Source organism: Scyliorhinus torazame, chromosome 5 (genome assembly GCF_047496885.1).
Source record: "Scyliorhinus torazame isolate Kashiwa2021f chromosome 5, sScyTor2.1, whole genome shotgun sequence".
NCBI classification, from domain to species: domain Eukaryota; kingdom Metazoa; phylum Chordata; class Chondrichthyes; order Carcharhiniformes; family Scyliorhinidae; genus Scyliorhinus; species Scyliorhinus torazame.
The window spans coordinates 106,319,957-106,459,025 of NC_092711.1; the positions used below are offsets into that span (position 1 = coordinate 106,319,957).

At 46.6% G+C, this 139,069-nt stretch overlaps 2 protein-coding genes, 3 long non-coding RNA genes and 1 gene segment (V, D, J or C); 4 read left to right on the plus strand and 2 right to left on the minus strand.

The window, feature by feature from the left end:
- Positions 1–2,041: 2,041 nt before the first annotated feature.
- On the minus strand, positions 2,042–2,581 carry LOC140417837 (T cell receptor alpha variable 10-like). The segment is given in 2 exon segments: positions 2,042–2,343; positions 2,548–2,581. Coding segments are annotated over 2 exon segments (336 nt in total).
- Positions 2,582–8,239: 5,658 nt separating this feature from the next.
- LOC140417838 (uncharacterized) lies at positions 8,240–102,900 on the minus strand. Its single transcript, XM_072501286.1, has 5 exons — positions 101,150–102,900; positions 92,562–92,756; positions 86,815–86,954; positions 11,535–11,584; positions 8,240–9,345 (listed from the first exon to the last, which is right to left on the minus strand). Exons 1-5 carry the CDS (start codon positions 101,902–101,904, stop codon positions 8,383–8,385), a joined length of 2,103 nt encoding a protein of 700 aa, XP_072357387.1. The 5' UTR covers positions 101,905–102,900; the 3' UTR covers positions 8,240–8,382.
- LOC140421618 (uncharacterized) lies at positions 29,107–31,719 on the plus strand. Its single transcript, XR_011946946.1, has 2 exons — positions 29,107–29,199; positions 31,083–31,719. It is a non-coding gene; the product is annotated as an uncharacterized lncRNA (long non-coding RNA).
- Positions 36,224–42,872, plus strand: LOC140421605 (uncharacterized). Of its 2 annotated transcripts, none has more exons than XR_011946931.1 (2): positions 36,224–36,386; positions 37,295–42,872. It is a non-coding gene; the product is annotated as an uncharacterized lncRNA (long non-coding RNA). The 2 variants fall into 2 exon arrangements; XR_011946932.1 differs by lacking the exon at positions 36,224–36,386 and adding an exon at positions 36,402–36,890.
- Positions 82,497–93,453, plus strand: LOC140421592 (uncharacterized). Of its 4 annotated transcripts, none has more exons than XM_072506373.1 (2): positions 82,497–82,532; positions 90,528–93,453. In XM_072506373.1, the coding sequence occupies exon 2, from the start codon at positions 90,865–90,867 to the stop codon at positions 92,596–92,598; it is 1,734 nt and encodes a 577-aa protein (XP_072362474.1). In that variant the 5' UTR covers positions 82,497–82,532; positions 90,528–90,864; the 3' UTR covers positions 92,599–93,453. The 4 variants fall into 4 exon arrangements, with proteins under 4 accessions (XP_072362474.1, XP_072362477.1, XP_072362475.1 ...); XM_072506376.1 differs by having other exon boundaries at positions 82,501–82,582; XM_072506374.1 differs by lacking the exon at positions 82,497–82,532 and adding an exon at positions 83,165–83,357.
- Positions 102,901–103,019: 119 nt separating the features above from the next.
- Positions 103,020–107,779, plus strand: LOC140421613 (uncharacterized). Its single transcript, XR_011946939.1, has 2 exons — positions 103,020–103,718; positions 106,610–107,779. It is a non-coding gene; the product is annotated as an uncharacterized lncRNA (long non-coding RNA).
- The last annotated feature ends 31,290 nt before the right edge of the window (positions 107,780–139,069 follow it).

Sequence of the window (139,069 nt, forward strand, 5' to 3'; positions counted from 1 at the left end):
CATGAATCACACGTGGCTGGGGGGTCACAAGATGGCGGCGCCCATCCTCCCCTCATGGTGCCCGGGACCCAAAATGGCGGCGCCCGCGGGTCGCACATGGGGCGCTGGGGGGGTGTTTGGGATGTGCTGGGCTCGTTCTTCTCCGGGGATTGCGGCGACCCCCCGGGACCGGCACACTGCCGCGTAATGGCCCTTTTTGCCGCAGCTTTTACAAATAGCTGCGCAGGCCGGGCAGCGCTGCCGGGGGTGTTTCGCTTGTCCGCAGAAATAGCAGCGGGCCCCCCCAAAATTAGCAGCGCGGCGTAGAATTCCTCTAGCGATTCTCCGGGACTTTGCCGTCTCGTCGCGAGTTGGTGGCGCGCGTAGACCTGGCTAACAGGCCGAACGTAGATGCCCTTCAGCAATGCGAGCACCGTCGGGAAATCCTCTGCGTCTTCTATGAGGGGGTAAATTTCCAGGCTTACCCTCGAATGCAGGACCTGCATTTTCTGGTCTTCTGTGACCGGCCGGGAGCCGTTCGGAGGTAGCCTTCAAAGCATGCTTGCCAGTGGTTGAATACTGCTGCCGAGTTCGCTGCGTGGGGGCTGATCCGCAGGCATTCCGGGGCGATCCGGAGCTCCATAGTCTTTTAAGCTCGCTTAATAAATTGTAGCGCACAATGACTTACGAGAGACGAGAAGTGATGAAGTCGATCCAGGCTTTATTAAGCGATGCTTGTCCCCAGCAGCTCAGCAACAGAATGAAGCTGCGGGGAGAAGCTCGGGTTCTTATACTCCGCCTTCCGGGCGGAGCCAGAAGTCGGCAGATCCAACCAGGACCCGGGATCTGTCAGCCAATAGCATCTCGGCTTCACAGGTCCCACATGACCCCTAATACATACCACCACAATGATCTGTTGAGTTGCTTGCAGAAAAATACTTTTCACTGTACCTCGGTACACGCGACAATAAACAAATCCAATCCAATCCCAAAACACAACACCCAACAATAACAGGTGAGCAGCAGCTGAGGAATGTTAGTTAGTTTTTTTTAACTTGCAGCTATACTGTAAATCAATTTCACAAATCAATTTATGGCGCTTTCACTCACGTTTTGCCGTTTTGTGATCTTGTCATGTCTTTCGAAAGCAAGATGAAATCCTTTCTCCATTTACACTCTCAGTTTCTAGGTCTCTCAGACCACAGCCGACACATGGTGTCTATTTGGCTAGTGTATTTTGCTGGTAACAAGCCGGGAGCTCAGAATTACCTCAATGTTTATTTACCTTCTGGTTGAATGTTTTCTGACACAATTCACAGCCCAATTCTTCCCCCTGACAATAACCAGATGACCGGGGCCATTCCTACCCCGTGCCTAACAATGAAACCTGTATTCTTACCAGGATACTGAGTAGATCTCTGTTCGGGTTGTTTAGATTCACTGACAGCCAGTTCCCCAGGTACAGATGCTAAAGCATCATTGGGCTGCGGTGGAACAGCGGTTAGCTCTGCAAAAAGCTGCTGAGACGGACCTTTTTGTAACACTGTCGCTGGAAAACGTCCCTCAGTCGCCCGAAGTGAAATCTGATTCTGATCTCCGTTTATTAACAAGGGTTTTTTTTCTACTTAAGTCTACATTAGACACCGTGTTCTCTCCGCGGCCGTTTCTGATAATGGTAAGTCTATGTTCAAAGGGACATTGTCTATTCCATGTGCTGGAATCCATCCCAGACTTTGACACAGCCTGTGTTCTGTTGCCGCAACAAGTAATAGACTCACTACTCCTGGATCGCCTCTGTTGGAACATCAATATTCAAGGTAAGCTCCGAAATAATTACCGAGGTGATATAACTCGGATCATGGAGATAATTCTCAGCGTGTTCTATACCGGCTTTCTGTTCATGTGGCCAAGGATAAAGACAGAATTCAAATGTGTCTTATATAAACCTGTTAGTTTTGTTCACTGAGAACACGGTAACGAACTCATTTCGCAGTTAGAGGCATCAAAAACACTCAGCCGAGAAAAAAATAGTCGCGGAGGTTGTTGTACGAGTTTTTGTCTTTTATCTGACACTGTGCCTCCCTGTATAGTAATACACCTCTCCGCCCTTCACATTCAGGGCGCTTATATTCAGGTAACCAGACTTTGTCGACTCATCATCAGTCGCCAGATATCGTCCTAAGATTTCATCTTTCTTCAGTCCTGCTACTTTGTAAATTATGCAAATTGGAGGCTGTGCCTGTTTCTGCCGATACCATTGCATAGTGCTTATAACCTGATCTGTATACTCGCAAATTAACTGCGCTGAACGTCCTTCTAATACAGTTAATGTCACTGGAGACTGATTCGCTGCACATAATCCGCCTGTGAAAGTAGATGAACAAAAGAGCACAAGATTAAAGAGAATAAAGCGAAACGTGTGTCTATCTAGACCTGAGTGTGTAAACTCTCATTTGCCAAGCTACGCATAATATGTATATATCTTATCGTTAACGATATTAAAGTTTAGTGCAAACACTTTGCAATCAATATGCTAAACTGTCATGATGAACCTAATCGTATACTTACTGTCCCACAGCGCCGCCAGTATTAACAGAGACATGTCTGACTGAATCTCTGAGTGAATGTGAATGGGATGAGGCAGAGATTGAGAGGAGAGCGGGAACCCGGGCTCTGTTCCGCTCATTGTTCCACCCACACACTGCAGGGGCCAGGCCCATTGTGACATCACTCAGGATACCATCCCTATTGGCTTTGGCATTGATCTCACGTGAATTTCTAATTAGCAAACTGCTGCTTGCCGCCCCCTGCTGACGGATTCTGTTCACTCCAATTTAGAACTACTGAGTGGGTTTATTGAAATACACATCGAAACACCAATGTTAAATATTCTCTCCCAGAAACCTAAATTGAAGGTGACAAACGCAATCTTGTTTTTTTCTTGACATTTATCCTGGAAAACGATGTTAATACGTCAGCGGTTATACATCAGGAAAACAATAATTGATTGATTTGATTTCTTGTCACATGTTCTGAAGTACAGTGAAAAGTATTTTTCTGCGGCCGAAGGAACGTACACAGTCCGTACATAGTAGACAAAGTGAATAATCGACAGAGAACATTGACAAATGGTATATTGACAAACAGTGATTGGTTACAGTGTGGAACATGGGGCCAAACAAAGCAAATACATGAGCAAGAGCAGCACAGGACGTCGTGAATAGTGTTCTTACAGGGAACGGATCAGTCCGAGAGGGAGTCGTTGAGGAGTCTAGTAGCTGTGGGGAAGAAGCTGTTCATATGTCTGGATGTTCGGGTCTTCAGACTTCTGTACCTTCTGCCTGATGGAAGGATCTGGAAGAAGGCACTGCCTGGGTGGGAGGAGTCTCTGATAATGCTGTCTGCCTTCCTGAGGCAGCGGGAGTTGTATACAAAATCAATATGCATGTGGCAAGCTTGTGTACTGCGTTGAGCTGAGTTCATCACGCTTTGCACTTTCTTGCGATCTTGGGCCGAGCAGTTGGCAAAGCAAGCTGAAAAAGTAAATGTCAAGTCCTGGATAAAGGTATGGATGGGGTACACCAGAATCACATCTGGAATGAGACTTCCCAAAAGAGAACCGGTATGCTCTTGACTATCTTCTGGCCCGTGAGGGTGGGGTATGCGCCATAAGTGCAGGGCAAGTGTATCATGGGAGTTCAAGACCTAACCGCTAACATCACTAAATTTATGGATCGCATACGGGATCGCCTGGACGGAATGCAGGACCCTGGCTCTTGGGTAACTGGGGATTCGGAGGTTGGAAGGACTGGTTGATAAATATGGCCATGTATTTAGCAGTGGCACTCGGCTGCATCTTTGTGGGCCTGGCCATCCTTAAATGCGTGATGGGTAAAATGCAGGGTGCACATGAACGGACAAACACCCCTAGAGTCTTGGCTGTTAGGATCCACGAGGGTGCAGCGGATGACGGAGTGCTGCAACAGGAATTGGAAATGCAGCGACGAATCTTCTTAGATGAGGGGCCATAGCTACGGGTTGGACAGATAGGTCATCATGAAATGATAAAAGGAGGAATTGAACAAACGAATGTGATATAAAATAGATAGTTCAAATATTAGTTACCGTAATGTGGATGTGATCAGTCTAATAGTACTGAGTTCACAGACAAAGGATTTCAGAAAGCATGGCAAGGAAGGAGGGAGGGGTGTCTGGTGGAGGATGGGAAAAGGATGCTGGGTAACAAGAGGTCCAGGGTTAAGGAATGAGAAGTGAGCCAATCAGAATATATGGCCAGGTCAGGTGTATAGGATGGCCTATAGGAATCTTGTATGTGAAACTTGATGCCATTTGAATGTATTTGTAGAGATTCCTTTATCTCCGATAGCACCCGGCTCCCAGGGTTTCAGAAGAAACCTTGTGTTCTGAGGCTCATTATGAAGCGAGTCAGACTTGCAAGTTGGTTAAAAATAAATAATACTATGCCTACAAATCCATCTCGAGTTTTATTGAGGCCAGACTGACGGGTAAAGAATTCAATATTGTCACAGCCAGATCCATCTTTTCCACTCTTGCCACTAAGCGGGATCCAAGATAGGGTAGTGTCTAATGGGGGAGGGAAGTGTCTCGGATAATTTACAAGGAGCTCATGGGAGCAGAGGAGACGCAGACCGAGGAGCTGAGGCATAAATGGGAGGAGGAGTTGGGAGGGGAGATTGAGGAAGGCCTGTGGTGGACGCGCTGAGCAGGGTTAATGGGACTGCAACATGTGCCAGGCTTGGCCTGATTCAATTTCAGGTCGTCCACCGGGCCCACATGACAGTGTCCCGGATGAGCAGATTCTTTGGCGTGGAGGACAGGTGTGTAAAGTGTCTGAGAGGACCGGCAGACCATGCCCACATGCTTTGGGCGTGTCCAAAACTTAGGAGATAATGTCAGGGGTTCGAGGACGTCATGTCTAGAGTATTGAACACGAGGGTGGCAATTAGTCCAGAGGTGGTGATTTTTGGGGTTTCAGTGGCCCAGGAAGTCCAGGGGGAGAAAGAGGCCGACGTCTTGGCCTTTGCTTCCCTGGTCGCCCGGAGACGGATACTTCTAGCTTGGAGGGACTCGAAGCCCCTGAAGTCGGAAGCCTGGCTGTCAGACATGGCGAGTTTCCTGGGCTTGGAGAAAATCAAGTTCGCCTTGAGAGGGTCGTTGTTAGGGTTCGCCCGGAGGTGGCAATCATTCATTGACTTCTTTGCAGAGAATTAATCATCAGCAGGGGTGGCGTGGGGGTTAGGGGAATGTGGTATAGGGGGTCATTTAGGCAGCTCTGGGTGGGGTGGGCTACGGCAATTGCACTATGTACTTTGTTTACTGTACAGCCCTTTTGTTTTCTCGTGCTGGAATTCCTCTGTTTACAAGGCCGAAAAATACCTCATTAAAATTGTTTGTTAAAAAAAGTTTCAACACACTGCTTTTTTTTTTTTAAAACAAACAATTTTTATTAAGGTATTTTAGGCATATAGAAAAAGTGACATTGTACAGTACAAAAAAATAGTCAAGTCACAAATTACAAATTAAACATAGTGCAAACCACGGCTCTGTTCACGCACGGGCCTGCCTCAATATCCCCCTACTCTACTCTACCCTAGCCACCCCCCGCCACCCTCTCCTGCTGACGCTTACTCCTCTGCAAAGAAGTCAATAAATGGCTGCCACCTTCGGGCGAACCCTAATAGCGAACCTCTCAAGGCGAACTTGACTTTCTCTAGGCGAAGAAAGCTATTCATGTCCAATAACCATACCTCAGTCCTCGGGGGCTTTGGGTCCCTCCATGCTAACAGTATTCGTCGCCGGGCTACCAGGGAAGCAAAGGCCAGAATGTCGGCCTCCCTTTCTTCCTGGACTCCCGGGTCCTCCGAAACCCCAAAGATTGCCACCTCAGGGCTCATTACCACCCCAGTTTTCAATACCTGGGACATGACATCTGCGAATCCCTGCCAATACCCCCCGAGTTTAGGGCACGACCAGAACATGTGTACATGGTTAGCCGGCCCTCCGGCGCATCTAGCACACTTGTCCTCCAGCCCAAAGAATCTGCTCATCCGGGCCACCGTCATGTGGGCCCGGTGCACAACCTTAAACCGGATCAGGCTGAGCCTGGTGCATGTTGCGGTCGTGTTTACTCTGCTCAGGGCTTCTGCCCAAATACCGTCCTCCAGCTTCCTCCCCGAGCTCCTCCTCCCACTTAAGTTTCAGGTCCTCGGTCTGCGTTTCCTCAGCTCCCATTAGTTCCTTGCAGACGTCTGAAACTCTACCCTCTCCCACCTCTCCCCTAGAAACTACCCTGTCCTGCCTTCCCTTTGATGGGAGACATGGGAAGGACGGCACCAGGCTGCGTACAAAATCCCTCACCTGCAAGTATCTAAAGTCATTCCCTCTCGCCAGGCCAAACTTCTCCTCCAGCGCCCTCATGCTCGGAAAGCTCCCTTCCAGGAACACATCCCCATCCTCACAATCCCCGCCCTCCTTCACAGTCGATATCCCCCCGTTCATGATCTCTGGGGCAAATCAGTGGTTGCCGCAGATTGGGGTCCTCACTGATGCTCTTACCTCCCCTACATGCCTCCTCCACTGGCCCCAGATCCGAAGAGCCGCCACCACTATCAGGCTGGTGGAGTACCGTGCCGGCGGAAGTGGCAGAGGTGCCGTGACCAGGGCTGCTAAGCTAGTGCCCCTGCACGAAGCAGCCTCCATCTGCTCCCAAACCGGCCCCATGCCCACCATCCATTTCCTTATCACCACTATGTTGGCCGCCCAGTAATAGTTGAAGTTCGGCAACGCCAGCCCCCCTTCTCCTCTGCTCCTTTCAAGCATCGCCCTCTTCACCCGCGGGGACTTCCCTGCCCATACAAATCCCAGAATAATTTTATTCAGCTTCTTAAAGAAGAACCGCGGGATAAAGATAGGGAGACACTGAAAAACAAACAAGAACCATGGGAGAATCGTCATTTTAACAGTCTGCACCCTCCCCGCCAATGACAGCGGAAGCGCATCCCACCTCTGGACCTCCTCCCTCACTCGTTCCACCAGTCAGGACAGGTTGAGCTTATGCAACCAACCCCAGTCCTGTGCCAACTGAATCCCCAAATATCGGAAGCTCTCCCCCACCACCCTGAACGGTTGCCATAATACCGTTCATCCCACCATTGGGTCTGATACATATAACAGCAGATCATCCGTGTATAACGAGACTCTGGTTCCACTCTCCCTCGGACCAGCCCTTTCCAGCCCCTAGAAGCTCTCAGTGAAATTGCCAGCGGCTCTATGGCCAGCGCAAACAGCAGTGGGGAGAGAGGGCAGCCCCGTCTTGTCCCACGTTGCAGCCTAAAGTAATCCGATGTCGTCCTGTTCATCCTTACACTCGCCTCCGGGGCCTGATACAATAGCCTAACCCAGTCGATGAACCCCGCCCCGAACCCGAACCGTCCTACTACCTCCCACAGATAATCCCACTCGACCCGGTCAAAAGCCTTTTCAGCATTCATGGCTACCACTATCTCTACCTCCCTACTCTCCGGGGGCATCATAATCACGTTGAGCAGCTTTCTTAGGTTGGCCACCAGCTGCCTCCCCTTTACAAACCCGGTTTGGTCCTCCACAATTACATCCGGTACACAGTCCTCAATTCTGGTCGCCAAACTGTTGGCCAGTAACTTGGCGTCTACGTTGATCAGAGAGGTCGGCCTGTGCGACCCACAAGCCTCCGGGTCCTTATCCCGTTTCAAAATGAGCGAGATGGTGGCCTGCGACATCGTCGGGGGTAAACTCCCTCTGTCTCTTGCCTCGTTGAAGACCCTGACCAGCACCGGCCCCACTATCCCGGCAAATCTTTTGTAAAACTCCACCGGATACCCGTCCAGCACCGGGGCTTTACCCGGCTGCATGACCCTCGGGCCCCCCAATACCTCTTCAATCCTGACCAGGGCCCCCAGTCCATCCACCAACCCCCTCCCCACTCTTGGGAAGGTCAGTCCATCCAGGAATCGCCTCATCCCCCTCGGTCCCCCGGGTGGTTCCGAAGTGTACAGCTTCCTATAAAAGTCGCTGAAGACCTTGTTCAGCCCTGCCGGGTCACCCACTAGATTACCTTCCCCATCCACAACCCTCCCTACTTCCATGGCCGCTTCCCTCTTCCTCAGTTGCTGCGCAAGCATTCTACTGGCCTTCTCCCCATGCTCATAAATCGCACCTTTTACCATTAACACACTGCATATTTAACACAAATCTAATTTATTTGACTTTTAGCCAGAATATTAGCCCCTGTAAATGGGCTGGAGTTTGTTATCAGCAGAAAGAGACCCAAATGAACATAGTTCAGTCCTGAATGTGAGAAACAGCAAAATCCAATCACCGTCGTTACTTGTGGCCTCGTTGGTGTCTCAGCAGGGAGGATGACTGAGTGAATCTCTTCCCACACTGAGAGCAGGCAAATGGCCTCTCCCCAGTGTGAGTTCGCTGATGTTCAGTGAGGTCAGATGATCGTCTGAAGCCAGTCCCGCAGTGAGAGCACCTGAACGGTCTCTCGTCAGTGTGAACACGTTGATGGTACATCAGTTCCCCAGAACTTTTATAGCACTTCCCGCAGTCTGGACATTGAAACGGTCTCTCATCAGTGTGAACTCGCTGGTGATTCAGCAGGTGGGATAACTGAGTGAATCTCTTCCCGCACTTGGAGCAGGCGAATGGTCTCTCCCCAGTGTGAACTCGCTGATGGACAGTGAGGTGAGATGATCGTCTGAACCCAGTCCCACAATCAGAGCACCTAAACGGTTTCACATCAGTGTGAACACGTTGATGGCACATCAGATTCCCAGAACTTTTGTAGCACTTCCCGCAGTCTGGACATTGAAACGGTCTCTCCCCAGTGTGAACTCGCTGGTGTCTCTGCAGGTCGGATGGCTGAATGAATCCCTTCCCACACTTGGAGCAGGTGAACGGTCTCTCCCCAGTGTGAACTCGCTGGTGACTCCGCAGGGCCGTTAAATGAGTGAATCCCTTCCCACACTTGGAGCAGGTGAATGGTCTCTCCCCAGTGTGACTGCGTCGATGAGTTTCCAGCTGGGATGGGTAAGTGAATCCTTTCCCACAGTCCGCACATTTCCACGGTTTCTCCTCAGTGTGACTGCATTTGTGGCTTGTGAGGCCTGATGATAGAGCGAATCCTTGTCCACACACACAACACGTGTATGGTTTCTCCCCACTGTGAACAATGTTTTTTCCTTCCATGTTCAAAGTACGTTGATATTCAGGATACGATAAACTGAGGAGTCTGGTGCTTGGTTTGAGTTTCCAGACTTTGAATCCGCCCCTTTGAACACCCTGTGAAACGGATTTAAAAACAGAAAATAGAGAGTGAGAGAGAACCCACAAAAACATAAAGGCAGGTTGTGAAATTGAACTGAATGAATCTGGTCACTTGTGGGGCCGACACTTGGAAAAAGTGACCATGAAAATGGTTGAATTGTTATAAAACCCAATTGACCTCTTTGGGAGGAGAAAGAGGTGAAGAGGGATTTTGTATATCTACAAGACATATTAAGAGAGCAGTTGGCAAAGCAAATTCGATCTGAGCATCATCAAGAGTAATATTGATACTGAAACTATGCTTCTGGTGGCACATGGATTAGCACTGCTGCCTCACAGCTCCAGGGACCTGGGTTCAATTCCGGCCTTGGTGACTGTGTGTGTGGAGTTTGCACTTTCTCCCAGTGTCTGCGTGGGTTTCCTCCCACAGTCCAAAGACGGGCAAGTTAGGTGGATTGGCCTTGATAAATTGCCGCTTAGTGTCCAGGGATGTGCAGGTTAGGTGGGGCTATGGGGTTACAAGGATAGGGTAGGGGTGTGGGCCTAGGCAAGGTGCCCTTTCAGAGAATCGTTGCAGACTTGATGGGGCGAATGGCCTCCTTCTGCACTGTAGGAATTCTATGGTTCTAATTCTATTCTATGAATCTTTATAAAGCTCTGGTCACCACTCTTCAGGAAGAATGTGAAGGTTCTTGGAGAAGGTGCAGAGGAGATTTACCAGAATGGTTCCAGCAAAGGAGGTTGAGGGGAGATTTGATCGAGGGCCACAACATTATGCCAGATTTCCATCAGGTGGACAAATAAACTCTGTTTCCATTCACTGATCGTACAAGCAGCCGGGACACAGATTTAAAGTTTGGGGTAAAACCTGGATTGAACTATATTAGATCCTGAGGGGTTTTGACAGGGTGGATGTGGAGAGGATGTTTCCTCTTGTGGGAGAATCGAGAACGAGGCGTCACTGTTGCAAAATAAGGGGTCGCCCATTTCAGATGGAGATAAGGATTTTTTATTCTCTTGAGGGTTGTAAGACTTTGGAACTCACGTCCTTAAAAGGCAGTAGAAGCAGAGTCCTTGAATATTTTTAAGCAGAGCAGGATAGATTCTTGATGAGCAAGGGGGTGAAAGGTCATCAGGGGTAGGCAGGAATGTGGAGTTGAGGTTAGAATGAGATCAGCCGCAATCTTATTGAATGTGGAGCAGGCTCGAGGGGCCAAGTGGCCTGTTCCGAGTTTGTATGTAAAAGGTACAGGAGATATGAGGTGATATGAGATATGTTTTTACACAGCGAGCGGCAATGATCTGAAACTTGCTGCCTATGAGGGAGTTTGAAAATAGTTACAATGAGTGATTTGATTTCAAAAGGAAATTGGATAGACGTCTGAGGGAAATAAACCTACGAGGATACAGGGATAGAGCAGGAGAATGGGACTGACTGGATTGCTCCAGAGAGCTAGCAGGACAGTGATTGACTGTCAGCCAAACAACCTTTATCCCATTTTCAATATTTTTATATCCGCTGAAGAGAAATGTTTAAAGGGGCTGGTTTAGCTCACTGGGCTAAATCGCTGGCTTTTAAAGCAGACCAAGGCAGGCCAGCAGCACGGTTCAATTCCCGTACCAGCCTCCCCGAACAGGCGCCGGAATGTGGCGACTAGGGGCTTTTCACAGTTACTTCATTGAAGCCTACTCGTGACAATAAGCGATTTTCAATTTTCATTTCAAGAAAATTACAAAAAAAACCTTTTGGACTGGAAAAGGGAATGAAGGATGACCTGATCCTGTAAGATTATGAAAAGGTTTGATATGATAGACAAGTGGAAAATGTTTCCACTGGATAAGAATAAATAGGAGTTAGTCATTAGTTAATCGAATGTGCAGTTCAAGAGCAGTTCAGACGGATTTCACTCATACATTTCACGTGTGCAAAGGGATTTCCTCAGTTTTCCCACTGGCTAACACTCCAACTTTAAAAGTCCCAAACCATTTGATCCGATTTCAGCACATTGTTATTGGCGAGGGGCAGTTTAACTATTCGGTCCAGGGAGACAAAAATCACTGTTCACCTGAACCTGCTCAGACCCCAACACGTTAACAACTCCCTGATCATGTTTGGTCTGTTGTCAATCACACCCAGGACAGACCTGTGGTGGACGGCCTGTACTATTTAGTTGCTTTATTAATTTATGTAATAAATTTCTTACCTTGGCCAAATGGTACCAATCGTAATCGGTTGGCAAAGCATAGTTTCTATCTGCAATATCGATTTCAATGGCTGGGGTATTACTCATCATGCATAGCAGCTGAGAATGTGTTCTATCCACATTACAGATGGTCCTCGCACATGCACAGAGTCCGGCTGTGACTGGCGCATGCGCTGTTCAGGTTGTCGCTGACGGTGCGAGGGGCGGGATATAAACAATTGAGCGACTTTCAGGATTGGAGCCGGTGGGTGGCCGGGGAGCGATAGAAGCTGCAGAGTGAGCTGGGAGGCTTCATAAATACCCCGTGGAGGCTTCAACTCCCGAGGAAAATGTTAACGGTCCCGTCTTAAACAGCACCGAATAGAGAGAGAGCTGAGCGGTGACAGGCCCGGGTTACCGGCCGCCATCTTTACAGAGGACAAGGTGCCGCAGGCACATGCGCTGCCAGCCTGGACCGGATGCCAACTACATAAGAACATAAGAAATAGGAACAGGAGTTCATCTGGCCCCTCGAGCCTGCTCCGCCATTTAATGAGATCATGGCTGATCTTTGTGGACTCAGCTCCACTCTCCGGCCCGTACACCATATCCCCGAATCCCGTTATTCTTTAGAAAGGCATCTATCTTTTTCTTAAAAACGTTTAAAGAAGGAGCCTCAACTGCTTCACTGAGCAAGGAATTCCATAGATTCACAACCCTTTGGATGAAGAAGCTCCTCCTACACTCCGTCCTAAATCTACCTCCCCTTATTTTGAGGCTATGCCCCCTAGTTCTGCTTTCCCCGACCAGTGGAAACAACCTGCCCGCATCTATCCTATCTATTCCCTTCATAGTTTTATATGTCTCAATAAGATCCCCCCGCATCCTTCTAAACTCCAATGAGTACAGTCCCAGTCTACTCAACCTCTCGTCATAATCTAATCCCCTCAACTCTGGGATCAACCTAGTGACTCTCCTCTGCACTCCCTCCAGTGCCAATATGTCCTTTCTCAGGTAAGGAGACCAAAACTGAACACAATACTCCAGATGCGGCCTCACCAACACCCTATACAATTGCAGCATAACCTCCCTAGTCTTGAACTCCATCCCTCTAGCAATGAAAGACAAAACTCGATTAGCCTTCTTAATCACCTGTTGCACCTGCACACCAACGGTTTGCGACTCGTGCACCAGCACACCCAGGTCCCTCTGCACAGCAGCATGTTTTAACATCTTACCGTTTAAATAATAATCCATTCTGCTGTTATTCCTCCCAAAATGGATAGCCTCACACTTGGCAACATTGAATTACATCTGCCAGACCCTAGCCCATTCACCTAACCTATCGAAATCATTCTGCAGACTTCTGGTATCCTCTGCCCTTTTTGCTTTACCACTCATCTTAGTGTCGTCTGCAAACTTTGACACATTGCACTTGGTCCCCAACTCCAAATCGTCTATGTAAATTGTGAACAACTGCGGGCCCAACACTGATCCTTGAGGGACCCCACTAGTTACAGGTTGCCAACCAGAGAAACACCCATTTATCCCCACTCTCTGCTTTCTGTTAGTTAACCAATCCTCTACCCATGCTACCACTTTACCCTCAATGCCATGCATCTTTAGTTTATGCAGCACCCTTTTGTGTGGCACCTTGTCAAAAGCTTTCTGGAAAGCCAGATATACCACATCCATTGGCTCCCCGTTATCTACTGCACTGGTAACGTCCTCAAAAAACTCTACCAAATTAGTCAGACACGACCTACCCTTTGTGAACCCATGCTGCGTCTGCCCAATGGGACAATTTCCCTCCAGGTGCCCCACTATTTCCCCCTTAATGATAGATTCCAGCATTTTCCCTACAACCGAAGTTAAGCTTACCGGCCTATAATTACCCGCTTTCTGCCGACCTCCTTTTTTAAACAGTGGTGTCACGTTTGCTACTTTCAAATCCTCTGGGACAACCCCAGAGTCTAGTGAATTTTGATAAATTATCACTAGTGCGTTTACAATTTCCCTAGCCATCTCTTTTAACACTCTGGGATGCATCCCATCAGGGCCAGGAGACTTGTCTACCTTTAGCCCCATTAGCTTGCCCAATACTGCCTCCTTAGTGATTACAATCATCTCAAGGGCCTCACCTATCATATCCTTATTTCCATCAGTCACTGACATGTTATTTGTGTCCTCCACTGTGAAAAAACCTGTTCAACTCCTCAGCCATTTCCCCATCTCCTATTATTAAATCTCCCTTCTCATCTTCCAAAGGACCAATATTTACCTTAGCCACTCTTTTTTGTCTTATATATGTGTAGAAGCTTTTACTATCTGCTTTTATGTTCTGAGCCAGTTTACTTTCATAGTCTACCTTACTCTTCTTTATGGCTTTTTTAGTAGCTTTCTGTTGTCCCCTAAAGACTTCCCAGTCCTCTAGTCTCCCACTAATGTTTGCCACTTTGTATGTTTTTTCCTTCAATTTGATACTCTCCCTCATCTCCTTAGATATCCACGGTCGATTTTTCCCCTTTCTACCGTCTTTCTTTTTTGTCGGGATGAACCTTTTCTGAACACTGTGAAAGATCGCTCGGAAGGTTCTCCACTGTTCCTCAACTGCTTCACCATGAAGTCTTTGCTCCCAGTCTACCTTAGCTAGTTCTTCTCTCATCCCATTGTAATCGCCTTTGTTTAAGCACAAAACACTAGTGTTTGATTTTACCTTGTCATCCTCCAACTCTATTTTAAATTCCACCATATTGTGGTCACTCCTTCCAAGAGGATCCCGAACTATGAGATCATTAATCAATCCTGCCTCATTACACAGGACCAGATCTAGGACCGCTTGTTCCCTTGTAGGTTCCATTACATACTGTTCCAGGAAATTATCCTGGGCACATTCTATAAACTCCTCCTCAAGGCTGCCTTTACCAACCTGGTTAAACCAATCAATATGCAGATTAAAATCTCCCATGATAACCGCTGTACCATTTCTACATGCATCCGTTATTTCTTTGCTTATTGCCTGCCCTACCATCCTGTTAGTGGCCTATAGACTACTCCTATCAGTGACCTTTTCGCCTTACTATTCCTGATTTCCACCCAAATTGATTCAACCTTGTCCTCCATAGCACCAATATCATCCCTTACTATTGCCCGGATGCCATCCTTAAACAACAAAGCTACACCACCGCCCTTACCGTCCATTCTATCCTTTCGTATAGTCTGATACCCTTGGATATTTAACTCCCAGTCGTGACCATCTTTTAACCATGTTTCAGTAATGGCCACTAAATCATAGTCATTCACGATGATTTGCGCCATCAACTCATTTACCTTATTTCGTATACTACCAGCATTCAGGTAAAGTACACTTATGCTGTTTTTTATGTCTTTGTTATGAATCCTAACACCTTGATCAGTAACTTTTCGCAATTTATTTTTCCTCTTACCCTTTCTCCTAATTTTCCTTGTCTTTGAACCCATATCTCTACATAATAACCTGTCACGTAACCTGCTGCCTTGATCTCCATTAACCATTATACTGTTCATAGCTTTACACTTCCCTTCCCCCCAACTTGCTAGTTTAAAGTCCTTGTGACCAACCTATTTATCCTATTCACTAGAACACTGGTCCCAGAATGGTTCAGGTGAAGACTGTCCCAACGGTACTGGTCCCTCCTGCCCCAGTACTGATGCCAATGCCCCATGAAATGGAATCCCTCTTTCCCGCACCACTCCTTTAGCCACGTGTTAACTTCTCTAATTTTCTCAACCTATGCCAATTGGCACGTGGCACGGGTAGTAATCCAGAGATTATAACCCTGGAGGACCTGCTCTTTAATGTAGTCCCTAGTGTTTGATAATCCCCAAACAGGTCCTCTTTCCTAGTCTTACCTATGTTGTAACTCCCAACGTGGACCACAACAACTGGATCCTCCACCTCCCTCTCCAAAATCCTTTCAAGCCGATCAGAGATGTCCCTCACCCTGGCACCGGGCAGGCAACATACCATGCGGGACTCTCGATCTGGCTTACAAAGGATGCCATCAATCCCCCTAATTATAGAATCCCCTACAACTACCACTTGTCTTTTTGCTCCCCCCTCTTGAATGGCTTCCTGTACCACGGTGCAGTGGTCAGTCAACGCATCCTCCCTACAGCCCTCTTCCTCATCCACACAGGGAGCAAGTACCTCATACCTGTTGGACAAGGTCAAGGGCTGAGGCTCCTCAACTCCTAAACTCAGGATCCCCCTACCTGCCTCCCTTGCAGTCACACCACTCTGTCCCTGACCACTGTCCGAATTAACAGTACTTATTCTACCGGGTGTGACTGCCTCCTGAAACAAAGCGTCCAGGTAATGTTCCCCCTCCCTGATGTGCCGCAGTGTGTGCAGCTCGGTCTCCAGCTCATCAATTCTGAGCCAAAATTCCTCGAGCAGCCAACACTTGCTGCAGATGTGGTTGTTGATCTCCAAATTTCTTTCCCTGTCAGTCTGGCCTCAATAAAAGTTGAGACGGATTCGCACGTAAACAGAAGTTATTTATTTAGCTTGCAAGCTTGAATCATCTTACAGAAATGTAACAGGACATCCAGCCTCTTACACTCCAGAAAACGACTGACTAAAAGACAAAGGGATCTCTGCAAAATCAGTTCAAATGGTATCAAGTTTCACATACTCGACGGACATAGGTCAGCCTAGGTCCCTCCTGACCTGTTCGATCTATTCTGATTGGCTCACTTCCAATCCCTTTCTCTGGCCCCTATCAATGAAGCATCACTCTCATAGACACACCTCTTCCTGCTTTTTCCATGCGGTCTCAAATTCCTTTGTCCCTAACTGCAAGAATCAAAGTGGCTTATTTCTACATTACATTAACTAGTAACTCTAAAGTAACTATTTTATATCACATTCGTCATTCCCTCCTTTTATCATTCCATGATAACCGAACTATCCAATCTATAGCTACGGTTCCTCATCTAAAAAGATCCGTCGCTGCATTTCCAATTCCTGTCTTAGCCCCCCTTCATCTGCCTCACCCTCATGGATTTTAACAGTTAAATTTTTTTTCTCGGTGATTGGGGCGGTGATCTGATCTAGTGCACCCCGCATTCTACCCATCACACATTTAAGGATGGCCAGGCCCACAAAGATGCAGCCGATAGCTACCACTAGATACATGGCCATATTTATCAACCAGTCCTTCCATCCTCCAGATCCCCAGTTACCCCAAGAGTCAGGATCCTGCATCCCGTCCAAGTGATCCCGTATGCGATCCATAAATTTAGTAATGTTAGCGGTCAAGTCCTGAACACCCATGATCCACTTGCCCTGTACTATGGCGCATACCCCACCCTCACGGGCCAGACGATAGTCAAGAGCATACCGGTTCTGCATTGCAAACAACCGTAGCTGAGGCAACTCCTTGGTTATTGCCCCGAGGGCTCCCAAGGTTTCATTTCCCAAGATGGTAAGGCCGCAAATAAAATAATTCCGATCACTAACAGCCAAGGAACCCCCCACACCTCCCAGTGTCAATACGCTCAGAATGCCCCACCCGGCTGAGTGGCCCCGGTTGGGTGCAAGAACCTGAGGTTTTTTCCAGTTCTCGCAAAATTCAGCAGAGACTGCCCGGCGTGCTAACTGATTATGCAGGTTCCACGCCGAAGGGCAGGGGACTGTGGTAGGGACTAGAGTCCCTATAGCAATTCGGCGGGGAAATGGGGTGACAAAACGTTGGTCGCCGTACCATTAAATAAAAAGTAGTATCCTTGTTCCGTGTGGAGACTAGCATCACAATCAGCATATCGGTTGCGTAAGGACCTCCCAGTAGCCCAGTTTATCCAATTTTGAAATGCCCATTCGGGCCGCCCAGCAATGCAGAAAGCCCTATTCCCAACAGTGATATGAGAGACATTCGCCCAGCCACAAAGGAGCTGGAGGCCAGCGTTCAATGGAACGCAAGTGATGTTGTAACAAACGCATTGGCCAGACGCCTGGGTGATATGGCACCTCCTGTCCGTACAGGTGGGAAACAGACATGTTATATTTGTGTCCACCTCTACCAGCAAACAGCCATATCCTTCACTGCTGAAGCAATTCTCGTACGACCGGGAATCCCTATTGGGAGTGAAGTGGCTAGGTATGTACGCCCTCCACCGTCGCAGCCTATCGTACTGTGAGTGGGGATTATCCCGAGGAAGGGGAAGGCCAATAGCCGGTGGTGCTGAATCCGGATCGTAAGGAAGAGTGACTTGCTGGGGCAATGGCTCGGAACGCTGACAATGAACCACCGTTTGGGGAGTGCCCCAAAGCGGTGAAACAGAAAATAACCTAGACACCGCTGCGGGGTTTGGGTAGCAGACAACCCGTCCCTGGCCATACAGACGGTGGTAAATCTGGTAGAAGAGATTCATACTACCCGGGTTTTCCTCAGTTTGGCCTTTAATTAACTTAAGTGCATCTCCCGGTAACCTACGTTCTAGCTGTACTTCCCTTCTCACACGCCCCGTCCTCTCTCTAGTCCCTTTCTCTTTCTCATGGTCTCTTCCTACACTCTTCTGACAGCCTGATGTTACATTTATTGTACCACTTTTAACACATCCAAAATCAAATTTACATGTATTCCAAAAACAAGGCAATGTCCATATAATGTTCCCTTCCCATCACCGGGGCCGGTGCAGCTGCTTCATGACTCCTGCATTCTCCTTAACTTTGATGACCTTCCATGAGTCGATACCATGTCCTCGTATATGGGGGCAGTGAAGAACATCACCTTTGCATAGGTGATGTATCCTTGTAGATTGGTTGGGGCTACACAGATACATAATATTCCCCTTTTCCATGTCCATCGCCAATAACACGCCAAGCGAAGTGAGGCCAAACATCAGACAGACGATGCGTAGCCACTCCATCATGCTCCACACCTGTAAAATAGCACTGGAGAAGGGAGGCAGGTTAGTATCCGACCCTTTACAGTAGTGGAGATGGACTCAATTTACAGTGATGTAGGTGGACCCAAGCACTTCGCCCCTCCACTTTAACTGCTGTGGGGGTGGTAAGGAGAACTTGGAAGGGCCCGTCCCATCGCGGCTCCGACCCCTTCCTAGTCCAATTTTTGACCATGACATAACTACCGGGCTGGACTGAAAGTGAGCTAGGTACTGGGGCAATGGCTGGTGAGCCGCACGGACTGGGCCATGGAGTTCCTTGAGCACTTGCGTAAAGGCTAGAACATAGGTGGTCATTTCTTCAGTCATCTGATGAAACTGAACCCGTCTGGGAACCTGCAGGCTCCAAGGAATTCTAAGAGGCCTGCCATAAAGAATCTCGGCGGGAGAGAGCCGGGCTGGTCCCGCAGGTGTAACCCGCAGCTGGAAGAGGGCAACGGGGAGCAACTTAAGCCATGTCAGTCCCGTGTCTGCTCTTAATTTAGCCAATTTAGTTTTGAGGGTCTGATTGTGTCTCTCAACCACCCCGGCTGCCTGCGGTCTGTAAGCACAGTGTAACTGCTGGCGTATGCCCAACTGGGAGCAAAACTCCTTGTTAATTTGTCCAATAAAATGAGGCCCATTATCAGAACTTAACTGAGCTGGTATACCGTACCGGGGAATGATTTCCCTCATCAAGACTTTAACCACAGTAACAGCTTTACTATAGATAGTCGGATACGCCTCAACCCATCTGCTGAACACATCCACAATGACCAAAACATATTTATAACATTGACACCTTTCCAACTCAATGTAATCCATTTGGAGCGTCTCAAAGGGACCACTGGGCAACGGGGTTTGCCCCTTCCCACAAGGGATACCTTTTCCGGTGTTATATTGCTGACAAATCAAACACCGATTACTGATACTTTGGGCCAACCCCTGCATTTTAGGGTGCCACCAAGTGTCCAGCAACAAATCACTAGTCCCTCGAGCCCCACAATGAGTTGCAAAGTGTACACATTCGATGACCCATAAAGCCAGTACATCAGACATACAAGTCTGATGTGCAGGCGTGGTCCATAAAGAGGAAACAGAATCATATGTACAACCTAACCGTTTCCACATTTGTTTATCACTCTCAGGAGCGTCCTCCTGTAACCTTATGACGTCTGGCATTGGCTTGTCAGAAGCAGACACATTCATAGTAGATCGTTTAGTCTGACTTAACATTTTAGGCACCATCACTTGCTGAATTTGTGCGGCTGTGCGCGCTGCACAATCTGCTCGTTCATTACCAACGTCAACTGGGGTTGTACCATTCGTGTGGGCAGCGCATTTAATAACGGAAATCTGCGCTGGCAGAAGGAGGGCCTGCAGTAGGTCATTAACTAAACCCCGGTGGGATATTTGACCACACATAATCATGTCAGGTTGTTCTGACGAAATGTCACTCAAATCGCCCCTTATTGTGGTAGTTTCCTGAATCAAGGCTAAACAGTCGTGGCCAGGTGCGTCTTCATGGACAGGGGGACCACTAAGAAAACAGGCTGGATTGATAGTGGTACAGTGTTTAAATGTCAGACGTGGATTGTTCAAAAGGTATATCTCATACCTATTCTGACGAGCTGCGGTAAGATGCTGACCATTCGCCCCATATCCCTGGCATGGTACTGGTCATGGACCTGACGTGTAATATGAGGGCTTACCGAAGCTGACTGTGGCCATAAATGTGGTGATATTGTAACAAAATCGGCTGTACCTTCTTTTCCCGTGACTGTGGCTGTAACCTTGACTGGCCATTCGGTCTCAAGTAATGGCCGGTATTTGTCCTCCAACTCCCTGTTTCGTCCAGTTCTGTCATAGGCCAGGGTAACGTGATGGAGTGACTGTTCAATGTCTAACGTCCACCACTGGGGGGTGATAGAAATATAGCACTGTTGTCTCATCCTCCTCTTCGCTGATCCACCCACCCAAAGTCACTATATTGGAGCTCCTGCTGGTAAACTACCATTTCTGCCGCTTGTTGGGATCGCAGATCATCCTTTTTCATTACATACTCAGTCTTAACCTTTGTAACTGAGCCTCCTTCTTGGCCTACACCCTCCTTCCAGTAAAATCTGACTGCCCTTGCCATCTGGGAAGGGTCGTTCTCTGTCCAATTCATGTTATTACATTTCACAGCAGTAACCACAGAAGGTGGTAGGCAATGCATTAACATAGCACAGTATTGAGGGGAATTCTGACCATTTTGATACAGCAAATCGCCTGACTGCCCCCGGTAGATTTCATTAAAACGCCCCAGACATTCCTATGGCTCGTCAATCTTCCTAGGTTTTAGGTCTAAGATAACAGAAAGATTTATGGGCCTTTGAAATGTGCTATTCAACGCATTCAAGATCTGTGTCCTTCTTTTCTCTATTTGCTCTCTTTTTTTTTTTAAACTTAAAAATGTTTGAAAATTCAAATTGAATTACTGCAACTTGCAAGCTTAGCTCTGATCTCAACTCAGAACTAAATTTACAATTTGCTTAACACAAACTTGTATAACATTTACAACTTAATTATTTCTTTATCTTAACAATTTTTCTTTTAACAAGTTTTTTTTCTGTTACATACACATAAGTATTAGCAAAATCAACTATCATAAGTATTAGCAAAATCAATTATCATCTCCAGATTGACACTTTTTAAAATGGTGTCCATGATCTTCTTTAAGTTTCTATTAATCTCCAGATAAAATGAGATAAACCTTATTTCAAGTAAGTAAAATTTAAGATTCTGGCAATTTCAATCAATTGCTTTCGAAAATAATAACTTTTATCAAAGAGGTGGAGAAACCCACTGGTTTCCTTTAATTAATTCAAAACGTAACTTTGCTGGTGTTCACTGACTCAAAGGAAAGGTATCCGATTACACTGCAGACTGGTGCTGTTATCTCAAGGCCTGAGTGAGAAGCACTGTCTGTTTTCAACTCCGCCTGCTGCTGTTAACCCTTTGAGAGACTTCTGCTTCAACCTCACAATCTCAACTAGACCTCGGAACTTTACAGTCCAAGGAGACAATTTTAGCTTAATCAACTATATATTTAAAACACTCACACATAGAGTTGAACCATCTTCAGATTTAAAAAGTTATACTGGACTGAACCTTTATTATTTAAGTCACATCAGCCTCTGAACCCTGATAATAGACTGAACCTTTATTATTTAAGTCACATCAGCCTCTGAACCCTGATAATAGACTGAACCTTTATTATTTAAGTCACATCAGCCTCTGAACCCTGATAATAGACTGAACCTTTATTATTTAAAGTCCCATCAGCCTCTGAACCCTGATAATAGACTGAACCTTCATTATTTAAAGTCCCATCAGCCCAAAACCCTAACCCAAGCCGAAACAACAATATGAAATCCCATCAATTAAAGTGCTAATCCCCAGACTGACCTGTGATTTCGTCGAGGCGGTCTTTCTGTGCCAACCGCGAGTGACCAGACTAATCAGACGATAAGAAGAGGGGAACAATCAATGCTGGTCGTTTTCCATTTCTACATTGAGGGCCCTTTGTTCCCGTCCTCCTGTTCATAATCAGTCTAATTCTGATTTCGCAGTTGGATCAGGATCGCCCAGAGAAATCCCGGTTTTCGGCACCAAATGTTGATCTCCAAATTTCTTTCCCTGTCAGTCTGGCCTCAATAAAAGTTGAGACGGATTCGCACGTAAACAGAAGTTATTTATTTAGCTTGCAAGCTTGAATCATCTTACAGAAATGTAACAGGACATCCAGCCTCTTACACTCCAGAAAACGACTGACTAAAAGACAAAGGGATCTCTGCAAAATCAGTTCAAATGGTATCAAGTTTCACATACTCGACGGACATAGGTCAGCCTAGGTCCCTCCTGACCTGTTCGATCTATTCTGATTGGCTCACTTCCAATCCCTTTCTCTGGCCCCTATCAATGAAGCATCACTCTCATAGACACACCTCTTCCTGCTTTTTCCATGCGGTCTCAAATTCCTTTGTCCCTAACTGCAAGAATCAAAGTGGCTTATTTCTACATTACATTAACTAGTAACTCTAAAGTAACTATTTTATATCACATTCGTCATGGTCACTGACGGTCTCAATGGGATCCACCAGTTCCATCATCATACAGCAACAGCACATCACCTGTCCAGCCACATTCAACTAGTTAATTAATTTAAATATATATTTTTAAAATTTTCTTTATAGAACCTCAAGGATAAACAAGAACACCAACCAAAACACAGCCCTCTCTCGCCACTCACCCGAACTCAGTCACTCACCTAAACTCAGGTGCACTCTGTTCCAATCAGCACTCAGTCACTCACCTAAACTCAGGTGCACTCTGTTCCAATCAGCACTCAGTCACTCACCTAAACTCAGATGCACTCTGTTCCAATCAGCACTCCGTGACTAAAGGCACTCCTACCACACCTTTTGTGCACTCACCTCTCCCAGCACTGTCCCGGCTCTCTCCTCCCACACTTTTTAAATCTCCCGGCTCTCTCTTCCGGCGCTGTTTTCGCTGTCCCGGCTCTCTCTGCTCCCGCGCTGTTTTCGCTCTCCTGGATTGACTGAATGGAGTCTCCAGGATTTGATTTGATTCATTTGTGGGAGTCACTGGCTGGGCCAACATTTATTGCCCATCCCTAATGTTCCTCAAACCGAGTGGCTTGCTCGGCCATCTCGGAGAGCATTAAAAGAGTCAACCACATTGCTGTGGTTTGGAATCGTGTCGGGCAGATCAGGTAAGGATGGCAGATTTTCTTTTCTGTTCATTCACGGGATGTGGGTGTCGCTGGCTGGGCCAACATTCACTGCCCAGCCCTAATTGCCCTTGAACTGAGTGCATCTCAGAGAGCATATTAAGAGTCAACCGGCTGACTGGATCTGGATCTGGAATCACATGTAGGCCGACCAGATAAGGATAGGTTTCCTTCACTGAAGGACAGGAGTGAACCAGATGGGTCTTTGCAACAATCGGCAATTGTTTCATGGTCATCAGTAAACTTTCAACGAGTTCAAATTTCACCTTCTGCCTTGGTGAGATTCATGGGTCGTTACAATAATCGACAATGATCATAGAATTTACGGTGCTGAAGGAGGCCATTGGCCCCATTAGGTCTGCAAAGTATTGAATTCAAATATTACCTTCTGCCTTAGTGAGCGTCAAAGCTCGGAAATCATTAGGACAATGCTGCCTGAAATGATGGCAGAAACCCTCATAACATTTAAAAAGTATTCAGACAGACATTTGAATTGATGTAACTTAAAAAGCTACAGACCACAATCTGGAAATTGAGATTAGGCTGAATACCTACTTTGTAGCCACGATGAGCTGAATGAAATGCAACAGAAACAACAAACTTTAACAAAATCTGGGATAGTAACTCTCACTGCAAACAAGGTCAGCAGTTTGCCCAGTTTACCTGCCAAGTATGCTAATGCGGTAGTTTTAAAATTTACCTGCATACGTAAGAGTACTGTGGTGAACCACTGTGTACACCTATATTAGGGGATGTAAGGTAGGATCTGCACTACAGGTTCGCCGGTAGCCTCTGCCGGCTGGCTCCATCCACGAGGAGCTGTATAAATATGCGTGTCCTCCATTGATCTGCCATTTTGCCAGCTGCAGTAGGAGGCCACGCATCTGACTGCAATAAAGCCACAGTTGTACCCAATCTGAGTCTTTGTGCAATTGATCGCGCATCAATTTATTGCAGTCAGGTTTTCAACAAAATGGATATCAAAATCAAACCAGATCGCCTGCAGCTGGATCTGCACTCACCCAACGCCAGAAAGGACTTTACTCACTGGCTAGCTTGTTTTGAGGCTTACATCAACGCTGTGATCCCGACGCCAACGGAGGCTCAGAAGATAAAGGTCTTGTATTCTAGGTTGAGCTCCAGCGTGTTCCCGTTGATCCAGGACGCCTCGGGTTACGCGGAAGCGATGGCGCTCCTAAAAGAACACTATGCGCAGAAAACCAACACGCTCTTTGCCAGGCACGTACTCCCCACTCGTTCTCAACTCCTGGTGCGTCCATCGAAGACTTCTGGCAGGCCCTAATCCCACTCGTCCAGGACCGTGACTGTCAGGCTGTTACGGCTGCTGAACATGCTAATCTCCTCATGCGCGATACTTTCGTAACAGGGATTGCGTCGGACCGCATCCGAGAACGACTGCTGGAAGGGGCCACGCTTGACCAAGCGGAGATGAAAACGTTAGCGCTCTCCATGACGGTCGCATCCCGTAATGTCTAGGCATACCCCCCTCGCCACGCGACCTACCGTCCTACCCCTCCTGGACCCCGCAAACAACCCCCCCAGCTGGGGCCCAGCCTAGCCAATCCGCCTAGCCGCATGCCGATCCACACACCCAGGGGGTCCCCGCTGCTACATCTGTGGTCAACAGAAGCCCCCCCCGCCAACTCTGCCGGGCCCCCACCTCCACTTGCAAGTCCTGTAGTAAAAAGGGCCACTTCACAGCTGTGTGCCAGGCCCACGCAGTCACCGCTTTCGTGCCTGCTATCGCCCCCTCCCCCTGCCAAATGCACAATGGGCGCCGCCATCTTCTCCTCCCGGGGCCATTTGTGGGCAGTCGGTGCCACTATCTTCCCCCCCTCAGTCCACATGCGGCCATGGGCACCGCCATCTTGCCCAGCACCACCAACGTGCGTCCCATGGGTGCCGCCATCTTGTCCCGCCCTGTAATGTGCGCCGCATAGGCGCCGCTATTTTGTTCCCCACAGGACCTCCGGACATCCCACAATCTGGGTCGCTGACACTCTCCATCCAAAACATCTGATGACCACCCGCAGCTCACCTCAATGACGCTGGACCAATCTCGTCCACACAACCTGGCCACCGCTTCGACAACGGTGAAAATCAACGGCCACGTGACCTCTTGCCTGCTCGACTCCGGGAGCACCGAAAGCTTCATACACCCGGATACGGTAAGGCGCTGCTTCCTTGCGGTCCAACCCGCCAATCAAAGGATCTCCCTGGCCTCCGGATACCACTCCGTCCCGATCCGAGAGTTCTGTATGGTCACTCTCACTGTTCAGGGCATAGAATTCAGCGGTTTCCTTCTCTACGTCCTTGCAAATCTCTGCGCTGCACTATTGCTGGGCCTGGATTTTCAGTGCAATCTCCAGAGTCTCACCATTACATTCGGCGGGCCCCTACCTCCACTCACCGTTTGCGGTCTTGCGACCCTCAAGGTTAACCCCCCCTCCCACTTTGCCAATCTAACTGCGGATTGCAAGCCCATTGCCACCAGGAGCAGATGGTACAGCACTCAGGACAAGGCCTTCATCAGGTCCAAGGTCCAGCGGCTGCTTCGGGAAGGCATCATCGAGGCCAGCAACAGCCCCTGGAGAGCCCAAGTGGTAGTAGTAAAAACTGGGGCGAAACACAGAATGGTCGTGGACTACAGCCAGACCATCAATCGGTACACGCAGCTCAATGCGTGCCGCCTCCCACGCATATCTGATATGGTCAATCAGATTGCGCAGTACCGGGTCGTCTCAACAATTGACTTGAAATCCGCCTCCCACCAGCTCCCCATCCTGAAATCGGACCGTACGTATACTGCCTTAGAGGCGGACGGTCGGCTTTATCACTTTCTTTGGGTTCCTTTCGGCGTCACTAACAGGGTCTCGGTCTTCCAAAGGGAGATGGACCAAATGGTCGACCAGTACGGTTTGCGGGCCACATTTCCGTACTTAGATAATGTCACCATCTGCGGCCATGATCAGCAGGACCACGAGGCCAACCTTGCTATATTCCTCCGCACCGCCACTCTTCTCAACATTACGTATAATAAAGAGAAGAGTGTGTTCAGCACGACCCGCATAGCCATCCTCGGCTATGTAGTCCAAATTGGACTTCTGGGACCTGACCCCCGAACACATGCGCCCCCTCATGGAGCTCCCCCTCCTCCACTGCCCCAAGGCACTCAAACGCTGCCTGGTGCTATTTTCCTACTACACCCAGTGGGTCCCAAACTATGCAGACAAGGCCCGCCCATTCATACAGTCCACTCAATTTCCCCTCGCGGCCGAGGCACAACATGCCTTCGCCCGTATCAAAGCTGACATAGCCACGGCCGGGATGCACGCAGTGGACGAGGCACTGCCCTTTCAAGTAGAAAGCGACGCTTCAGATGTCGCCCTTGCCGCCACTCTAAATCAGGTAGGCAGACCCATGGCATTCTTTTACTGCACCCTTCATGCCTCTGAAATTCGGCACTCATCTGTCGAAAAGGAGGCCCAAGCTATCGTTGAAGCTGTGCGCCATTGGAGGCATTACCTGGCCGGCAGGAGATTCACTCGTCTCACTGACCAACGGTCGGTAGCCTTCATGTTTAACAACACGCAGCGGGGCAAGATCAAAAATGATAAAATCTTACGGTGGAGAATCGAGCTCTCCACCTATAATTACGAGATTTTGTGTCACCCCGGCAAACTCAACGAACCCCCAGATGCCCTCTCCCGAGGTACATGTGCCAGCGCACAAGTAGACCAACTCCGGGCCCTGCATGACAGCCTTTGTCACCTTGGGGGGGGGGGGGTCACATGGTTGTACCACCTCGTCAAGGCCTGCAATCTGCCCTACTCCATCGAGGAAGTACGGACAGTCACCAGGGAATGCCAGGTCTGTGAGGAGTGCAAGGCGCACTTCTACCAGCTGGACCGTGCGCGCCTGGTGAAGCCTTCCCGCCCCTTTGAACGCCTCAGTGTGGATTTCAAAGGGCCCCTCCCCTCCACCTACCGTAACACGTACATTCTCAGTGTGGTCGATGAATACTCCAGATTCCCCTTCACCATCCCATGCCCGATATGACGTCTGCCACCGTCATAAAGGCCCTCAACACCATTTTTGCTCTGTTCGGTTTCCCCGCCTACATCCACAGTGATAGGGGATCCTCATTCATGAGTGATGAGCTGCGTCAGTTCCTGCTCAGCAGGGGTATTGCCTCCAGAAGGACGACCAGCCACAACCCCCGGGGTAACGGCCAAGTAGAAAGGGAGAATGGGACGGTTTGGAGGGCCGTCCAGCTGGCCCTAGGGTCCAGGAACATCCCAGCCTCTCGTTGGCAGGAGGTCCTCCCTGAAGCACTACACTCCATCCGGTCACTACTGTGCACCGCCACAAATAACACACACCATGAACGTGTTTTTACCTTCCCCAGGAAGTCCACATCTGGAGTGTCGCTCCCGACTTGGCTCGCAGCTCCAGGACCGGTCCTGCTCCGTAGGCACATCCGACTCCACAAGGCGGACCCCTTGGTGGACAGGGTACACTTGCTCCACACCAACCCTCAGTATGCCTACGTGGAGTTCCCCGACGGCCGCCAAGATACTGTCTCCCTCAGGGACCTGGCACCATCAGGTTCCACCCCAGCACACTCCCCCGCCCATGCGCCTCCCTCCCCTCTCCCGGCGCTACCAACATTAACCCCACCAGACCCATCCCCCCCCCCCCCCCCTGCCCACACAAGTGGATGAAGAAGATGTTGGCACGCTCCCGGGGTCATCCGACTACTGGCCAGCACCAGCACCGACATCAGCGCCACCGTTACGTCGCTCGCAGCGAATTGTCAAAGCACCGGATCAACTGAACCTCTGACGGCTCCGGACCGTTAAAATGGACATTTTTTTCCTTTCCCACTCATATTATAAGACACTGTACATAATTTGCAACGTTGTATATAGTTCCACACCACCCCGCCGGACTCATTTTTAAAGGGAGTGAATGTGGTGAACCACTGTGTACACCTGTATTAGGGGATGTAAGGTAGGACCTGCACTACTGGTTCGCCGGTAGCCACTGCCGACTGGCTCCGCCCACGAGGAGCTGTATAAATATGCGTGACCTCCATTGATCTGCCATTTTGCCAGCTGCAGTAGGAGGCCACACATCTGACTGCAAAAATGCCACAGTTGTATCCAATCTGAGTCTTTGTGCAATTGATCGCGCATCAAGTACAACAACAAATTATTTAATTACACCGATCACATTGGGGAAGTTAGCCTCAAATTTAACCCGGAATGGTCATTAAAAATTTCCCAGTCACTCTGATATCTGAAATCTTTATCCACGGACAGAACAGACAAACCATTTTACCTCCCAATGATATTCAGGTCCTGATGATCCGAGTAACTCAGTCAGACGATGATGTGATGTTTGGTTTGAAGTTCCCGTTAGTAAATCCTCCTCTTTCGAAAGGGGTTTCCAAAGGAATTTCACTCTCGGTCCAGGCGAGAAATTCACAATATTCTCTCTTCCGGCTTCCGGGTCCTGGACGGCCGCGCATGCGCCCTGTTGCACCTGAGAAAGATGGCGGCCGCGCAGGCGCCCTGTGGCACAGCACCCACAAAACAGATGACAGCCGTCAACTGGGGCCGATCAGAGAGAAAAACACCGATGCGGCCTCCCCATTCGGGACATACACCGAATTGTATCAAAAGTACCGGAACTAATATATCACCCTGAGGAACGTAAGGAAATAATGGCGGATAAGGCTACCCGGAATGCCGGGCGCGGATGAAAACGCCCTATGTTGGTCACAGGAGTCAGAACGCGCAGGCGTCAGAATGTCCCGCCTCCGGAAGTCGCCTATCTGTGTGGAGCATGCGCGGTGCTGCTCCGGGCTGAGCGCAGCCGCAGTGAGAGTGAGTGCGGCTCCCAGAGGCTGAATGAGAGCCGCCGCGAGCGGGGACAATGGTGAGAATCCAAACCCCCCAATAAGACCCATTGATTTTATTGTCAGTCTGCAGACAGGAGCTGGAGAACTGAACCCAGGCAGAGGCGAGGGAGGGAGAAAACTGGGAGTGGAGGAAAGAAATGGTGCAGATTGTGAGATGGGTTTGGATTTCAGCCCAGGGAGGAGGGAGAGTGTGTGGGACGGGGATTTACAGCTTTGGGGGAGCAAGAGAGGAAAAAATGTTCCAGAGAAACTAGAATTCGCTGTTCAGAATTTCTATCCTGGACTGACAGTGATGGCTTTTGCAAACTACTTTTACAGGATATTGGAAGTGGAGGATTGGCCACAGAAAACTCAAAACCAAACATCACATCGAGATCTGACAGCCACTCGATTCATCAGGAGTTGAATATCATCAGGCTTTGAAACTGGAAGGAGAAATGTTTGTCTCTTCCGTTTAAGGAAAAAAAATGTCAAAGATCAGTGTGACTGGAAAAGCACCGAGACACACACAACACACACTCGAATGAGAGTGTTTCATTGCACTGACTGTGGAAAGAGCTTGAACTAGTTACACAGCCTGAAAGAAAATCACACCATTCACAGCAGGGAAAAACTATACTCCTGTTGCGTGTGTCGACAAGGCTTTAAGCAGGAGAGACATAAAGACCCCTCACAATGGAGAAACCCTGGAAATGTGCAGACTGTGGGAGGGGTTTCAGTTACCATCACAACTGGAGGTTCATCGGCACAGTCACACTGGGGAGAGACTGTTCACCTGCTCCATTTGTGGGAGGGATTCACCCATTCATACAACCTTCACACACACCAGCGAGTTCACATTGAGGAGAGGCCATTCACCTGCCCTGTGTGTGGGAAGGGATTTGCTTGATCATCCCACATTGTGACACACCAACTTGTTCATACTGATAAGAGACCGTTTACATATCCTAACTGTGAAAAGAGTTTTAAATGTAAAAAGGATCTGCTGACACATCATCGTAGTCACACTGGGGAGAGACCGTTCACCTGCTTAGTGTGTGGGAAAGGATTCATTCAGTCATCCCACCTGCAGACACATCAACGTGTTCACTCTGATAACAAACATTTTAACTGTCCTGACTGAGAAGAGCTTTAACAAAAAGGATTTACCAACACACCAATATGCTCACACTGGGGAGAGACCATTCACTTGCTCTGTGTGTGGGAAAGGATTCAGCCATCCATATGCCCTACTGAACTACCAGAGAATTCACACCGGGGCGAAGCGATTCACCTGCTCTGATTGTGGGAAAGGATTCATTAATTCATCCAACCTTCTGATACACCAGCAACTTCATACAGGGGACAGACCGTTCACCTGCTCTGAATGTGGGAAGGGATTCACACGTTCATACAACCTTCTGACACATCAGCAGGTTCACAGTGAGCAGACCGTTCACCTGCTCAGTGTGTGGGAAGGGATTCACTCGTTCCTCCTACCTATTGAATCACCAGCGAGTTCACACTGGGGAGAGGCCATTCACCTGCTCTGTGTGTGGGAAGGGATTCAGTCAGTCATCCAACCTGCTGACACACCAGAGAGTTCACAGTGGAGAGAGGCCATTCACTTGCTCCATATGTGGGAAGAAATTTTCTCATTTATCTTATATTCTGAAACATCATCGAGTTCACACTGGGGAGCGGCTATTCAACTGTAATGTCTGTGGAAAGGGAGTTTACTCACTCATCCCACCTGCTAACACATCAGCGAGTTCACAAGCGACTACAAGGTTTAGATTATACCATTATTGATGCTGTTAATTATGTCCAGGACTGAATAATGTTCACTCTGACTGTCTTAATCTGCTGATGAGGTTTATAAATGTGAAATAAATCAACTTTATTTGAAACGTTGTTGCAGATCTTTCACACCTGAGTGTTTAACATCACCTGTCTGGAGCTCAGAAAGGACAATCTGTGGAAGGATCATACGGCAGGAACAGAACTTCAGCCTGGACACAGTCTTTCAGGGTCACGCTGAGAGGGACAAACAACACTTTGGTCTTTCTCATCTCGTTTCACTGTCAGCAAAGCCCCCGTGTGGGTTATTCCTGAGGCGTGTAAGAAATGTGTCCCAACCGCTCTCTTCCATGTTTCAGAGCTCCTAGAACAGAAGCTCCTTTACAACTGTGTTCAGAGTCAAGAAGAACAATGGTGAATGCTGGAAATGTGCTGTCAGATCTGAGATTGGTGTAAAACTGTGATGTTCCTGATTGAATTTAAAGCAGCTGGTTTAAGTTTCCAGACTGAAAATGTGTTTGTGTGACAGTCACAATGAAATAATTGAATAGAAACCTACTTAACATAGATTGGTTGAAGTCTGCGTTAAAATAGCAGCTGTTAACTGCTGGGATAATTGGACAACAGTTTGATTCCCAGATAATGAAGGAGCTGCAGTGTGTATCCAAGAATTCCCAGTTTTGTTTATGTGTGCTTCCCACATTCTGTCTTTTTAAATAAACCTCAGCCCTGCGGGCCTTTAACAATCAGAAACATAACAGAGTAAGGGCAAAGCTGTGCCCGCCCCTTTAACTGGGAGCTGAACAGTGTCAGAACCCCGGATGTCCCTTTAAGAATAAGTGATGTGTTCAGCTAAAGATTCCTATTGGCTGCTTTCTGGGTGGTCTCCTTATTCTGATTATTCTCAGTGATCCTCAGGTATATGAACCTGCTCTCCTGTCTCTCACACACTGAACATCTCTGTATTAGTGAGAGGCAGCACGGTTTTGTGAAGGGGAGGTCGTGTCTCACTAACTTGATAGAGTTTTTCGAGGAGGTCACTAAGATGATTGATGCAGGTAGGGCAGTAGATGTTGTCTATATGGACTTCAGTAAGGCCTTTGACAAGGTCCCTCATGGTAGACTAGTACAAAAGGTGAAGTCACACGGGATCAGGGGTGAACTGGCAAGGTGGATACAGAACTGGCTAGGCCATAGAAGGCAGACGGTAGCAATGGAGGGATGCTTTTCTAATTTGAGGGCTGTGACCAGTGGTGTTCCACAGGGATCAGTGCTGGGACCTTTGCTCTTTGTAGTATATATAAATGATTTGGAGGAAAATGTAACTGGTCTGATTAGTAAGTTTGCAGACGACACAAAGGTTGGTGGAATTGCGGATAGCGATGAGGACTGTCTGAGGATACAGCAGGATTTAGATTGTCTGGAGACTTGGGCGGAGAGATGGCAGATGGAGTTTAACCTGGACAAATGTGAGGTAATGCATTTTGGAAGGGCTAATGCAGGTAGGGAATATACAGTGAATGGTAGAACCCTCAAGAGTATTGAAAGTCAAAGAGATCTAGGAGTACAGGTGCACAGATCACTGAAAGGGGCTACACAGGTGGAGAAGGTAGTCAAGAAGGCATACGGCATGCTTGCCTTCATTGGCCGGGGCATTGAGTATAAGAATTGGCAAGTCATGTTGCAGCTGTATAGAACCTTAGTTAGGCCACACTTGGAGTATAGTGTTCAATTCTGGTCGCCACACTACCAGAAGGATGTGGAGGCTTTAGAGAGGGTGCAGAAGAGATTTACCAGAATGTTGCCTGGTATGGAGGGCATAAGCTATGAGGAGCGATTGAATAAACTCGGTTTGTTCTCACTGGACGAAGGAGGTTGAGGGGCGACCTGATAGAGGTATACAAAATTATGAGGGGCATAGACAGAGTGGATAGTCAGAGGCTTTTCCCCAGGGTAGAGGGGTCAATTACTAGGGGGCATAGGTTTAAGGTGAGAGGGGCAAAGTTTAGAGTAGATGTACGAGGCAAGTTTTTTACGCAGAGGGTAGTGGGTGCCTGGAACTCACTACCGGAGGAGGTAGTGGAAGCAGGGACGATAGGGACATTTAAGGGGCATCTTGACAAATATATGAATAGGATGGGAATAGAAGGATACGGACCCAGGAAGTGTAGAAGATTGTAGTTTAGTCGGGCAGTATGGTCGGCACGGGCTTGGAGGGCCGAAGGGCCTGTTCCTGTGCTGTACATTTCTTTGTTCTTTGTTCTTTGTTCTATCTCTGTTCTGTTTCAGATTCTGACTTAACCTCTCTCCGCTCTCACACTCACTCATTCCACAGACCTCCTACCTCTCTATCTTTCTCTCAGACACTCACTCCTTTAACATTTCTATTTCACAGAGCGCCTAAACTCACTTAATTTCTCTCTCTGAAGAAGCACAGAACACACTGAACCTCTCCTCCAACATCTCATTTATGGAGACTGAATCTTTTCTCTCTCTACCTCTCACTTTCTCTCTCTCTCTGATCGGCCCCGACTAACTTTACATCTCCAATTTTCTAATAACCCTCATTGAGGAAAATTTAATTTTGGATAATGTCCCCTCATTTCTCCCAGTGATATCCTCAGTCCATCTTCCTGTTCAGTTAATATGTTAAAAATCTAAATAACCTCATATTTTAATGTTTAAAATGGGAATGGAGGTGAATGTAATGCTGGGACTGGCAGCAATATGTGTGGGTGTTCTTGATACTGTCAGAGTGAGTTCACCCTCACAGACAGGAAGACTGTTCATGGTGATAACATGAAACTGACGCCTGCGTTTCATTCTCAGGAAACACAACTTCCTGTTTCTCTGCTGCCAGTTCCAAACCACACATCTCACTTCTGAGCAGAAAATAAATCCAGGGACCACAATCTGGTGAGAACATCTGTCAAGGCGGCCTATATCTGCCCACAGAGTCAGGGCAGAGTCACACAGATCACATTGTGGTGACATTTACAAATGAGCCGGTTATTTCTATTCAGAGTCTCCATTCCCGGACAGCACCGGCTGTGTCTGTGGATCAGTCACTGAGTTCTTTCTGCTCTTTGTAGCTGGGAACTGATCACCTGCTCCCTTATATTTTATATTATTCTTTCTGTGTTACTTGTTTCCTCTATTTCTCAGCATTTATCTCTCGCCACCTCATCTTTCTGCTGTTTAAAATCTCAGTTTTGTCTCTCCTTTCCTCTGTATCTCTCTCTCTCTCTCTCTCGGTGTCTGTATGTTCCTATTTAATAGAGGTGTAGAATTTCATGAAGGGGTTGTAATAGATTAAAGAAAGAAAGAAGGAGAAAAACAGTAAATGTTGGAAAAACTCAGCAGTTCTGGCAGCATCGGTATTGAGAGAAAAAGAGTTAACATTTTGTGTCCCTGTGACTCAGAGCAGGAGAAACAGGAATTGTCCCTCTGAGATCAGGGAAGGTGAAGGGGAGAGTTAATAGAGGTGTTTAAAATGAGGAAGGATTTGTGATAGTGTCGATGGGGAGAAACTGTTTCCCAAGAGCAGGAGGGTTTGTAACCAGAGGACACAGAGATTTAACATATTTGACAACAGAACCCAAGGGGGTGATGAGGAGAATTGTTTTTACACAGTGATGTGATGTGATATGGAATTGACACTGACAGGCTGCTGGAAGCAGATTTACAGTAACTTTCAAAGGGAGTTGCACTTGTAGAGTGTAAATTGGCAGTGTTATGGTGAACCAGATGAATTCGACAGTTCACTCAGAATCTCTACAGTGCAAAAGGAGGCCATTCGGCCCATTGAGTTTACACTATACCTAGGCACAATCCCCCATCCTATCCCTGTAACCCCACCTAACCCACACATTTTTGGACACTGAGGGGAAGTTGATCATGGCCAATCTACCTAAGCTGCAAATCTTTGAATGCTGGTAGGAAACCCATGCAGACACTGGGAGAAAGTGCAAACTCCACTCAGACAGTCACCCAAGGCCAGAATTGAAACAGGGTCCATGGTGCCAAGAGGTAGCAATGATGCCCTTTGCGACAGTGTCAATTTCCTCTCATGATGTTTTAACATTTGATCTTTTCAATCACAATGTGTCTCAAAGAGAAGACTGAAACACTGGTTTTAGCTGTCATATATTTTTCCTGTGTGACTGTGCAAATCGAGAACCACTAGAATGATTTCAGTTCCTCTACAGATCTCCCTCAGATATCAGAAATCTCTGGAGTTTCCCATGTCATCATTGCTTTCACCTTGGGTAGAACAGCTCTGAATCAGGTGGAGTCAGTCACACGTGCCTCTGTCATGGTGTTTCCATTTTATCACACACCTCCCAGTGACATTGACTATAACACAGAAACATCATATTATCATTGCTACCTTGCATCTTGCCCTCCTACTATTGTCTAATGATAACAGCGACGGAGTGACACACACCGGAATTGGAATAACAGGCAGGTTATTGTCTAATAATAACAGTGACAGAGTTATTATCTGGTACCCTGGATCTGGGAAGCAACAGTGCTACCTACTGTGCTACCATGCCGCCCGAGATTGGCCCAGATAGGGTGATATTTCACAGGGTCGGTGCAGATTCGATGGGCCGAATGGCCTCCTTCAGCACTGTAGGGATTCTATGATTCTACATTGAATCCAATGATATCATAGAATTTACAGTGCAGAAGGAGGCCATTTGGCCCATCGAGTCTGCACCGGCTCTTGGAAAGAGCACCCTACCCAAGGTCAACACCTCCACCCTATCCCCATAACCCAGTAACCCAAGCCAACACTAAGGGCAATTTTGGACACTAAGGGCAATTTATCATGGCCAATCCACCTAACCTGCACATCTTTGGACTGTGGGAGGAAACCGGAGCACCCGGAGGAAACCCACGCACACACGGGGAGGACGTGCAGACTCCGCACAGACAGTGACCCAAGCCGGAATCGAACCTGGGACCCTGGAGCTGTGAAGCAATTGTGCTATCCACAATGCTACCGTGCTGCCATATGTTCATATATGTTCACTCACACACTGCAGTCTGACTTATTATGGGGAGAGACACAGTGTTTGTTCCTGTCAAAGTGAGTGAATCCTTTGCTGTTTCTCCTCTGGGCCCATCTCCACTATTATTGTTTGATTGTCCCACTGAGACTCTCACTGTTATTATTGGACAATCAGCGAGTCAGACTGAGCCTGTGGCCGTTCTCACCATCTGGAACCGTCACAATGCCTGGGTGATTGACGGCAGCACCGGACCAATAGGAAGAGGAGGGGCGGGACTGGAGGACGATTGGGAGCGCCTGATCCTCCAACTAATCGGAGTGAATGAGGGGCGGAGCCCGCTGTGATTGAAGCATGCGCAGTGTGGGTAATGGTGAAGGAGAAGGTTTATGCCATCAGATGTGAAATTGGTAAGGGGCGTTTGACAATATGGAGGGAGCGGGAGTGGGCGGAAACGTTGTGTAAAGCTGTTGTAAGCCGCAAACCTCGGAAAAGTTACGGAAAACAGTTTGGATCGAGCGGGGCTGCAGCTCCTCATTTTAGGCTCGGGTTAACGGCCGCCATCTTTATTGGATGTGCATCAGGGCGCATGCGCGGTTGTTATCTTTGTCGGGGCGATGTTTCAATGAGTGGGAGGAGCTTGTTCCCCATTGTTCAGAATGGAGACAACTTGTCCATCAAACTGGATTAGTCTTTGAGTCTCAATGTCTTATTGATGATGCAAAGCGGTGGCAGAGATGGAAAGAAAAGGAAGCCAATCCTGCTCTCCAGATTTCACTGTCTGCGTGGGTTTCCTCCGGGTATTCGGGTATTTATAGAGTTAAATCTGAGATGAGGAGGGATTTCTTCACTCGTGGATGTGGTGAAGCTTTGGAATTCGCTACCCCAGAGGAATGTGGAGCCTCAGTGGTCAGGTATGTTCAAGACAAATGTTGATAGGTTTCTAGATATTGAGCGATATGGGGATCGTGTGGGAAAATGGTGCTCAGGTAGATCGGCCAAGGATCTCATTGAATGGTTGAGCAGACTCGGTGGGCCGAATGGCCTACTCTTGATCCTGTCATAATCTCTGTGTCCTGGTCAGGAAGCAGTGAGCTGAGCTCTGATCTGTCAATCAACATGAATCAGCACCTTCAGGAGAATTGAGAGGGTGAATATTAGATACAGCAGAGTGACAATGGAGGGAGATTGTGTAGGATGGAGATTTCCAGCTTTTGGAGAACGAGAGGGGAAATAATGTTCCAGAGGAACTAGAATTGTCAGTTCTGAGTTTCTATCTTGTACTAACAATAATTACTTTTGTAAATTGTTTTTAAAGGATATTGGAAGAGGCGAATTATAGACAGAAATCTCAACGTTTCAATATGCCAAACTCACTCGATTCCTTCTTATCTGAATATCATCGTGAGAAGGAGAAATGTTTGTGTCGACCTGTCGCTTCAAAAGATTTTAAACATTTATGTGACTGGAAAAGCACCGAGACCCACACAACACACACCCCAGTGAGAGTGTTCCAATGAACTGACTGTGGAAAGAGCTTTAACCAGTCACACAGCCTGGAAAAACATCACACCATTCACAGTGAGGTGAGACAGTGCACATGTTCTGTTTGTAGACGAGGCTTCCACTGATTGTCCAGCCTGGAGAGACACAAGGAGACCCAAAACATGGAGAAACCGTGGAAATGTGGGGACTGTGGGAAGGGATACAGAGCCCCATCTCAGCTGGAGATTCATCGCCGCATTCACACCGGAGAGAGGCCGTTCAGCTGCTCTCAGTGTGGGAAGGGATTCAGTCATTTATATGCCCTGCGGGCACACCAGCGAATTCATACTGGGGAGAGGCCATTCATCTGCTCTCAGTGTGGGAAGGGATTCACTCAGTTATCTCACCTGCAGGCACACCAGCGAGTTCACACTGGGGAGAAGCCATTCACCACCTCTGAATGTGGGAAGGGATTCATTGATTCATCCAGCCTGCAGAAACACCAGCGGGTTCACACTAGGGAGAGGCCATTCACCTGCTCTCCGTGTGGGAAGGGATTCATTAATTCATCTACCCTGCTGAGACATCAGCGAATTCACACTGGGGAGAGGCCATTCACCTGCTCTCAGTGTGGGAAGGGATTCATTAATTCATCCACCCTGCAGACACACCAGCAAGTTCACACTGGAGAGAGGCCATTCACCTGCCCTGTGAGCGGGAAGGGATTCATTAATTCATCCAACCTGCAGGCACACCAGCGAGTTCAGACTGGAGAGAGGCCATTCACCTGCTCTCAGTGTGGGAAGGGATTCACTCGGTTATCTAACCTGCAGGCACACCAGCGAGTTCACACTGGAGAGAGGCCATTCACCTGTTCTCAGTGTGGGAAGGGATTCATTGATTCATCCAGCCTGCTGAGACATCAGCGAATCCACACTGGGGAGAAACCATTCACCTGCTCCCTCTGTGAGAAGAGATTCACATGTTTATACAACCTGCAGACACACCAGCGAATTCACACTGGGGAGAAGCCATTCACCTGCTCTTAGTGTGGGAAGGGATTACATAGAAACATAGAAAATGGGAGCAGGAAGAGGCCATTTGGCCCTTTGCGCCTGCCCCACCATTCATTCAGATCATGGCTTATCATCAATTCAGTAGCTTAATTCCGCTTCCCCTCCATATCCTTTGATCCCCTTCGCCCTAATTGCTATATCTAACTGCTTCTTGAAAACATACAATGTATTGGCCTCAACTATTTCCTGTGGTAACAAATTCCACAGGCTCTCTCCTCTCTGGTTGAAGAAATTACTCCTCATCTCTGTCCTAAATTGTTTACTCCGTATCCTCAGACTGCGCCCTCTGGTTCTGTACACTCCCACCCTCGGGAAAATCTTTCCTGCATCTACCCTGTCAAGTCCTGTTAGAATATTATAGGTTTCTATGAGATCCCCCATTCTAATGAACTCCAGCGAATACAATCCTAACTGATTCACTCTCTCATACGTCAGTAGCACCATCCCAGGAATCAGTGTGGTCACCCTTCGCTGCACTCCCTCTAGAGCAAGAACATCCTTCCATCAGATAAGGAGACCAAAACGGCACTCAATATTCCAGGTATTGGCCTCGCCAAGGCCCTGTATAATTATAGCAAGATAACCATGCTCCTGTACTCGAATCCGCTCGCAGTGAAGGCTAGCAAACCATTTGCCTTCTTTACCGCCTGCTGAATTGCATGCTTACCTTCACTGACTGGTGTACAAGGACACCCAGGTCTTGTAGCACATTCCCCTCTCCTAATTTATGGCCATTCAGCTAATAGTCTGCCTTCTTGTTTTTGCTACCAAAGTGGACAACCTCGCATTTCTCCAAATTATACTGTATCTGCCATTCATTTGCCCACTCACTCAACTTGTCCAAATCACACTGAAGGATCTCTGCATCCTCCTCACAGCAAACCCTCCCACGCATCTTGGTGTAATTTGCAAATTTGGAGATATTGCATTTTGTTCCCTCATCTAAATCATTAATATATAGGGTGGCACAGTGCTGCCTCACGGCACCGAGGATCAGGGTTCAATCCTGCCACCAGGTCACTGTCCGTGTAGAGACAGGTTCTCCCCGTGTCTGCGTGTGTCTCACCCCCATAACCCAAAGATGTGCAGGGTAGGTGAATTGGGCATGCTAAATTGCCCCTTAATTTGAAAAAAAGAATTGGGTACTTTCAATTTTAAAAAAAAATTATTAATACATCTTGTGAATATCTGGGGTCCTAGCACCGACGCCTGAGGTACCCCGTCCTGCCTGCCAATTTGAAAAAGACCCATTAATTCCAACACTTTCTTTCCTGTCTGCCAACCAGTTTTCTATCCATCTCACTACACTACCCCTAATCCCATGTTCTTTAATTTTACGCACTAATCTCTTATGTGGGACTTTGTCAAACGCCTTCTGAAAGTCCAAATATACCACATCCACTGGCTCCCCCTCGTCAACTCTACCAGTTACACCGTTGAAGAACTCCAGCAGATTTGTCAAGCATGATTTCCCCTTCATAAATCCATGCTGACTCTGTCCGATCCTGCCACTGGTTTCTAAGTGCTTTGCTATAAAATCTTTGATAACGGATTCTCGAATTTCCCCACTGCCGAGGTCAGGCTTCCTGATCGAGAATTCCTCAATTTTTCTCCACATTTCCCTTTTTAAACAGTGGAATTACATAAGCCACCCTCCAATCTGCAGGAACTGTTTCAGAGTCTATAGAATCTTGGAAGATGACCACCAATGCCTCCACTATTTCGAGAGCCACTTCCTTAACTACTTTGGGATGCAGATTATCAAGCCCTGGGGATTTACCAGCCTTCAATCCCATCAATTTCCCCAACATCATTTCTCTACTTATATTAATCTCCTTCAGCTCCTCCCTCTCACTAAATCCTGTGTTCCCCAACATTTCTGGCATAAGATTTGTGAAGACAGAACCAAATTATGTATTTGCCCAGCTGTAAGGAACCTACATTTGTCTTCACCAATCTTTTTCTCTTCATATACTTATAGAAACTTTTACAATCAGCCTAATTTCCTGTTTTATGCTATTCCTAACATCACCACTGCAGTTTGGGGGCCTCTTTACTAATTTATTTTCCCCTTGGTGTTTCTGAGCTCTATCCATACAGATTCCACATTGTCGGAGCTAATACCCTTCCTCACTATTGCATTAATTTCCTCTTTAAGCAGCACTATCACTCCACTGCCTTTTCCTTTTTGTCAGTCCTTCCTAAATATATTAAATTCCCTTCCCGGGTCATCTTGCAGCCATGTCTCCATAATCCCGATTATCTCACACCCGTTCACATCTTTTTGCGCGTTTCACTCGGTTATGCCGTCTGCAGTCACACCAGGGAGTTCATACTGGGGAGAGGCCGTTCACCTGCTCTCAATGTGCAAATCTCGGATTTTGTAATTCATCGCACTTCCTGAGACACCAACAAGTTCACAACTGATTACAGGGATTGGATTCTGCTGTTATTGTTTCTGGTCTCAATTACATCCAGGACTGCATTTTGTTCATTCTGTTGGAGGTGATAAGATGTTTCATTCTCTTTTCTGTTTGGAAACTGCAAAAATCACGCCACTTTGTCATGAAGATGGTCTAAGGTGGTTACACGGTTGTTTTGTTTAATTTATCTTGGTGCTTCTCGCAGGAGAAAACTATCAGGTTATGAGGGGCAAGTTGGCTGAGATGCACTGGGAAACTACATTAAATAGTATAGTGGGAGACAGGCAATCACTAATATTTAAGGAATTATTACAGATTTACACTGGCATCGGTTAGCTCAGTTGGCTGGTTTGTGCTGAGTGACACCAACAGCACAGGTTAAATTCCCATACCAGCTGAGGTTAGCCATGGTCTGTGTCAGTATTGATGCTCCACATGATCCTCCACCCACCCCTCTACATCTCCCCCATCAGCATCTCCTTCTATTCTTTCTCCCTCATGTAAGTATCTAGCTTTACGTACAATGGATTCATGCTGTTCACCTCAACCACTCGCTGTGGTAACAAGTTCCACATTCTCACCACTCGCTGGGTAAAGAGGTTTCTATTGAAATTCCTATTGGATGATTGAATCCCTTCAGAATCTGAAAGACTTCCAACAGGTCACCCATCAGTCTTCTCTTTTCCAGAAAAAGCAGCCCCAGCCTTTCCTGAGTGTTAAATGCTCTCAGTTCTGTATATTATGAATCTTTGTTGCACCTTATCCAGTGCCTCCATTTCCTTTTTCTAAATGGAGATCACCAATGTTGACAGAGCTCCCAGTGTAGTCGAACCATCGTTTGAAACAAGTTGAACATTTCCTCCTTGTTTTTCAATTCTGTCCCTCTGGAATGGAACCCAATATATGGGCCTCACACTTTAGGAAAGATGTGAAGTTCTTCGAGGGTGTAGAGGACATTTACGAGAATGACACCAGAGATGAGGGACTCCAGTTAGTTGGAGTGACTGGAGCAGCTGAATTTCTCTCCTGAGATCACAGCATCTGGAGGGTGGGGAATGGGGCCATTCAGCCCTTTGAGACCGTGTTGGCTCCCTGTGGAGGAAGCCAGTCTGTCCATTGCCCCGTTCTATCCCCGAATCCCTGTGGGTTTATTTCTCTCAGTACCTGTCCAATTTCCGATTGAAATCCTTCCGTCATCTCTACATCTCCTACCTCATAGGCAGCAGGTTCCAGGTCGTTACCACTCCCTTAACATGTACACAAGGCTCCCAGAGCACAGAGGAGCCTATTTGGCCCATTTTTCACATACCAGCTCTTTGTACAGTGACCCATTTAATCCCAGAGTTCGACTATTTTGTTTTCTTTTTCAGAATGCATCAATTTCCCTTTTGGAAGTTAGACCAATGAGACTCGACCACCATTTATAGACAGTGTATTCCAAATCACAACAACTCGCTGTGTTTTACAACAAATAATTGTGCATATGGTGTGTCTGGAGTTTCACAGAATATTCAAAATGGTGTCGACGTGATTATTACACAAAATTAAGACTCAATTTTTATCAATGATTTTGGTGAGGACACCAAGTGTAATATTTCCTAGTTTGTGGACAATTAGAACAAATGTACATTTCTATAAAACCTCTCACATCCCCTGGACCTCCTAAAGTGTTTTAAAGCCAATGGAGTTCCTTTGAAATGTATTCACTGTTGTAATGTAGGAAGCTGTAAGTACCATGTGTAATCACATTTAGTTTTTAAATTGTTATTTTCATAGTGTATTCACTGTCATTAGTAACAAGGTCAAGGAAACCCTTTTACATCTCTAACATGTGGTTTCCTGTAGGCATGTAACTTTTTCTATATTAACTATGTATAGATTTCATAGCAATAAACACTAATTAAATTAACAATTATTCTGTACTGAATATTGATTATCATTGATGAATTGGTGTATTAGGTAATTATATTGCAAAGACTAGATCTTTGTTTTTAAAAAAAACACCATCAACCAGAATGTTTCCAGAAACAGCAGAACTACCAGAATTTGTTTGAAAAAATTAATTACTTTATAATTTTGAGAATTTACAAGACATCATATTCTGCCAAGACTATGTGGGCTCAGCAGTGCTGTAATGGTATTGTTACTGGGCTAGTAATCCTGAGACCCAGTTTAATGCTCTGGGATCGAATCTGGCTATGACAGATATTGAAATTTAATAAAAGTCTCAAATTAAAAGTCTAATGATGACATTGTTGATTGTTGTAAAAACCCGTCTGATTCACTCATGCCCTTTAGGAAATCTGCTCTCCTTACGTGGTCTGGCCTGCACGTGACTCCAGATCCACAGCAATGTTGTGGTTGATTTGTAAGTGCCCTCTGAAATTGCCTCAAGACACGCAGTTCAAGGGCAATTGGAATGAGCAATAAATGCTGGCCCAGCCAGTGACCCCCACCTCCGATGAATGAATAATTTTTAAGACGACTGTACAATTTGAAGACGAGTAAGAAACTGTCTCTTTGATTGGATTTGATTTATTGTCACGTGTCCCAAGGTACAGCGAAAAGTATTGTTCTGCGTACAGTCCAGAAAGATCATTCGATACATGAAAAAACCTCGGACATACAATAAAGACACAATGTAAATACATAGACACCGGGTGAAGCATAGGGAGTGTAGTACTACTCAGTAGAGAACCAGTGTATCTTGTATCAATCAAATATATTAATTAAAAATTACTGTATTAATTAGCTACCAGTCTGCCACAGATGATGAAATAAGCAGTGATCCGTAACTGAGTTACAATTAATGAAACAATAATTAATCAGTAGTTGTAGTAATAGTCTGAGTTTTATTTGTTGTAAAAATGTAAAAGCTTCATTGCTGTGTATATAAAGAATGTGCAATGGGGATAAATGTAACCGCAATAGAGAGACCTACCAACTCTGATTAGCCTCAACATTTGAAATTGTATGAATAAGGAATTGTACAGAATCGAGTAAAGGGATAGTATGAAACAGTTTGATTGTATTCCTGTCTGAGGTAATGAGAGAAGGTGGTGTCAGTAATTGGAGATCCAATTAAATTAAACTGGTGCCCAATTGACCAATGGTCATGTTACCACAGGCCCAACTCAGACATGAGGTAATGGTCACTTTGGGGATAAAAGTCGAGGTTCCGAAGGTTTTCCTTGCTGGCCAAGTACTGAAGACTCTCAAGGCCGAGTTCCAAGGAAATTACTGTCAAAGAAGGAGCCAGGGAGGGTTACACTTCTACAGACTGATCACCTGCTTGAAGTTGTAAACGTCAATGTCTTCAAATTGTTCAGTAAAGCTTTTCTTTAAAAAAACTTGTTTTTAAATTTACTGTCCAGAATTCTGCCTTTGCTTTAATTGGTTAAAGTCTTGTCTGAACCAAAGCAAATCTATAAATTGGGGATGTCTGAAATCAATTAAGGATCAGAAAGCATCAATCTTCAATTTAAAACTTGCACTTCTGTAGCACCTTTCACAACCACCATGTTCCAAAGTGCTTCTGAAGTGTCGTCACTGTTGTAGGAAATGCAGCAGCCAATTTTTACAAAGCAAGATGTCACACAGCAATGTGGCAATGAGCAGATGATCTGATTTTGGTGATGTTGATTTAAAAAAAAAACATTTTATTAAGGTTTTTGTAATTTTATAATAATAAGTGACAACAGTAAACAATGCAAATCCGTGCATAAATCATCACCATCCCTAACAAGTCCCCCCTACCCTCAACAGAAAATAGCCTAACTACTCCCCTCCCCTTTTTTTGCCTCTGCTGAGAGTTAATTTTCTCTGAAGAAGTCGACAAACGGCTGCCACCTCCGGACGAATCCTAGCGTTGACACTCTTCGGGCAAACTTGATTCAAGACTGAGAAACCCAGCCATGTTGCTAACCCAAATCTCTGACTTTGGGGGCTTAGATCCCTCCACGCTAGGGAGGACCAAGACATCAGTCTCTCTCGCCCCCTGGACTCCCGACACTCCAAAATCCGCCACCTCAGGACTCGGCACCACCCGTGTTTTTAGTACCATGGACATGACATCTGCAAAACCCTGCCAGAATCCCCCAAGCTTAGGGCATGCCCAGAACATATTGATATGATTTGCTGGCCCCCCTGCAGACCTGTCCTCTACCCCAAAACATCTGCTCATCTGGGCCACCTTCATGTGTGCCCAGTGAACGGGGCAGCACAGTGGCTAGCATTGCTGCCTCACGGCGCTGAGGTCCCAGATTCGATCCCGGCTCTGGGTCGCTGTCCATGTGGCGTTTGCACATTCTCCCCGTGTTTGTGTGGGTTTCGCCCCCACAACCCAAAGATGTGCAGGGTAGGTGGATTGGCCACGCTAAATTGCCCCTTAATAGGAAAAAATAAATTGGTTATTCTAAAATTAAAAAATAAAATGTGCCCCCAATGAATGACCTTAAATTGTATCAGGCTGAGCCTGGCACATGGTGAGGACGTATTGACTCTGCTCAAGGCATTCGCCCACAGATCTGCCTCTATCTCTCCCCATAGCTCCTCTATCTGAGTTACCTCTGACTCCATGAGTTCTTTGTAGATATCCGATACCTTTCCCTCTCCCACCCCCATTCTCGAAACTACCTTGTCCTGTATCCCCCGTGGTGGTAGGAGCGGAAAGGTTGAAACCTGCCTTCACAAAAAATTCCGTACCTGCAGATACCAGAATCCATTTCCTGCTGGCAATTCAAATTTCTCCTCTAAATCCTTCAGACAGGGGAAGCTCCCATCCTCTTGATCCCTGCCACCTCTGGAACTCCCCATCCAGCCTTCCCGGTACAAACCGATGGTTGTTACAAATCGGGGCCCAGACTGATGCACCCTCCACTCTCACGTGCTTCCTCCACTGCCCCCAGACTATCAGGGCCGTCACCATCACCCGGCTTGTGGAGTACCGGGCCGCCAAGAACGGCAGAGGTGACGTTATCAGACTTGAGTCCTTACACAATGCTACCTCACACTCTCACCGATTTCCCCCCCCCCCACTACCCACTTCCTAACCATGGCTATATTTGCCACCCAGTAATAGTTGCTAACATTCGGCAGCGCCAACCCACCCTTCCCTCGACTACGCTCCAGCAACACTTGCTTCACTCGCGGGGTTTTATCCACCCACACACAACCCAAAATCGCCTTGTTTACCGGTTTAAAAAATGCCTTTGGGATAAAGAAGGGAAGGCACTGGAAAACAAACAGAAATCTCGGGAGAACCGTCATTTTCACTGTGTGCACCCTCCCCGAAAGTGACAGCGGGAGCATGTCCCACCTTCTAAAGTCCTCCTTCATTTCCTCTACTAGCCGGGTCAGATTTAACTTATGTAAAGTCTCCCATTCCCGTGCCATCTGGATTCCCAAATAACGTAAGCTCCCCCCCGCCCAACCATTCTAAACGGCAGCTCTCCCAGTCTCCTCTCCGGCCCCCTCGTCTGGATCGCGAACATCTCATTTTTCCCCATATTCAATTTATACCCTGAAAACCTACCGAATTCCCCTCGGATCCGCATAATCTCCCCCATCCCCCTAACGGGTCGGAAATATACAGGAGCGGGTCGTCAGCGTAAAGCGAGACCCTGTGTTCCCCTCCCCCACTGAACCAACACTTTCCAATTCCTAGATGCTCTTTAAAGCCATCGCCAATGGCTCTATGGCCACAGCAAACAACAGCGGGGAGAGGGGACACCATTGCCTCCTCCCTCGGTGCAACGTAAAATAACCTAACATCAGCTGATTCGTTCATACGCTTGCTACTGGTGCCTGGTACAGCAGCCAAACCCAATCAATGATGCCCTGCCCAAACCCGAACCTTCCTAACCTCCCACAAATATTTCCACTCCACCCGATCAAAGGCCTTCTCCGTGTCCATCGCAACTACCACCTCCATCAACCCGCGCCCCCCCCCCCCCCCTTGAGGGCATCATATAACGTTTAAGAGCCTGACATTGGCCGCATGTTGCCTGCCCTTTACAAACCCCGTCGGGTCTTCCCCGATCACCTCCGGAGGCCAATATTCTGGCCAACAGTTTGGCATCCACATTCAATAGGGAGATGGGCCTATATGACCCGCATAGCTCTGGGTCCTTCTCCCGCTTCAGGATGTAGGCCTGCGACATTGTTGGGGGAAGGGCACCCCGCTCCCTTGCCTCATTAAATGCCCTCACCAGCAGCAGGCCCAGCATCTCCGAGAACGTCTTATAAAATTCCACTGGGTAGCCGTCCGGTCCCGGGGCCTTACCTGATGACTGGCCTCCAGCCCCTCCACTATTTCTTCAATTCCAATTGGGGCTTCCAACCCCCTCCACCAGTCTTTCCTCCAACTTCGGGAACTTCAACTCACCCAGGAACTGCCTCATCCCCTCTACCCCAGTTGGGAATTCCGGCTCATATAGCCTGCTATAAAACTCCTTAAACACCCCGTTCACCCCTGCTGGGTCCAAGACCGCGTTCCCATCTCTGTCCTTCACTCTTCCTATCTCCCTGGCCACCTCCCTTTTCCTCAGCTCATGCGCTAGCATCGTACTGGCCTTCTCACCATACTCATATACCACCCCCCTCATGTTGCTCCACTGCCTTCCCTGTAGATAACGGCCCAAACTCCATCTGCAGCCTCTGCCGCTCCTTCAATAACCCCATGTCCGGGGCCTCCGAATATCTCCTGTCCACCTGGAGTATTTCCCCAACCAACCTATCCATCTCTGCTCGCTCCACCTTCTCCCTCTGAGCCCATATCAAGATTAACTCCACCCGAACCACTGCCTTCAGCGCTTCCCAAACCGTTGCTGCCGAGACTTCCCCAGTGTCATTTATTTCCAAATAGTTCTGGATGGACTCCCTCACCCGCCCGCACACCCCCTCATCTGCTAACAGTCCCACATCCAACCTCCATTGCGGGCGCTGCCTTCTCTCCTTGCTCACCCGTAAATCCACCCAATGTGGGGCATGGTCCAATAGAGCAATCGCCGAATATTCGGTATCAACCACCCCCGCCAGTAGAACCCTGCTCAGAAATTTTTTTTTTATCCGGGAGCATGCTTTGTGCACATGAGAGAGAAAAGAAAACTCCTTCACTCTTGGCCGTCTGAACCTCCATGGGTTTACCTCCCCCACCCCCGCCCCCGCATCTGCTCCATGAACCCCTTTAGTTCCTTCGCTACTGCTGGCACCCTCCCTGTCCATGACCTCGACCGGTCCAACCTTGGGTCAATGACCATATTTAAGTCTCCCCCATGACCAGCTTATGCGACTCTCAGTCCGGGATCTGACCTAACACCCCCCTCATGAATTCCACATCGTCCCTGTTTGGTGCATATATATTCACAAGTACCACCAGCATCCCCTCAAGCTTCCCACTCACCAGGATGTACCTGGCCCCCACGTCCACCACTATTCTCCCTGCCTCAAATGCCACCCGTTTGTTGATCAGGATGGCGATCCCCCTGGTCTTAAGAGTCCAGCCCTGAATGAAATACTTGGCCGTCCCATCCCTTCCTCAATCTAACGTTCCATGTGATCAGCCTAGTCGGGAGGCCCACCTAACTATCCTGGTAACCCCCGCCCATGGTGCCAGACATCCTATCCCCTCCCCCCCTCCACTCAAACATACATATTCAAAACATCACAGTGCCCAAAAAAGTCGAAAAAATCCCTCCACCCACTGAAACAAAGTTAACTTACAAATCTGAGCAACGGCCTAAAAACGTTACAGAGAGCACTGCATATACAGATAAAAACTAAGAACACTTAAACAGAATCGATACCGCAATACCCTCCCCCGAGGTTCAATGTCATAGATTATCATAGAATTTACAGTGCAGAAGGAGGCCATTCGGCCCATCGAGTCTGCACCGGCTCTTGGAAAGAGCACCCTACCCAAGGTCAACACCTCCACCCTATCCCCATAACCCAGTAACCCCACCCAACACTAAGGGCAATTTTGGACACTAAGGGCAATTTGTCATGACCAATCCACCTAACCAGCACATCTTTGGACTGTGGGAGGAAACCGGAGCACCCGGAGGAAACCCACGCACACACGGGGAGGATGTGCAGACTCCGCACAGACAGTGACCCAAGCCGGAATCGAACCTGGGACCCTGGAGCTGTGAAGCAATTGTGCTATCCACATTGCTACCGTGCTGTCCACCCCATGTCCTCAAACCCCTGCCAGCCTTTTGTCTTTGATAAAGTCCATCGCTTCGTCTGGCGATTCAAAGTAAAAGTTCCTGGCCCTCAGTGGTGACCAGTGCCACCAAACCGGAATCCTGCGCCTCCGCCATGCTTTCCCGTGCTGCAGGTTCTACAGTCACCTTCGGTGCTCAACTAATTCTTCTTATACGACCACTTCTGGTCCATGGCTCCATATACCAGTGGGGGATTTCTCCTCACTGTCTCACTCTCCACTGATGTTTCTAATACAATTCCGAAAAAAATCGGGAGAAAAGTCCAAAAGGTCCGTCACGAGCGGGAGTTACCAAATTCGCGACATCCGACTCCATGGCCGCCACCAGAAGTCAAAAGGATGAAATTTAGAGACAGTTTGGTCCGGTGGGATCGTGGAAGGGAGGGAAGCAGCAGAGGCAACTGATCGGATTTACTCGGATTTTTTTAAATTTAAAGTACCCAATTATCTTTTCCACTCAAGGGGAAATTTAGTGTGGCCAATCAACCTAACCTGCACATCTTTGGATTGTGGGGGCGAAACACACGCAGACACGGGGAGAATGTGCAAACTCCACACGGACAGTGACCCAGAGCTGGGATCGAACCTGGGACCCCAGCGCCGTGGGGCAGCTGTGCTAAGCACTAGGCCACCGTGCTGCCCAGCGCTCCTCACAATTCTTGTTGGTGAGGATGGAAGAAAATGTGAGAGCGAGAGTACTTCAAAAGGAACTAACTTGTGTCAGAGATATTAAAAAGTTTCAACACTGCACATTTAACATAAATCTAATTTATTTGACTTTTAGCCAGAATGTTAGCCTCTGTAAATGGGCTGGAGTTTGTTATCAGCAGAAAGAGACCCAAATGAACATGGTTCAGTCCTGAATGTGAGGAACAGCAAAATCCAATCACCGTGGTTACTTGTGGCCTCGCTCTGTGTCCCTCCCTCGCTCTGTGTCCCTCCCTCGCTCTGTGTCCCTCCCTCGCTCTGTGTCCCTCGCTCTCGCTGTGTCCCTCGCTCTCGCTGTGTCCCTCGCTCTCGCTGTGTCCCTCGCTCTCGCTGTGTCCCTCGCTCTCTGCGTGTCCCTCGCTCTCTGCGTGTCCCCCAGTGTCTGAGTGAGTGTGTATAACAGTGAGTGAGTGTGTGTAAGAGTGAGTGAGTGTGTGTAAGAGTGAGAATTGGTGAGAACTACTGTGTGTGATTGTAAGAGTGAGTGTGTACGAGTGAGTGTGTGCAAGTGTGTGTGAACAGTGTGTTTGTATAAGAGTGACTGAGTGTGTAAGAGTGAGTTTGTGAGTGAATGGGAATGAGCGTGTGAGCGTGTCGGTGAGTGTGAGTGATTGGTGTGCGAGTGAGTGATTAGTATGTGAGTGTGAGTGATTGGAAGTGTGGGTAAGTGTGTAAGAGTGAGCAAGTTAATGTGTGAAAGTGAGTGAGCATGTGTGTGTAAAAGTGTGTGCGTATGTAAGAATGAGTGAGTAATAGTGAGTGTGTGTGTAAGAGTGAGTGTGAGTATGTAAGATCATGTGTGTGTGATCTGTGGGTCTGTGGGTCCCTCGCAATCTGTGGGTCCCTCGCTCTCTGTGGGTCCCTCGCTCTCTGTGGGTCCCTCGCTCTCTGTGGGTCCCTCGCTCTCTGTGGGTCCCTCGCTCTCTGTGGGTCCCTCGCTCTCTGTGGGTCCCTCGCTCTCTGTGGGTCCCTCGCTCTCTGTGGGTCCCTCGCTCTCTGTGGGTCCCTCGCTCTCTGTGGGTCCCTCGCTCTCTGTGGGTCCCTCGCTCTCTGTGGGTCCCTCGCTCTCTGTGGGTCCCTCGCTCTCTGTGGGTCCCTCGCTCTCTGTGGGTCCCTCGCTCTCTGTGGGTCCCTCGCTCTCTGTGGGTCCCTCGCTCTCTGTGGGTCCCTCGCTCTCTGTGGGTCCCTCGCCCTCTGTGGGTCCCTCGCCCTCTGTGCGTCCCTCGCCCTCTGTGCGTCCCTCGCCCTCTGTGCGTCCCTCGCTCCCAGTGTGTCCCTCGCTCTCTGTGTGTCCCGTAACAGCCTCCGCGAACAGGCGCAGTAATGTGACGACTAGGGGCTTTTCACAGTAACTTCATTTGAAGCCTACTTGTGACAATAAGCGATTTCAATTTTCATTTTGCGTCCCTCGCAATCTGTGTGTCCCTCGCAATCTGTGTGTCTAATGTTTGATGGGGACAGTGTAGAGGGAGCTTTACTCTGTATCTAACCCCGTGCTGTACCTGTCCTGGGAGTGTTGAGGACAGTGTAGAGGGAGATTTACTCTGTATCTAACCCTGTGCTGTACCTGTCCTGGGAGTGTTTGATGGGGACAGTGTAGAGGGAGTTTTACTCTGTATCTAACCCCGTGCTGTACCTGTCCTGGGAGTGTTTGATGGGGACAGTGTAGAGGGAGCTTTACTCTGTATCTAACCCCGTGCTGTATCTGTCCTGGGAGTGTTTGATGGGGACAGTGTAGTGGGAGCTTTTCTCTATATCTAACCCCGTACTGTACCTGTCCTGGGATTGTTTGATGGGGACAGTGTAGTGGGAGCTTTTCTCTATATCTAACCCCGTACTGTACCTGTCCTGGGATTGTTTGATGGGGGACAATATAGAGGGAGCTTCACTCTGTATCTAACCCCGTGATGTACCTGTCCTGGGAGTGTTTGACAGGGTTTCAAAATCTCAAATAAATGTCATCTATTAGTTTCTCCATCTGTCTGTTTCTGCTTCTCTCTCTGTCTGTGTGGGAATATTGTCAACAGAAAATCCACGATCAGCAGTCAGCCATTTTAAGTTACTTAATGGTGGCCATTTTAGGTGAGCACAGCACAGTCATTTCTGACATTTGTACACGTTGGTGTAACAAAATCCTGATGGAAAGTGTCTGATTTAAACAATGATTTGTTGGTGAATGTGGATGTAGAAAGGGAGCTGGCTGTCCTTGTACACCAGTCACTGAAAGTGGAGAGGGGGGTGCAGCAAGCAGTTAAGAAGGCCAATGATATGTTGGCCTTCATTGAAAGAGGGATTTGAGTTCAGAAGTGGAGATGTCTTTCTGCAGTTACACAAGGCCTTGGTGTGACCACACCAGGAGTATTGCGTACAGTTTCGGTCTCCCTAACTAAGAAAGGATATAGTTGCCAGAGAGGGAGTGCAGCGGAGGGTCATTCGGCTGATAGGGAGGTTACCGGGCTGTCCTTCAAGGAGAGATTGGTTTGGCTGTGGCACAGTGGTTAGCACTGCTGCCTCACAGTGCCAGTGACCCGGGTTAAATTCCGGCCTTGTGTGACTGATTATGTGGAGTTGGCAGTTTCTCCCCGTGTGTGCGTGGGTTTCCTCCGGGTGCTCCGGTTTCCTTCCACAGTCCAAAGATGTGCAGGCTAGGTGGAATGGTCCTGCTAAAGTACTGGTGGACAAGGATAAGAGTGGTCCGAGGATGAATGTGCTAAATTGGGGGAAGGCTAATTATAACAATATTAGGCGGGACCTGAAGAACATAGATTGGGGGCGGATGTTTGAGGGCAAATCAACATCTGACATGTGGGAGGCTTTCAAGTGTCAGTTGAAAGGAATACAGGACAGGCATGTTCCTGTGAGGAAGAAAGATAAATACGGCAATTTTCGGGAACCTTGGATGACGAATGATATTGTAGGCCTCGTCAAAAAGAAAAAGGAGGCATTTGTCAGGGCTAAAAGGCTGGGAACAGACGAAGCCTGTGTGGCATATAAGGAAAGTAGGAAGGAACTTAAGCAAGGAGTCAGGAGGGCTAGAAGGGGTCATGAAAAGTCATTGGCAAATAGGAGTAAGGAAAATCCCAAGGCTTTTTACACTTACATAAAAAGCAAGAGGGTAGCCAGGGAAAGGGTTGGCCCACTGAAGGATAGGCAAGGGAATCTATGTGTGGAGCCAGAGGAAATGGGCGAGGTACTAAATGAATACTTTGCATCAGTATTCACCAAAGAGAAGGAATTGGTAGATGTTGAGTCTGGAGAAGGGGGTGTAGATAGCCTGGGTCACATTGTGATCCAAAAAGACGAGGTGTTGGGTGTCTTAAAAAATATTAAGGTAGATAAGTCCCCAGGGCCGGATGGGATCTACCCCAGAATACTGAAGGAGGCTGGAGAGGAAATTGCTGAGGCCTTGACAGAAATCTTTGGATCCTCGCTGTCTTCAGGGGATGTCCCGGAGGACTGGAGAATAGCCAATGTTGTTCCTCTGTTTAAGAAGGGTGGCAGGGATAATCCCGGGAACTACAGGCCGGTGAGCCTTACTTCAGTGGTAGGGAAATTACTGGAGAGAATTCTTCGAGACAGGATCTACTCCCATTTGGAAGCAAATGGACGTATTAGTGAGAGGCAGCACGGTTTTGTGAAGGGGAGGTCGTGTCTCACTAACTTGATCGAGTTTTTCGAGGAGGTCACTAAGATGATTGATGCAGGTAGGGCAGTAGATGTTGTCTATATGGACTTCAGTAAGGCCTTTGACAAGGTCCCTCATGGTAGACTAGTACAAAAGGTGAAGTCACACGGGATCAGGGGTGAACTGGCAAGGTGGATACAGAACTGGCTAGGCCATAGAAGGCAGAGGGTAGCAATGGAGGGATGCTTTTCTAATTGGAGGGCTGTGACCAGTGGTGTTCCACAGGGATCAGTGCTGGGACCTTTGCTCTTTGTAGTATATATAAATGATTTGGAGGAAAATGTAACTGGTCTGATTAGTAAGTTTGCAGACGACACAAAGGTTGGTGGAATTGCGGATAGCGATGAGGACTGTCTGAGGATACAGCAGGATTTAGATTGTCTGGAGACTTGGGCGGAGAGATGGCAGATGGAGTTTAACCTGGACAAATGTGAGGTAATGCATTTTGGAAGGGCTAATGCAGGTAGGGAATATACAGTGAATGGTAGAACCCTCAGGAGTATTGAAAGTCAAAGAGATCTAGGAGTACAGGTCCACAGATCACTGAAAGGGGCTACACAGGTGGAGAAGGTAGTCAAGAAGGCATACGGCATGCTTGCCTTCATTGGCCGGGGCATTGAGTATAAGAATTGGCAAGTCATGTTGCAGCTGTATAGAACCTTAGTTAGGCCACACTTGGAGTATAGTGTTCAATTCTGGTCGCCACACTACCAGAAGGATGTGGAGGCTTTAGAGAGGGTGCAGAAGAGATTTACCAGAATGTTGCCTGGTATGGAGGGCATAAGCTATGAGGAGCGATTGAATAAACTCGGTTTGTTCTCACTGGAACGAAGGAGGTTGAGGGGCGACCTGATAGAGGTATACAAAATTATGAGGGGCATAGACAGAGTGGATAGTCAGAGGCTTTTCCCCAGGGTAGAGGGGTCAATTACTAGGGGGCATAGGTTTAAGGTGAGAGGGGCAAAGTTTAGAGTAGATGTACGAGGCAAGTTTTTTACGCAGAGGGTAGTGGGTGCCTGGAACTCACTACCGGAGGAGGTAGTGGAGGCAGGGACGATAGGGACATTTAAGGGGCATCTTGACAAATATATGAATAGGATGGGAATAGAAGGATACGGACCCAGGAAGTGTAGAAGATTGTAGTTTAGTCGGGCAGTATGGTCGGCACGGGCTTGGAGGGCCGAAGGGCCTGTTCCTGTGCTGTACATTTCTTTGTTCTTTGTTCTTTGTTGTAAATTACCCCTTAGTGTCCAAGAAAGATTGTTTAGATTAGGTTAAGGAGTTATTGGGATAGGGCGGGTGACTGAGCTTACATAGGGTGCTGTGTCAGAGGGTTGGTGTAGATTCGATGGGCAGAATGGCCTCCTTCTGCATTGTAGGGATTCTGTGATTGTGCCGGTATTCACTAGAGCCGGGAAGGATGAGAGGAGATGTTGGCCGTGCGAAATTGCCCCTGAGTGGCCCAAAGGGTAGGTGGTGTTACTGGGGTTATTTGGAGAGGGTGGAGGCGTGGGCTTGTGTAGGGTGCTCTCTCCGAGGGCCAGTGCAGACTCGATGGGCCAAATGGCCTACTCCTGCAATGTATATTCTATGATTCTCTGTATCACATTTCAACAGCGCTGTTCAGACTACACACAGGGATGGTGATTTCCACGTTGTACTGCCTCTGCCATGTCTTGGGAGTGATCATGGAGACAGTGTAGAGGAAACCTTACTCTGTATCTAACCCCGTGTTGTACCTGTTCTGGGAGTGTTTGATGGGGACAGTGTAGAGGGAGCTTTACTCTGTATCTAACCCCGTGCTGTACCTGTCCTGGGAGTGTTTGATGGGGACAGTGTAGAGGAAACCTTACTCTGTATCTAACCCCGTGCTGTACCTGTCCTGGGAGTGTTTGATGGGGACAGTGTAGAGGGAGCTTTACTCTGTATCTAACCCCGTGCTGTACCTGTCCTGGGAGTGTTTGATGGGGACAGTGTAGAGGGAGCTTTACTCTGTATCTAACCCCGTGCTGTACCTGTCCTGGGAGTGTTTGATGGGTCAGTGTAGAGGGAGCTTTACTCTGTATCTAACTCCTTATTCATGGGTCACTAAACGCTAGCGTGCGGGTACATTAAGCAATCAGGAAGGCCAATGGTACGTTAACTTTCATCGCTCAGGGTTATTAGTATTGGGGTTAAGATGACTTGCTGCAATTGTACAGAGCCTTGGTCACAACACACCTGGACCATTGTGTGGAGTTTTGTTCTCCATATCTAAGGAAGGATATACTTGCTGTAGAAGGAGTGTAATGGAGATTCACCAGTCGAATCCCTGGGATGATGAAGTTGTCTGATGAGGAGAGATTGAGGAAAATGTACCTGTGTTCCTGAAAAATGAGAGGTGATCTTGAAACATACACAATTCATACGGGGCATCACAAGATAGATGTAGGTCAGATGTTCTCTGACTGGTGAGATTAGACCCAGGGGGAGGGGGCACAGTCTCAAACCATAAGACCATAAGACATTGAAGCAGAATTAGGCCACTCGGCCCATCGAGTCTGCTTCGCCATTCAATCATGGCTAATATTTTTCTAATTCCCATTCTCCTGCCTTCTCTCCATAACCCCTGATCCCCTTATTGATCAAGAACCGATCTATCTCTGTCTTAGAGATACTCAGTGATTTGGCCTCCACAGCCTTCTGCGGCAAAGAGTTCCACAGATTCACCGCCCTCTGGCTGAAGAAATTCCTCCTCATCTATGTTTTAAAGGATCGTCCCTTTAGTCTGAGATGGTGTCCTCTGCTTCTAATTGTTCCTACAAGTGGAAACATCCTCTCCACGTCCACTCTATCCAGGCCTCGCAGTATCCTGTAAGTTTCAATAAGATCCCCCCTCATCCTTCTGAACTCAGTACAGACCCAGTGTCCTCAACCATTCCTCATACGACAGGTTCTTCAATCCAGGGATCATTCTTGTGAACCTCCACTGGACCCTTTCCAAGGCCAGCACATCCTTCCTTAGATACTGGGCCCAAAACTGCTCACAATACTCCAAATGGGGTCTGAGCCTTATACAGCCTCAGAAGTACATCCCTGGTCTTGTATTCTCGCCCTCTTGACATGAATGCTCAGAATCAGGGGTAGACCATTGCAGACTGAGATGAGGAGGAATTTCTTCATTGAGAGGATGGAGAATCTTGGAATTCTCTGATCCAGAGGGTTGTGGAAGCTCAATCATTGAGCATGTTCCAGACACAAATCGACTGTGTATAATACAATAGGAATGTGTGTGTGAGTGTGCGTGCGTCTGTGCGTGCCAGGATCTGTTTGAATGGTGGAGCAGACTCGATGGGCCACATCGCCTACACATGCTCATATTTTTCTTTGAGACTTAAATGCGGATACACACACAAGTTCACAGATACACACACACACACATGTGCGTGCACACACTGACTGGTACATACACGGCAACAGATACATACACACACACACACACATGCGTGTACACACACATTGGCGCACACACATACATATATATTAGCCATTTAAGACCATTTGATAGAATGCTACACATCCCAGTTTGCCAATGACACCAAACATTAGACAGCGTTGTAAGCAACATTGCTGCAAACATCAAACTGCAGGGAGATATTATCGTTTTGGCGGTAGACTGAACTGGTGGACGTGTTTCAGTGTTGGGAAATGTTTCGATGATGTGCTTTAGACTTAAAAAGGATAGAACCGTGATCTTTATAAACGATGAGAAGACAGAAACAGTGGAAGTTTAAACTGTACAGATATTTCACAGCTAGATTCACACAATACAGATAGCAATTTATGGTAGATTTTGGAAGTGCCACAAATGTTGTCAAGTGCAGTGCGAGGCGTACCTCAATGTTTCAGTCTTACTGAGAAACTGTCAGCCCACAGGACAACATTTCTGTATAATAGGATTGAAACACAAGTTCAAATAGTTTTGTTTCAAAGTTTAAAATAACCAGTCATTTTTCTGTGCAGCTTTCGGAATCTGTCAGTGGAATTTAGGTTATACAGGCAAGTGTTAACAAGAGTATTGGGAACTGATTGGAAGTTTTGATGGAGATATTCCTGCATTATGGAAATGTGTGATATCTATTTAGGGTTGGGGAATGGATTGATCAAAGGATGTAGCTTTTTGTTATCTAGATCAGACTGACAGCCTTGAAGATTCACAACTTCCATGTGCTGAGAGAAAGGATTGATTAACCAAGGCCGATTATTCAAATACTTCAGACAAGTGACAAAACAACAGTAACAGAGAATATACAAACAGAGACAAGCAGACACCTTTAATCGGAGCTTAAACTTCATGTTTAAATGTGAAGGGCTGAAATAAACAAGAGTCCACCCTGGGATTCGGTGCAATTTGAGTTCTGCTTTTCCAAAAAATAAAAATAACTGTCTGGAATGAAAAATTCTTTGGACAGGACAGAGGGATTTTGACTCTGTATTTAAGCCCAGACAGCATTTGGGTTGTGAGTGTTTGATGGACAGTGCAGATAAAGCTTTACTCTGAAACACTGGAATTTAGTTTAAGGGTGATTTAATCACATGCTTCAGAATAATAATTGATATTGTACATCTCGTGTGTGTCTCAGTGTCAGCTGTGAAACATGTACAGCACAATCTCATCCTGTTTCTGTGTGTCTCTCTGAAATTCGCTGGTCCTTTCCTAAATTACCACTGACTAGATTTCAAATGGGCTCCATTGCCTGTGAAGCAGTTTGTGATACCCAAAGGTTATGAAAAGTGCTTTAGAAAAGTCTGTCCGCAAGCTGTTGTGAGGATGTTCAGAGTCCGTGTGTGACTTGGGTCACACAGGCCAGATACACCTCTCCAAGTTAAAGGTGGAGAATGGATCTCGCTCCATTTGCAAGATGTATTGACGCAGCCTGTCTGAGTTTGTGTCTGTGTGTGAGTTTGTGTTTGTCTGTACACGTGTTTGTGTGTCTGGGGTGGGGTGGGAGTTTGTGTGTGTGACTTTTTACACGGCACGGTAGCACTGTGGCTTTACAGCTCCAGGGTCCCGGGTTCGATTCCCGGCACGTTCTCTCTGTGTCTGCGTGGTTTTCCTCCGGGAGCTCCGGTTTCTTCCCACAAGTCTGAAAGACGTGCTGTTAGGTCATTTGGACATTCTGAATGCTCCCTCTGTGTACCCGAACAGGCGCCGGAATGTGGCGACTAGGGGCTTTTCACAGTAACTTCATTGCAGTGTTAATGTAAGCCTACTTGTGACAATAAAGATTATTATACATGGTAGTCCCACAGGCTCTTACCCTGGGTACATGGTAGTCAGCACTCCAAAAGGGTTAATTGTAGTGTCCACAGCAGTATGGTGTAATGTAGTATTAACTGGGACAAGAGCTTACAGTATAAACAGTGACGTGGTCAACTGCAGTGATCACTGGGAAAGGAGCTAATGTGTTCTCAATAGAGATATGGATGAGAACGGTTATATATCACAAGGTAATATACACAATGACATTCTCAAATGCAGTAATATTTCTGACACAGTGTAGAGCAGGATTTACAGCTACTGATGCTGCTAGGAAATAAATTCATCCAGGGCTTTGTATCGGATTATTAAAATTGGTTATTGTTAAGGTGGTCTAGTCGCGAAGGCAGGCTCGATCAGCTGAATGGCCCACTTCTGTTCCTATGTACCTCTCCTGGGAGTGTTTGATGGGGACAGTGTAGAGGGAGCTTTACTCTGTATCACCCCGTGCTGTACCCATCCTAGGAGTGTTTGATGGGGACAGTCCAGAGGGAGCTTTACTCTTTATCTAACCCTATGCTGTACCTGTCCTGGGAATGTTTAATGGGGACAGTGTAGAGGGAGCTTCATTCATTATCTAACCTCGTGCTGTACCTGTCCTGTAGTGTTTGATGGGGACAGTGCAGAGGGAGCTTGACTCTGTATCTCACCCTGTGCTGTACCTGTCTTGGGGGTGTTTGATGGGGACAGTCTAGAGGGAGCTTTACTCTGTATCATCCCGTGCTGTACGCATCCTAGAAGTGTTTGATGGTGACTGTGTATAGGGTGCTTTACTCTTTATCTAACCCTATGCTGTACCTGTCCTGGGAGTGTTTGATGGTGACTGTGTAGAGGGAGCATTACTCTTTATCTAACCCCGTGCTGTACCTGTCCTGGCAGTGTTTGATGGGTCTTTAAGAGAAGATTCCTGGCCACAAAAACAAAGCTCATTGCAAAGTTTCACTTCATATTTTACATGTTGTTCACAGACAGATTTCTTCAATGAGCTGCTCTATAAATTTGGATTCAATTTGATTTTTTCACACTGTGAGATGTTAAGCTTATTCCTCAATGAAAACAGGGTCATCGGCAACAACATCATTTTATTAGACAAGGAGGTTCAATGGGATTTTTTCACTGAAATCATCTGATGTCAGTTCATGAGATTAGAATTTATAATGAAACAATTTGGATTCAATGAAAACGGTCAGTTTGATAACCCCAACTGCTTTCTGTTAACTCGCCCCTCACTCTCCTCTCTCACCTTGTTTTTAATTTGGGGAATTCTGCAGGCAGCTTGTGCACAGGAAGAGCCCAAAAATGGTGGCACTTTCAAAATTAAGTTCAGAGTCTCTGAAGATGGATTTCTTGCTCTCTTTCTACTTGAACATGTACAAACTGACAGCAGACATATTGATTGCACAGTAAGATTCCACAATCAGAAATGTGATCATGGTGGAAAATTCTCCCACGTCCCCTGTGGAAAGGATGAATTAACTCCCTCATTTCCACGTTTAAGTTTAAGACTTTTAACTCATGACCTTCAAACATTTTGCAGTCCGTGAGCTACTTTTTAATAAGTGTGGTCACTGTTGCTGTGTTTTTTGAAAATATTTTCATTCCGATGAGGACGGACATAACAACATACAAACAATCAGTCAGTCACAACACAAACAAAATACTATTCTCCTCATTTGACATTTATTCCTTGATTTCCATTGAACCTTTCCCCTCTTTCCTCCCCTTACCCACTGGCAACAAACAGATCTGTAAATAGAGACAAGAACAGCTTCCATCTCGTCCAGAAACCCCCATCTGAGCCACAAAGGGCTGACTTTAGTTTCTCAAGTTTAAGGAATTCCGCAATATCCCTCAACCATGTTGATATTTTTGGCGGATCTTCTGACTTCCCTTCCAATAAAATTAGCCTCCGGGCGATCAATGTGGCAAAGGCCACCACATCGGCCCCGTCCCCATCTATTAGTCCCGGTACTTCCGACACCCCAGAAATTGCCTCATGTGGTCCCAGTAATATTTCCACCTCCACAACTTTTGTTTGTGTTTTAAATAGCGAGAGCCAGAAGCCCACGAATTGTGGACGTGACCAGAAGATGTGGACATGGTTAACTGGTCCTCCTTTACACTCTCACATTTATCTTCTTCCTCTGTGAAGAATCTGCTCATTCGGTCCTGTGTCATATGGCCCCTGTGTACATCCTTGAATTGTATCAAGCCCATCCGAGCACATGAAGATGTCGCATTGACCCTGTGTATAATCTCACTCCATCGTCCCCATTCCAACGCCACATCCAACTCTTCCTTCCACTTTTGTTTCATCTCTTCAATCGCTGCTTTCTTTCTGTCCATCAGCCACCTGTAAATGTTAGTAATTCTCCCATTACCAACTCAGCTGGGAGGAGCAATTTATCCAGCACCTTGTTCTCTGGTAGGCAAACGAACGTGGACAACTCCTTTTTCACCAAGTTTCATCATTGAAGGTAATTAAACTTCACCTCCCTCTGCATTTTATTTTTCTCCCTCAATTCTTCAAATCTACTTTCCAACAACAAGTCTGTAACCTGTTTCAGCCCAGCTTTATGCCACTGTTTAAATATTGTATCCAGTCTTGCCGCCGGGGTGAATCGGGGGTTTCCATAAACAGGGGCTCGCACCGTCAAGTTTACCAAACCAAAATGGCGTCTCAGCTTGCTCCAGATGTTGAAGGAAGATGCCAGCACCGGGCTTTGTGTCAACCTCCCCGGGGGAAATGGGAGTGGAGCCGCAGCGGAAGTCTGCAAACTAGCCCCTTTACACGATGCTTCCACCACCTGTACCCATTCCGCTTCTTCCTCTCCCCACACTGGAGCGAGTGCAGAGGAGGTTCACAAGAATGGTTCAGGATTGAGACACTTCAGTGATGAGGTTAGATTGGAGAGGTTGGGTCTGTTCTCCACACAGAGAAATGGCCAAGAGGAGATTTGATAGAGGTGTTCAAATTCTTGGGGGTACCGGACAGAGTAGACAGGGAGAAATGGATCCCACTATTAAGAAGCTCAAGAACGAGATGGCACAGAATTAAAGGGAATTGGAAAAGAAACAATTGGCAGAAAATGCCTTTGGTGCCCCGCTAGTTTGATGGGGACAGTGTAGAGGAGCTTTACTCTGTATCTAACCCCGTACTGTACCTGTCCTGGGAGTGTTTGATGGGGACAGTGTAGAGGGAGCTTTACTCTGTATCTAACAACGTTTTGTTCCTGTCCTGGGAGTGTTTGATGTGGACAGTGTAGAGGAGCTTTACTCTGTATCTAACCCCGTGCTGTACCTGTGCTGGGAGTGTTTGATGGGGACAGTGCAGAGGAGCTTTACTCCGTATATAACCCCGTGATGTACCTGTCCTGGGAGTGTTTGCCAGGGACAGTGTAGAGGAATCTGTGTCTAACCCCATGATGTACCTTTACTGGTCATGTTTGATGGAGTTTCAAAATCTCCAATAAATGTTTTCTATTAGTTTCTCCATCTGTCTGTTTCTGCTTCTCTCTCTGTCTGTCTGGGAATATTGTCAAAACAAAATCCACGATCAGCAGTCAGCCATTTTAAGTTACTTAATGGTGGCCATTTTAGGTGAGCACAGCACAGTCATTTCTGACATTTGTACACATTGGTATAACAAAACCCTGATGGAAAGTGTCTGATTTAAACAATGATTTGTTGGTGAATGTGGATGTAGAAAGGGAGCTGGCTGTCCTTGTACACCAGTCACTGAAAGTGGAGAGGGGGGTGCAGCAAGCAGTTAAGAAGGCCAATGATATGTTGGCCTTCATTGAAAGAGGGATTTGAGTTCAGAAGTGGAGATGTCTTTCTGCAGTTACACAAGGCCTTGGTGAGACCACACCTGGAGTATTGCGTACAGTTTCGGTCTCCCTAACTAAGAAAGGATATAGTTGCCAGAGAGGGAGTGCAGCGGAGGGTCATTCGGCTGATAGGGAGGTTACCGGGCTGTCCTTCAAGGAGAGATTGGTTTGACTGTGGCACAGTGGTTAGCACTGCTGCCTCACAGTGCCAGTGACCCGGGTTAAATTCCGGCCTTGTGTGACTGATTATGTGGAGTTGGCAGTTTCTCCCCGTGTGTGCGTGGGTTTCCTCCGGTTGCTCCGGTTTCCTTCCACAGTCCAAAGATGAGCAGGCTAGGTGGAATGGTCCTGCTAAATTACCCCTTAGTGTCCAAGAAAGATTGTTTAGATTAGGTTAAGGAGTTGTTGGGATAGGGCGGGTGACTGAGATTACATAGGGTGCTGTGTCAGAGGGTTGGTGTAGATTCGATGGGCAGAATGGCCTCCTTCTGCATTGTAGGGATTCTGTGATTGTGCCGGTATTCACTAGAGCCGGGAAGGATGAGAGGAGATGTTGGCCGTGCTAAATTGCCCCTGAGTGGCCCAAAGGGTAGGTGGTGTTACTGGGGTTATTTGGAGAGGGTGGAGGCGTGGGCTTGGGTAGGGTGCTCTCTCCGAGGGCCGGTGCACACTCGATGGGCCAAATGGCCTGCTCCTGCAATGTATATTCTCTGGTTCTGCGAGCTCTGATTGAAATGTATCACATTCCAACAGCGCTGTTCAGACGATTCACAGGGATGGTGATTTTCACGTTGTACTGCCTCTGCCATGTCTTGGGAGGGATCATAGGGACAGTGTAGAGGAAACCTTACTCTGTATCTAACCCCGTGCTGTATCTGTCCTGGGAGTGTTTGATGGGGACAGTGTCGAGGAAACCTTACTCTGTATCTAACCCCGTGCTGTACCTGTCCAGGCAGTGTTTGATGGGGACAGTGTAGAGCGAGCTTTACTCTGTATCTAACCCCGTGCTGTACCTGTCCAGGCAGTGTTTGATGGGGACAGTGTAGATGGAGTGTTACTCTGTATCTCACCCAGTGCGATATCTGACTTGGGAGTGTTTGATGGGTACAGTGCAGAGGGGGCTTTAGTCCGAATATATCATCGTACTGTATCTGCCCTGGGAGTGTTTGATGTGGACAGCGTAGAGGCAGCTTTACTCTGTTTAGATCAGTGCCCTGTACCTGTCCTGGGAGTGTTTGATGGGGAGAATGTAGAGGGAGCCTTACTCTGTATCTAACCCCGTGCTGTACCTGTCCTGGGGAGTGTTTGATGGGGACAGTGTAGAGGAAGCTTTACTCTGTATATACCATGGTACTGTAGCTGCCCTGGGAGGGTTTGTTGGGGACAGTTTAGAGGGATGTGTAATCTGTATTTGATGGAGATTCTGAATCTTGAATTAATGTATTCTGTTAGTCTCCCCATCTTCTCTGTCTCTGCAACTCTCTATCTCTCTCTGGGAATCTGTCTAAACAAATCCACGATCAGCAGTCAGCCATTTTAAGTTACTTAACGGTGGCCATTTTATGTGAGCACAACACTGAGACAATTCGGACAGTTGTCCAAGTTAGTGTCAAACAATAACTGAAGGAAAGAGTCGTATTTAAACAGTGATATGTTGGGCAATGTGGATGTACAAATGGAGCTTGTACACCAGTCGCTGAAAGTGGAGAGGGGGTGCAGCAAGCAGTTAAGAAGACCAATGATATGTTGGCCTTCATTGCAAGAGGGATTTGAGTTCAGAAGTGGAGAAGTCTTTCTGCAGTTATACTGGGCCTTGGTGAGACCACACCTGGAGTACTGTGTACAGTTTTTGGTCTCCCTACCATGGAAGGATATAGTTGCCAGAGAGGGAGTGCAGCGGAGGGTCAATCGGCTGATAGGGAGGTTGCCGGACTGTCCTAGGAGGAGAGATTGCTTCAATAGGGCCTGAACGAGCCCTGTTTCTCCAACCTAACCCTGGAGATCAAATCCCACATTCCTGGTGATTTCTCCCCTCTCAAAGATGGAAAGATATTGACTAAGTTTAAAGCAGAAATTTACTGATTTCTAAATCCCATTGACATAAAGGGATATGGGGATAGTGTTGGGGAAAAGACATTGAAGTAAAGATATTTTACAACTGGATTCACAGAATACAGACAACAAAGTATCTTGAATTTTGGAAGAGCCACAAATATTGTCAAACATTTGGGAAATGATTGGAAACAGTTTGGACTGAGATCTCCTCAGTGACCTGTGTGCAGACCCCACCCCCGACTTACTGTGAGGAATGTCCCCCTCGGTGTGTTTCCTGTGTCTGCTAAGGAAGACACTTGTCCTGTCTCTGGTCATGTTAATTCAGCAGTCAACAACAGATTCTGTCCTGTCGTTATTTCTGTCTTTGTTTGACATTTGTTTCCCTCTGAATTTCTGACGTATTTGGAATGACTATTCGACTGTCACCCGAGGAAGGCTTTCCATAGAATGAGTAAAAAGCAGCAAGAAATCACAGAATGTGAGTTAAACACAACTTCATTTCTGCCTCCATTTTGAGAGAAGATTGCTGGCCACAAAAACAAAGCTCATTGCAAAGTTTCACTTCATATTTTACATGTTGTTCACAGACAGATTTCTTCAATGAGCTGCTCTATAAATATGGATTCAATTTGATTTTTTCTCACTGTGAGATGTAAAGATTATTCCTGAATCAATACAGGGTCATCGGCAACAACATCATTTTATTAGACAAGGGGGTTCAATGGGATTTTTCACTGAAATTCACTGATGTCAATTCCTGAGATTAGAATTTATAATGAAACAATTTTGATTCAATGAAAACGGTCAGTTTGATAACCCCAATGTCCTGACTGCCTCACGTCCTGGCACCCTCACACCATCACACCCTCATGTCTCCTAACCCTCACATCCTGACCCACTCGCGTCCCCGAAACCTCAGATCCTGACCCGCTGTGTACCTCTTTCTGTGTTTCCCTCACTCTGTCTGTGTGCCCACCTCTCTCTGTCCGTCTCTGTATCCCTCTCTCCCTCTGTGTCCCTGTCTCTTCCTGTGTCGTTCCATCTCACTCTATCCCTCTCTTTCACTACGTACTTTTTTCTATCTGTGTCACTCTCTCTGTGTCCCTCTCCCTCTATGTGTCCCCCTCTCTCTGTTTCTCTCGCTGTGTCCGTCTCTCGCTGTGTCCCCCTCTCTCTCGCTGTGTCCCTCTCTGTCTCACTCGCTCTTTCTGTCCCCCACGCTCTCTCTGTCCCCCTCACTCTTGGTGTGTCCCTCACTCCCTCGCTGTGTCCATCTCTCTCGCTGTGTCCCACTCTCTCTCATTGTGTCCCTCTCTCTCTCGCTGTGTCCCTCTCTCTCTCGCTTTGTCCCCCACTCTGTCACTGTGTCCCGCTCACTCTCGCTGTGACCCCTCTCTCACGCTGTGTCCCTCTCTCTCTCTTGCTGTGTCCCTCTCTCTCTTGCTGTGTCTCTCTCTCTCTCTCTCTCTGTCCCTTGCTCTCTCTCTGTCCCTTGCTCTCTCTCTGTCCCTTGCCCTCTCTGTGTCCCTCGCTCGCTCTGTGTCCCTCGCTCGCTCTGTCCCCCTCTCTCGCTGTGACCCCTCTCACTCGCTGTGTCCCTCGCTCTCTCTGTGTCCCTCGCTCTCGCTGTGTCTCTCGCTGTGTCCCTCGCTCTCGCTGTGTCCCTCGCTCTCGCTGTGTCCCCCTCTCTCTCGCTCTCTCTCTCTCTGTCCCCCTCGCTCTCTCTCTCTCTGTCCCCCTCGCTCTCTCTGTCCCCCTCACTCTTGGTGTGTCCCACTCTCTCTCATTGTGTCCCTCGCTCTCTCTGTGTCCCTCGCTCTCTGTGTCCCTCGCTCTCGCTGTGTCCCTAGCTCTCGCTGTGTCCCTAGCTCTCTGTCCCTCCCTCTCTCTGTGTCCCTCCCGCTCTCTGTGTCCCTCCCGCTCTGTGTCCCTCCCGCTCTGTGTCCCTCGCTCTCTGTGTCCCTCGCTCTCTGTGTCCCTCGCTCTCTCTGTCCCTCGCTCTCTCTGTTCCTCGCTCTCTCTGTGTTCCTCGCTCTCTCTGTGTCCCTCCCTCTCGCTGTGTCCCTCGCTCTCGCTGTGTCCCTCGCTCTGTGTCCCTCCCTCGCTCTGTGTCCCTCCCTCGCTCTGTGTCCCTCCCTCGCTCTGTGTCCCTCCCTCTCTCTGTGTCCCTCCCTCTCTCTGTGTCCCTCCCTCTCTCTGTGTCTTTCGCTCTCTGTGTCCCTCGCTCTCTGTGTCCCTCGCTCTCTGTGTCCCTCGCTCTCTCTGTCCCTCGCTCTCTCTGTTCCTCGCTCTCTCTGTGTTCCTCGCTCTCTCTGTGTCCCTCCCTCTCGCTGTGTCCCTCGGGCTCGCGGTGTCCCTCGGGCTCGCGGTGTCCCTCGCGCTCGCGGTGTCCCTCGCTCTCGCGGTGTCCCTCGCGCTCGCTCTGTGTCCCTCGCGCTCGCTGTGTCCCTCGCTCTCGCTGTGTCCCTCGCTCTCTCTGTGTCCCTCGCTCTCTCTGTGTCCCTCGCGCTCGCGGTGTCCCTCGCTCTCGCGGTGTCCCTCGCGCTCGCTCTGTGTCCCTCGCGCTCGCGGTGTCCCTCGCTCTCGCGGTGTCCCTCGCTCTCTGTGTCCCTCGCTCTCGCTGTGTCCCTCGCTCTCTCTGTGTCCCTCGCTCTCTCTGTGTCCCTCGCTCTCTCTGTGTCCCTCGCGCTCGCGGTGTCCCTCGCTCTCGCGGTGTCCCTCGCGCTCGCTCTGTGTCCCTCGCGCTCGCTGTGTCCCTCGCTCTCGCTGTGTCCCTCGCGCTCGCGGTGTCCCTCGCTCTCGCTGTGTCCCTCGCTCTCTCTGTGTCCCTCGCTCTCTCTGTGTCCCTCGCGCTCGCGGTGTCCCTCGCTCTCGCGGTGTCCCTCGCGCTCGCTCTGTGTCCCTCGCGCTCGCGGTGTCCCTCGCTCTCGCGGTGTCCCTCGCTCTCTGTGTCCCTCGCTCTCGCTGTGTCCCTCGCTCTCTCTGTGTCCCTCGCTCTCTCTGTGTCCCTCGCTCTCTCTGTGTCCCTCGCGCTATCTGTGTCCCTCGCGCTCGCTGTGTCCCTCGCTCTCGCTGTGTCCCTCGCTCTCTCTGTGTCCCTCGCTCTCTCTGTGTCCCTCGCTCTCTCTGTGTCCCTCGCGCTATCTGTGTCCCTCGCTCTCTCTGTGTCCCTCGCTCTCTCTGTGTCCCTCGCTCTCTCTGTGTCCCTCGCACTATCTGTGTCCCTCGCGCTATCTGTGTCCCTCGCTCTCTCTGTGTCCCTCGCTCTCTCTGTGTCGCTAGCGCTCGCTGTGTCCCTCGCTCTCGCGGTGTCCCTCGCGCTCGCTGTGCCCCTCCCTCTCGCTGTGTCCCTCGCTCTCGCTGTGTCCCTCGCGCTATCTGTGTCACTCGCTCTCTCTGTGTCCCTCGCTCTCTCTGTGTCGCTCGCGCTCGCTGTGTCGCTCGCGCTCGCTGTGTCCCTCGCTCTCGCGGTGTCCCTCGCGCTCGCGGTGTCCCTCGCTCTCGCGGTGTCCCTCGCGCTCGCTGTGTCCCTCGCTCTCGCGGTGTCCCTCGCGCTCGCTGTGTCCCTCGCTCTCGCGGTGTCCCTCGCTCTCGCGGTGTCCCTCGCGCTCGCTGTGTCCCTCGCGCTCGCTGTGTCCCTCGCTCTCGCGGTGTCCCTCGCTCTCGCGGTGTCCCTCGCGCTCGCGGTGTCCCTCGCGCTCGCGGTGTCCCTCGCGCTCGCCGTGTCCCTCGCTCTCGCCGTGTCCCTCGCGCTCGCCGTGTCCCGCGCGCTCGCCGTGTCCCTCGCGCTCGCCGTGTCCCTCGCGCTCGCCGTGTCCCTCGCTCCCGCCGTGTCCCTCGCTCCCGCCGTGTCCCTCGCTCCCGCCGTGTCCCTCGCTCCCGCCGTGTCCCTCGCTCCCGCCGTGTCCCTCGCTCCCGCCGTGTCCCTCGCTCCCGCCGTGTCCCTCGCTCCCGCCGTGTCCCTCGCTCCCGCCGTGTCCCTCGCTCCCGCCGTGTCCCTCGCTCCCGCCGTGTCCCTCGCTCCCGCCGTGTCCCTCGCTCCCGCCGTGTCCCTCGCTCCCGCCGTGTCCCTCGCTCCCGCCGTGTCCCTCGCTCCCGCCGTGTCCCTCGCTCCCGCCGTGTCCCTCGCTCCCGCCGTGTCCCTCGCTCTCTGCGTGTCCCTCGCTCTCTGCGTGTCCCTCGCTCTCTGCGTGTCCCTCGCTCTCTGCGTGTCCCTCGCTCTCTGCGTGTCCCTCGCTCTCTGCGTGTCCCTCGCTCTCTGCGTGTCCCTCAGTGTCTGAGTGAGTGTGTATAACAGTGAGTGAGTGTGTGTAAGAGTGAGAATTGGTGAGAACTACTGTGTGTGATTGTAAGAGTGAGTGTGTACGAGTGAGTGTGTGTAAGTGTGTGTGAACAGTGTGTTTGTATAAGAGTGACTGAGTGTGTAAGAGTGAGTTTGTGAGTGAATGGGAATGAGCGTGTGAGCGTGTCGGTGAGTGTGAGTGATTGGTGTGCGAGTGAGTGATTATTATGTGAGTGTGAGTGATTGGTGTGCGAGTGAGTGATTAGTATGTGAGTGTGAGTGATTGGTGTGCGAGTGAGTGATTAGTGTGTGAGTGTGAGTGATTGGTGTGCGAGTGAGTGATTAGTATGTGAGTGTGAGTGATTGGAAGTGTGGGTGAGTGTGTAAGAGTGAGCAAGTTAATGTGTGAAAGTGAGTGAGCATGTGTGTGTAAAAGTGTGTGCGTATGTAAGAATGAGTGAGTAATAGTGAGTGTGAGTGAGGGTGTGAGTGAGTATGTAAGAGTGAGTGTGAGTATGTAAGATCATGTGTGTGTGTGTGATCTGTGGGTCTGTGGGTCCCTCGCAATCTGTGGGTCCCTCGCTCTCTGTGGGTCACTCGCTCTCTGTGGGTCCCTCGCTCTCTGTGGGTCCCTCGCTCTCTGTGGGTCCCTCGCTCTCTGTGGGTCCCTCGCTCTCTGTGGGTCCCTCGCTCTCTGTGGGTCCCTCGCTCTCTGTGGGTCCCTCGCCCTCTGTGCGCCCCTCGCCCTCTGTGCGCCCCTCGCCCTCTGTGCGCCCCTCGCCCTCTGTGCGCCCCTCGCCCTCTGTGCGTCCCTCGCCCTCTGTGCGTCCCTCGCCCTCTGTGCGTCCCTCGCCCTCTGTGCGTCCCTCGCCCTCTGTGCGTCCCTCGCCCTCTGTGCGTCCCTCGCCCTCTGTGCGTCCCTCGCCCTCTGTGCGTCCCTCGCCCTCTGTGCGTCCCTCGCCCTCTGTGCGTCCCTCGCCCTCTGTGCGTCCCTCGCCCTCTGTGCGTCCCTCGCTCCCAGTGTGTCCCTTGCTCCCAGTGCGTCACTCGCTCTCTGTGTGTCCCGTAACAGCCTCCGCGAACAGGCGCAGTAATGTGGCGACTAGGGGCTTTTCACAGTAACTTCATTTGAAGCCTACTTGTGACAATAAGCGATTTCAATTTTCATTTTGCGTCCCTCGCAATCTGTGTGTCCCTCGCAATCTGTGTGTCTAATGTTTGATGGGGACAGTGTAGAGGGAGCTTTACTCTGTATCTAACCCCGTGCTGTACCTGTCCTGGGAGTGTTTGATGGGGACAGTGTAGAGGGAGCTTTACTCTGTATCTAACCCCGTGCTGTATCTGTCCTGGGAGTGTTTGATGGGGACAGTGTAGTGGGAGCTTTTCTCTATATCTAACCCCGTACTGTACCTGTCCTGGGATTGTTTGATGGGGGACAATATAGAGGGAGCTTCACTCTGTATCTAACCCCGTGATGTACCTGTCCTGGGAGTGTTTGACAGGGTTTCAAAATCTCAAATAAATGTCATCTATTAGTTTCTCCATCTGTCTGTTTCTGCTTCTCTCTCTGTCTGTGTGGGAATATTGTCAACAGAAAATCCACGATCAGCAGTCAGCCATTTTAAGTTACTTAATGGTGGCCATTTTAGGTGAGCACAGCACAGTCATTTCTGACATTTGTACACGTTGGTGTAACAAAATCCTGATGGAAAGTGTCTGATTTAAACAATGATTTGTTGGTGAATGTGGATGTAGAAAGGGAGCTGGCTGTCCTTGTACACCAGTCACTGAAAGTGGAGAGAGGGGTGCAGCAAGCAGTTAAGAAGGCCAATGATATGTTGGCCTTCATTGAAAGAGGGATTTGAGTTCAGAAGTGGAGATGTCTTTCTGCAGTGACACAAGGCCTTGGTGAGACCACACCAGGAGTATTGCGTACAGTTTCGGTCTCCCTAACTAAGAAAGGATATAGTTGCCAGAGAGGGAGTGCAGCGGAGGGTCATTCGGCTGATAGGGAGGTTACCGGGCTGTCCTTCAAGGAGAGATTGGTTTGACTGTGGCACAGTGGTTAGCACTGCTGCCTCACAGTGCCAGTGACCCGGGTTAAATTCCGGCCTTGTGTGACTGATTATGTGGAGTTGGCAGTTTCTCTCCGTGTGTGCGTGGGTTTCCTCCGGGTGCTCCGGTTTCCTTCCACAGTCCAAAGATGTTGCAGGCTAGGTGGAATGGTCCTGCTAAATTACCCCTTAGTGTCCAAGAAAGATTGTTTAGATTAGGTTAAGGAGTTGTTGGGATAGGGCGGGTGACTGAGCTTACATAGAGTGCTGTGTCAGAAGGTTGGTGTAGATTCGATGGGCAGAATGGCCTCCTTCTGCATTGTAGGGATTCTGTGATTGTGCCGGTATTCACTAGAGCTGAGAAGGATGAGAGGAGATGTTGGCCGTGCTAAATTGCCCCTTAGTGGCCCAAAGGGTAGGTGGTGTTACTGGGGTTATTTGGAGAGGGTGGAGGCGTGGGCTTGTGTAGGGTGCTCTCTCCGAGGGCCAGTGCAGATTCGATGGGCCAAATGGCCTACTCCTGCAATGTATATTCTATGATTCTCTGTATCACATTCCAAAAGCGCTGTTCAGACTACACACAGGGATGGTGATTTCCACGTTGTACTGCCTCTGCCATGTCTTGGGAGTGATCATGGAGACAGTGTAGAGGAAACCTTACTCTGTATCTAACCCCGTGTTGTACCTGTTCTGGGAGTGTTTGATGGGGACAGTGTAGAGGGAGCTTTACTCTGTATCTAACCCCGTGCTGTACCTGTCCTGGGAGTGTTTGATGGGGACAGTGTAGAAGAAACCTTACTCTGTATCTAACCCCGTGCTGTACCTGTCCTGGGAGTGTTTGATGGGGACAGTGTAGAGGGAGCTTTACTCTGTATCTAACCCCGTGCTGTACCTGTCCTGGGAGTGTTTGATGGGGACAGTGTAGAGGGAGCTTTACTCTGTATCTAACCCCGTGCTGTACCTGTCCTGGGAGTGTTTGATGGGGACAGTGTAGAGGGAGCTTTACTCTGTATCTAACCCCGTGCTGTACCTGTCCTGGGAGTGTTTGATGGGTCAGTGTAGAGGGAGCTTTACTCTGTATCTAACTCCTTATTCATGGGTCACTAAACGCTAGCGTGCGGGTACATTAAGCAATCAGGAAGGCCAATGGTACGTTAACTTTCATCGCTCAGTGTTATTAGTATTGGGGTTAAGATGACTTGCTGCAATTGTACAGAGCCTTGGTCACAACACACCTGGACCATTGTGTGGAGTTTTGTTCTCCATATCTAAGGAAGGATATACTTGCTGTAGAAGGAGTGTAATGGAGATTCACCAGATGAATCCCTGGGATGGTGAAGTTGTCTGATGAGGAGAGATTGAGGAAAATGTACCTGTGTTCCCGAAAAATGAGAGGTGATCTCGAAACATACACAATTCATACGGGGCATCACAAGATAGATGTAGGTCAGATGTTCTCTCTGACTGGTGAGATTAGACCCAGGGGGAGGGGGCACAGTCTCAAACCATAAGACCATAAGACATTGAAGCAGAATTAGGCCACTCGGCCCATCGAGTCTGCTCCGCCATTCAATCATGGCTGATATTTTTCTAATCCCCATTCTCCTGCCTTCTCTCCATAACCCCTGATCCCCTTATTGATCAAGAACCAATCTATCTCTGTCTTAGAGATACTCAGTGATTTGGCCTCCACAGCCTTCTGCGGCAAAGAGCTCCACATATTCACCGCCCTCTGGCTGAAGAAATTCCTCCTCATCTCTGTTTTAAAGGATCGTCCCTTTACTCTGAGATGGTGTCCTCTGCTTCTAGTTTTTCCTACAAGTGGAAACATCCTCTCCACGTCCACTCTATCCAGGCCTCGCAGTATCCTGTAAGTTTCAATAAGACCCCCCCTCATCCTTCTAAACTCCAACGAGTACAGACCCAGTGTCCTCAACCATTCCTCATACGACAAGTTCTTCATTCCAGGGAACATTCTTGTGAACCTCCACTGGACCCTTTCCAAGGCAGCACATCCTTCCTTAGATACTGGGCCTAAAACTGCTCACAATACTCCAAATGGCGTCTGACCAGAGCCTTATACAGCCTCAGAAGTACATCCCTGGTCTTGTATTCTCGCCCTCTTGACATGAATGCTCAGAATCAGGGGTAGACCATTGCAGACTGAGATGAGGAGGAATTTCTTCATTGAGAGGGTGGAGAATCTTGGAATTCTCTGATCCAGAGGGTTGTGGAAGCTCAATCATTGAGCATGTTCCAGACACAAATCGACTGTGTATAATACAATAGGAATGTGTGTGTGAGTGTGCGTGCGTCTGTGCGTGCCAGGATCTGTTTGAATGGTGGAGCAGACTCGATGGGCCACATCGCCTACACATGCTCATATTTTCCTTTGAGACTTAAATGCGTATACACACAAGTTCACAGATACACACACACACACACATGTGCGTGCACACACTGACTGGTACATACACGGCAACAGATACATACACACACACACACACACATGCGTGCATAGACACATGCGTGTACACACACATTGGCGCACACACATACATATATATTAGCCATTTAAGACCATTTGATAGAATGCTACACATCCCAGTTTGCCAATGACACCAAACATTAGACAGCGTTGTAAGCAACATTGCTGGAAACATCAAACTGCAGGGAGATATTATCGTTTTGGCGGTAGACTGAACTGGTGGACGTGTTTCAGTGTTGGGAAATGTTTAGATGATGTGCTTTAGACTTAAAAAGGATAGAACCGTGATCTTTATAAATGATGAGAAGACAGAAACAGTGGAAGTTTAAACTGTACAGATATTTCACAGCTAGATTCACACAATACAGATAGCAATGTATGGTAGATTTTGGAAGTGCCACAAATGTTGTCAAGTGCAGTGCGAGGCGTACCTCAATGTTTCAGTCTTACTGAGAAACTGTCAGCCCACAGGACAACATTTCTGTATAATAGGATTGAAGCACAAGTTCAAATAGTTTTGTTTCAAAGTTTAAAATAACCAGTCATTTTTCTGTGCAGCTTTCGGAATCTGTCAGTGGAATTTAGGTTATACAGGCACGTGTTAACAAGAGTATTGGGAACTGATTGGAAGTTTTGATGGAGATATTCCTGCATTATGGAAATGTGTGATATCTATTTAGGGTTGGGGAATGGATTGATCAAAGGATGTAGCTTTTTGTTATCTATATCAGACTGACAGCCTTGAAGGTTCACAACTTCCATGTGCTGAGAGAAAGGATTGATTAACCAAGGCCGATTATTCAAATACTTCAGACAAATGACAAAACAACAATAACAGAGAATATACAAACAGAGACACGCAGACACCTGTAATCGGAGCTTAAACTTCATGTTTAAATGTGAAGGGCTGAAATAAACAAGAGTCCACCCTGGGATTCGGTGCAATTTGAGTTCTGCTTTTCCAAAAAATAAAAATAACTGTCTGGAATGAAAAATTCTTTGGAGAGGACAGTATTTAAGCCCAGACAACATTTGGGTTGTGAGTGTTTGATGGACAGTGCAGATAAAGCTTTACTCTGAAACACTGGAATTTAGTTTAAGGGTGATTTAATCACATGCTTCAGAATAATAATTGATATTGTACATCTCGTGTGTGTCTCAGTGTCAGCTGTGAAACATGTACAGCACAATCTCATCCTGTTTCTGTGTCTCTCTGAAATTCACTGGTCCTTTCCTAAATTACCACTGACTAGATTTCAAATGGGCTCCATTGCCTGTGAAGCAGTTTGTGATACCCAAAGGTTATGAAAAGTGCTTTGGAGAAGTCTGTCCGCAAGCTGTTGTGAGGATGTTCAGAGTCCGTGTGTGACTTGGGTCACACACAGGCCAGATACACCTCTCCAAGTTAAAGGTGGAGAATGGATCTCGCTCCATTTGCAAGCTGTATTGACGCAGCCTGTCTGAGTTTGTGTCTGTGTGTGAGTTTGTGTTTGTCTGTACACGTGTTTGTGTGTCTGGGGTGGGGTGGGAGTTTGTGTGTGTGACTTTTTACACGGCACGGTAGCACAGTGGGTAGCACTGTGGCTTTACAGCTCCAGGGTCCCGGGTTCGATTCCCGGCACGTTCTCTCTGTGTCTGCGTGGTTTTCCTCCGGGAGCTCCGGTTTCTTCCCACAAGTCTGAAAGACGTGCTGTTAGGTCATTTGGACATTCTGAATGCTCCCTCTGTGTACCCGAACAGGCGCCGGAATGTGGCGACTAGGGGCTTTTCACAGTAACTTCATTGCAGTGTTAATGTAAGCCTACTTGTGACAATAAAGATTATTATACATGGTAGTCCCACAGGCTCTTACCCTGGGTACATGGTAGTCAGCACTCCAAAAGGGTTAATTGTAGTGTCCACAGCAGTATGGTGTAATGTAGTATTAACTGGGACAAGAGCTGACAGTATAAACAGTGACGGGGTCAACTGCAGTGATAACTGGGAAAGGAGCTAATGTGTTCTCAATAGAGATATGGATGAGAACGGTTATATATCACAAGGTAATATACACAATGACATTCTCAAATGCAGTAATATTTCTGACACAGTGTAGAGCAGGATTTACAGCTACTGATGCTGCTGGGAAATAAATTCATCCAGGGCTTTGTATCGGATTATTAAAATTGGTTATTGTTAAGGTGGTCTAGTCGCGAAGGCAGGCTCGATCAGCTGGATGGCCCACTCCTGTTCCGATGTACCTCTCCTGGGAGTGTTTGATGGGGACAGTGTAGAGGGAGATTTACTCTGTATCTAACACCGTGCTGTACCTGTCCTGGGAGTGTTTGATGGGGACAGTGTAGAGGGAGCTTTACTCTGTATCTAACCCCGTTCTGTACCTGTCCTGGGAGTTTTTGATGTGGATAGTGGAGAGGGAGCTTTACTCTGTATCTCTCCCTGTGCTTTACCTGTCTTGGGAGTGTTTGATGGGGACAGTCCAGAGGGAGCTTTACTCTGTATCACCCCATGCTGTACCCATCCTAGGAGTGTTTGATGGGGACAGTCCAGAGGGAGCTTTACTCTTTATCTAACCCTATGCTGTACCTGTCCTGGGAATGTTTAATGGGGACAGTGTAGAGGGAGCTTCATTCATTATCTAACCTCGTGCTGTACCTGTCCTGTAGTGTTTGATGGGGACAGTGTAGAGGGAGCTTGACTCTGTATCACCCCGTGCTGTACGCACCCTAGAAGTGTTTGATGGTGACTGTGTATAGGGAGCTTTACTCTTTATCTAACCCTATGCTGTACCTGTCCTGGGAGTGTTTGATGGTGACTGTCTAGAGGGAGCATTACTCTTTATCTAACCCCGTGCTGTACCTGTCCTGGGAGTGTTTGATGGGTCTTTAAGAGAAGATTCCTGGCCACAAAAACAAAGCTCATTGCAAAGTTTCACTTCATATTTTACATGTTGTTCACAGACAGATTTCTTCAATGAGCTGCTCTATAAATTTGGATTCAATTTGATTTTTTCACACTGTGAGATGTTAAGCTTATTCCTCAATGAAAACAGGGTCATCGGCAACAACATCATTTTATTAGACAAGGAGGTTCAATGGGATTTTTTCACTGAAATCATCTGATGTCAGTTCATGAGATTAGAATTTATAATGAAACAATTTGGATTCAATGAAAACGGTCAGTTTGATAACCCCAACTGCTTTCTGTTAACTCGCCCCTCACTCTCCTCTCTCACCTTGTTTTTAATTTGGGGAATTCTGCAGGCAGCTTGTGCACAGGAAGAGCCCAAAAATGGTGGCACTTTCAAAATTAAGTTCAGAGTCTCTGAAGATGGATTTCTTGCTCTCTTTCTACTTGAACATGTACAAACTGACAGCAGACATATTGATTGCACAGTAAGATTCCACAATCAGAAATGTGATCATGGTGGAAAATTCTCCCACGTCCCCTGTGGAAAGGATGAATTAACTCCCTCATTTCCACGTTTAAGTTTAAGACTTTTAACTCATGACCTTCAAACATTTTGCAGTCCGTGAGCTACTTTTTAATAAGTGTGGTCACTGTTGCTGTGTTTTTTGAAAATATTTTCATTCCGATGAGGACGGACATAACAACATACAAACAATCAGTCAGTCACAACACAAACAAAATACTATTCTCCTCATTTGACATTTATTCCTTGATTTCCATTGAACCTTTCCCCTCTTTCCTCCCCTTACCCACTGGCAACAAACAGATCTGTAAATAGAGACAAGAACAGCTTCCATCTCGTCCAGAAACCCCCATCTGAGCCACAAAGGGCTAACTTTAGTTTCTCAAGTTTAAGGAATTCCGCAATATCCCTCAACCATGTTGATATTTTTGGCGCATCTTCTGACTTCCCTTCCAATAAAATTAGCCTCCGGGCGATCAATGTGGCAAAGGCCACCACATCGGCCCCGTCCCCATCCATTAGTCCCGGTACTTCCGACACCCCAGAAATTGCCTCATGTGGTCCCAGTAATATTTCCACCTCCACAACTTTTGTTTGTGTTTTAAATAGCGAGAGCCAGAACCCCACGAATTGTGGACGTGACCAGAAGATCTGGACATGGTTAACTGGTCCTCCTTGACATTCTCACATTTATCTTCTTCCTCTGTGAAGAATCTGCTCATTCGGTCCTGTGTCATATGTCCCCTGTGTACATCCTTGAATTGTATCAAGCCCATCAGAGCACATGAAGATGTCGCATTGACCCTGGTATAATCTCACTCCATCGTTCCCATTCCAACGCCACATCCAACTCTTCCTTCCACTTTTGTTTCATCTCTTCAATCGCTGCTTTCTTTCTGTCCATCAGCCACCTGTAAATGTTAGTAATTCTCCCATCACCAACTCAGCTGGGAGGAGCAATTTATCCAGCACCTTGTTCTCTGGTAGGCAAACGAACGAGGACAACTCCTTTTTCACCAAGTTTCATCATTGAAGATAATTAAACTTCACCTCCCTCTGCATTTTATGTTTCTCCCTCAATTCTTCAAATCTACTTTCCAACAACAAGTCTTTAACCTGTTTCAGCCCAGCTTTATGCCACTGTTTAAATATTGTATCCAGTCTTGCCGCCGGGGTGAATCGGGGGTTTCCATAAATAGGCGCTCGCACCGTAAAGTTTACCAAACCAAAATGGCGTCCCCGCTTGCTCCAGATGTTGAAGGAAGATGCCAGCACCGGGCTTTGTGTAAACCTCCCCGGGGGAAATGGGAGTGGAGCCGCAGCGGAAGTCTGCGAACTAGCCCCTTTACACGATGCTTCCACCACCTGTACCCATTCCGCTTCTTCCTCTCCCCACCATTGCCCAATCTTCTCCAAATTCACCGCCCAATAACAATACAAAAGATTGGGAAGCACCAACCCTCCCACCCACCCATTCTTTTTAAATATGAGCTGGTCTTTTTGAAGAGCAATCCAATTAATTTCCTTCCATTTACTGATGGAGAAGTGATCTGCCGCATTTTCTATCTGATTAGAGCAGGGTCTCTGTGTGAGGGTAAGTGTGTTACTGTGTGTGTGGACTTTTCTCTATCTGTCTATCTGCCAGTCGCCCTGGTCCAAGATTCTATTTCTCTCTCCACAGATGCTGCCTGACCTGCTCAGTATTTTCCGCATTGGTACAAGAGCGAGGAGGTAAGGCTGAAGTTATACAAGACACTAGCTAGACCTCAGCTGGAATATTGTGGACAGTTCTGGGCGCCACACTATAGGAAGGATGTGAACACACTGGAGCGAGTGCAGAGGGGGTTCACAAGAATGGTTCAGGAATGAGAAACTTCAGTGATGAGGTTAGATTGGAGAGGTTGGGTCTGTTCTCCACGCAGAGAAATGGCCAAGAGGAGATTAGATAGAGGTGTTCAAATTCTTGGGGGTGCCGGACAGAGTAGACAGGGAGGAACGGTTCCCACTATTAAGAGCAAGAACGAGATGGCACAGAAGGAAAGTGAATTGGAAAAGAAGCAAATATGATGTGAGAAAATGGAAACAGTATAGTGTAGAGAGAGCCTGCTCGATATCTGACCCCGTGCTGTACCTGTCCTGGGAGTGTTTGATGGGGACAGTGTAGAGGCAGCTTTACTCTGTATCTAACCCTGTGCTGTACCTGTCCTGGGAGTGTTTGATGGGGAAAGTGTAGAGAGAGCTTTACTCTGTATCTAACCCCATGCTGTACCTGTCCAGGGTGTGTTTGATGGGGACAGTGTAGCAGGAGCTTTACTCTGTATCTAACCCCGTGCTGTACCTGTCCTGGGAGTGTTTGATGGAGACAGTGTAGCAGGAGCTTTACTCTGTATCTAACCCCGTGCTGTACCTGTCCTGGGAGTGTTTGATGAGGACAGTGTAGCAGGAGCTTTACTCTGTGTCTAACCCCATGCTGTACCTGCCCTGGGAGTGTTTGATGGAGACAGTGTAGAGGGAGCTTTACTCTGTATCTAACCCCGTGCTGTCCCTGTCCTGGGAGTGTTTGATGGGGACAGTGTAGAGGGAGCTTTTCTCTTTATCTAACCCAGTGCTGTACCTGTCCTGGGAGTGTTTGATGGGGACAGTGTAGAGGGAGCTTTACTCCATATCTAACCCCATGCTGTACCTGTCCTGGGAGTGTTTGATGGGGACAGTGTAGAGGGAGCTTTACTCTGTATCTAACCCCGTGCTGTCCCTGTCCTGGGAGTGTTTGATGGGGACAGTGTCGAGGGAGCTTTACTCTGTATCTAACCCCGTGCTGCACCTGTCCTGGGAGTGTTTGATGGGAACAGTGTAGAGAGAGCCCTGCTCGATATGTAACACCGTTTTGTACCTGTGCTGGGAGTGTTTGATGGGGACAGTGCAGAGGAGCTTTACTCCGTATGTAACCCCGTGCTGCACCTGTCCTGGGAGTGTTTGCCAGGGACAGTGTAGAGGAATCTGTGTCTAACCCCATGATGTACCTTTACTGGTCATGTTTGATGGAGTTTCAAAATCACCAATAAATGTCTTCTATTAGTTTCTCCATCTGTCTGTTTCTGCTTCTCTCTCTGTCTGTCTGGGAATATTGTCAAAACAAAATCCACGATCAGCAGTCAGCCATTTTAAGTTACTTAATGGTGGCCATTCTAGGTGAGCACAGCACAGTCATTTCTGACATTTCTACACGTTGATATAACAAAATCCTGATGGAAAGTGTCTGATTTAAACAGTGATTTGTTGGTGAATGTGGATGTAGAAAGGGAGCTGGCTGTCCTTGTACACCAGTCACTGAAAGTGGAGAGGGGGGTGCAGCAAGCAGTTAAGAAGGCCAATGATATGTTGGCCTTCATTGAAAGAGGGATTTGAGTTCAGAAGTGGAGATGTCTTTCTGCAGTTACACAAGGCCTTGGTGAGACCACACCTGGAGTATTGTATACAGTTTCGTCTCACTAACTAAGAAAGGATATATTTGCCAGAGAGGGAGTGCAGCGGAGGGTCAATTGGCTGATAGGGAGTTTCCCGGACTGTCCTACAAGGAGAGATTGGTTTGACTGTGGCACAGTGGTTAGCACTGCTGCCTCACAGTGCCAGTGACCGGGGTTAAATTCCGGCCTTGTGTGACTGATTATGTGGAGTTGGCAGTTTCTTCCCGTGCGTGCGTGGGTTTCCTCCGGGTGCTCCGGTTTCCTTCCACAGTCCAAAGATGTGCAGGCTAGGTGGAATGGTCCTGCTAAATTACCCCTTAGTGTCCAAGAAAGATTGTTTAGATTAGGTTAAGGAGTTATTGGGATAGGGCGGGTGACTGAGCTTACATAGAGTGCTGTGTCAGAGGGTTGGTGTAGATTCGATGGGCAGAATGGCCTCCTTCTGCATTGTAGGGATTCTGTGATTGTGCCTGTATTCACCAGAGCCGAGAAGGATGAGAGGAGATGTTGGCCGTGCGAAATTGCCCCTTAGTGGCCCAAAGGTTAGGTGGTGTTACTGGGGTTATTTGGATTTGGCGGAGGCGTGGGCTTGGGTAGGGTGCTCTCTCCGAGGGCCAGTGCAGACTCGATGGGCCAAATGGCCTACTCCTGTAATGTATATTCTATGGTTCTGCGAGCTCTGATTGAAATGTATCACATTCCAACAGCGCTGTTCAGACGATTCACAGGGATGGTGATTTTCACGTTGTACTGCCTCTGCCATGTCTTGGGAGTGATCATGGAGACAGTGTAGAGGAAACCTTACTCTATCTAACCCCGTGCTGTACCTGTCCTGGGAGTATTTGATGGGGACAGTGTAGAGGAAACCTTACTCTGTATCTAACCCCGTGCTGTACCTGTCCAGGCAGTGTTTGATGGGGACAGTGTAGCGAGAGCTATACTCTGTATCTAACCCCGTGCTGTACCTGTCCAGGCAGTGTTTGATGGGGGCAGTGTAGAGGGAGTGTTACTCTTTATCTCACCCAGTGCGATATCTGACTTGGGAGTGTTTGATGGGTACAGTGCAGAGGGAGCTTTAGTCCGAATATATCATCGTACTGTATCTGCCCTGGGAGTGTTTGATGTGGACAGTGTAGAGGCAGCTTTACTCTGTATCTAACCCCGTGCTGTTCCTGTCCTGGGAGTGTTTGATGGGGAGAATGTAGAGGGAGCCTTACTCTGTATCTAACCCCGTGCTGTACCTGTCCTGGGGAGTGTTTGATGGGGACAGTGTAGAGGAAGCTTTACTCTGTATATTCCATGGTACTGTAGCTGCCCTGGGAGGGTTTGTTGGGGACAGTTTATAGGGATGTGTAATCTGTATCTAACCCCATGATGTACTTTGGCTAACAGTGTTTGATGGAGATTCTGAATCTTGAATTAATGTATTCTGTTAGTCTCCCCATCTTCTCTGCCTCTGCAACTCTCTATCTCTCTCTCTGGGAATCTGTCTAAACAAATCCACGATCAGCAGTCAGCCATTTTAAGTTACTTAACGGTGGCCATTTTATGTGAGCACAACACTGAGACAATTCGGACAGTTGTCCAAGTTAGTGTCAAACAATAACTGAAGGAAAGAGTCGTATTTAAACAGTGATATGTTGGGCAATGTGGATGGTCAAATGGAGCTTGTACACCAGTCGCTGAAAGTGGAGAGGGGGGTGCAGCAAGCAGTTAAGAAGACCAATGATATGTTGGCCTTCATTGCAAGAGGGATTTGAGTTCAGAAGTGGAGAAGTCTTACTGCAGTTATACTGGGCCTTGGTGAGACCACACCTGGAGTACTGTGTACAGTTTTTGGTCTCCCTACCATGGAAGGATATAGTTGCCAGAGAGGGAGTGCAGCGGAGGGTCAATCGGCTGATAGGGAGGTTGCCGGACTGTCCTAGGAGGAGAGATTGCTTCAATAGGGCCTGAACGAGCCCTGTTTCTCCAACCTAACCCTGGAGATCAAATCCCACATTCCTGGTGATTTCTGTTGGGAATTTGTACTGGATATTGTATGAGCTAGGTATGGAATTCAGAATCATAGGTTTTAGTGAAATGATAAAGCAGATTTAGGTGAGTAGTGAAATGAGTATGTAACCTATGTAACCTAATGTAATTTAGAGTAACCTCGTGTGACCTAACGTAATCAAACATAGAATAGATGACCTAATGTAATCAAGTATAGTTGATATGATCAAAGCAGAAGACCCAGAAAAGTAGTATAGCAGTCACTGATTAACGAAGGCAAACAATAGTCACTTGGGGGAACAATGAATACTGCTCAGTGGCTCACTTTAGTAGTTGACCATAATAAAAAAGAGAGAATAAAGTGAGCAGGTGTTTCCACACATTCGGCCTAAGTCAGCTAAACCACGATTGTTGCACAAGTAGAGAAGTGTAGATAAGGGCAAGAGTTATAACCACCATGGTTTAAGAGACAAAGAGAGGAAAAAGGAAGCGACCAATCTTGAATAAGACAGATAAAAGTCAACTAAAAACAATGGTGGCCAAAGCAAGGTCCGGCTGTAAAGTAAGATAAGAGAGATAAGAATCTTGAGATACGGAGCTGAAATGTACATAAAAAGACTGTAAGCCTGAGGGCTCATCGGATTGTTCCGGACATCCCGATTTTATTCTCTTGTGCTAGGTGAATAAAGTCTACTGCTTGGAAGATTGCTGCTCAGACTCTCTGTTTTAATCGGTGTAAACGAATTGTCGTCCTGGGGAACCACGACAAAATTGGCGCTGCGAGCAGGGTTGGTGAGAGATCGCCCAGAAAAGCATCTGGAAGGAGTGGCGGAGGTCTGACCGGGGCTGGACATCCCAAAGCCGGCATTCTGACAGCAAGGTAAGCAGATTTGTATTGCATGTAAATCCTTGTTGTCGGAAAAGGGATCTCGAGGCCCGGCGCACCCGGCTCTCTGCTGGTCCTGGATCTCCCCAACCCAAAAGATATCCTGCATAGGTAAAACTAAATTGTGTAAAATATTTTGAGAGACTGAGTCTGATCTGAAGAGTAGAGCTTTGCATGCAAAAGCGCGCTGAGAATACTGTATTGTCTGTGAATGGGTAAAAAGTGAGACGGGAAAAAGGCCGAACGCTAAAGTAATGCAATTAGGTTAAGTCAAGCGGTTTGGAGCGGGTTTTCAGGTTACGACTTGCCCAGAAGAGAGTAAGTGTGGGAAAATCTGCCAGTCCAAACCTACCCAGGGCCTCGGGTAAGGGACGTCAACCGAGAGGGAGAGAGATCAGTGAGAGATCGCTCTCTGACCTAATACGGTAGTCAAAAGCACAGGAGTGGAATCTAACCCAGAGAAGGGGATTAGCAGCTAGAATAGAGGAAGTAAACGACCAATTTGAACAAACTAGTCTGAGGTAGCGGCGTGGAGGACAGAAATAAGAGGGAGAGTCGGAACACAGGTAGGGTAATAACTAACAACTTGGAAAGATTACACTGACGAAACCGCCTAGTGGCGAGATTGGTACAACCGGTTGAGAAGAAAAAGTCAGGGGATTAAAAAGGATAATAACAAAAACGGAAGCAACACTGGATTGGAAAAAGATTACACATATAACTAACTTAGAGGAGATAAAGAATGAGTGGCCGTATGTAAACTGGGAAGGAATAGCCGATAGGAATTGGATAGACGAAATAAAATTGGAAACTCTAGAGAAATTAATAAAGGAATCCGACCGATACAGGGTTTCTGTACACATAGACGAGCAAGTGAAAACCTACTACCCTATAGCCCGGGAGAGGAAGATAGTGCCGGGACAGGGGACTACGGGGAAGTGGATATCGGGACCCCGGTTAGAGTTACAGATATTGGCAAGGGAAACCCAAAAGAAAGGTAAACAGGGGACTGAGCACGGAAAAGCGATACAGCGAGTAATAATCACTGTGATACCTAACTCTGACAGATTAAGTGATAAAAATTGTGACAGTAGTCCGAAAAGACGAGTAATGGCACACAAAGTTAAAACACCAGTGGAGATATTAGGGGATAAGTTCCCAGCCCTCAGGGGAGATATAGAACACGTCTCTAAAAAGTGGGCCAAAAGAACAAGTAAGACCAATACGCAGTGGCCGGAGGAAGGCACATGGGACACAGAGAGGTGTGGGGACCAGAAGGGAATGATAAAGAACTATAAAATTAAGGATAGGTCGAGCAAAAGAAGGGAGAAGCGAGAAAAGGAGTTAGAGATACTAGCACTATTCGAAAGAGAGGGGAAAGAGAGAAGAAGGGTATGGAAGGGAGATAGGATGCAGATGCCAGTGCAACTTCAGGAAAAAGCAGAATTGGAAGATCCAAACGTAGCCCCGCCCCCATACTTAGGGGAACAGAGCTCTACGGGACTGTACCCAGTTATATCAGGCACAATGAATTTTGAGGGAGAATATAACATAGAACAGATGACGAAGGAAGAATGGGCACAAAGGGAGAGAGAAAAGAGACAAGGTATAGAAGAAGCGGCTAGGAAAACAGAAGAGGATTTGGATGGGCTGAGCCAAAGGAGAAAGGAGTTGGAGGAAGAAGTAAATATGGTAGAACTTTTGAAATGGGCAAAGAAGGTAATGAAAGTGGATAAGGAACGAGAAGGGAAAGGAAAGAATGTTAGAAAAGAATATGAGTGGAGAGCAGAAGATGATCCCTCCGAGTGTGGAAGTGAGACACCACAGGGAAAAATAGAAGGAAAGAGAGTCGGAGTGAACAGAGAGGAAAAAGAAAGAGAGGAAATATGCTGGGAAGTGCACAAAGGGGCAGACAGACGAAGATTGGGGAAAGCATGGATGTGGAAGCACCCAGAGAAAAATAGAATAGAGGGAAAGATGGAAGGAGAGACAGAAGAGAGTAGTGAAGACGAAGGGGGACAATCAGTGTTAGGGGAACAAAGAAAATCAACGCGGAAAAAACACAAACCTGTGAAGTTTCCAGCTGAGGATAGGAGAGAGAAAAGGATGCTCCCGGTGATTCTGAAGGGTGGCAGACTGCAGTATATCCCTTGGTCAGGTCAGGATTTGCCTAGTTTAATTAATGAATTACCCAATATTTTGGATGGAGCTGGAAGGTGGATTGGACAGTTGGAGGCAGGAATGGTGGGAAAAAGGATGGCATTGGGCGACATCAAAGCTCTCCTGACAAAGGTGCTAGGAATGGACCAAATGGCGGAAGTAATGAGACGTGCTGGCATCCCGACCGCAGCTTATGACCCAGAGGTAGATGGGACACTCATGGACCCGTATCGCCACGACATGTGGCAGGCACTGCGGGATATATACCCCAACCGAATGGATGTAAAAACCCTAAGGGGAGAGCCATTGGGTGAGGAGGAGAATGCAGCTGTGTATGTGGAAAAGCAATTAAAAAGATGGAGAAGGGACACGGAAAGGGACATTCTAATAGACCCGCTGACCAACTCCATGTTCCGGGCTGCAATCCTAGAGGGCTTGCCAGCCTCAGCTAAGACAAGACTGGAGGAAGTAGTGGGCTTGGACTCAAAAAGCTACCGAGAGTTTGTGGATTATGTTGCCCATGCAGTAGAAAGACATCGCAAAGATGAAAAGAATGCAGACAAACAGCTGAAGGAGATACAACGTAAACTCCTTCAGGCACAGTTGGAGGAGATCAAAAGCAAGGATAAGATAAAGGCAAAAGAGGATCTCGTACCCAGAAAAATAGCACCGATGATGGTGGAGCAAAAGTCAGAGGAAATACCTGCACCAATAATAGGGGGGAGCGGAGATGGAGGCCAGCCCATCATAACCTATAACATTTCTGCCTTCCCACTGTCCATGAACCCAGAAGCCTATGGCCTAAATTATCAAAACCCATACGCCCTGCAAAGTCAGACTGACTGGAATAGAAATGGGAAAGGACAGGGAGGTGGTAGGCCACCCTATCAGAATCAGAGAGGACAGGGACAGGTTAATCATCAGACTCCGAGACAGGGACCATTGCCTGGCCCTTCAGGTGTGTGTTGGGGGTGCGGGGAGGCAGGGCACATAAAAAGGAATTGCCCGCGGAATTCCCACAGGCAGGGAGAAAACCAGCAGCAGACAGGCCAGCAACTGATCCAAGTGTCGCCGAACAGCATCCCGATGTTTCAAGGGCCGGTAAACCATCAGAGTCCCCCATAGGGAGGCCCAGAGAACCCCAAAATGGTAGGACAGTACGTACAAATAACAGAAACCGCAGAGCAGGAACCTATAGTTAACGTTAGAGTAGGAGGGATCGAGATCCCCATGATGATAGACACCGGCGCCACATGTACGTGCATACAAACGAAATATGCGGATCACTTACCATTGTCAAACCAGTTTGTAAAAACTGTGGGGTTCTCGGGGAAAGTAACATTAGCTCGAATGACGACGCCGGTGCCTGTTACCATTGGAAATAAGACTACCCATGTACCTATTTTAGTATGTGATAAAACTCCTTTAAATCTATTGGGAAGGGATGCAATCCTAGGTCTAGGACTGAAATTGGAATGCACTGAACAAGGAATTGATTTGATGGGGATGTATTCACTTGAAATACCAGGAAAAGAAAGGGTTAATGTATATTGGTTGGGAGATATAGAGGAACAAGTTAAAACACAGATATGGGAAGTTTGGGGAAAACTTATAGACGCCTGGGTTCCACAAGCCAAATGGCCAAGAACAGAATTACACAGTACAATGATATTTGATGAAAAGCAGGAACCTGAGGTACAGGAGAAATGGGAAAGGGAGGCGGGACGAGAACAGGAAATAAAGTCAGGAAGTGTTTTAATCGGACTAGAGGGAGCGGCCCTCACAATCGTTAGGAATGAATGGGTTGACAAATGGTTCTCTGTATCTGGAGCGGAGCCACATGTCACATTGAAAGTGAATCCGGGATATAGATCAAAAGACCTAGGACCAATGGTGTTGAGAGCACAAGACTTGGAATTTGTCCAGACAGACAATGTGGATATTTGGACGTCCAGCGATGAACAAATGATGAAAATAATTTTGGATGTTAAGATGCTTGGGAAACCAAAGCAAATAACAATAGGAGTGCAAATTGAGAAACAGGAACTGGAGTGGAGAGAGAGTTTAGAGCAGGATTTGAACTCCCTCCCGCAGGAGTTGTGGTCCAGACAGGACACGGATGTAGGGAGGGTCAAAACCGCTAATCCAGTTGAAGTCAGATTAAAGACAGGACGCCAGGGGCCTTATAGGCCGCAATACCCAATCAAGACAGAAGCAATTGAAGGAATTAGAGGAACGATTAAGGGATTGATAGAAGCAGGGGTATTAAAAGAAACCCGGAGCAGGTGTAATACACCGCTGCTACCGGTAAAGAAGGCGGACGGAGAAAAATGGAGATTGGTGCATGACCTCAGAGCAATTAATGAGGTAGTGGAAGATATGCCAGTAGAGGTTCCAAACCCTTACACCTTGTTGACAAATATACCACCTGAAAGTAGATGGTTTACTGTGATAGACCTATGTTCGGCATTTTTTAGTGTGCCGTTAGCTCAAGAAAGTCAGTATCTTTTTGCATTTACGTTCGAGGGGAAACAATACACATACAATAGGATGCCCCAAGGATTTAAACACTCCCCACATGTATTCAATCAGGTGTTGAGAGCAGATTTAAAAGGAGTACAGTTGGAAGGAACACTGATACAATATGTGGATGATTTATTATTATGCACAGAAACACAAGAACAATGCAGGAAGGATAGTTTAAAACTATTGGAAAGACTAGCAGAAGGGGGCCATAAAGTATCCAGGAAAAAGCTGCAGCTGTGCCAGAAAAAAGTAGAGTACTTGGGAAGAGAAATATCAGCAGGGCAGAAGGGGCTAGCTTCTCAGCAGATAGAAGCTGTACTAAAAGTTCCGAAACCACAGACGGTGGGACAAATGATGACATTTTTGGGAATGACAGGATTCAGTTCAGAATGGGTGGAAAGCTATGCGGAAAAAACGCAGGCACTACGAAAGGTAATGAAGGAGGCAGGGTGCGAAGAATTAAGAACCAAAATAAGATGGGATAAAGATGCTTCAGACGCATTTGAGAATATAAAGAAAGAAATGGCACAGGCACCAGCATTGGCTTTACCGACCTATGACAAACCCTTTGACTTATTTGTGAGTAACAGAGAAGCCGGATTTGCTACAGCAGTGCTAACGCAGGAAAATTGCAAGGGTAGACGAAGGCAGGCTGTAGCATATTACAGTACCAAGCTAGACGACGTAGCAATGGGATATCCTCCGTGCTATCAAGGCCTGGCAGCAGCTTGGTGGGCGTACGAAAAGGCAGCTACAGTCACAATGGGATATCCGATAAACATACATGTGTACCATAAGGTAGCTGAATTGATTGAAAAAGGGAAGTTTGTTCTGACGCCGGCTAGAATTCATCATTTTCAAATGCTGACCACATTCCCGGACATTACGATAGTGAAGTGTAATAGGGCCAACCCAGCTGACTATATGCCATTACCACATGAGGGAGAGGAGCATGAGTGTGTAAGAGAGACAAGAGTGTTTATGAAACTGAGGAAAGACTTGAAGGCAGATAGATTAAGCACAGAAGAGAAGAGGACGTTGTACGTTGATGGTTCGTGTTATAGGGATCATAGGGGAAATCATGCTGGCTATGCAGTAGTTGAACAGAGAGGGGAATCATTTGAGGTAATAGAGGCAAAAGAATGTGAGCAGCCATGCTCAGCCCAGTTAGCGGAGCTTGAAGCACTGACCAGAGCATGCGAGTTAGCAAACGGGGAAGCGGTGGAAATTTATACTGATTCGGCCTATGCCCACGGGGTCTGCCACCTGTTTGGGGCAATATGGAAGCAAAGGGGATTTATGAAAAGTGGAGGAGGACCAATACACCACGAAGGTCAAATCAGGGCTTTAATAAGGGCCATGATGGGTCCAAGAGAATTAGCCATAATTAAGTGTCAGGCGCATAAAAAGGGAACGGATAGCATCACACAGGGAAACAACAAGGCCGACAAGGCAGCTAAAGAAGCGTCAGGATGCATTGAGGCTACGATGGCCCCAGTAGAAATAGCAAGGCCACACCCAGGGCCAGGTGTGGGGAATATCGAACCTCAAATCACATTAGACGATGTGGCACAGTTACAGGAGGAAGCCCCTGTAGCTGAAAAGACAATGTGGAAAGATAGAGGAGCAATACAGGGACAACATGACAAAATATGGAGAAATGGGGAGGGATTGGTCATAGCACCCACATCATTACTAACCATACTAATCAGCGAAGCACATGGAGTGGACCACTGTGCAAGAGGAGAGGTGGCTAGAAAGATCAAGAAGGAAGGATTCTGGTCACCATACCTGCAAAACTCAATTGACTACATATTAAGTCAGTGTGAGGTGTGTGCTCAGAATAATATCAGGAAGGGCATTACTGCCCCAATAGGGCATATACCCATTCCCGAAGGACCATTTCAACATCTATGCATGGACTATGTGGATATGGGAAAGGTGGTGAGGGGGAAAAGATACATGCTAGTGATTATTGATAGATTCAGCAGATGGATAGAAGCAACACCATCCAAAGATCAAGGATCTGGAACGGTGATTAACTTCCTGTCAAAAGAAATTATCCCAAGATTTGGCATACCCATGCAATTAAGTTCAGATAATGGATCTGCTTTTATAGGAAGGGCACTGAGAGAGACGCTCTCAGCGCTCCGGATAAAACAGAAGTTTGGATGTGTGTATCATCCTCAATCCCAAGGAATGGTGGAGAGAGCAAACGGGACCCTTAAGGCTAAAATAAGCAAAATTTGCAGCGAGACAGGAAAAAACTGGATGGATGCTCTGCCATTGGCTCTAATGCAATACAGGAGCCAGGAAAACAGAATCACACATTTGAGCCCACATGAAATGATGACAGGAAGAGTAATGCCGGTACCAAAGATCAGGGGAGCAGGGGGCCCCGCGCTGGAATGTTTAGATCAGGACGCAAGGGAGTATGTACGACAATTAACTATTATACATAGAACTATATTTGAACAGGAAAAGGCCAAGGAGGAGGAGAGCCCTGCAACGGAACACCAGATCAAACTTGGAGATCAAGTATACATCAGGAAGTTCCGGAGACGTTGGAACGAACCGAGACGAGAAGGACCGTTTGAAGTCACCAAAGTGTCTCCCACGGCGTTGCAAGTAGAAGGCAGTACACTGTGGTATCACTTGAACCATTGTACCAGAACGATAACAGGGGTAGGGGAGAGAAGGGAGATTGAAGACAGTGGCAGTGCGGATAGAAGTAGCAGCGAGGAAGAGATAGAAATACACGGGGAGAATCGTGGGGAGGAGGAACAGAGCCAAAGTAGAACAGAAAGAGTAGAGGATGATGAAAGTAGTTCTGTGCATGAGCTGGCTGATGATACAAATGCCCAGCCTGGGCCTGTTAGTCAAGGTGCCGGGGGAGGTGAGAACAGGGAGGGGGCCTCGTTCCCCACCTGGGACTTGGAAACTATTTCCTTCGAGGACTTCCTTGACCCGTAACAAAGGAAAGTGGGATGCAGAGGACATAAGGGTGCAGAATCAGGAAGGTGGAGTATTAAGACAAGCAAGACGTAAACGGTCAGTGAGCACAGATAATATGTGGGAGAAAGCACAGAAAAACATCTGGTGGAAATGGGCTGAGTATACTGGTAAGAAAAACAGTGATGGGAAAGACTGTGTGATATGTGCGGCGGAAAGACCACGCACCCAAGTAGCTGATATACCGTGGGGATCAGGAGACTGTTGGACCATGCTGCTAAAATGGAAAAAGGAAAATTGCCGTACATATAACACATACACACAGACATATACGCATAAGAATCAGACTTACACGTATGAGACGATAAACTGTTCAGGATCCACATGTGATAACCTTTGTAAGGGGAAAATGCCGAGGTGTCAATTCCTATGTATCCTGCGTGCTGGGGCAAAAAAGCGCACCTACCATGTGGCCCAAGATTGTCCAATATGGCCAAAGACGGCAATGGACGCGGCCCCAGAGGAATGGAGGGTGGAGCCCAACTTACAAATCCAAGATTGCTATTGGAGGGAAGGCAGCACGGGAAGTAGTTTGGGAAACTACACAGGACAGTGTGAAAGGATTTGGGATATATCCGACATCCGTAGTCTGCTCAACCCTGCTGTTCCCGCCCGGACAGGGGGAATGCCACCCGCTCCTTATCTATTAGAAAATCAAGTAAATCAACTGGCCGATCTCTGGTGGCTTTGTGGCCCGGAAAAAGGGCTGCTGGCTCGATTACCACTGGATTGGAAGGGACTATGTGCCCGAGTTATGCTGGCCCAGAGCACTGTGATACTGCCGGTGGAAAACGGCATTAAATCACAAAGAATTAAGAGGGCATATACCCTTGACCCTAACATACAAATGGACGCAATTGGACAGCCCCGAGGCATCCCGAATGAGTTCAAAGCTAGGAGTGAAATAGCCGCGGGGTTTGAATCCATCCTTTTTTGGATCACACCCAACAAGAATACTGAGTGGATCAATTACATCTATTATAATCAGCAGAGGTTTATTAATTATTCAAATGCTGCCCTGGCGGCCTTGGGAGAGCAGTTGGATGCGACCAGCAAAATGGCGTGGCAAAATCGACAGGCATTAGATTGGCTCCTGGCAGAAAAAGGAGGTGTGTGTGTTATGTTTGGGGATCAGTGTTGCACATTTATCCCTAATAACACTAGTCCAGAGGGGTCATTTACACAAGCCATGAATAAGTTAAAGAATCTTGCGAAAGAAATGAAAGAAAATGCTGGGTTTGGACAGGGGGTATGGAGTTGGCTGGATAGAATGTTCGGAAGATGGGGGGCATGGTTTGCCAAGGCTGGAGCTGTAGCAATCACATCACTAATCATTCTGGGATTAATATTTTGTTGCTTTCTACCCGTCCTGAGATCCTTCCTTACCAGGGTGGCAGCACGGCAGATGGTGACTCGGGTGATACGCAATTCTCGCTCAAAAGGAAAAACAGAGGAATGGGGAAACTTTGAGCCGCCCCCGCTGAGTGAATTTACCATGACCTTGGTCGAAGTTGAAACTCGTCACTCTGTAAACTAACTACGATAGTGGAAGATCGTCTGGTGACAACGATAAGCACCTTGCTGAAATCCGCGGGGGACCAAGAGAACTTAGTCTGTACACAGGAATCAGTCTTTTTCCCTTCCCTCGACAAGGGTGGGAAGGTTTTTGGCTGATGACTGTCAGGAGCAGGCAATCTGGGGGAGCAACCCAAGAATCAGAACCTGGATAAACACATTATGATAAAGTTAGAACAGGGGCATTGATCCCTGACCAAAGTATTCGGCTCCTCCACATTGCCTGCAAAGAGTGATTAAAATAAAAATGCGAATGGGATCAAGCGAGGGGGTTATTTGAGCTTGGTAATTGAGATGAGGCTAGGAAATAGCCTCAAAGGGGGGACATGTTGGGAATTTGTACTGGATATTGTATGAGCTAGGTATGGAATTCAGAATCATAGGTTTTAGTGAAATGATAAAGCAGATTTAGGTGAGTAGTGAAATGGGTATGTAACCTAATGTAATTTAGAGTAACCTCGTGTGACCTAACGTAATCAAACATAGAATAGATGACCTAATGTAATCAAGTATAGTTGATATGATCAAAGCAGAAGACCCAGAAAAGTAGTATAGCAGTCACTAATTAACGAAGGCAAACAATAGTCACTTGGGGGAACAATGAATACTGCTCAGTGGCTCACTTTAGTAGTTGACCATAATAAAAAAGAGAGAATAAAGTGAGCAGGTGTTTCCACACATTCGGCCTAAGTCAGCTAAACCACGATTGTTGCACAAGTAGAGAAGTGTAGATAAGGGCAAGAGTTATAACCACCATGGTTTAAGAGACAAAGAGAGGAAAAAGGAAGCGACCAATCTTGAATAAGACAGATAAAAGTCAACTAAAAACAATGGTGGCCAAAGCAAGGTCCGGCTGTAAAGTAAGATAAGAAAGATAAGAATCTTGAGATACGGAGCTGAAATGTACATAAAAAGACTGTAAGCCTGAGGGCTCATCGGATTGTTCCGGACATCCCGATTTTATTCTCTTGTTCTAGGTGAATAAAGTCTACTGCTTGGAAGATTGCTGCTCAGACTCTCTGTTTTAATCGGTGTAAACGAATTGCCGTCCTGGGGAACCACGACACTGGCTGAGGTTATTCATGAAGGCCCCGCCTTCGCAATCTGACCCCTCGCCCGAGGTGTGGTGATCCTCAGGTTAAATCACCACCAGTCAGCTCTCCCCCTCAAAGAGGAAAGCAGCCTCTGGTCATCTGGGGCTCTGGCGACTTTAATTTACCAGCAAATAAGACTAAATACAATTCATTAAAGTGACAGATCGCGCTTGGATTTGAAGATTCTCCAGCTCTCCCTTCGCCTGTATCCATCTTGTGGATCGTTCTAATTCAGTATTTCTTCCAAGCCTCCAATTGTCCAAACTCAATTCCCTTTTACTCCTGCTGACCATAACCAGTGTTTTCCATTCTGTCCTGATTGGAGTACGAGTCAATGCCTTGATGATTTAAAAATGTTTTCTCTGGTGGTGAGCTGCCGTCTTCATCTGCTGCAGTCCCTTAGGCGTGGGTATGCCCACTGTGCTGTTATGGAGGGAGTTCCAGGATTTTGACCCAGTGACAGTAATATATATTTTCAAATATATATATTTCCAAAAAGGAATGGTTAGTGATTTGGAGGGGAACTTCCAGGTGGTGGCGTTCCCAGGTATCTGCTGCCATTCTGCTTCTAGATGGCAGTGATCCTGAGTTTGGAAGCTGCTGCCTAAGGAGCCTTGGTGAGTTACTGCAGTGCATCTTGGAGACGGTACACACAGCTGCCATTTTTCATACGTGGTGAAGGGAGTGAATGTTTGTGGATAGGTTGCCAATCAAGTGGGTTACTTTGTCCTTCGAGTGTTGTTGGATCTGCACCCATCCAGACAAGTGGGGAGTATTCCATTACATTCCTGATGTGTCTTGCAGATGGTGCACAGGCTTTAGGGAGTCAGGAGGTGAGTTACTCACCGCAGGATTCTCGCCTTTGGTCTGCTCTTGTAGCCACCATTTATGGCTAGTCCAGTTTGGTTTCTGGTCAATGGTAACCCCTAGGATGTTGACAGCGAGGGATTCAATGATGGTAATGCTATTTAATGTCAAGGGGCAATGGTTAGATCCTTTCTTGTTGGAGATGATCATAGTTTGGCATTTGTGTGACACAAATGCAACTTACCACTTGTCTGTATAAACCTAGATATTATCTCGCTGCATTTGGCCATGGACGCTTCAGTAACTGAGGAGTCGCAATTGTGCAGTCATCAGCGAGCATCCCCACTTCTGACCTTATCATGGGAGTACGGTCATTGACGAAGCATCAGCTGAAACTAGTTTGGCCTCAGACACTATTTGAGCATGTCTGGGATTCATTCTTTAGTGAATTTCACAAAGCATTTCTGAATTAGTCATTTTACATGTGACAAATCACATCTGCACACTCACACCGATATCCTCACATGAGGCTACAAGGGCTCCATTCAATGCAGACAATTCATAGACTTTCAGGTGATCTCATATTAAAACATAGAATTATTTAAGTCTCATTGCAATCAACCAATCCACCAGTGTTTGTAAATAGTTCACTCAATTGTTTTAGTTTGAACAAGACTTAACGATTAGGAAGGACAGGAATTTCAGATGGTAAATTGAAATAAATTGATTTAAAATAAAGATACACAGCAATACAGAAGGAAAAGAGTAAACTGATCGATACAGAAGGAAAAGGGTAAACTGATCGACACAGAAGGAAAAGGGTAAACTGATCGACACAGAAGGAAAAGGGCAAACTGATCGACACAGAAGGAAAAGGATAAACTGATCGATACAGAAGGAAAAGGGGAAACTGATCGACACAGAAGGAAAAGAGTAAACTGATCGACACAGAAGGAAAAGGGTAAACTGATCGACACAGAAGGAAAAGTGTAAACTGATCGATACAGAAGGAAAAGGGTAAACTGATCGACACAGAAGGAAAAGAATAAACTGATCGATACAGAAGGAAAAGGGTAAACTGATCGATACAGAAGGAAAAGGGTAAACTGATCGATACAGAAGGAAAAGGGTAAACTGATCGACACAGAAGGAAAAGGGTAAACTGATCGATACAGAAGGAAAAGGGTAAACTGATCGATACAGAAGGAAAAGGGTAAACTGATCGATACAGAAGGAAAAGGGTAAACTGATCGATACAGAAGGAAAAGGGTAAACTGATCGACACAGAAGGAAAAGGGGAAACTGATCGATACAGAAGGAAAAGGGTAAACTGATCGATACAGAAGGAAAAGGGTAAACTGATCGAGACAGAAGGACAAGGGTAAACTGATCGACACAGAAGGAAAAGAATAAACTGATCGATACAGAAGGAAAAGGGTAAACTGATCGATACAGAAGGAAAAGGGTAAACTGATCGATACAGAAGGAAAAGGGTAAACTGATCGATACAGAAGGAAAAGGGTAAACTGATCGACACAGAAGGAAAAGGGTAAACTGATCGACACAGAAGGAAAAGGGTAAACTGATCGATACAAAAGGAAAAGGGGAAACTGATCGATACAGAAGGAAAAGGGTAAACTGATCGACACAGAAGGAAAAGGGTAAACTGATCGATACAGAAGGAAAAGGGTAAACTGATCGACACAGAAGGAAAAGAGTAAACTGATCAACACAGAAGGAAAAGGGTAAACTGATCGATACAGAAGGAAAAGGGTAAACTGATCGACACAGAAGGAAAACGGGAAACTTATTAACACAAAACAGACTTTTACCATTTCTCTTGGTTGATCAGGCTGTAAAAACATAATCCCTCTTGTACCCCTTCTTAGACAACAATTCTGACGGGAATCTTCCTTTGGAGATTCCAGTACTTGGCTGGCAACAGACCTTCTCCTCGGGTTTGAAGTACCTAAGTAGATCCTCCCTCAGTTTGAATAAACTGATTAGAACTCAATGGTTGGTCAATTTCATACCTGAATCGGTTTGATTGGGTTTCAACCATTTGGGTAAATGTCGCAGATCGGGATACAATGGGAATGTTTAATGTATCCCTCCCATCACCAAATAAGGTTACCAAGGGTATGAAGACTCGTTGCTAACCACCATGTCAGATCATACATTCCTTCTCACAGAAGCTGTAATATAGAATTTAAAACAGGCTTACACAGTTTTAGGTACAACCAAGTCTTTTAACACAACCACTAACAGATTATTAAATCATCAATTAAAATCAACTGAGGCACACTACTTAATTAATAATTTGTTTCTGACTAGTGAATAATTAATACACATCATTGATTAATACAATCGATCAATTGCTGAATACAAAATGCCCTTTTCATTTAAATGTTAAGTTTCACAATGGCTTCCTTGATCTTATTAGCTTACTTCAGTAAATATAAAATGTAGCTCACCTGAAAATGTATCATTTCTACTGAAACTTACTGCCCAGTCCCACTTATATGTGTCTGTAAAGATCTTTGCTCATCTCCCCCTGAATGCTTCAATGTCTTAGGCAGTGGCCAGTTTATCAAATGCAATTCTCTTTGAAAGTTCATCCACGAGGATACAACATCTCCGAGAGCCATCAATTTATTAGTCTCATCTACACTTTCCTTTCATTAAAATGTACATCAATACCACATCGATATATTCCACTGAACTACACCCACAGTGAGGTATTCCAATTCCCATTCAGTGGGGTTATTTTTCCTTAACTTTATTCCTGTGCTCAATCACTTCCTCTTATACAATTTTACACATCCCATTAGATATCTCATTCATGAGGCTTAGAGAAACGTTACTATCCAATACTCCTACTATCTTTAAAACAGGAAGCAGACATTCCAATTTGATTCCAGGTATCAACAGTTTATATGTTTTTTATTTTCAAAATTAGTTCAAATTCAATTTGCAGTATTGTGGGGCTGGCGGGTTTTCTTAATCTTCAATTTATTTCCCCAAATGAAACTTTCTTTTCCGATTCCCGGGAACCACCCAGACCGTTTGTCATCGGGTTTTGTTCTGAATATTTGATAATCCCCCTCAGCTTCAGGTAAATCTCCCTTTCGAAGTTTGAAATAGAAAAGCTATAATTTTACTTTATCAATTTTGGCAACAATTATGCAGACTCTGATTTTAAATGGTATTTTTACATCAGAATCAGAAGTCTTGGCAATTGGTTTGGAGGCAAGTTCCATCTCTCCCATCTCAAGCTCTTTCTCTCAGAAAGTAACAAATGGCCTGAATGGTTAAGGCCAAAGTCTTTGAAAGGCAAAGCCTTGAGTTCAAATTGTCACCATGTTGTGATACTTGATGCCAGTTCTTGAATTCAGAAATAAAAACCTTCTTGATCTCTTGCTGTAGCATCAGCACAAACCCTGGAAACCAGCATCGCCTGTCAAATCCATTTGGCTTTGTCCGAGAGCCCAATGGGTTAATGTTTTCAGGAGAACAACCAAAGATGTGAGAACGGAAATAATCTTGAGTTAATGACGAGGTGTTATTGTTCAGTGGTGACATTCCCATCTCTGAGTGAGGAGGATGTGGGTTCAACTTCACCTCCAGAAACATGACCATAAAATCCAGCTGGTATTCCGATGCTGTACTGAGGGAATACAGCACTGTACTGAGGGAATACAGCACAGTACTGAGGGAATACAGCACTGTACTGAGGGAATACAGCACTGTACTGAGGGAATACAGCACTGTACTGAGGGAATACAGCAATGTACTGAGGGAATACAGCACTGTACTGAGGGAATACAGCAATGTACTGAGGGAATACAGCACTGTACTGAGGGAATACAGCACTGTACTGAGGGAATACAGCAATGTACTGAGGGAATACAGCACTGTACTGAGGGAATACAGCACAGTACTGAGGGAATACAGCAATGTACTGAGGGAATACAGCACTGTACTGAGGGAATACAGCACTGTACTGAGGGAATACAGCAATGTACTGAGGGAATACAGCAATGTACTGAGGGAATACAGCAATGTACTGAGGGAATACAGCAATGTACTGAGGGAATACAGCACAGTACTGAGGGAATACAGCACTGTACTGAGGGAATACAGCACTGTACTGAGGGAATACAGCACTGTACTGAGGGAATATTGCACTGTACTGAGGGAATACAGCACTGTACTGAGGGAATACTGCAATGTCTTTCAGAGGAAACCTTCCAATTTCACCCCATCTGCTCTTGCAGCTGGACGTAAAAGTTCTGCTGATGATATTTCAAAGGAGGAAGTTCTCTCGGGTTGACTGCTCAATATAAAGCCCTCGGTGATGAGCACTGAGCAGATAATCTGGTCATAATCATAGTTCGGTTTTGAACTCACTTTCTTGCTTTACAGATGCTGCCTGACCTGCTGAGTATTTCCAGCATCTTATTTGTGTTTGTTGGAGCCTGTTGTGCACAATCTGGCTGCTGCATTTCCTACAGGAAAACCCCAAAGCCTTTTATTCATATATAAGGAGCAAGAGCGTAACGAGAGAAAGGGTTGGCCCATTCAAAGGACAAAGGAGGAAAGTTATGTGTGGAGTCAGAGAAAATGGGTGAGATTCTTAACGAGTGCTTTGCATCGATATTCACCGAGGGGAGGGACATGGCGGATGTTGAGGTTAGGGATAGATGTTTGATTACTCTAGGTCAAGTCGGCATAAGGAGGATGTGTTGGGTATTCCTAGAGGCATTAAAGGTGGACAAGTCCACAGGTCCGGATGGGATATATCCCAGGTTACTGAGGGAAGTGAGAGGGGAAATAACTGGGGCCATAACAGATATCTTTGCAGCATCCTCGAACACAGGTGAGGTACCGGAGGACTGGAGATTTGCTAATGTTGTCCCCTTGTTTAAGAAGGGTAGCAGGGATAATCCAGGTAATTATAGATCGGTGAGCCTGACGTCAGTGGTAGGGAAGCTGTTGGAGGAGATACTGAGGGATAGGATCTATTCCCATTTGGAAGAAAATGGGCTTATCAGTGATAGGCAACATGGTTTTGTGCAGGGAAGGTCATGTCTTACCAACTTAATAGAATTCTTTGAGGAAGTGACAAAGTTGATTGATGAGGGAAGGGCTGTAGATGTCATATACATGGACTTCAGTAAGGCATTTGATAAGGTTCCCCATGGTAGGCTGATGGAGAAAGTGAAGTCTCATGGGGTACTAGCTAGATGGATAAAGAACTGGCTGGGCAACAGGAGACAGAGTAGTAGTGGAAGGGAGTTTCTGAAAATGGAGAACTGTGCTCAGTGGTGTTCCACAGGGATCCGTGCTGGGACCACTGTTGTTTGTGATATACATAAATGATCTGGAGGAAGGTATAGGTGGTCTGATTAGCAAGTTTGCAGATGACACTAAGATTGGTGGAGTAGCAGATAGTGAAGGGGACTGTCAGAGAATACAGCAGAATATAGATAGATTGGAGAGTTGGGCGGAGAAAAGGCAGATGGGAGGTCAATCCGAGCAAATGCGAGGTGATGCATTTTGGAAGATCCAATTCAAGAGCGAACTATACGGTAAATGAAAAAGCCCTGGGGAAAATTGATGTACAGAGAGATCTGGCTGTTCAGGTCCATTGTACCTGGAATGTGGCTGCGCAGGTCGATAGAGTGGTCAAGAAGGCATACGGCATGCTTTCCTTCATCGGAAGGGGTATGGAGTACAAAAGTTGGCAGGTCATGTTACAGTACAAGACTTTGGTTCGGGCACATTTGGAATACTGCGTACAGTTCTGATCGCCACATTACCAAAAGGATGTGGATGCTTTGGAGAAGGTGCAGAGGAGGTTCACCAGGATGTTGCCTGGTATGGAGGGCGCTAGCTGTGAAGAGAGGTTGAGTAGATTAGGATTATTTTCATTAGAAAGACGGAGGTTGCGGGGGGACCTCGTTGAGGTCTACAAAATCATGAGAGGTATAGACAGGGTGGATAGCAAGAAGCTTTTTCCCCCCAGAGGGGGGACTCAATTACTAGGGGTCACGAGTTCAAGGTGAGAGGGGAAAGGTTTAAGGGAGATATGCATGGAAAGTTCTTTACGCAGAGGGTGGTGGGTGCCTGGAACGCATTGCCGGCAGAGGTGGCTACGATAGCGTCATTTAAGATGGGCAGTGAGTAGAGGGATACAGATCCTTAGAAAATAGGCGACAGTTTTAGATAGAGGATCTAGATCGGCGCAGGCTTGGAGGGCCGAAGGGCCTGTTCCTGTGCTGTAATTTTTCTTTGTTCTTACATTACGACAGTGACTACACTTCAAAAGAACGTCATTGTCTGTAAAGCACTTTGGGACAGCCTGAAGTTGTGAAAGGCGCTTTATAAATACAAATCTTCCATTAACAAAGGAAAAAAGACCCAACAATGGAATAGTCGGCAAGAGGACATCAATCAGTCTCCTCTTATCTTCGACAAATCAAAGACAATTCAGGTCCATTCTATTAATTCCATTAACTGGGCTGGAGTTTAACATCAAAGGAAATAAATCTGAACTGTCAGAATAACATGGTTCATTCCTGGGTGTAGAAATCCAATCCCTGTAATCACATGTGAACTCTCTGGTGTCTGAGACAACCGGATGTCCGAGTGAATCCTCTGCCACACACGGGGCAGGTGAACGGCTTCTCCCCGGAATGGATTCGCTGGTGAATCGTCAAATCTCTTCTGCTTTTAAAGCTCTTTTCACAGTCAGAACATTGAAATGGTCTCTCATCAGTGTGAACAAGTTTATGTGACCGAAGCTGCGATTTCAAAGCAAATCCCTTCCCACATTCAGCGCAGGTAAAGGGTTTCTCCCCTGTGTGAATTCGCTGGTGATCCCGAAGACTAATTGCACGACTGAAACTCTTCTCACACTCCATGCAGGTGAATGCTTTCTCGTCAGTGTGAACACGCTGGTGTTCAAGAAGGGTCGCCGATTTAATAAATCCCTTCCCACACACTGAGCAGACGAACGGCCTCTCACCAGTGTGGACACGTTTGTGTAGAGTGAGGTGGGAAGAACAAGTGAATCTCTGCCCGCATTCAGAGCAGTGGAATGGTCTCTCTCCAGTGTGAACCCGTAGATGCTCAGTGAGGTTGGATAAAGACCGGAAGCTCTTCCCACAATGAGAGCAATCGTAGGGTTTCTCTCCGGTGTGAATTCGCTGGTGTGTCGTTAGGCAGAATGACTGCGTGAATTCCTTTCCACAGGTGGAGCAGGTGAATAACTTCTCTCCAGTGTGACTGCGTTTATGAATTTCCAGCTGTGATGGGGATCTGAAACGCTTCCCACAGTCTACACATTTCCACTGTTTCACCATGGTGCCACTAGATTGGGTAATCAGTTAAAGCCTTGTGGACACAGAGAATAATTGTACAGTGTCTCCTCACTGTGAATGATGTGATGTTTTTTTCAGGCTGTGTAATAGTTGAAGCTCTCTCCACTGTCAGTTCACTGGAACTCTCTCACTCGGGTGTGTGTTGTGTGGGTCTCGGTGCTTTTCCAGTCACACTGATGTTTCAGATCCTTTCCCACATTCAAAGGCTAACTCATGATGAATGTGTCAAATCCTCTCCTTCCAATCCCCTGTAAAAGGAGTTGACTGTGTCAGTATCACTGTCTGCCCAGGATAGAAATTCAGAACAAATAATTCTAATTTCCCCAAATATGTTGCCCAATGAAAGTAAAAGAAGGCAAAATCACAACAAAAACATGGAAAACTTTTTCACTAAACCAGAATGTTGTTTTCCGTGTCTCAGAAGCACTCTGCACCCTGAGGTACCAACAGCTGTGGAAGGTATCAAGTGTACTGGTGGACACCTCATGTTTCCGTTCCAGGGCTACGTAAACATGGAAAAGACCACGGAAGAGAGGCCAGCAGTCAGAGGAAGCCCTACATTCTCCCCCATAGAGCTCACCCATCTGGATTTACAAATTGCTGTTTTCAACAGATCCAGGAGCAGACCCTCTGCTCCGACTAGCACAGTCCCCTCTGAGCAGCAAAGCTAGGAATGTGGAGTTAACGTATCACAAAGCATTTAGGAGCAGCCTCTTCCGGTAACGATACTGGGGCTGTAACCTCCACATTAGCATCTCCACCGTGCAGGCCATTCGGCCCATCGAGTCTGCCCCGACCCTCTGAAAGAGCTCCTTCTCTCGGCCCACTCCCCCACCCTATCTGCACAACCCCACCAAACCTGCACATCTTTGGACTGTGGGAAGAAACCCAAGCAGACACGGGAGAAAGTGAAAACTTCACAAAGACAGCCATCCAAGCTCGGATTCGAACATGTGAGACAGCAGTGCTAACCACTGTGCTTACCGTGCTGCCAATTATCGATTTAAGCTCTTAAAAACCGGTCGCCATTAGGACTCGCCCGGGCATTAGGACCCAGTTGGAAAAGAGACCCCTGAAAGTCCTGCTCATTCTCTTACGTCACCCTGACGCCAGCGCATGCGCTCTTCCCCTCGCTGAACCAAGATGGCGGCCGTTCACCCGGACCTGATCAGAGGCACCGGACCCGAAGCCACAAACTCGGTACCGCAGGGTCTTATTTCGGCCTGCGGCATTCACTCGGGATTGAGAAACTCTCCCCGTCCAGAGCTGGCTCCATCGATCCCACTGGGGTTCCATATCTTTACCAGTTTACTGCAGCCCATCTGCGCCAGTTTCCCGGTTCCTTCCGACTTGGAACAATAGGATCACCCAGAATGCCTCGCGGCTGGCTGGCCCTGGAGCATGCGCACTCAGCGCCTGGGCAATGAGCAAACTGGATAGAGCGGTTACTGGGCCGCGGAGGATTGTGGGGACTGTGGCTACCATTCATCAGCTGTTTTATTGGAGGCTGACCGCAGATCAGACCTGAACCTATAATATTGCTGTTTTATTTTAGGGCCCAATCAACTAAATAGAAGAACTAAATTAATTTAGAGATAAATTAAAGGGGGCCGTTCCTACAAAGAACAAACGGAGCATAGCCCAAAAAGAACAAAGAGGAACAGAAACTTAAAACATCAAATCAAAACGTGAAAACTGACGGGTCGATAAAGCAGTCCAAGCCCTTTGGTGTCCATTGAGCACAGAAGGCCTCGTTTCTGTTCATTTCTCTCCAAAGATGCGGTCTAATCTGATTAGTATGTCCAACATTCGCTCTTTATATTTTGATATTCCAACATCTGCAGTGTTTCTGCTTTTTAAAATTTCATTCATTTGATGTTGGCGTCGTTGGCTAGGCCAGTATTTATTACCCATCCATAATTGACCTTGAGCAGGTGGTGGCGAGCTTCCTTGGTGAACTGCTGCAGTCCATATGGTGTAGGTACAGCCGTAGTGCTATTAGGGAGAGAGTTCCAGGATTTTGACTCAGCGACAGTGAAGGAACAGCGATATATTTCTAATTTAGGATGAGTGGCTTGGAGAGGAATTTCCAGGAGAGGGGATTTCGTTGTGTCTGTTGCCGTTATCCTTTGTGGATGTGGGTTTGGAAAGTGCTGCATAAGCCTTGGTGAATTTCTGCAATGCATCTTGTAGATGGTACACACTGCTGCCATTGTGCTGGAGGGAGTAGATGTTTGTGGATTAGGTGCCAAGCAAATGGACTGCTTTGTTCTGGATAGTATCAAGCTTCTTGAGTGTTGTTGGAGCTGTACTCACACAGGCAAGTGGAGAGTATTCCATTACACTCCTGACTCGTGTCTTGTAGACGTTGGACAGTTACTTGCCACATAATTCCTAGCTTCTAACCTGCTTTTGTAGCTATGCTATTTATATGGCTAGTCCAATTCAGGTTCTGGTCAATGGCAGCCCCAAGATGTTGATCGTGTTTTATTTTGTTTTGTTACAGATGTTGCTCTGAGAACTGAGTCTAAAAACACAGACCAATTAAAGGCTGTGTTTAAAGTCAGCAAATCTATTTCTGTTGAGACTTTTTATGTCTACAATATTTTGAAAATTTATTATTGGGAAATGGGCATCGCTAGCATAACCAGCAACTCACCAAGCCTCTTCTGCAAGCACCTTCCAAACCCCCTAACTTACAAGAATATGGACAGCAGGAGCACGGGAACATTACAACCTGCAATTACCCTTCCAAGCCACACACCATTCTGACTTGGAGGTATTTTGTTGCGCCTTCACTGTCTCTGGGCTGAATTCCTTTCCTAGCAGCACTATAGGTACACCAACAATACTTAGATTGCAGCGATTAATGGAGGAAGCTCATCCCCAACTTTGGAAGGACAATTAGGGATGGACAACAAATGATCACATCCCATGAAAGAATTGAAACAATCGACTGATAATCAGCAGTTTCCCTTGATGGTGATGTTTAGTCAATTGCTGCAATCGGAGTGGTGAAGGTGCTCTCACAATGGTATGAGCTAACGAGTTACAGGATTATCACCCGGCAACAATGAATTAATGCCGATGTAAGTCCAAGTCAGGTTGGTTTCTGTTTTCCTCTGGTTCACCGTCTCCCAGATTAAACTCCGAGCTTTCATCAATCCTATCAATCTGTTGAAGACTTTGGCTGGTTGGTGAAATTCACCTGATGTTGGTGTCAGTTGCCTTTCAGAGGATTTCCCAGTTTTCTGAAATTCCATTGTGGTTCTGGTGTTAATGTCATGATCGGAGTTTCAATTCCAGTGCTGATGAGGGAGGACCTATGCTGACAGAACTACAGAGTCGTTACAGTTCAAGGGGAGCCCATTCGACTCATCGAGTCTGTGCTGACTCTCTGAAAGAACATTCTACCTAGCCCCACTCCCTGCCTTATCCCCGTAACCTTGTATATTCTTTCTTTTCAGATAGAAATTCAATTCACTTTGAATACTTTGATCAAACTTGCCATGTTACAATCTTTTATTTATCTTCAAAATAAGAATTGGAGGTGTCCAAAAAATACAACTTTATTGCTAATTATTCACCTTGATTCTCTTAAATAAAAATAAATCAAAACTCAGATCAAATAATACAGCAAAACATAAAGAGAGTTTAACGAAAACATTCAAAAATCAATAGATGGTTCAGAATTTATTAAGAGCATAGATTCAGAACAAAAACTTTAATCATGAATCCTTATTTTTAAAGAAATTCTTATCAATGGTCGAACCCCTTATTTACACTCATTGGTTCTAATTCTCAGCTGAGTGAGGCTCTCTGATTTATTCAAACAACTATCTGTCACAGAACATGATTTGTTATCCGGGCATTGGTCAGTACTTAAGATTCATTAATGTCTATCAACTTAATTAAATGTCTATATGTGCCCGTCACGTGTACCAATTCTACAAAGATAAGGTGTTCTGCATTAACCTTGCTTGTTTCTAAGACTCTTGTACATTCTTCTCCTGTTGCTAAGACTACAATACTTTCTTATTACTAAATGTATTGTGGAACAATGGTCTCTACGTTACAAAGGCTTTTATGCACATTTTTTTGAAAGAATGTGAGCTTTGTACAGCAATTCTCATATTTTTATCTGAACCCATGTTTCAGGGTGGCATGGTAGCACAGTGGTTAGCAATGTTGCTTCACTGCGGCAGTAACCAGGTGCAATTCCCGGCTTGGGTCACTGTCTGTGCGAAGTCTGCATGTTCGCCCCATGTCTAAGTGGGTTTCCTCTGGGTGCTCCGGTTTCCTCCCACAAGTCCCAAAAGGCGTGCTGTTAGGTGAATTGGACATTCTGAATTCTCCCTCCGTGTACCCGAACAGGCACCGGAGTGTGGCGACTCGGGATTTGGCTTTTTGGACATTCCATTTTCTGTCTAAGTACTGAATTAAAAAATTATACTGCATCAATTCTTAAAGGTTCCAACTAAATAAATCAGTGAATCAATAAATCTGTAATCTATCATTTCTCCTCTTTTGATTATTCAAAATAAAAATCGAATAGACCAATTACAATAGTACAAAGTAAAGCACAGAAACAAGTGCCATAAAAATGAACACATTTGCAGTATTTGATGAGAAATTAATAGTAAGCACCCTTCATTTCTGACTCGGCGTTTTTGACATTCTTTTACAGATACATTTGATTATCACAAATACAAGATATATCGCAAAAAAACCTACAAAGAACATAACCAGGCTTTGTACCACTGAAACTCCTAAGAATCCCAACCACTCCACATCCCAACTCGAAGAGTGCTGGACTCGGGTTTTTTGAGATTTTCAACCTCACTTTTAATGTATTTTGCCAAATTAATGATCTCTTTGAAGTGATCTGGAATCTAAGTACAACATTCCGATCCGATCAGGGCACATGTCCACCTTTCTTGGTGAGAATATAATCCAGAGCTATTCGAATTTGCAAGGCCACAGGTCGGATAGCTCGCATTTCAGAGGAAATCCTGAACAAGGCTGTTGAGGTGTCATTTGCTACCTTTTCCATGATGACTGCCAGTTTATTAACTTTTTGGCTGTCTTTGCAGCACCATTTTTAAAAAAAACAAAGCGAAAAACTTGTCGTGCAGTAATGGCACGTTTACTTCTTTGATCTGATAGTTTGCACCAGTAATTGTTCATCCTTGACGTCTCACATCACTGTCTTAAGGCCATATGTTCTTTCTTCCTTGTCAATTTTGAGCGTGATGCTAAGACCGGGTCATGGGATAAGCTTTTGATCCAAAATTGACTATAAAATCATGTTGAGTTGCCATACACAGATTATGTGTTAACTAAACTAAAATAAATGTAATTTCAACTTGTGAGTGATGTATAATACGGTTCCAGTTGTCGCAGGGTGAGATCTTACTATTCCACCCCTTATCTCATTATTGTTCTTGGTCACTTCTTTCTTTAGCCCTTGAGTGGGGTGATCTGTGCAGGGAGAAAATTCACTTTGTTTTTCTTTTCTAATCTGATTTTTTTCTTTTCATAACTTGTGATAAATTCCATCTTATTCCACAATCTATTGTAACTTGAATGTGATCTCTGAATAATTGGATTGATACCCCTTTCTCTCGGACACTCTCCATTTGCAAATCATCTCACTCAAATATCATTCAAAATAACATCATGCATGGACTTAAAATATTCTCCAGCTCTCCAAATTGTCTGTATCCACCTTATGGATATTCCTCATCGGGTTTACTTGCTAGCAGCCCCTTACTTGTTCTTATCCAAATAATTTGCCCTGTCACTTCAATTGTGCTCGTTTCGACAGGTAACAGTGTGTTTGATTCTATCCCAATTATTTTAAGTCAGTTTCTCTATGGAATGTGTGTCAGTGCCTTGATCACTTAATGATGGTGTTTCTCTCTGTTGGCCCCATTTACCATTTCCGGCCATGTCAAGTAGTGTGCCTGCATGGGGCCTGCTCTTCAATGCATAATGGCAAGCCTGCCTATTAGTTTCTTCACACGTAACTCATCTGCACACGTACGCAGTGCCCCCAATGTCATAACCACACATTCTTGAACCTTTTGTGATCTTATCAAAAGATCTCAAAGTTGTTGCTCATCTCTCCACGTATGATCCAGATGCCTTGGGTGGTGGCCAGAGTATCAAATTTTTGTTCTCTTAAATAAAAGCATAGACAAGGACACAAGCATTACCAAGAGAAAATTTATCAATGTATTAGCCTCCTCTGAACTTTCCCCTTCATATTAAGGCCAGATTGAAATATTCCATTGAATTGCACCCAATATTCCAATTCCCATTTCCTGGTTTGATTTCCTGTCTCATTCGTCTACCCTCAATTACTTAATCCTACCCCAACCATGAGCCCTGGAGTTATCTAGCAGTCCAATGATATATCTTCATGTTTATAACAGAAATCAACATTTCCATTTGGTTCCAGACAGTAACATTGTGATTGTTTGTTCTTTGTCTTAAATTACCCATTTGTTTTACGGTAACTTGCTCAATTACATTGTCTTTTCACATCACAGAAGTGTTTCAAATTCGAACAACAATGTTGTTGGCTTTCAGATTTGTATTAATGTCCAGTTCATCTCTTCTTTGTCTGAAGTTGTAGGATCTCTTCTTCAAAATAGGCTTTGTCCTTCTGTCCATGGACACCAGCTAAACTGGATGTTTTTTTTTACATCATCGTTGTTTTTGTTACCCATCAAATAGATTTCATTTTTAATTTCATCCCGCCTTGTTCACCTATCGCCCATCCTGTTCTTGGCTCTTCATTCACTCTGCCGTATCCCGTCGTCACATTGGCCTCCTCTAATCGTTCTTCCCCAACCCTACTTACTCCCTCAACTCCAATCTGCCTCAATGTTCATATATCCCACTTGGTTGTCCCTCTTGTCCTGAACTACTGTAAGCCGCCCATTTGAGTAATAGACACTCCCCTGGAGCCCTTCTAGCATCTGAGATCATTTTCAATCTTCCCATGTTCAGAATATCCTCTATCCAGCAGCAACTGCTGATTGCCTGTTGGAGTAACAGACTTCAGATCATTTAGAATCTCCATATTGTTGGGTTGGTACGGCAAAGTAATAATTCCCATTATTATGGCCATGTATGTGGAAGGGAGCAAGTAAAATCTGGCAAACCTAATGCTGACGCTGTTGCTCAGACTTGTCTAAGACTGGTGAATGCAACCTCGCGCTTCTCCATCAATTCTGTGTTACAACTTCTCACTGAATGCCCACCCACCCTTTGACTGGATTTTAAATCAGGCCGACTATTGCTGCAAAATTGAAAGTCTTACAAAGGGGGCGGCACGGTGTTTAACACTTCCACCTCACAGTGCCAGAGAGTGGTGGGTCTGTGGAATTCATTGCCACAGAGGGCGGTGGAGGCCGGGACGTTGAGTGTCTTTAAGACAGAAGTTGATAATTCCTCGAGAAATCAAGAATTTAAGGGCTATGGAGAGAGCGGGTCAATGGAGTTGAAATCAGCCATGATTGAATGGTGGAGTGGACTCGATGGGCCGAATGGCCTTACTTCCGCTCCTATGTCTTATGGTCTTATGGACCCGGGCTCCACTCTAGCCGTGGGGAGCTTGCACTTTTTCCCTGTGCCTGTGTAGGTTTCCTCCCACAGCCCAAACACGTGCAGGGTAGGTGTGTTGGTCACGATCCAAGGATGTGTAGGTTAGGTAGGTATATGGGGATAGAGGGGGCCTGGGGAGGGCGCTCCCACAGAGGGTCAGTGCAGACTGATAGGCAAATGGCCTCTTTCCGCACTATTGTGATTCTACGATGCAATGATTCTATCAAATAAATTCGCAAATTCCTGAAGCTGCTGCAAATCTTGTTCCACTTGCAGTTACCTGGAAAGTAAAACACAAAAGATCCATTCTGCTTGGGGCAAAATGGGTTAATTAATCGGAACATATCTGACAATTCAAACTTAAAATTTGTAATTCCCAATTCGTGTAAAAATATAAATACATCTTCAGCTGTTAACAGGCATGGATTAATTCTCTGCTTCTTTGAAAAAAGGGTGGGGTAAAAATTTTCAACTGGACACCATTACGTCACCGCCTCTCTTTGTTTTGACCGAGTAAGAAACATGGGACCCCTTTTCTTTAATATTCTCTATTGTACACACTTTTTATTTCTCTCGATCTCAGAATTTTTTCTGTCATTCTTCTTGCATCAGGAATAATTATTTTTTGAACCCGACAAGAAGTTTTAACACATAATCTATCCAACACAGGATTTGCCATAATCATTTTAGATATCCCAAATTCCAATAAATCATAATAAACTAAAATTATCTCACTCTTACATGTGTGAATTTGTATCTGGATTAATATTCCCACATGTTGATCACAAATATCCTGGAAGCATGCCTCTGGCCAGAAAAAACATGACTCCAGGTTTTGTAAGCTGTTTGCTCAGCGATTGCAATTTTGACAGAAAAACATCAACACTTGAAACAGACACACATGAATATCATTCACACATAAGCAGGTTCCGGTAGCGGCCATGACCTGCTAGGTCGCACGAACGGCAGCTCCCGCCGGGATAGGTTTTTCGGGCCGCTAAAAGGAGCGGCGGCGGTACTTGACGGGAGGGACCGGCGCAGGAACGGACGTGGGAGAGGCTCTCCTCGGCGGTGCATGGAGAGAACCAGGAGCGGAGCCAGCAGACGCGCGAACCCGGGGAAGAAGGTCGAGAAGGACAAACTGGCGGCCGGAGAAGATCGGGAGGTGTGGGCCCAGTGGGCCAGAGAATAGCAGGAGCTCCTTAAAAACTGCTTTATGGAGCTGAAAACTGAGATGCTGGCCTTCATGGAAAGAATTGTGGTGACCCAGAAGGCGCAGGAGAAGGAGATCAAGGAGGTGAAGAGGAAGGTGGCGGAGAACGAGGACGAGATCCTGGGCCTGGCGGTGAAGGTGGAGGCGCACGAAGCGCTCCATAAGAGATGGCAGGAGAGGCTGGATGACCTTGAGTGTAGGTCTCGGAGCCATAATCTGCAGATCCTGGGCCTTCCCGAAGGAGTGGAGGGGGCGGACGCGAGCACGTACATGGCCACAATGTTGGGGACGTTGATGGGCGCGGGGGCCTTCCCGTGGCCCTTGGAGCTGGATGGGGCGCACGGGGCTCTCGCCAGAAAGCCGAGGGTAAACGAGCCACCAAGGACGATGGTGATACGGTTCCAGCGCTTGGCAAACCGGGAGCGAGTCCTGCGGTGGGCGAAGAAAGAGCGGAGCAGTAAGTGGGAGAACGGCGAGATCCGAATTTACCAGGATCTGGGAGCTGAGCTGGCGAGGAGACGTGCAGGTTTCAACCGGGCGAAGGCGGTCCTCCATGGTAAAGGGGTGAAGTTTGGGCTCCTGCACCCGGCGAGACTGTGGGTAACATACCAGGACAGGCACCACTATTTTGATACGCCGGACGAGGCGTGGTCATTGATCAGGCAGGAGAAGCTGGACCTGAACTAAGGGACACTTGTATGAGGGTGAAATGTGCGGGTGGGGAGGGACTGAGGGGAGGACGGCGGGTAAAGCATAAGTTTATGGGCTTGTCTGCCCTAGTTTGGTTGGTGGTTTTGTTGTTTCTTTTCCAGGTGTTTTGTTCTCCAGGTGTTCGGTGCTAGGGGGTGGGAAATGCCCGGGACGGGTTGTCCGGCGCACGGGGAGGTCCCAGAGGGCACTTGCCCCTCTACCGCTGTGGGGACGGGGGGGGGGGAGGGGGGGACCCAAAGGAGGCAACAAGTTAAAAGTTGGTATATAGAGGTGGGAGCGGCCAGGGTCAACATGGGTGAGATGACTGACGGAAGCACAATGGCGGGGAAACAAGAGCTAAGTGGATGCTTGGGGGGGTGCAGGGGGTTTTGGGGGGGTGCAGGGGGTTTTGGGGGTGGGGGGTGCAGGGGGTTTTGGGGGTGGGGGGGTGCAGGGGGTTTTGGGGGTGGAGGGGGGGGGGGGGAAGGGGTGCTGCTTTGCTGACTGAAGGGGAGCCAGGTGAGGTGTATGGATGGAGAGTCAGGCGGGGTGGCCGCCGGGTGGAGAGCTGGAGGAGGGAGGCGGGGGCACGCGGTTGGCCGAAAAAGGGAGATGGCTAGTCGGCGGGATCCCCCCCCCCCCCAACCAGGCTGATCACGTGGAACGTGAGGGGCCTGAATGGGCCGGTCAAGCGGTCCCGCGTGTTCTCGCATTTGATGGGGTTGAAGGCGGACGTGGCCATGTTGCAAGAGACCCACTTAAAGCTCGCTGACTAGACGAGGCTGAGGAAAGGATGGGTGGGACAGGTGTTTCACTCGGGGTTAGACGCCAAGACCAGAGGAGTGGCCATTTTGGTCAGTAAACGGGTGGCATTTGAGGCGGGGAGCATCGTGGCGGACAAGGGGGGCAGGTATATAATGGTGAGTGGCAAGCTGCAGGGGACCCGGGAGGTGTTAGTGAATGTATATGCCCCGAACTGGGACGATGTGGACTGCGTGTTGGGTAGGATCCTGGACTTGGAGATAAGTCACCTGATAATGGGAAGGGACTTTAATACGGTCTTGGATCCGAGCTTGGATCGTTCCAAGTCCAGGTCGGGAAAGAGGCCGGCGGCGGTCAGGGCCTTGAAGGAGTTCATGGGCCAGATTGGGGGGGGGGGGGGGGGGGAACACACCCCTGGAGGTTTACGCGGCCAAGGACGAAGGAGTTTTCCTTTTTCTCCCATGTCCATGAAGTCTATTCATGAAAAGGCTTCTTTGTGTTGAGTAGGGCGCTGATCCTGAGGGTGGAGGGGGTAGAATACTCGGCCATTGCGGTCTCGGACCCGCACTGGGTGGACCTGCGACTGGGGGCAGAACGGGGTCAGCGCCCTCTCTGGCGACTGGATGTGGGGCTGCTGGCGGACGAAGAGGTGTACGGGTGGATGAGGAGTATTGAGACTTAGGTGGGAGCGAATGACACAGGAGAGGTGACGGTGACAGTAGTTTGGGAGGCTCTGAAGGCGGTCGTTAAGGGAGAGTTAATCTCCATTAGGTCCCATAGAGAGGAGAGGGAGAGACTGGTGGGAGAGATACTCAGGGTAGACAGGAGGTACGCGGAGGCCCCAGAAGGGGTGCTGTTGAAAGAGTGCCGGAAATTACAGACGGAGTTTGTCTTGCTGACCACGGGGAAGGTGGAGGCGCAGCTGAGGAAAGCGAAGGGGGCAGTTTATGAGTATGGGGGGAAGGCGAGCAGGATGCTGGCGCACCAGCTTGCAGGAGGGCGGCAGCCAGAGAGATTGGGGAAGTGCGGGATAGGGAAGGCAACATGGTGCTGAGCCCAGAGAGGGTTAATGAAGTCTTCAGGGAGTTCTACGGGAAGTTATACGAGTCGGAACCCCCCCGGGGAGGGGGAAGGGATGAGGCAGTTCATGGACCGGTTGAGGTTCTCAAGGGTGGAATCCGAGCGGGTGGAGAGACTGGGGGCTCCGATTGAGTTGGAAGAGGTAGTCAGGGGGCTGGCAGGCATGCAGACGGGCAAGGCCCCGGGCCCGGACGGTTTACCTGTGGAATTTTATAAGAAGTTCTCGGAGCTGCTGAGCCTGCTCCTGATGAGAACCTTCAATGAGGCAAAGGAGAAAGGGACCCCTCCCTCCGACAATGCCGCAGGCATTGATCTCGCTCATCCTGAAGAAGGAGAAGGATCCGCTTCAGTGTGGGTCCTACAGGCCGATATCGCTCCTGAACGTAGATGCCAAGCTGTTGGCAAAAATTCTGGCCACCAGAATAGAGGACTGTGTCCCGGGAGTGATTGGGGAGGGCCAGACGGGAGGCTCCTGAATATCTTCATGATGCCCTCGGAGGTGGAGGCGATGGACGCGGAGAAGGCCTTTGACAGGGTGGAGTGGGAGTATCTGTGGGAGGCGCTAGGCAGGTTTGGATTCGGGGAGGGATTTATAGGGTGGGTCAAGCTGCTGTACCAGGCCCCTGTAGCGAGTGTGTCCACAAACCGGCTAAGGTCGGAATATTTCAGGTTGCACCGGGGGATGAGACAGGGGTGACCCCTGTCCCCGTTGCTGTTTGCCCTGGCAATTGAGCCGTTGGCCCTTGCGCTCAGGACTTCGAGGGATCGGAGGGAACACCGGGTCTCCCTCTACGCGGATGACCTGCTGTTGTATATTTCGGACCTGTTAGAGGGGATGGGGGAGGCCATGCGGATCCTGGGGGACTTTGGGAGGTTCTCCGGGTATAAGTTGAACGTGGCAAAGAGTGAGCTGTTCGTGGTCCACGGTAGGGGCCAGGAGGAGAGACCGAGGGAGTTCCCGCTCAGAATAGTGGAGAGGAGCTTTCGATACTTGGGGATACAAGTGGCCGGGGACTGGGATGCCCTGCACAGGCTCAACTTAGCACGGCACTTGTCACGGCTCCGCACGACATTCTCGCCGGCGTGATACACCAAGCCCGGTGGTGACGGCGGCACTGAGCATCTGGGGGCAGTGGAGGAGACACAGGGGAGAGGAGGGGGCCTCTGTGTGGACCCCGATACGGAATAACCACAGATTTGCTCCGGGTAGAGTGGATGGGGGGTACCAAGGCTGGTATAGGGTAGTTATTAGAAGGATGGGGAACCTGTTTGTAGACGGGACTTTCCCTGGCATGCAGGCGCTGGAGGAGTGGTTCGGCCTGCCCCCGGGGAATGTGTTCAGGTACCGCCAGGTTCGGGACTTTCTTAGAAAACAGGTGGGGACATTTCCGCTGCTGCCCCCACGTAGGATCCAAGATAGGGTGGTGTCTGGCGTCTGGGTAGGGGAGGGGAATGTGTCGGACATATATCAGGAGCTGCAGGAGGTAGAGGAAGCCTCAGTGGGGGAGTTGAAGGATAAGTGGGACGAGGAGCTGGATGAGGGCCTGTGGGCCGATGCCCTGGGCAGGGTGAACTCCTCCTCATCATGTGCCAGGCTCGGCTTCATCCAATTTAAGGTGGTGCATCGGGCACATATAACGGCGGCAAGAATGAGTAGATTTTTGGGGTGGGGGACAGGTGCCCGAGATGTGCGGGGAGTCTGGCGAATCATGCCCATATGTTTTGGGCATGCCCGGCGCTTAAAGGATTCTGGCAAGGGTTTGCAAGGGTGATGTCTAGGGTTTTGGACGCTCGGGTGAAGGTGAGTCCAACAGTAGCGATATTTGGGGTGTCGGAGGATCCGGGAGTACAGGAAGCGAAAGAGGCCGAGGTACTGGCCTTTGCCTCCCTGGTAGCCCAGAGACGGATTCTGTTAATGTGGAGGGACTCGAAACCCCCGAGTGTGGAGACCTGGGTTAGCGACATGGCGGGGTTCCTTAGCCTGGAGCGAATAAAGTTCTCCTTGATGGGGTTCTCCTGGCGGTGGCAACCTTTCCTTGAAAAATAAAAACTGGTCACTTTTCCTGACAAAATCTACACTCAGAATAGACAATTCTTCTAAACTGCCCAATAAAAGTATTCTTCAGACTTATCCCTATTATCCAAACCATATTTCTATTTTAGCAATACAGAATCGTAAAGATTCACTAACAATTCATTCACAATTTGGTACTTCAAAACACTCTGTAGATAAAGGAACATATTTTAGAACACAAATTACTACATCAACCAAGGAAAAAGAACAGAACACACAAACTTCCTGAACAAGAAACCATGGTCAATCGACTTCACACAATCAAATAAAAACACCTAAATTAAAACCCTTTCAGTTTATGCCACCACAAATACCACATGATAGCTCAAGCCACTTTATTCACAAAATATAACCTCAAACCATACAGTCGGTCGTAATCCATTGGCACCGTTACAAATAATGAACAAGATACAACCACCAACACACAATTTCTAATTCAACCACCTAACGAGTCGTCCAAATCCATCCAAAGATACAAACCATATAGTTCCATCACCAATACCAGCTTGTTCGAACCAAATAGGTTTGTTAAGAACCCCAATCCAGGCACTCACTTGGGCCATATAAAGTTCAGAGCCCTGATAATAAAAGAATGACACACAAGTATCCCATACAGACTTACAATTATCTGATACATCACGGACAAAATTCAAATGGAGATCCACTATACAGAATAAAACAACCAATACGGTGACACAACACCCCAATATAAGTCAGAAAAATAAAAACTGGTCACTTTTCCAGACAAAATCTACACTCGGAATAGGAGATTCCAACCTTTCAAAATATTATGATCAATTGGATGAACCAATTAAACTGAGAGACATGAAATCCCTAGAAAAGGAGCCATTAAAATTAGCTGAGACAATAGTTATCATCTCTAATACCTTTAAACTCACTCCCATTCAGGATACGCTTTTAAACAGGGGCTTGCCATTTGTCCCAGTGCAAAGCAAGATAATAAACAGATCCAAATGGATCTCGATAAATTTTCCAGAAAAATCAAACTCTTGAATTTCTTAGAGTAAAAGACAATGAACAAGGAACCGTTCACACCCCAATCAAGTTGGCTTCTACCCAAAAAGAAAATAGATACAAAAATACTGAACTTTATCCAAACGATCGATTTAGACACTGGTAAAATTAAACAAATACGGGACAAACAAACTCTCACACGAGCGGAAAGACAGGCAATCAGACAATTCAAATCAAATTTGAATATCATAATAAAATCAGCAAATAACGACAACAATATTGTTCTAATGGATCGACAACAATATCTTTTTGAAGCTTACCGACAATTGAACAATATCGAATATTACACAAAAGTACCGGAACCCTCATATCGCCAAAAAACAACTCCTCCTCCACAATAGTCCTCAATACCGGGGCCCCACAAGGCTGCACCCTTAGCCCCCTGCTATACTCCCTGTACAAACTGCGTGGCAAAATTTGGTTCCAACTCCATCTACATGTTTGCTAAAGACATGACCATAGTGAGTCGGATCTCGAATAACGACGAGTCAGAATACACAAAAGAGATAGAGAACCTAGTGGAGTGGTGCAGCGACAACAATCTCTCCCTGAATGCCAGCAAAACTAAAGAGCTGGTCATTGACTTCAGGAAGCAAAGTACTGTACACACCCCTGTCTGCATCTACAGAGCCGAGGTGGAGATGGTTAACAGCTTCAAATTCCGAGGAGTGCACATCACCAAATATCTATCCTGGTTGGGACGCTACCAGAAAGCACAACAGCACCTATACTTCCTCAGGAAACTAAGGAAATTCAGCATGTCAACACTGACTTGTACCAACTTTTACAGATGCACCATAGAAAACATCCTATCTGTCTGCATCACAGCCTGGTTTGGCAACTGCTCGGCCCAGGACCGCAAGTAACTTCAGAGTCGTGAACACAGCCCAGTCCATCACACGAACCTGCCTCCCATCCATTGACTCCATCTACACCTCCCGCTGCTTGGGGAAAGCGGGCAGTATAATCAAAGATCCCTCCCACCCAGCTTACTCACTCTTCCAACTTCTTCCATTGGGCAGGGATACAAAGGTCTGAGAACACGCACAAACTGATTCAAAAACAGCTTCTTCCCCGCTATTACCAGATTCCTAACCGACCCTCTTATGGACTGACCTGATTAATAGTCAGTACATCCTGTCTGCTTCACCCGATGCCGGTGTCTTTGTATTTACATTGTGGACCTTGTGGTGCCCTTTTAGTATTTACGTTTAATTTAATTTTCTTTTCATGTACTAAATGATCTGTTTGAGCTGCTCGCAGAAAAAAACTTTTCACTCTATCTCGGTACACGTGACAATAAACAAATCCAAATCATAGACCTATTAACACAACTTTATAAATCCCACTGTATCAGTGAAAAACAAATGGAATACTTTACCGGATTACAACCTCTTCCAAGGAAATTCTACCTTCCTCCAAAGATACACCAGGATCCAAAGACATGGACCGTACCCCATGAAATACCTCCTGGTAGAACCATAGTTTTGGATTCTGCAGTGAATCTTATAGAATTGCAGAATACATAGATTCATTTTCAAACCCATTGGCTCAGAAACATTCAAGCTACATCAAAGATACATATCATTTCACAGAAACAGTTAATTCCCTTCAGATGTGATGGGTTCACAATGGATATCGATGTCCTTAAAAGATATTCACAATTCAATTAGTAATCCATTGGCACCGTTACAAATAATGAACAAGATACAACCACCAACACACATAATTTCTAACTCAACCACCACTCAGTCGTCCAAATCAAACCAAAGATACAAACCATATAGTTCCATCACCAATACCAGCTTGTTCGAACGGTTGGTGTGTTGCCTCCCAGGTGCCAGGGTGCGTGATTTCTCGGATCGTGTTTTCGGGATCGTTAAGGGGGAGGGGGAGCAGGCCCAAGTCATGGTCCACATAGGTACCAACGACATAGATCCCTATCCCTTTTCCTACCTAAGGCAGGAATTCAGGGAGCTAGGGTGGAAACTTAGATCTAGGACAAACAGTTATTATCTCTGGGTTGTTAACCGTGCCACGTGATAGCGAGACGAGGAATAGTGAGAGAGAGGAGTTGAACACTTGGCTACAGGGATTGTGCAGGAGGGAGGGTTTCAGATTTCTGGATAATTGGGGCTCATTCTGGGGTCGGTGGGACCTCTGCAAACGGGATGGTCTACACCTGGACCAGAGGGGTACCAATATCCTGGGGGGGAAATTTGCTAATGCTCTTCGGGAGGGTTTAAACTAGTTCAGCAGGGGCTTGGGAACCTGAATTGTAGCTCCAGTATACAGGAGGTTGAGAGTAGTGAGGTCATGAGTAAGGTTTCAAAGTTGCAGGAGTGTACAGGCAGGAAGGTGGTTTAAAGTGTGTCTTCTTCAATGCCAGGAGCATCCGGAATAAGGTGGGTGAACTTGCGGCATGGGTTGGTACCTGGGACTTCGACGTTGTGGCCATATCGGAGACATGGATAGAGCAGGGACAGGAATGGTTGTTGCAGGTGCCGGGGTTTAGATATTTAAGTAAGCTCAGGGAAAGTGGTAAAAGAGGGGGAGGGGTGGCATTGTTAGTCAAGGACAGTATTACGGTGGCAGAATGGACGTTTGATGAGGACTCGTCTACTGTGGTAGTATGGGCTGAGGTTAGAAACAGGAAAGGAGAGGTCACTCTGTTAGGGGTTTTCTATAGGCCTCTGAAAATTTCCAGAGATGTAGAGGAAAGGATTGCAAAGATGATTCTCGATAGGAGCGAAAGCAACAGGGTAGTTGTTATGGGGGACTTTAACTTTCCAAATATTGACTGGAAACGCTATAGTTCGAGTACTTTAGATGGGTCCGTTTTTGTCCAATGTGTGCAGGAGGGGTTCCTGACACAGTATGTAGATAGGCCAACGAGAGGCGAGGCCATATTGGATTTGGTACTGGGCAATGAACCAGGACAGGTGTTAGATTTGGAGGGAGGTGAGCACTTTGGTGATAGTGACGACAATTCGATTATGTTTACTTTAGTGATGGAAAGGGATAGGTATATACCACAGGGCAGGAGTTATATCTGGGGGAAAGGCAATTATGATGTGATGAGGCATGACGTAGGATGCATCGGATGGGGAGGAAAACTGCAGGGGGTGGGCACAATGGAAATGTGGAGCTTGTTCAAGGAACAGCTACTGCGTGTCCTTGATAAGTATGTACCTGCCAGGCAGGGAGGAAGTGGTCGAGCAAGGGAAACGTGGTTTACTAAAGCAGTCAAAACACTTGTCAAGAGGAAGAAGGAGGCTTATGTAAAGATGAGACATGAAGGTTCAGTTAGGGCGCTCGAGAGTTACAAGTTAGCTAGGAAGGACCTAAAGAGAGCTAAGAAGAGCCAGGAGGGGACATGAGAAGTCTTTGGCAGGTAGGATCAAGTATAACCCTAAAGCTTTCGATAGATATGTCAGGAATAAATGAATGACTAGGGTAAGAGTAGGGCCAGTCAAGGACAGTAGTGGGAAGTTGTGCTTGGAGTCCAAGGAGATAGGAGAGGTGCTAAATGAATATTTTTCATCAGTATTCACACAGGACAATGTTGACGAGGAGAATACTGAGATTCAGGCTACTAGACTAGAAGGGCTTGAGGTTCATAAGGAGGAGGTGTTAGCAATTCTGGAAAATGTGAAAATAGATAAGTCCCCTGGGCCAGATTGGATTTATCCTAGGATTCTCTGGGAAGCTAGGGAGGAGATTGCTGAGCCTTTGGCTTTGATCTTTAAGTCATCTTTGTCTACAGGAATAGTGCCAGAAGACTGGAGGATAGCGAATGTTGTCCCCTTGTTCAAAAAGGGGAGTAGAGACAACCCCGGTAACTATAGACCAGTGAGACTTACTTCTGTTGTGGGCAAAATCTTGGAAAGGTTTATTAGAGATAGGATGTATAATCATCTGGAAAGGAATAATTTGATTAGAGATAGTCAACACTGTTTTGTGAAGGGTAGGTTGTGCCTCACAAACCTTATTGAGTTCTTTGAGAAGGTGACCAAACAGGTGGATGGGGGTAAAGCAGTTGATGTGGTGTATATGGATTTCAGTAAAGCGTTTGATAAAGTTCCCCACGGTAGGCTACTGCAGAAAATACGGAGGCATGGGATTCAGGGTGATTTAGCAGTTTGGATCAGAAATTGGCTAGCTGGAAGAAGACAAAGGGTGGTGGTTGATGGGAAATGTTCAGACTGGAGTCCAGTTACTAGTGGTGTACCACAAGGAACTGTTTTGGGGCTACTGCTGTTTGTCATTTTTATAAATGACCTGGAGGAGGGCGTAGAAGGATGGGTGAGTAAATTTGCAGGTGACACTAAATTCGGTGGAGTTGTGGACAGTGCAGAAGGATGTTACAAGTTACAGAGGGACATAGATAAGCTGCAGCGCTGGGCTGAGAGGTGGCAAATGGAGTTTAATGCAGAAAAGTGAGAGGTGATTCATTTTGGAAGGAATAACAGGAAGACAGAGTACTGGGCTAATGGTAAGATCCTTGGCAGTGTGGGTGAGCAGAGAGATCTCGGTGTCCATGTACATAGATCCCTGAAAGTTGCCACCCAGGTTGAGAGGGTTGTTAAGAAGGCGTACGGTGTGTTAGCATTTATTGGTAGAGGGATTGAGTTTCGGAGCCATGAGGTCATGTTGCAGCTGTACAAAACTCTGGTGCGGCCGCATTTGGAGTATTGCGTGCAATTCTGGTCGCCGCATTATAGGAAGGATGTGGAAGCATTGGAAAGGGTGCAGAGGAGATTTACCAGAATGTTGCCTGGTATGGAGGGAAGATCTTCTGAGGAAAGGCTGAGGGACTTGAGGCTGTTTTCGTGAGAGAGAAGAAGGTTAAGAGGTGACTTAATTGAGGAATACAAGATGATCAGAGGATTGGATAGGGTGGACAGTGAGAGCCTTTTTCCTCAGATGGTAATGTCTAGCACGAGGGGACACAGCTTTAAATTGAGGGGAGATAGATATAAGACAGATGTCAGAGGTAGGTTCTTTACTCAGAGAGTAGTAAGGGTGTGGAATGCCCTGCCTGCAACAGTAGTGGACTCGCCAACACTAAGGGCATTCAAATGGTCATTGGATAGACATATGGACGATAAGGGAATAGTGTAGAAGAGCTTTAGAGTGGTTTCACAGGTCGGCACAATATCGAGGATCGAAGGGCCTGTACTGCGCTGTAATGTTCTATGTTCTGTGTTCTACAGTAGCTCAGAATTTGAGGATTTCACAACAATTCCTCAAAAAAGATAATTCCTAAGAATTCAGCAACATCATTGAAAATGGCGAACAAAACACCAATACATTTAATACCAAATGTGATGGCCTCATTTAATTCTTTGAATTCAATTACTGGTCACAGTCACATAGTTTCACCACCATCAGGTGCACCAACCTGTACCGCAGATATGACCCGACTGGCAGCCCCGGTCCAGGCACAAACATGGGGCTCGATTCTCCCAACGGGAGTCTAAGTGCCGACGCCGGAGCGAAAACCGGAGTGGACTCGCCAACACTAAGGGCATTCAAATGGTCATTGGATAGACATATGGACGATAAGGGAATAGTGTAGATGGGCTTTAGAGTGGTTTCACAGGTCGGCGCAACATCGAGGGCCGAAGGGGCTGTACTGCGCTGTAAAGTTCTATGTTCTAAATAGGTTTGTTAAGAACCCCAACCCAAGCACTCACTTGGGTCATATAAATTTCAGAGCCCTGATAATAATGAAAGGAATGACACACAAGTATCCCACACAGACGTACAATCATCTGATGCATCACGAACAAAATTCAAATGGAGATCCACTATACAGAATAAAACAACCAATACGGTGACACAACACCCCAATATAAGTCAGAAAAATAAAAACTGGTCACTTTTCCAGACAAAATCTACACTCAGAATAGGAGATTCCAACCTTTCAAAATAAGAATTGCACCAATCCAAAAATTCAATTTGACTGTTTTCCAGGAGCCAAATAGATTCACATCACTGCCATCTTCAATAAATTGCAACATCATCCGAATGTGGAGATGGCAATATTCTCAATCGGAATAAATAATCGTACGCAAAAACCTTTTACTGCAATTTAACAACTTCAAAGATTAAAAACAGCCAATCATAATTCCCAAATATAAAGGTCCAACTTTGGGACACTGAACTAAATTATGAAGAAAGTCTTTCACAACAACAGAAGGAAACAATTCTGACTTAAACCAATATATCAAACAACAGACTTTTATTCTGGCAAACAGACCTATTTTTCCAAGTGGAACCGGATAACATACACTGGACAAATGACACGGCTACATCTATTATAAACAATTGGATGAACTATTTAATCTGAGAGACATGGAAACCCTAGAAAAGGAGCCGTTACAATTAGCTAAGACAATAGTCAACATCTCGACTACCTTTAAACTCACTCCCATTCAGGAAAGGGTTTTAAATAGGGGCTTGAGATTTATCCCAGTGCAAAAGCAAGATAATAAACAGATCCAAATGGAGCTCGATAAATTTCACAGAAAAATCAAACTCTCGAGTTTCTTTGAGTATAAGACATCAAACAAGGAACCGTTCACACCCCAATCAAATTGGCTTCCACCCGAAAAGAAAATTGATCCAAAAATACTGAACTTTATCCAAACGATCGATTTAGACACTGGTAAGATTAAACAAATACGGGACAAACAAACTCTCACACGAGCAGAAAGACAGGCAATCAGACAATTCAAATCAAATTTGAATATCATAATAAACTCATCGGCAAAAGGCAACAATATTGTTCTAATGGATCAACAACAATATCATTTTGAGACTTACCGATAATTGAACAATAACGAATATTACACAAAATTACCGGAACCTACATATCGCCAAACATGGCTTTAAGGGTAAAGTAGTAGCATGGATAGAGGATTGGTTAATTAATAGAAAGCAAAGAGTGGGGATTAATGGGTGTTTCTCTGGTTGGCAATCAGTAGCTAGTGGTGTCCCTCAGGGATCAGTGTTGGGCCCGCAATTGTTCACAATTTATATAGTTGATTTGGAGTTGGGGACCAAGGGCAATGTGTCCAAGTTTGCAGACGACACGAAGATGAGTGGTAAAGCAAAAAGTGCAGAGGATACTGGAAATCTGCAGAGGGATTTGGATAGGTTAAGTGAATGGGCTAGGGTCTGGCAAATGGAATACAATGTTGACAAATGCGAGGTTATCCATTTTGGTAGGAATAACAGCAAAAGGGATTATTATTTAAATGATAAAGTATTAAAACATGCTGCTGTGCAAAGAGACCTGGGTGTGCTAGTGCATGAGTTGCAAAATGTTGGTTTACACGTGCAACAGGTGATTAAGAAGGCAAATGGAATGTTGTCCTTCATTGCTAGAGGGATGGAGTTTAAGACTAGGGAGGTTATGCTGCAATTGAGTAAGGTGTTAGTGAGGCCACACCTGGAGTAGTGTGTTCAGTTTTGATCTCCTTACCAGAGAAAGGACATACTGGCACTGGAGCGTGTGCAGAGGAGATTCACTAGGTTAATCCCAGAGCTGAAGGGGTTGGATTATGAGGAGAGGTTGAGTAGACTGGGACTGTATTCGTTGGAATTTAGAAGGATGAGGGGGGATCTTATAGAAACATATAAAATTATGAAGGGAATAGATAGGATAGATGCGGGCAGGTTGTTTCCACTGGCGGGTGAAAGCAGAACTAGAGGGCATAGCCTCAAAATAAGGGGAAGTAGATTTAGGACTGAGTTTAGGAGGAACTTCTTCACCCAAAGGGTTGTGAATCTATGGAATTCCTTGCCCAGTGAAGCAGTTGAGGCTCCTTCATTAAATGTCTTTAAGATAAAGATAGCTAGTTTTTTGAAGAATAAAGGGATTAAGGGTTATGGTGTTCGGGCCGGAAAGTGGAGCTGAGTCCACAAAAGATCAGCCATGATCTCATTGAATGGCGGAGCAGGCTCGAGGGGCCAGATGGTCTACTCCTGCTCCTAGTTCTTATGTTCTTATTTATGAACAACAACAACACCTCCTCCACAATAGTCCTCAATACCAGGACCCCACAAGGCTGCATACTTAGCCCCCTACTCTACTACCTGTACATACATGACTGCGTAGCAAAACTTGGTTCAACTCCATCTACACGTTTGCTGACAATACGACCATAGTGGGTCGGATCTCGAATAACGAAGAGTCAGAATACAGGTGGGAGACAGAGAACCTAGTGGAGTGGTGTCGTGACAACAATCTCTCCCTCAATGCCAGCAGAACTAAAGAGCTGGTCACTGACTTCAGGAAGCAAAGTACTGTACAGACCTCTGACTGCATCAATAGAGCTGAGGTGGAGATGGTTAACAGCTTCAAATTCGGAGGAGTGTACATTACCAAAAATCTGTCCTGGTCCACCCACGTCGACGCTACCACCAAGAAAGCACAACAGCGTCTATACTTCCTCAGGAAACTATGGAATTCGGTATGTCCACATTGACTCTTAACAACATTTACAGATGCTCCATAGAAAGCATCCTATCGGGCTGCATCACAGCCTGGTATGGCAACTGCTCGGCCCAAGACCGCAAGAAACTTCAGAGAGTCGTAATCACAGCCCAGTCCATCACACAACCCTGCCTCCCATCCATTGACTCCGCACCTTTAGGGGCCAAGCCCTCACCTTTAGGGGCTAGGCCCACGCCGGAATAGTTGCCGTCCCGCGGGCTGGCGTGGAAGGCCTTTGGCGCCACGCCAGCCGGGGCCGAAGGGACTCCGCCGGCTGGCGGAAGTCTGCGCATCAGCGGCTGCTGACGTCATCCCCGCGCATGCGCGGGGGGGGGGGGGGTCACCTACACGTCGGCCATCGCGGAGACCTACACGGCCGACGCGTAGTAAAAGAGTACCCCCACGGCACAGGCTCGCCCACGGATCGATGGGCCCCAATCGCGGGCCAGGCCACCGTGGGGGCACCCCCCAGGACCGTGGAGCCCGCTCTCGCCGCCTGGTCCCGCCATTAAGGGAGGTGGTTTAATTCACGCCGGCGGAACCGGCATTACAGCAGCAGGACTTCGGCCCATCGCGGGCCGGAGAATCGCCGGGGGGAGGGGGGGGGGCGTCGACCGGCGCGGTACGATTCCCGCCCCCGCCGGAGAATTCGATGGCTGGCGGGGGTGGGATTCACTCCGAATTCAGCCCCTGGTCTCCGAGTTCTTGCGGGTTTTCCTGTTCTACGAAGAAACAGAGATGGTTTCTGTTTCTTTTTTTTCCCACAGTTAAAGAGTTTTTGTTATAGTTAAAAGATTTCTTCATCATTTTTTAATAAGGATTATTTGGAGGTTTTTTGGTGGATTCTTTCCAGTCAACTGTTAGCGCAGTAAATTGGCTTCAAAGCACTCAGAAGCCGGGGACTAGGACGATTAAACAACGGCAGAGATTTAAAACCTAAGACATCTCCAAGAAAAGTCTTCTAAACGCAAGACAGCTGCTAAACAATTTCAAATAAAGGTTTAACATTCGTCCCAGCACAAAAACCAAACAACACAGATCCAAATAGATCTTGATCAATTTTATAGAAGAATTGAAATTTTGAGTTTCTTTGAATATACGACATCAGGCAAACAACCATTCCTACCCCAAACCGATTGGACCCGACCGGAAGAGAAAATACACCCAAAAATACTAAATTTCATCCAAATTGACTCAGACACTCTTCAAATCAAACAAATAAAGGATAAGCCAAACTTCACAAGAACAGGAAGACAAGCAATCACGCAGTTAAATCAAATTCACATATCATCATAAAACCAGCAGACAAAGGGAATAATATTGTCATTATGGATCGGCAACAATACTGAATATTATATTAAATTACCAGCACCAATATTCCTACAAACACATGAACAAATCTCAGAGTTATTAATACAATTATACAATTCACACTACATTAATGAAAAACAAATGAACTATTTTACTGAATTTCAACCTTCACCCAGAAAATTTTACCCCCTCCCAAAAATACATCAGAATCTCAAAACATGGACTGTCCCACATGAAATTCCCCCAGGCAGACCCATTACCAAGATCAAACAAGTAAGAGATAAACAAAACCTAACAAGAACAGAGAGACAAGCAATCACGCAGCTAAAATCAAACTCACATATTGTTACAAAACCAGCAAAGGGAATAATATTGTTACTATGGATCGGCAACAATACCTTTTTGAAGCTTATCGGCAACTCAACAACACTGAAGATTATAAATGACCAGCACCAATATTGACACGGTACCGCATGGTTGGTAGTTGCAAAAGGTTAAATCTCACGGGATCCAGGGTGAGGTTGCCAATTGGATACAAAATTGGCTTGGCGACCGAAGCTAAAGGGTGGTTGTGGAGGGTTGTTTTTCAAAATGGAGGCCTGTGGCCAGTGGTGTGCCTCAGGGATCGGTGCTGGGTCCACTGTTATTGATCTGTTATTAATGATTTGGATGAGAATGTAGGTGGCATGGTTAGTAAGTTTGCAGGTGACACCAAGATTGGTAGCATGGTGGATAGGGAAGAAGGTTCTATAAGATTACAACAGGATCTTGATCAATTGGGCCAGTGGGCCGATGAATGGCAGATGGAGTTTAATTTGGAGAAATGTGAGGTGATACATTTTGGTAGATCAAATCATGGCAGGACTACTCAGTTAATGGTAGGGAGTTGGGGAAAGTTAGAGGACAAAGAGATCTAGGGGTACAGGTTCATAGCTCCTTGAAGGTGGATCGGGGCCCACAGATCGGCGGGCGGGCCTCTCCCCCCCCCCCCCCCCCCCCCCCCGGGCCTACCTCCTTCCGCGCGCAGCCCCAGAATACCAGCACCAACTTGGTGAGGGGCTGGCATGCGTAAGACGTTCCCCGCGCATGTGCAGGATGGCGCGGCCCAACTGTGCATGCACAGGATAGGGCTGCCCCAACTGCGCATGTTGGCGCGGCGCCCATGTGGCGTCGCGTAAGGACACTGGAGTGACGTGAACCGCTCCAGCGCCGTGCTGGCCCAGGTCGTGCCCGGGCGTTCACGACGGCGCGAACACTTGGCCTCCATATCGGAGAATCGCCCCCCCCCAATATATGAAGCTTTTAAACGTATATAAGAATTAAATTTTTTCTGTTTTCTCATCAGGATGAATATCACCATTAATCCACTTTCTAATCGAAAAAACATTTTCTCCTCAACAGTCAAAATTATCTCTGAAATGATATAAGCCATGCATCACCGAACAACACTCAAAGTGTTTTAAAAATTATCAAAGATATCAATTGATTCAATTCGACCCATAGGGGTGACCATTGAAATAATTACAAAACTGTTAATTAGGGAGTGCATCACAGCTGCAGAAAAGGAGGTAGTTGAGGAGGTTTGTCTACTGAGTCAGTATGGGTGGAAGTCAGAAACAAGAAAGGAGCAGTCACTGTATTGGGTGTTTTCTATAGATCCCCAAAAGCAGCAGAGAGATAGAGGAACAGATTGGGCGTCAGATCTTGGAAAAGTGCAGAAGTAACAGAGTTGTTGTCATGGGTGACTTCAATTTCCCGAATATTGACTGGAATCATTCTTAGTGCAAATGGTTTGGACGGAGCAGATTTTGTCAGGTGTGCACAGGAAGGATTCCTGACTCAACATGTAGATAGGCCGACTCGGGAGGGAGGGGCAGGGAGGGTGGGGGGCATATTGGACTTGGTGCTCGGCAACGAACCAGGCCAGGTGTTAGATGTCTCGATAGGAGAGCATTTCGGTGACAGTGACCACAATTCCTTGACCTTTACCAGAGTCATTGAGAGGGATAGGAACAGACAATATGGGAAGGTATTTAATTGGGGGAGGGGAAATTATACAGCTATTAGACAGGAGCTGAGGAGCATAAATTGTGAACATTTGTTCTTGGGGAAATGCACAACAGTAATGTGGGGATTGTTTAAGGAGCACTTCAGGATGGAAATGAGGCTATGACAAGTGAGGACCTTGAGAGGATTGTTATCACCAAGGAGGTAGTGATGGACAAGCTAATGGGGCTAAAGGTAGACAAGTCTCCTGGACCTGATGGAATGCATCCCAGAGTGCTAAAAGAGATGGCTAGGGAAATTGCAAATGCACCAGTGATAATTTACCAAAATTCACTAGACTCTGGGGTGGTCCCGGCGGATTGGAAATTAGCAAACGTGACACCACTGTTTAAAAAAGGAGGTAGGCAAAAAGCGGGAAATTATAGGCCAGTGAGCTTAACTTCGGTAGTAGGGAAGATGCTGGAATCTATCATCAAGGAAGAAATAGCGAGGCATCTGGATGGAAATTGTCCCATTGGGCAGACGCAGCATGGGTTCATAAAGGGCAGGTCATGCCTAACTAATTTAGTGGAATTTTTTGAGGACATTAACAGTGCGGTAGATAACGGGGAGCCAATGGATGTGGTATATCTGGATTTCCAGAAAGCCTTTGACAAGGTGCCACACAAAAGGTTGCTGCATAAGATAAAGATGCATGGCATTAAGGGGAAAGTAGTAGCATGGATAGAGGATTGGTTAATTAATAGAATGCAAAGAGTGGGGATTAATGGGTGTTTCTCTGGTTGGCAATCAGTAGCTAGTGGTGTCCCTCAGGGATCAGTGTTGGGCCCACAACTGTTCACAATTTACATAGACGATTTGGAGTTGGGGACCAAGGGCAATGTGTCCAAGTTTGCAGACGACACTAAGGTGAGTGGTAAAGCAAAAAGTGCAGAGGATAACGGAAGTCTGCAGAGGGATTTGGATAGGCTAAGTGAATGGGCTAGGGTCTGGCAGATGGAATACAATGTTGACAAATGTGAGGTTATCCATTTTGGTAGGAATAACAGCAAAAGGGATTATTATTTAAATGATAAAATATTAAAACATGCTGCTGTGCAGATAGATCTGGGTGTGCTAGTGCATGAGTCGCAAAAAGTTGGTTTACAGGTGCAACAGGTGATTAAGAAGGCAAATGGAATTTTGTCCTTCACTGCTAGAGGGATGCAGTTTAAGACTAGGGAGGTTCTGCTGCAATTGTATAAGGTGTTAGTGAGGCCACACCTGGAGTATTGTGTTCAGTTTTGGTCTCCTTACTTGAGAAAGGACGTACTGGCACTGGAGGGTGTGCAGGAGATTCACTAGGTTAATCCCAGAGCTGAAGGGGTTGGATTACGAGGAGAGGTTGAGTAGACTGGGACTGTACTCGTTGGAATTTAGAAGGATGAGGGGGGATCTTATAGAAACATATCAGATTATGAAGGGAATAGACAGGATAGATGCGGGCAGGTTGTTTCCACTGGCGGGTGAAAGCAGAACTAGGGGGCATAGCCTCAAAATAAGGGGAAGTAGATTTAGGACTGAGTTTAGGAGAAACTTCTTCACCCAAAGGGTTGTGAATCTATGGAATTCCTTGCCCAGTGAAGCAGTAGAGGCTCCTTCATTAAATGTCTTTAAGATAAAGATAGCTAGTTTTTTGAAGAATAAAGGGATTAAGGGTTATGGTGTTCGGACCGGAAAGTGGAGCTGAGTCCACAAAAGATCAGCCATGATCTCATTGAATGGTGGAGCAGGCTCGAGGGGCCAGATGGCCTACTCCTGCTCCTAGTTCTTATGTTTATGTTCACTTGCTGCGAGTGCTGGATAGTTTTGTCCCACTGAGGCGAGGAAGGAATGGTTAGGTGAAGGTGCCTTGGATGACAAGAGTAGTGGAGATTCTAATCAAGAGGAAGAAGGAAGCTTACATAAGGTTGAGGAAGCAAGGATCTGACTCGGCTCTAGAGGGTTACAAGGTAGCCAGGAAGCAACTCAAAAATGGACTGAGGAGAGCAAGAAGGGGGCATGAAAAAGCCCTGGCGGGAAGGATTAGGGAAAACCCCAAGGCGTTCTACACTTACGTGAGAAATAAGAGGATGATCAGAGTGAGAGCAGGGCCAATCAGGGATAGTGGCGGGAACTTGGGCCTTGAGACAGAGGAGATGGGGGAGGCCCCAAATGAATATTTTGCTTCAGTATTCACGAGAGAGAAGGACCTTGTTGCCCATGAGAACAGCATGAAACAGGTTAATAGACTCAAACAGGTTGATATTAAAAAGGAGGATGTGCTGGAAATTTTGAAAAACATCAGGATAGATAAGTCCCCTGGGCCTGACCGGATATACCCAAGGTTACTACGGGAAGCGAGGGAGAAGATTGCAGCCCGTTGGTGATGATCTTTGTTTCCTCACTCTCCACTGGAGTAGTACCGGATGATTGTCGGGAGGTGAATGTTGTTCCCCTGTTCAAGAAAGGGAACAGGGAAATCGCTGGGAATTACAGACCCATCAGTCTTACGGTTGTGGTGAGCAAAATACTGGAAAGGATTCTGAGAGATAGGATTTCTGATTATTTAGAAAAACATAGTTTGATTAAAGATAGACAGTATGGCTTTGTGAGGGGTAGGTCATGCCTCACAAGCCTCATTGAATTCTTTGAGGATGTGACGAGACACATTGATGAAGGTCGGGCAGTGGATGTGGTGTTTATGGTTTTCAGAAAGGCATTTGATAAGGTTCCCCATGGTAGGCTCATTCAGAAAGTTAGGGGGCATGGGATACAGGGAAATTTGGCTGTCTGGATACAGGATTGGCTGGCCGAAAGAAGACAGCGAGTGGTAGTGGATGGAAAGTATTCCGCCTGGAGGTCTGTGACCAGTGGTGTCCCGCAAGGATCTGTTCTGGGACCTCTGCTCTTTGTGGTTTTTTTCAATGACTTGGATGAGGAAGTGGAAGGGTGCGTTAGTAGGTTTGCCGAAGACACACAGGTTGGTGGAGTTGTAGATAGTGTTGAGGGTTGTTGCAGGTTACAACAGGACATTGACAGGATGCAGAGCTGGGCTGAGAAGTGGCAGGTGGAGTTCAACCTTGATAAATGTGAAGTGATTCATTTTGAAAGGTCGAACTTGAATGCTGAATACAGGATTAAAGGCAGGATTCTTGGAAGTGTGGAGGAACAGAGGGATCTTGGGTACTTATAGATCCCTCAAAAGTTGCCACCCAGGTTGATAGGGTTGTTAAGAAGGCGTATGGGGTGTTAGCTTTCATTAACAGGGGGATTGAGTTTAAGAGCCACGAGGTTTTGCTGCAGCTTTATAAAACTCTAGTTCGACCACATTTGGAATAGTTTGTCCAGTTCTGGTCGCCTCATTATTGGAAGGATGTGGATGCTTTGGAGAGGGTACAGAGGAAATTTACCAGGATGCTGCCTGGACTGGAGGGCATGTCTTATGAAGAAAGGTTGAGAGAGCTAGGGCTTTTCTCACTGGAGCGAAGAAGGCAGCGAGGTTACTTGGGAAAGGCGTATAAGGTGATGAGAGGCATGGATAGAGTGGATAGCCAGAGACTTTTCCCCAGGGTGGAAATGACGATCACGAGGGGACATAATTTTAAGGCAATTGGAGGAAGGTATAGGGGAGATGTCAGAGGTAAGTTCTTTACACAGAGAGTGATGGGTGTGTGGAATCAACTGCCAGCAGAGGTGGTGGAGTCAGAGTCATTAGGGACATTTAAGCGACTCTTCGACAGGCACATGGACAGCAGTAAATTGAAGGGGTGTAGGTTAGGTTGATCTGAGATTACGATAAATGGTCGGCACAACATCGTGGGCTGAAGGGCCTGGACTGTTCTATGTTCGAATTATTAACGCAAACAATTGGGCCCAAAACACTAAAATGATTCTAATTGTTCATGACACAACAAATTTAAAAATATTGCTCGATAAATTAGAAAAAATTGACAATAGGGACAAATTAGAAGAAGCATTCTGCAGAGCAAAAAACTGGTATAAAATAAACATTAAAGAGAATTCAAAATTCAAAATAATTTTAAAAACCCAAAAATACATTTTCAATTCAAAATTGGACCTACCACCTCAGTAGACAAACACAAACACCATGACTTCTCCTATGACACAACACAGTAGCTAGGAAGTTAGCTAGGAAGGACCTAAAAAGAGAGCTAAGAAGAGCCAGGAGGGGACATGAGAAGTCTTTGGCAGGTAGGATCAAGGATAACCCTAAAGCTTTCTATAGATATGTCAGGAATAAAAGAGTGACTAGGGTAAGAGTAGGGCCAGTCAAGGACAGTAGTGGGAAGTTGTGCTTGGAGTCTGAGGAGATAGGAGAGGTGCTAAATGAATATTTTTCGTCACTATTCACACAGGAAAAAGACAATGTTGTCGAGGAGAATACTGAGATTCAGGCTACTAGACTGGAAGGGCTTGAGGTTCATAAGGAGGCGGTATTAGCAATTCTGGATAGTGTGAAAATAGATAAGTCACCTGGGCCGGATGGAATTTATCCGAGGATTCTTTGGGAAGCTAGAAAGGAGATAGCTGAGCCTTTGGCTTTGATCTTTAAGTCATCTTTGTCTACAGGAATAGTGCCAGAAGAGTGGAGGATAGCAAATGTTGTCCCATTGTTCAAGAAGGAGAGTAGAGACAACCCCGGTAACTATAGACCAGTGAGCCTTACTTCTGTTGTGGGAGAAATCTTGGAACGGTTTATAAGAGATTGGGTGTATAATCATCTGGAAAGGAATAATTTGATTAGAGATAGTCAACACGGTTTTGTGAAGGGTAGGTCGTGCCTCACAAACCTTATTGAGTTCTTTGAGAAGGTGACCAAACAGGGGGATGAGGGTAAAGCAGTTGATGTGGTGGAAATGGATTTCAGTAAAGCGTTTGATAAGGTTCTGTAGAAGCCAGGTATTTCGAATACAACTCGTATAGGTAAAAGATAGCTGTTTAAGCATAAATATTAAGCCCCAGTTTTAAATACTCATTTAAAAATGAGAATTTCAGCACCCATAAATTCAGGTCAATAGATACACGAAACAGCATAAAATTCCATCATAGATTAAAACAGCACAGTTGCAAGATGGTTTGACACTGCTTGTGCTAATTGTCAAGGACAAGGGCTGAGTTCCATGGCAACGAGGTGGCAGGAGTCCAGTGCAGCTTGTAGAGCATTGAATCAAATATACATTTTACTCAATCTTTCTCGATATGAAGTCTCCATTGTTACATTAGCCAAGCTAGCTTAAAACCAGTTTATTGCTGGTAAAGATTAGCAGAATATCACATTCCATAACATGCAGGCATGAAACAATTAAAAGCTAATGTTGCACATTGAAGATGGATGGCTTGCCATCAAATCAAATGTGTTTGAGTCTAACCCAAACCAATTAGGATTATATTGGGGTGTGATTAGATGACTTAAGACAGATATGAAAGTGTATAACTGAAAAGTTTCCCCCCGCCATTTCAGTCTTTTTTCGGTTGTTAGTCTGTGTCAGTGATGTAGTCTGTCGGTCTTTAATTGTCTGTCCTGAACAGTCTGTCCTTAATAGTTTGTCCTTAACAGTCTGTCCTTAATAGTTTGTCTTTAGTTTTCGTTAATTTTGGGGGTTCTGTCTTTGATTCTGTCAGTCTGTTAGTCTGTTTAGTACTTTGAGTTTGAGTTTAGATGAAGATTAGCTCTCTCTCTCTCTTCATGTTTCATTTCCCGACTTTGATCTTTTAAAAGTTACTTTTGAGCTGTCTGCCTAAGCAAAAAGATAATGTCTGTAATACTCTGAAAGCTTCAAATTGTCTACGAATTGCCTTTTAAATGACTTTCAAATTGTAATCAATAGAAGACAAATAAAATAATTCCTTTTGGCACCTGAGAAGTTTTAACTGCAAATTTCTGCTGAGTCCCAGTATTCGCAAAGTGCTACTGGTAACCGAATAGTAGAAATAATATAAATTCCTTCAACTTTACACAGTCAAATAATAGTAGGAATCCATCAACTTGGCATAGCCCAGAAATATTACAGATCTTTCAACTTGTCGTAGTGCGCCAGGACTTTAATTCATCAACTAAGCTTCCCTCAACTTGGCGTAGTTTGGCAGGTTAAGATCCTTTCAAATTAAAGATTCCAACACTTGGCGTAGTTGGCAGCTGGGGGGAGTACTGAGAACGACCTTCGGAGGCCCAGGTGACGACGGAAAGATTCGAAGATAATCGGAGGAGGTCCGGAACCTCCGGGAAGCTTCGGAAATAATCGGAGGAGGCCCAGAAGACAGCCGGAACCCACGGCTAGACTAGGGTAAGAAATATCTTTTTCACCCATTAAAAGTCTTAAAGCCGCATCAATCAGTACTTCGACCCCTGAAAAGAACATTTTTATAGACTGTGTTAAATCAATCAGGTGCCGGTCGTTGAAACTAAAATAAAACGGGACTGAAAAAAAATAGTCACGGCAGTCAGTGATCAAGAAAATTTATGGTTGATCCAAATCAAAGTGTAGATTCAGAGCCTTTAGCAGGCAGAAAATTACTCCCCACTACATCCAAGGGGGGTGCTGGAATACCAGATGTTTCTGTTGAAGATATGTTGGGGGATTGTCGATCTTTCACTAGTAGAAAATTTGACCTATGTGAAACTTTAAAAAAAATTGAATCAAAGTATGATATCCCCAGAGAACAGTGGTCCTCCAATAATATCAACAGAGCATGGGGAAAATGCACACGATTACACGGTGCAGAACGTGTAAAATGGTCCCTGGTAATTACGGGACAGATACAGTCAGCAAGAGATCATTATTAAAAATAAAAGTGATCATCAGCTTCAGTCCACTAAAGACCAACTAATTGCAGTTGTTGAAGATTTGCGAGATGCAAAATCCAAACTTGAGCATTATGATGAAATTAGAACAGATTTGCAAAATAAAACCTCTGAACTCCAGCAGTTATCTGTTCAAATCGCAGAATTCCAAATTCAAGTTTTTAAAGTGGAGTCAAAATACCAACAGTTGCAATTAAATACTGAGCGAAGTGATGATGAGTATAGGTCCACCAAAAACCAACTAATTGCAGTTGTTGAAGAAATGCAAGATACAAAATCCAAACTTGAGCATTATGATGAAATTAAAACAGTGGTCCTCCAATAATATCAACAGAGCATGGGGAAAATGCACACGATTACACGGTGCAGAACGTGTAAAATGGTCCCTGGTAATTACGGGACAGATACAGTCAGCAAGAGATCATTATTAAAAATAAAAGTGATCATGAGTTGCAAAATCTAAATTTGAGCATTATGATGAAATTAAAACAGATTTGCAAAACAAAACCTCTGAACTCCAGCAGTTATCTTTTCAAATAACAGAATTCCAAAATCAAGTTTTTGAAGTGGAGTCAAAATACCGACAATTGCAATTAAAAACTGAGCGAATTGAACTTGAAAATTGCAAGTTAATGGAAGAAAGATGTGTTTTAGAAAGAGATATAAACAATGTAACTGAACACTGCAATTTTTTGACAAACAGGCTTTCTGTGCAGAAATTTGAACAAACTCAGAAAGCAGCCCAAGCATCCCACCTAGTGGCACAATCAGCAATTACACAGCCAAAATCAATTGTCAAGAATAAATCAGTTCCTTTGTCAGATGAATCAGACGAAGATAGTGTTCCTACAATGCAAAATACTAAAGTAATTCGACTAGCCCCTTTAAAACGCAAACGGGTTAGAGTTGGAAGCAAAAAAATAGAAGACGGTGAAGCTATCACTAGAAACATATTTGACCACCAATGGGTTCATGAACAAATTGATCCTTCAAAAATTGACGAATGGTCCAAAGATCTTCCACACCCTAAAAAGGGTGGTATGACCACATGGGATGGAATTCACAGATTACAATCCATTTACAGTATCCACCCATTTGATGGAGTACAAATTCTGATGATCATGCTAGGTACTCGTGTAATTTCAACCCTTAGAAATGAAGTAGAAGTTGCCCTTGGAGACGATTTGCAAAATTTAGAAGCTGCTTGGCTAGCAGTCAAGAGTTGGCTATTAAAATTTCGCCCCCTGAGGACCAATTGGTCTAAGATCACATCTTGCATTCAAAATAATAATGAAGGTATTCAGGATTTTGAGGAAAGATTTTTTACATACTTGGATGGAATATTCAGGGATGACACTCGACCAGGAAAATGACACATGGGATGCAAGCACTTTAAGTCCATTAAAAACGGCTTTTATAGCCGGTGTTAAACCTGAAGTTTCTGCTGCCTTGAATTTGGGTTTTACCAGCTTGGGCCACAGCTGGCACATACCGAGACATAGTTGACCGATGCATTCAGATAGATCGTGGTTTGCACAATCAGGCAACTTTTAACACTGCAGCTGCACAAATGCAGCCTATTGCTCAAATCCAGCCCATGTTACCTGATGCTCCAGCGGGGGCTGTTGCAGCACCTGCAGGAATATCAGCAGTAGCTACAATTTCACCACCAACGCCAGGGCAAACATGTACCCTTGCTCCATTAAAATCATGTAAGAAAATACCACAATGTCTTTTCTGTGGTAGAGTAGGACACTGGGTGGCAAAATGCTATCAAAAACAACGGATGGATTCGAGAGATGATAATGAAGTAGACAATGTTCACTACAATAAATTTCCACTTCGTGGTCAACCATGTAACACGTACCAACAAGACACACCCAGTATGGCTTCTGGTCAGCATCACTGGCTAAGCAACTACAACCATGGTTTGCTTTCACAGTTAATCAGCAACAGTATCACAATAGCCCAACTGTTTACCACATGGCTTTACAGAATCATCTCAGGCAACTGCCTGTTCGGCCTTCCACCATTATCCAATATGAAGATGATGTTCTGATAACCTCCATCAATAAAGATGATCATGACAAAGACTTAAGGGTGGTCTTGAACCACCTCAGTATTAATAGTCACAAAGCTAGCTTTCACAAAGCACAAATTGCCCAGAAAGATGTTTACTTGAGACAGAAAATTTCCAAACGAAAAAGGGAACTTACTCAGAACAGAAGGGCTGCCATCAAAGCAGCTAAAGAACCCTCAAAGTATCACTAAAAAATTGCCAAGAACTGTCAACTTAAGAAAACTCATTATTCTGAACGTTGCTTTATTAATTTAAAGAAATTAACATATCTTGTTAGCTGTGTTTCCTTTAACAAAATCGACAAATTCATCTACAGAAAATCAAGATACAGCACAAGATTGGTTCAGTTATATATTTAATAAGTTATTGTATTTGATATTTTAAAATAAATGTTTAAAATTAGCCTGGAAATTAAAACTTCAAACAATGTGGAAGCTGGTTTTTAAAAAAAAAAAACAACAACTTTGATTAAAAGCAAATCTATATTCCAAAAGAACAGATCGTTCACTGACATTCGATAACGGGAATTTGGCAGCAATCCAACTTTTATTCCCAGTCCATTTGAGTGACAAATATTTTTTTTTAAGTTTAGAGATGCGAGTGGCATCATTCCAAGCTATACGCCTCTTTTTGTCTCTGCAAGAAAATTAACCCTTTCAACAAGCTTTTGTGTATAATCCAGAAGATGTCAAAGACTTGACATCAATTTTGATAATCATTTTACCATTTATTACGAGATCATATGTTCAACTTTTATTGTATAATCATTTTATTTGTATACATGAAATTATTATTAATTGTTTATTGCTGAATTATGTAATCATGATATCAATTTTCAATCAGTATATCAATGTTAAGATCTGTAAAATGATTAACCGTAGTATTACAAAATCGAATGGCACCTGACTATGTGCTAGCTGAAAAAGGTGGCACCTGCACCCTGATTGGTGCAGAGTGTTGCACTTTCATTCCCAATAACTTTAAAGAAGTTAAAGATTTGGCATTACATATCCAAAAAGAAATCAAAAAACTTGATACACCCCAATTTATCTCTCTCTGGGATAAAATTGCGGGTGGCTTGGACACACTGGAATGTCCACAATAAGAATAATCTTATTCTCCTGTGTAGCTGTATTCATCATTTACATAACATACTAATGTGCTAAGTGCATAAAAAAACTATTCGCTAAACGCAGGGGACCAACTATCAGAATGATTCAAACTAACCCAACTGCACCCCCAATTGATGAACTTGAGCTGAAATACTATTATTGAAATGTTACTGATCAATCAACTATTTGACTGTATTATTAACATATTGTATAATTTATTAATACTGAATCAGTAGGATCACATTTGATTAATTTATTAATTATAATACTTATTTTGAAATGCCTGTTGACTGTATTAACATATTGTATAATTTATTAATACAGAATCAGTAGGATCAAATTTGATTAATTTATTAATTATAATAATTATTTTGAAAATGCCTGTTGCAATGCTCAGTGTCCATTCTATTGTTTAAAACTGCAATGACAATATGAATGAGTTATTCTTTGCGCTTTTACCTATCCTATCGCATTAATGATGTATTTTATCTTATGGTGATATATCTCACTTAATTTTTCGATTTATCAAAGGGCCGACTGTAGAAGCCAGGTATTTCGAATACAACTCGTATAGGTAAAAGATAGCTGTTTAAGCATAAATATTAAGCCCCAGTTTTAAATACTCATTTAAAAATGAGAATTTCAGCACCCATAAATTCAGGTCTTCAATAGATACATGAAACAGCATAAAATTCCATCATAGATTAAAACAGCACAGTTGCAAGATGATTTGACACTGCTTGTGCTAATTGTCAAGGACAAGGGCTGAGTTCCATGGCAACGAGGTGGCAGGAGTCCAGTGCAGCTTGTAGAGCATTG

Bases quoted from the DNA above. Each gene is read 5' to 3' on its own strand.
- LOC140421592 (XM_072506373.1), top strand. From the start codon at position 90,865: ATGATGAAAGTAGTTCTGTGCATGAGCTGGCTGATGATACAAATGCCC.
- LOC140417838 (XM_072501286.1), bottom strand. From the start codon at position 101,904: ATGGTGAAACAGTGGAAATGTGTAGACTGTGGGAAGCGTTTCAGATCC. The intron at 86,955-92,561 runs GTCATGGTAAAT...CCTTCCCAATAG, and splicing joins GAGTTTCAACTTCGACCAAG to ATTTAAAGGAGTTTTATCAC. The intron at 11,585-86,814 runs GTAAGTGATCCG...TCGATATTGCAG, and splicing joins TACAAACTGGTTTGACAATG to ATAGAAACTATGCTTTGCCA.